Genomic DNA, 144,179 nt, shown 5'->3' with positions numbered 1-144,179 from the left:
ACCCAAGGAGCTAAAGGGATCTACATTTACTTTTTATTAACAGTTCTGGTTAGCATACAAAGAATTTGGTTTTGCCCAGGAATCTTCATCCAGTTGAGCTGTTATACTTTGTTCTTATCCATTCCCCTCCCCAACTGCCTTCCTTCCCTTCCAGCCCCCTCCCGGCAACCCTCCTCCACTCTTACTAGGTCCCTTTCCTTAGGTAGCCCTGCCCCCCCCCCTTTTTTTTATTACAAGTATCCCTGTCTCTGTTTCCCACCTCCTTTAAGATCTCTTCTTACCCTGTCATGATCTCCTTCCTTCCTGCCTGCCTTCCTTCCTTTCTTCCTTTCTTTCTCTCCTCCCCGCCCCCCGTCCCCCCCGTCCCCCGCTCCCCCAAGACAAGGTTTCTCCGTGTAGCCTTGACTGTCTATAGACCAGGCTGACCTCAAACTTATAGATCCACCTGCCTGGGGCTCCTGAGTGCTGAGATTAAGATAAGTACCACCCAACCCCCACACCCTGCCATCCTCTACTCCCCCATACTCCCCAAAACCCCTGATCCCCTTTCTAGTTTTACAACTTGAAAATACATATATATAAGCACACATACCTATCCACATACATAGATATATAATTTTAAGTTTAGGTCCTGGGTATGAGAGCCTGGCTTATTTCATTGAAGATGGTTTCTAGTTCCATTCATTTTTCCCGCAAAAGCCATTATTTCATTTTTTTTAATGGCCACGTAAAACTCATATATATATATACATATATATATCATATTTTATTTATTCATTAATCTGTTCATGGACATCTAGGCTGGTTCTATCTCCTGCCTATCGTGAACAGTGTAGCAATACACAGGGTTGTGCCAGTATCACTGTGGTGCTCTGCCTGGGGGTCCTTTGGTATCTGCCAGGAATGGTACAGACGGGTCATGTGGTGGTTCTGTTTTGGTGTTGAAGAACTTGCATGCTGACTCCATAGGAGAGTGAGTTCCAGCCCCACTGACAGTGAACAGGGCTCCTCCTTCCACAACCTCACCAGCGTTTGTTGTCCTTGTCTCCTTGATACTAGCCAGTTTGATTGTCTTGAGATGAAATATCAACATAGTTTTCATTTGCATTTCCCCATGGCTTAAGGACATATACACATTTTTCCAAGTCTTGGTTGGCCATTTGTGTTTCTTCTTTTGGCAGTGGCCTATTTTGTTAGCCCATGTACTGAATGGGAGATCGGAGGTTGGGACATTTAATTCTTGCGATTTTTTTTTTTTTAATGCTGGCTATTAATCCACTGTCGGATGTGTAATTCACAAAGTTTTTTTTTCTCATTCTCTAGACAGCCTCTTCACTCTGGTAACTATTTCCTCCGCTGTACAGAAGCCTTAAAATCTCATACAATCCTATTTGTTAGTTCTTGAGCTTATTTCCCTCGCCGAGTCCCTTTCAGAATATCTTGCCTCTGTCTGTACATTTAAGTGTTTCCCCTGTGTTTTCCTCTCGCAATTCCGAAGTTTCCGTTTTCCCTAGTCCTTCTCCATGTGAGCCAAGAACCACACTGCCTTAGCAGCTGTTTTTGTAAAGCAGGCCTCCAGGTGCGTGGTAGTCCTACTTTGGAAAATATTCCGGCCTACATAAATGAGTTTCAGCTGGCCACTTGAAGCGGGTTTGTTTTTGTTGTTTGTTTCGGACTGCTGACGCGTTTCACACAATAGGCAGACAATTGAGTGCAACATCTGGGCTGGAAGCTTCAAGAGGAGGAAGAACTTCTGCAAGCAGTCTACACGCAGGCCCGAAGCAGGGCACTGACTCAGAGGATTTAAAGAAGGGAGTTCCTAATGACCTCCTCTTTAAGGATACAAGACCTATCCCTCACCTCACGTATCCACTGCCTCAGCCCCTGACTTTGTTTCCTGGTGCCCCAGCCAGTCCTGTGAACGCTGGATTCTGGCTTTCCCGAAGTCATTCAGGGCGCTCCTCAAGAGCAAGCATGCAGCGTCTGGTTGCCTGGCAACGAGCAGATCCTCCGCTCACTTTGCAGCCTGCCTGGAAACACAACCGCACCCGCCAGTCTGCCCTGGGAACCCTGTCCTGATTTCTCCCCCTCCATTGTTGTCGTTCACACAAAAGGCTATTACAGAGCCACTGTAGTCACCGCGCCTGCGTTACAATACACGCATGGGCATTATTTGGAACCAAAGCTTTTGTGGATAGAGATGCGTTCTATACCAGGAAGGACCAGAACTCCTGGCTAGGCTCACCCCAATACCAAGGTGCTGTCTCAGAGTCCCTTCTTCTCTCCTGATTCATCCGCCAGCTGGTTGCCAAGCCCCTGGCTAGCCTTTTGGCTGGTATGAGATCATCCTTGTGGCTGATGTGGGCAGTCAGTCCTCCCCCGCCGGCGCCCTTCACTCTCAACCCAAGCACGAAGCATCAAATGGCAGCCTGGTTCAGTCATCTTATCTTCATCCCAGCGGGGTCTCTTTCCCTGCCCCCATGCCTCTCAAGTTTCCAAGGCTATAGTTGCCATGGAATTCATTGAGGACTGAAAGGTTTTCTTTGGTGTCAGCCAACTCGTCAAGAGCACAGTGTAGAAGACTGTTTCTGGATGCTTCTCTGTCCTCCAGCCTCAAGCATTTAACCCATCACCATCCGCTCTGTGACTCCGTGTTCAGGATCAGATTTGGATTCTGGGAAACGAAATTGCAAATTATAGTTAGAAACCATTGAGTATAAAAACAGGAAAGGGTCTCCTCCCTTTGAAGAAAGAACACCGAGAATCTGTGAGGTTTTTCTTCAGCGTGGATAAAAGTGTTGTTATATCACTCAATTAATACTCCTTATTTGCTGAGGGATAAGGGTGTGAAGATAACACTAAGCTCACTATTTCTTTCTATCGTATTATTAGTGGGGAATACGTGGATTCATCACACAGCATCATCTGCCTGCTGACCACTGGTGTCTCAGCACTTACAGGCAGTATAGAAATCCAGGTATACCGTAAATGGGAAACGGCCAGCCATCTCTGTTTCTCTCGTTATCCTCACCATCTTCCCACAAGATGTTGTTAAAACTTTAGTCACAGGGAAGCAATGTAGGTCACAAGAGGGAATCAAACCTGAATCAGAGGACTATCTTTTATCTGTTTTAATTGAGAGAGAGTGTGTGTGTGTGTGTGCGCGCGTGCGTGTATGTGTGCATATGCATGTGTGTGTGTATGCACGTGTGTACTGGTAAACGCTTATGTATGTATGTATGTATGTGAAGACCAGAGGACAGCCTCAGCTGTCCTTTCCCAGATGTTATCCATCCTGTTTTTCCGACAGGGTCTCTCACTGCTGTGGAGTGTACCACGTAAACTAGGCAGGCTGGCTATCAAGCCGTAGGGATCTGCCTGTTGCTGCCTCCCCAGTGCTGGGATTGCAAGCTCTAGATCCTACACCCAGCTTCTTCTTCTTCCTTTTTTTTTTTTTTTTTTTTTTTTTTTTTTTTTGATTGAACACATGTCCTCATGCTTGCTTCAAGGAAAACATGTTATCAAGAGAGTGATCTCACTAGCCATTTAACTTTTTAACCAGTTCTACTTCAAACAGCAGCTGCCATATCAGCCAGTTAGGTATGAAATCCAAATATTTGTCAATGCTGTGCCAGATGCACCACCGTTGGCAGTGGCTCTACCCAGTGCTGAGAGTGAGCCAGGATGACGGAGGGATCACAGCCCATCTGAGGCAGGTGGGTGGGGCTGAAGAGAAGCAAAGCATTGCCTTTTCCCTCCCACAGAGCTATTTTCTATTTGGCTAAAAATAATAATATAAAGCCAGAATGCATTAAATAATGATAACTACTAGGTGAAAATAAAATCACTTATAGCTGAGAATTTTTCTCACTAATTGCTAAACTTTCAAAACATCGCCCCCCCACCCCACCCCACCCCACCCCACCCCACCCCCGCCGCAACTAGTTTCGACATTTTGCCTATGTGGAGCTTTGAAAGATGATTTTAGAGACATATGTGTTCAACCTTTTGAAAAGATTTATCTTGCTCTCTGTGTATGTGTATATATGTATGTATGTATGTATGTATGTATGTATGTATGTATGTGTATGTATGTACGTATGTATGCATATGCCCAAGTAAGTATTGCTGTGTGTCAGACAATAGAGGTCAGAAGATGATCTGGGGCTGGATTCATGGGTACTCGTGAGCCTCCTAATGGGCTGACTAGAACACAACTCTGGTCCTCTGTAAAAGCGGCAAGTGCTCTTAACCATAGAGCCATCTCTCCAGCACCCTACCTTTTGGGTTTTTTTTTTATTTTTTCTTTGTTTATTTGCATTTCTATTTTTGTTTTTAGAGACAAGGTCTGTTAGTATAGCCCTGGCTATCCTGGAACTTTGTAGGCCATGCTGGCCTCGAACTCAAAGATTCACCTGCCTCTGACACCCAAGGTCTGGGACTAAAGGCGTACAACAATCTGCCTTGGTTTTTTGTTTTTTTTGCTTTGTTTTGTTTTTGTTTGTTTTATTTTCAGTGTCTCACTGCGTAGCTCAGACTAGCCTCAAGCTTGCGTCTTCCTTCCACAAGCTCCCAAATGCTGGGATTACAGGTGTGCCCGTCACACCTGACTTCATCCAGCTTTTACATGTGTAAGACAGGTGAAAGAGAGAAATGAAGTATTTATTAGTGGCCTGGAGGATTTGAGGTACAAATCCCAGGCAGGTAGTATATGCCTACAGACGACCACACCCTAGGAAGAGAGACTTAGCAACCGTATATAGAGCGAATAAAATGGAAAAAAAAAAACTGTGATCAAGAATATCAGGGGACTAGACATGTGGCTTAGTTGGTAGAGTGCTTGACTAGTAGCATGCACAAAAGCCTGGGCTCCATCTTTAGCACAGGCCTAAAGTGGACATAGTGGTATACACCTGTAATCCCAGTTGAGAGGAGGAGAAGGAGAAAGAGGAGGAGGAGGAGGAGGAGGAGGAGGAGGAGGAGGAGGAGGAGGAGGAGGAGGAGGAGGTGGAGGAGGAGGAGGAGGAGGAGGAGGAGGAGGAGAAGGAAGAGGAAGGAGGAGGATCAGGAGTTCAAGATCATCTTCCAGAGGCCTTCCTAGGCACAAGAGACCCCATCCAAAAGAAAAGAGAAAACAAAAGCAAAACATAAAACCACTGATCATGCAAGGTTTGAAAGAACCTAGACCAAGAGATTGTAGAAAAGCCAACGGGTGGCGATGGCAGTGGCCTAGCAAACTTAGAGGAGCAAAACAGAACAACTCTGCTTTTCAGAAAAGGCGAGATGATGTCAGTGTTATGGGGGATCCCTTGTGGGAGGACCCCAAGCCTCAACCACAGACCAGAGGTGGCAGTGGGGAAACAGGGCCCTCAAGACAAGCAGCTGGGGAAAGAGAAGAAATGATGTAAGAGGCTCTGAGGAAAGGCTCTTGGCCACTGCTCCATGTGGAGGATGTGAGACAAGAGAGGCAAGAGGAGCAGAGAGTTCCAATGGACAGAAGCTCGTTATAAGCAAAGGTTCTCGAGGCGCTAGGAAGACAGTTCACTGGGTGAAACTCCTGCACACAAACTTGAAGTCCTGAGTTCGGATCCCCAGAACCTACATAAAGCCATGCATGCCTAATCCCAGTGCTCCTGCAGTGAGATGGGAAGTGGAGACAGGAGAATTCCTGGAAGCTTGAGGTAGCCTGTTGTATAGCAGCCACAAATAAGAAGCAACCAGTCAAGCCGGGCAGTGGTGGCGCACTCCTTTAATCCCAGCACTTGGGAGGCAGAGGCAGGCGGATTTCTCAGTTCGAGGCCAGCCTAGTGTACAAAATGAGTTCCAGGACAGCCAGGGCTACACAGAGAAACGCTGTCTCAAAAAAACGGGGAGAGAGAGACTCCAACAAGGTGAAAAACAGAGAGCTAAAGCTATCTTGTGACTGCCTGTCACTGCCACACATGCACCATAGCACCAATGTGCTTTCTTCATCTTTCTGTCTTTCTCCCCAACCCATGAGACTTAAAAATAAAAGCACTGTCTAAGGCCACAGCACCCTGAACACTCCCAATCTCATCTAAAGAATGAAAGCCATCAAGTGAACCTGCAAGGGTTAACTCCACAGCACAAAGCCCCCACCCAGCTCACCACTCCCCTACCCCCACCCCAGGAGTTCACTGACAGAAAATCTGAACCAATAAGTAACTATTAAATTACTTTACATTATGTAAAACAGTGCCAGGTACACAGTAGAAGCTAATTGAGTATTCATTGATTGACTGACTACTGCAATAAACTGAGAAATAAATCTGGGCACAGACCTTAAATCGTCGTTCATCTGCCCCGATGTCTACCTAAAAGCATCCGAGGCGGGAGGTACATCTGGGAAAAGTGGGAAATTTGGGTTTGTATCCTGGCTCTGCCTCTAACTTGGATGTAATGCCTTACCAAGACCAGTAAAAGTTACTGGGGAAAGGAGAGAGAGATGTTTTCTTAGGTGGTTTAACCACTGAAAAGTCACCCAGAATCTCCTCCCCCACCTGTGTGCCCATTGAAGCTCATTGGAACACACACACACACACACACACACACACACACACACACACACAAGATGTGGTAGTAGGAGACCAGTTAAGAAGAAAAGAGGGATCCACAGGAGTAGGAGAGGAACAAGAAAAGATAAGATGCCTGTGACTATGACCACAATACATTCAGCACATGTATGAAAATGTCATGATGAAACCCACTGGTATTTATAATGCATGATAAAAATTTCATGTCATGAAAAGGGCTGGAGTATACACATTCAGTATTCAAAACTGTACTCTAATAGTTGGCTCTTGTTCAAAATTCTTAATTAATATAGTCTTGTTTTATGAAGTGACATATATAGTTCCCTGTAGTTGGACATGTCTGTTAATTACATTAGTCATCTAAAAAAATCTTAATTTTATGATATAGACCTGACCAAAGGACTGAAAAAAAAGGAAATGAAGCAGTTGTTGTTGTTGTTGTTGTAGCATGCTTCCCAGCATCCTATGGTCATAGAAATGCATCTTCTTGTTAAGTGATAAAGATCATCACACTTTTAGTCTCCTTCTTATAAGACTCTTGGCAATTGGAAGAGGTTTCCCATCAATTTTGATTCTCATGACTTCACACTAAGGAAATGTCTGTGGAGAAGTGCTGTCTCTGGCAGCTCCAAGCTCTTGATCATCTGAGAGTCAATACAAGTTTCACAGACGTGTCACAGGAGAATAGAAAAGAAGTTCCTTTGTTACTAAACATAAATCCGAAGACTAAGCGATTTCTTCTATGCTCATCATAGAAGTGGGATCCTCCAAAATAGAAAAGGTTTTCTGTGTTTTGATGATATTTTGCATTATAATGAGTGTGTGTGTGTGTGTGAGAGAGGGGGGGGGAGAGAAAGAGGGAGGGAGGGAGAGAGAGAGAGAGAGAGAGAGAGAGAGAGAGAGAGAGCTCAAGTGTGTGTATTTGAGACAGTCTTGTGTGGTTCAGGCTGATTTTGAATTCACCACGAATCCAGAATGACCTATAAAATTTCATGCACTTCCCAAGCTCTGGGTTTGTATGAGTGTGTCATCACACCAATTTGTGTGGTGCTGAGGATGAAATCCAGGACTTTGTGAATGCTAGGCAAGCATCCAACCAACTGAGCTACATCCCCAGTCTGCACCATATGGAACTAGATCCATCTCTTGGAGCAGTTCATATTAAAATTTTCTTTATACTCTCCATAACATTTAAGAGGGGGTAGGGGCTTTTGCTGACAGCTTAAAAATAATGAAGCTTCTTAAATAGTAAATAGCTCTAACACGTTGTGCCCTTGGACAACTAAGAGTTAGGTGTGTGTGTGTGTGTGTGTGTGCACTTCCTTGTACATGTGGACACCGAAGGCTAAGTGTATTCCTTGATGGCTCTCCACTTTGTTTTTTGAGACAGAGCCACACACTGACCCTGAGGCTCATCCATTTAGGCTATGCTGATTGGTTACCCTGTCTTCACCTCCCCAGATATGACCTGTATCTTCATGCCCCAGCCTTTAAAGTGATTTCTGAGGATTGAACTCGGGTTCTCTAGGTTGCAAGGCAAGTGCTTTTCCCTACTGACCCATCTGCCTGTCTACTGATTTCCATATTTTCAAATGGAAAAAAAATAATAATTATACAGAGTAATGGCTACATTGGCCAAAAATGGAAGCAGAGTTCCTCTCCTAAGACAGAACAAGAACACTCTGCATTCTATCATGAGATAGATGCCAGGGGAGGCCTGTGACCAGTAATGCTCATGTCTGAGGCAGGTTTGGAACTCCTCTATCCATATTCTCTTTCCGTGAGCACACACTCACATCTGTAAGATCACTGAGACTGAGACCTGTGAGCACACACTCACATCTGTAAGATCACTGAGACTGAGACCTGTGAGCACACACTCACATCTGTAAGATCACTGAGACTGAGACCTGTGAGCACACACTCACATCTGTAAGATCACTGAGACTGAGACCTGTGAGCACACACTCACATCTATAAGATCACTGAGACTGAGACCTGTGAGCACACACTCACATCTGTAAGATCACTGAGACTGAGACCTGTGAGCACACACTCACATCTGTAAGATCACTGAGACTGAGACCTGTGAGCACACACTCACATCTGTAAGATCATTGAGACTGAGACCTGTGAGCACACACTCACATCTGTAAGATCACTGAGACTGAGACCTGTGAGCACACACTCACATCTGTAAGATCATTGAGGTTGAGAGTGCAGTATAACCAGACAAAGGAAGAAAGCTCTCTGACCCACGCTGACCTCTGACATTGATCCCATTAACTAACCAAATGGGCTAGCCTCTCTCATAGTTGTAAGACATTATGTGTAAGGCTTAAGAAGAATCAGCAAAAGATCAGCTTTAAGGATACCTCTGACTTGATCCCTTTCATTTATTAACCATAACCTGGAGAGTACATCCACACATTATCTTTACCTTTAAATATTTTTTTCCATGTAATGAGATATGGGACTTCAGAGAAACCAAAGACTCTTTCCCTTCATATCTCTCAAATTTATTCTTCAATATACTTAAGACAAATTATAAATGATAACTTTTTTCTTTAGTTAATTACTTTATGACAATCTCTACCAGTCAATTCCCAAAGGTACAGGTCTTCTCCTTATGGTCTGCAATCCATACCCAGCATTTAGCAAGAACTGGGTACCTAGTAGATGTTTAAGATGAATATGCTGGGCTGATAACAAATCTCAGTTGCGTTGTATGCTTGCCTAGAATTCGTGAATCCCTAGGTTTGGTTCCTAGTACCACATCAACCTGGTGTGATGGCTACCCCTGTAACCCCAGAACTGGAGAACAGAGGGTCAGAGGGCCAATGTTATCAAGATGAATTCCAGGCCAGCCTAGGAGTTTTAAGACCCCATATAAACAAACGAACGAACAAACAGTGCACTCACTGAGCTAGCAGTGATGCCGCGTACGCTTTAATTCCAAAGCCCAGGAGCCTACTGGAGGAGAATGGCAAGTTCAGGGCCAGCCTGAGCAAAACAGTGAGACCTCATCTAAAACAAACATTGTTGAGTAATTGAATAAATAAGGAAATAAATAATCAGGGATCGTAAGACTAAACCCAAGCCCATAACTATCTCATAGGATTAGATAAACACCTACTATTTTATTATTAGATAGAAAACTTGCCCTACCTTCCAGAATTCTGTGTTCTAATGAAATAGATTTATAATAATATGATGGCTAACACTGCAGTTGTATTCCAGACACATTAACTCATGTACAACAACTCTAGGAGGGAGCTACTCAGTGTGTATGAATACTGAGGCACAGTGAAGTAAGTTGCCCCAAGTTCATACGTCTAGTACCTCTAGTTCCAGGCGGACTTATGTGTAAATATAGACTTTCTCCCTTTGTGTTGCTGAGGCTAGAACCTAGGGCCCCATATAAAGCCTTATCCACAACAGGCAGAGATATTCTACCACAACTACATCCTCAGCCCCCAGAACTGTGGTTTGGATTTGTTTGTTTGTTTGTTTGTTTGTTTTCTTTAAAATGGGGTCCGCTATTTAGCCCAAGTTGGCCTCAGATTCTCTATCTACCTATTCTTGTCGGCTGATCTCAGATTTTATATAGTTGAGGATGACCTTGAATTTCTGATCTTCCCATTTCCATCTTCTGAGTACTAGGATCACAGGCGTGCACTACAAAGCCCAGTTCTATGAAGTACTGGGGATCTAACCCAGGGCTTTCTGCTTTCCATGCAACACTCTACCAGCTGAGCTACAGCCCTGGGCTCAGAAGTCATACATACTGTTAACACAACACTTTGGTAGCTTGTTCTTTGATAAGCCAACAGACTAATGCCAAGAGAAGCCATGGGAGGGATCTATATAGGATTTGAGGAAGCAGGGGAGGAACAACTGGGTGCAAACCAAAGGCACAGCAAAAACCAAGAGTGAGCCCATGCATGCTGCCAGGGAAGATCTCTCTGGGAAGGGTTGTGCACTACATACAGAGCAATGCAGTGATTCCCTGTGGGTTGGAGTCAGTCTCCCCCTCCCTCTGCTTGCTCATTTCAGCCTTGGTAGCACTGTGAGTGCTTCAGTGTGAGCTCTGTACAGGAGTCAGGCTCGGGCTTCAACAGTTGAATGAGGATTTTGGAATGGGGCTATCAATGACCCAAAGTTCAGAGCTGAAGATGCAACAAGAGTCACCCACACAATACACGGAACTGTTCTTCATCTTGGCCCTCCCCCCCTCTCTCTTTCCCCTCCTTCTCCAAGAGGAAGGACCTGTCTCTTCCAGTCTCCATATATGTCAGGTCTTTCAACTGGGATCACTTCCTTTAATTAAATGATAGGCTACGAGTGCGGCTTCTGGTTCCACTTCTCCTGTTTCCAGGGGAGACACCATCCCACTCACACCTCTCTCACAAGGCTCCAAAATTACCCTAGTTTGTAGACTTGGTTCCTCAAAGTAGTTCAACGGAACTTTGAATTGCAAGGGGAAATTGCACGTTCCTCTGGTGGTGCAATTTTTAAACAGCTTGATGAGACCAATGCAGTTGGAAAGAAGATAGTATTTAATTCATGCCTTCTCGGAGGCAGTTATCTTTAATTAGCTCTTTGGTCACTGAATCAATAAAGCAAAGACCCTTTTCTATGAGATAAGTTATAGGAAGTTAAATAAAAGAAAGCTTCCACTCAATTAAAAGTTACTTTGGGGCTAGCACTATGGATTAGTGGGTAAAGGAGTTTGCTGCCAAGCCTGACCACCAGAGTTCCATCCCTGAGACCCTCGCATGGTGGAAGGAGAGAACCAATTCCCAGAAGTCCTCCTTCCACCACACAAACACACGTGCACATTAATAAATGAAAATGGGGGTGGGGCTGGAGAGATGGCTCAGCGGTTAAGAGCACTGACTGCTCTTCCATAGGTCCTAAATTCAAATCCCAGCAACCACATGTGGCTCACAACCATCTGTAATGGGATCCAATACCCTCATCTGGTGTGTCTGAAGAGAGCGACAGTGTACTAACCAGTACAGTATTTATTTTAATAAAATAAATAAATCTTTTAAAAAAATAAATGAAAGTGATTCTTTTTAGGTTACTTGATATGGCTTTACTAACTTTCTCTTTTCCAACTTTCCATAACTTTTAACTTGTTTTCTTTCCTCTTTCATATTTCTTTCATACTAGGAAGTACCTGAATTTCTCAGTTCAAAAGAAAAAACATTTCTCCTATGAGGGAAGTAGCTCAGTGGGTAGCACACTTGTCTGACATGTACATGAAGCTCTGGATTATACACACACACACACACACACACACACACACACACACACACACACACACCGCCAACTGGTGTGGTGGCATACACCTATAACCCCAGCACTCAAAGGCAGGAGGGTCAGTTCAGGATCACCTTCAGCTACCCAGCAAATTCAAGGCCAGCCCTAGGACCAGGGCAGGGGGAGGGAGAAACAGAACTAGAACTGGGTGGGAGGGGAATGGTAGGCTCTACTTCCTGTGTTCCACTTACCCCTTGGCATTTGGTAATGTCTTTCTCCTCGTCCTTTCTCATAGCTCCCAGTCTGCCCAGTTTCCTTTCTCTCTGGTCCCTCCCTGCTTGCCGTGCATCTCCACCATTGATCTAGTTTCTCCCCTTCCCTGTGTCCAGGGCACAGAACAATTAGTACTTACAAAAAATAATTTTCTTCTCTTATATGTGCATGATGCACACAAGCGTGCGCGCGTGTGTGTGCGTGCGTGTGTGTGTGTGTGTGTGTGTGTGTGTGTGTGTGTGTACTCTCTGCCTTAGATATTGAAGCAGCGTCTTTTGCTGAACCCAGAGTTTGCTGATTTGGCGAGTCTAGCTAGCCAGCTTGCTCCAGGAATCCCCTGTCTGCTTCTCAAGCATTGGGATTAGAGGCAGGCCAGCACTTCTGCCCAGAATGTGCATGGATGCTGGGGATCCAAGCTCCAGTCCTTGGTGCTTACTGACTGACCGTTCCCAGCCCTGTAATGGTACCCTTTTTGTGCCACTATGTGCACATGTGCATTTGCATTCCTGTCTTTCTGCCTGCGATATGCTATCATAGAATTTGCCATTCCTTGCAACTCAGCATTAATAATCTCCACAAATCCCATTGTTTTCAAAATATACTCATTTGTAACAGTAGCCAATGAAACTACTTACTGTTAATTCTTAACTTGTGAAGGCTGGAGGCTATTCTCTCCTTTCTGTCTAGCATCTTCCCATGAAATACCCTAGATGAAGTCAATTATATTAGGGCACACTGTGTGGGAGTGCCCTAGAGGTGCCAACCTTGTGTGTGTGTGTGTGTGTGTGTGTGTGTGTGTGTGTGTGTATGTGTCCGTGTCTGTGTCTGCCTGTGTCAATGTGCCTGCCTGTATATTATATATACATTTATGTGCGTGTTTGTAGAGGATAGAGGGAGCCTTGAATGCCAACTATTTTATTTTTTAGTTAAAGTTTTCTTTTATTATTTTTTATAAGGGAGTGTTTTGCCTTTACATATGTCTGTGTACTGTGTGTGTGCAGTGCCTTTAAAGTCTAGAAGAGGCCATTGGATACCCTGAAGCTCCAGTTTTGGTGGTTGTTAGTCACCCAATATGGGTGTTGGGAACTGAATTCAGGCCCTCTGCAAGAGCAATACATGCTCTGAACCAATGAGCCATCTCTCCAGCAACACACACACACTTCACACACCTTTTAAAAGATATTCTTGGGAATTTTGCTTTCATTGTAAAATACTAATTACATTCACATCCAGAGAAAGTATGAATGAAATACAGAGAGGCACGTGCATGGTTGGACTAAAGTAATCACCTGATACAATGAGTTTTCTCTGACAGTTTTATTTGGTTCTGTTTCGAAGCAGGGTCTCACTATTCAGTCCTAGCTGGCCTGGATCTCCTTTTGTAGACCAGGCTGACCTTGAACTCACAGAAATCCACCTGTCTCTGCCTTCCAAGTATGATATTAAAGGCATGTGCCACTCACAGCCAATAGTTTTGCTAAATCCATTGCCTAACTAATATAACTGATGGTTTGTAATGCATGCCGCAACAACAAAAATAAAAGCAGAAAGAAGAGCGTCTTCTGCACTGTCACTGTTCAAAACAAACCCTCTTTCGACAAAATGCCCACATCCTAGGAGAGATGTCGAAATGCACAGCAATGTGCAATTCCTAATAACTTATGTGCTGTTAACTCCCTTTCTGCCCGTTAGCACTCTTCAGCGCCTTAATGATCCTTATAATTAAATTACAGCTCAGAACAAGAACTTCCTGGGAATATATAATGCTAGAAATATAGATTTTGTATAAAATCAAAGCAGTATAATTTGAAGACAAATGGCTGGGTGTGATTGAAATTGGGGGAGCACAGACTCGAACAAGAAGTGCTTCTGAGAAGAGAGAGAGTGTGTGAGAGAATGGAGAGCCACACCCCAGGGGCTAAGGTCAAGATTAATTGACTTTCTAACTAAGACAGATGAGCATCATTGCGCAGGAGGCCAAGGAGATGAGGGTCATGCATCAAGCTCCGATGCCTGTGGATCGCAAATGCTACAAATGGCCCCTGAGCGCTCATCAATTCTGTTTCATGGGGCAGTCTTAATGAACAGGGGATCGAGCTCATGCAATCACATAGCATAGACGTGGGGCAGGTTTTTGACCAAGAAGTCAGCGATGTTAGATTCTTTTCAGAAACAGAACTACAAAGGAAAGGGGAAGGGGGTTGGAGCCAGGGCACATCACCAGTAGAAGGCAGGTAGTGCAGTCATGTAGTTGATGCCTTTGGATGAGGTGCTGCTGTCCCTAGAGGAAACACAATATTGGACTGGATGATATGGACTAGATGATAAATTTCTCTGTCTGTATTAGCTGCTTGCATATTGCATGTATGCCTGCTTACATGTGGACACCAGAGGACAACCATGGATTTGATTCCTCAGGCATGGCCACTGACCATGTTTTGGAGATGGTCTCTCATTGACCTGGAGTTTGACAAATAGGTTAGGCTGGATGGTCAGTGAGCCCCAGGCATCTGTCTATCCTCATCTCCTGGGTGTTACAAGCACACGTCAACACACCCAGCATCTTTATGTGGGTTCTCGGGAGCAAACCCTGGTCCTTTTGCTTGCAGGGCAAACACTATAATAACTAAGCAATGTTTCCATAGCTCCCAACCCATGCTTTCTTTTTTTTTTTTAAGGTGAAGAAAATGTTCAGCTCTGAAGTGGGTATACACTCTGTGTGTGTGTGTGTGTATGTGTGTGTGTGTGTGTGTGTGTGTGTGTGTGTGTGTGTGTGTGTGTGTTTTCCTGTGCACTCAACCATAGGTCCAATACATTGTGAGACTCCTTATTGTTCCCTATAGCAAATGAGCCAAGCTCTTCTAGGCAGCCAGAGAACAAAGGCAAGAGCCCATTCTTCGCTCACCACACCCTTCTCACAGTTGGGGGTAATGTCCTCTAGTGCAGGAGCATGGTGGAGTATGCCTACCCTTTTCAGACCCATGCTAACACAGCACTCCAGTACATCACATCTGTTAGAACTTTTAGACTAATCCACAATGTCTGCTTAATTTAACACACTTTCCAGACAGAGATAAGAATCTCTTGTTATGTATGACATGTTATCTGCAGATTAAAATAACTGGCCACTCAATAGCTCTGGCTCAGTCTAGTGGTTTCCATTGTCGTTCACTCCAATTCATCATACGTTGTGCTGAGACTGTATCATTTTGCAATTGTAAGTAACTAATTAATGTAGCTTAGTTGATAGAGTAATGGCTCAGCATGCACAAAGCCCTGGCTTCCATACCGAGCACCACATAGAAACCAGGGGTGGTGGCACATATCTGTAATTCCAGAGTTTAGGAGGGAGAAACAGGAGGATCAAGAACTCAAGGACAAATTCCAATGTGGTGGTGTACCTGTGCAATTCCTGTATTCCATAGTGAGAGGCAGGGGTAGATTAACCCAGAAGTTGAAGGACAAACTATCCTGGAGTACAAAGTGTGACAAAAACAGAGTCCCTGGGGCTGGAAGGATGGCTCAGAGGTTAAGACCAGTTGCAGATCTTGCAGAGCACCTGGGTTCAGTTTCTAGTACCCACATAGCAGCTCACAATGATCTGTAACTCCAGTTCCAGGGGATCCAATGCCCAGTTCTGGCCTCCTCACATGATATAAATACATAGATGCAGACAAAACCTTCATACACATGAAATAAAAATAAACAAGTCTTGAGAGAGAAAGAGGAGAGAGAGAGAGAGAGAGAGAGACTACCTTAATGAGGTAGAAAGATCGTCTCCCACATACATTAACAGTAAAATAAATAAGATACAATGTCATCCTTGGCTATACAGAGAAGTTGAGGCCAGCCTGGGATACATTCGACCCTGTCACAAAAATAAATAAGTAAGTAAGTAAATAAATAAATAAATAAATAAATAAATAAATAAATAGGTTTCAGGGAGCTGGGATTATAGCTTGATGGTAGAGCATTTCCTGGCATGTCTAAGGCCCTGGGTTCAGTCTCTAGCACAGCACATAGAACCAAATACACAATGAGGACCTAATGCCTTTGCTGAGCATAGAGACGATACGGAGTGACAAGTAGCAATTCACAGCATCCAGTTCAACGTCGCCTAGTACACATGCCTGATAGCCTGCATCCCAGAGGTACGAAGTCATCTCTCTTGGACTGAAAGCCCAGTCCAAATTCTGCACCTCTTCTTCTTACAGTAATGCAAGTGCAGTTTTCATTACAGTGTTCCAAGATGAGAGAGATACTGGATTCTCTAAGAATCCCTGAAAGCCACAGCACTGAAATCCCTGACCTACTGGATATCTGTTTGGCATCCAGACTTCTTAGAGTGTTGGTTCTCAACCTGTGGGTCTCAACCCCATTGAGGGTCACAGATCAAATATCCTGCATATCAGTATTTACATTACAATTCACCACAGTTATGAAGTAGCAATGAAAACAATAATTTTATGGTTTGGGGGTCTTTTGCATACCTAGCTAGTCTTTGCTTCCCCTCAACCAGGAGACGTTTAAAGGGAAAGGACAGCCTGCAGAGAGATAGGAGACAAAAGAGGAATGAACATGAGCAAAAGAAGGAGAGAGAAAGGTGGAGGTGGGGTGAGCTATAGCTCAGTTAGGAGAGCATGGTTATCTAACAAGCACTAGATCCTGGTCCCATTTCCAGCACCCAACAAGCTGCAAGTTGTATGGGTCTGTAATTCAACTTCCCGCTTGGGAAGTAGAGGCAGGGACATTCAAGGTCTTCTTCTGCTGCATATTGAATTTGAGGCCAGTCTTAGCTAGAGAGCCTGTCTGTCAAAAGAGAAAGAGGGAGGAGTGAAAATCAGAAAGGAATGGGGGACAGGGAGGAAGAAAAGAAGAAGAGACAGAGAGAACAAAAGGAAGGAAAGAAGGACCGTGAAGAGAGAAAGACCTCTGCAGAGGAACCCGGTGCTGAGCCCACCCGGTGTTTATCATCCCAACTGAACAGGTCCTAAGGATGGCTTTTCAAGACTCGCTTTCATATCAGCGCTGTGTGATACCTGGAGTAGAGACAAGCCGAGTGGGAAGACAGTATCCCACAGAGCCCAATAGAAGATTCCCACTGGAGTTTGTTTGTCCTATATTTTATACACAGGAATTTAAGACAATATAACTCCTTCCTTTCAAAACAAGCAGTTTTCCCTTCTGGCCACCGCAGCATTAACACAATTGTTAACCCTGGCATGCCTCGTGGTCCCGGGAGCCCGCCGCCTCCCCCTTCCTCGGGACTCTGGGAGCTTCCTCTGCTCGCTGTGTGTGTTCTAAGAGTTTGCCTGCACTCTGCCTGTTTATAGCACAGGAGCAGGAAGAAACAAAGCAATTGTGAGGCTTGTTGAGAAGCTGTTCGTATGATATTAAAGGTGACCTTGCCACTTATGTTTCTATTTATTCTACTTCCTTCCAAGCCGGGGCAAATCCTTCCCTTCCGAGTTGGAGCGGCGCTCTTTGGATAGCAGTCTGTGGGAACAGAGAGGCGTTCAGGCCCTCAGAGGTTATTCATTACAGTATCTGGAGTATAGCGTTTCCTATTCACTCCCGGTCCGGTCTGTTAAGTGACTGTTGCTTGGCAGAAGGAAAGGGAGGCTTTGGTGAGAAGCAGTTTTTGTTGTTGTTTACCTCCAAACGCTTTAATGAGGTTTAATCTTAGCGTAGTAAGGAACTTCCAAAAAATAAAATAAAATAAAATAAAATAAAATAAAATAAAAAGTAGGCATGCATAAAAGAATACCTGTGTATGGCATACATGTCTGTGTGTGTACACAGGTGCACCTGAGCAGGTGTGGCAAGCCAAGAGTGACGCTGGGTATCATCCACGGTTATTCTCGTCCTCAGAGTCAGCAGGACAGACAAGCCAGTGAGATTCCACCTGTCTCTGCCTCCCCAGTGCTGGGGTTCCAGGCAAGCACGACCACTACACTCGACTCTTTATGAGGGTCCTGGAGATCTGAACCCAGGACCTCAGGCTTGATTGTCGGGCACTTTACAGACCCATCTCAGAACACAAATAGACGCGTCATATACACAGCAGAAGCCAAATGGCACGTGCTCTCCATATTTGTGTGAGAACGTCATTTGTGAAGTTGACCGTGGTGTCTGTTAGAATAGGAGCCAAAGTTCAATCTGGAGTTAGCTGGCTATGCTGGGATTTTGCGTTGCAGTTTGTTGCATCTTTTTTTTTTTTTTTTTTTTTTTTTTTTTCCGGGAAGTAGAGGCATTTCCTGAAGGATGAAGGAGCTTAGCAGGTGCATTGCTAAGTATAGATGCAGAGGTACAGGTTGTGCTAGATAGGGGCAAAACAAGCCTTAGCAAGACGTGAGCTTGACGATTTTGGACAGTTGCTTCAGCTGTCTGGCTTTATAACTACGTCACTGAAGGTGTCAAGGTAGCTGTACTATCAACACAAGTGGAGTGTTTGCTGCATAGTGACTTAGGGAACATATAAATCAATGTGTGTTGTTAAATCGGCCCTAATCGCTTTTTCTCCACTGAAAACATCTTTCTCAAGCTGGAGGAAATGGCTTAGTAAGAACACTTGCTGTGCAAGCATGAAGAACGTGAAGAGTTTGATTCCCCGGGACTAATGTAAATGCCAGTCATAGCCAAGCATGCCTACAACCCCAGTGCAGAGGACTGGAGACAAGCGAAGTCCAGACAAGCTCACTGGCTAACCAGCCTAGCCTAAAGGGCAAGAGCAAGAGAGGAAGACACCAGACGTCCTGCTCTGGCCCCTGCATTCTCATACACTGGCCCATGCATCTGAAAACACAGGTGCACATACATACACACCACACACAAACACAAAAGAACAGGCTTGCTTTCATTAAAAACAAATTCTATTATATCTGTGCATCTGTCTGTCTCTAAGGACATGCACTATGGCACTTGGGTAAAAGTCAGACAACCTGCAAGAGTTGGTTCTCTCCTCTACCAGGTGGATCTCTAAGATTGAACTCAGACCATCAGGTTTCATGGCAAGCTCCTCTATCCACTGGACCATCTCGAAGGCCTTCTTGGTTTGATTTGGCTCCTTAAAATGTTTGGATAATTCTTATCTCCTCACAGTATAGGTAGATATTTTGTCTTTGAGGTCCACTGTGTGAAATACATGTTGTTGAGTCCTTTTAAAGCCTGAAGCTCCACTCAACTGCTTACTCTTTTCTCAGTGAGCTTCACCAAGTTTACCTCCTCCTGCCCACCTACCCCCACCCACCTTATTTTTATGTTTTCATGCTGTTTTTGAGTTAGAGTCATGTAACCAAGGCTGGCCTCAAACCCACTATGCAGCCAAGATTGACCCTGAACCTCTCATCCTCCGGCCTTCATTTCCCATGTTCTAGGATTACCGTCCCGCACCACCAGGCCTAGTTTACATGGTGCTAGGGATTGAACCCAAGGCCGCAGGTATGCTTGGCAAGCACAGTGCCAACTGAGTTGTGTCCTCAGCCCCCATCAAGCCCCTTTCTTGATTAGAATTCCAATTGATCTAGAAGAAATGAGCTCAAGTGTTCTATTGCTCTGTGGCTGCCATCACAATAATCTATTATATGTTCCATGGAGTAGAAGGGAGACATTCATAGGCAAATATAGACATCAACAAGATGGAAATCCTAATGCCCTGATGTTATGTGTGTGTGCCATAGAGCTGCCTTAAAACAGCACCTATTGTTTACATATAAGTTATAGATATGATTATATGTTAATAAGAAGTCAAGGGGCTGGGGATATAGCTGAGTTGATAGATCACTTATTTAATGTGCGTGAAGCTCTGAGTTCTATTCTCAGCACTTTGTAAACCAGGAATGGTGGCACATACTAATAATTCCAGCCCTCAGGAAATAGAGGCAGGATGATCAGAAGTTCAAGGTCACCCTCTGCTACAATGAGAACTTGAGACCAGCCTGAGCCATTGAAGTCTTTGTTTCAATTTTTTTTAAATCTAATCTTTCTCCTTCTGCCAACTGTTGGGGTCAAGAGGGCTGGAGGATTGGAAACCGTAGCCTGCTTTACTACCTATGCTGATCTCACACCACTCTTTCCTAGTCTTGGTCTTCCTGGTCTACCCACAATTCCATGCTCAATCATATGAGAACTCTCAGCCTGAGACCCTAGACCACACAAAAGTCAAAGAGCTGCCTTGGCATTTGTCACTGTCATTCCACATCTGCAGAGAATGTTGGCATCTGGCACCAAGTCTATCGGGTCCCATTCAGTCTATCCTTTCAGTCAATCACTCCACTTCGACATGTTTAGGAAACTATTAGGCTGTTCAAAATCTGATAGAGAAAATAAAACATATACTCAGGTCGTTCTAATACAGATGAGAGAACCAGAAAAGACAAATTATGACAGACCCAGAAGTGGGCTGAGGAAAGAAAGGAATACTGTAGAAATATTAAGTGGCTTTAAGGTGGACTGAAGGGGCTGGGAGATGGCCCAGCAGTAAACAGCACAAGTTGCTCTTTCAGAAGAGCAGGATTTGATGCCCAGCCTGCACATGGCAACTCACAACCATTTGGAACTCCGGTTCCAGGGATGATGCCCTCTTCTGGCCTCTGTGAACTCCAGGCACACGTGTGGTGCACAGACGTACATGCAGGAAAAACACCCAGACATTTAAAAAACAAACAAACAAACCAAGTATGGGCTGTGAAGAAAGAAGACATCACAGGTGGAGGAATGGTGACCCAATGAGGAAACGTGAGGAAAGGGAGGGGCGCAAGGACACACTTGGGGTTAGCTCAGGGCACAACCTGCAAGCGAGCCTGTCTGACAAGAGCACAGACTATCTGATGAGAAGGACATGGAGGAGAGGGAAGGCTGACCTTAAGTAGAAATGACAAACTGAGCTAAAAAAAAAAAAACTCAGGAAGATGTTTCTCTAGGCCATAGAACATCATTTCTTTCTCTTTTTCTCTCTCTTTTTTGTCAATGTTTTGAATTGTTTTATTAACATATATTGATTATGCTAAAATAGATTTCATTATGACATTTTCATATACATATATATGTATATATGCATATACATACATATATATGTATAGATAGATAGATAGATAGATAGATAGATAGATAGATAGATAGATATTGATATCTACCTTCATTACCCTCTCTTCTTGTCTGTCTCACACTGATTCCCTTCTTCTCAACTCAGCCTCCTGTCTTCCTTCCTTCTCTCCTCTCCTCTCCTCTCCTCTCCTCTCCTCTTCTCTTCTCTCTCTCTCTCTCTCTCTCTCTCTCTCTCTCTCTCTCTCTCTCTCTCTCTCTTCCTCTCTCTCTCTTCCTCTCTCCGTGCCCTGACCCCAATGGTGTTACATTAGGCACTTTAGGGATTGTTTACAGGAGTAGGAGCAACTAACCAGATGCTATACTGAGAAGAAATCATCTCTCCCCTTGCCCCTCGCAACCATTAACTGTCTGTACATCCTCGTGGAGGTATGGGATAGGAAAGCCCTCTCCCATGACAGGCTGTCAAGAGGCCCAATCTTGTGCAGGTAATCACAAATGCTGTGTGGTCAAGAGAGCAGTAGTCATGTTATACCTACAAGTCATCACACACACACTTTATCATTCTATTGTTGGGGTGTTTATTTCCTTACTCCCCAATCAGAAGCAAAGCTCTAAGGAGCACTTTGTGTGGGCATTTCTGTGCATATCTGGACTATGACTTTGGAATGCATTTCTAAAGGGGACCTTGCTAGGCTATGGAATATTCATGGTTCTCCAATCTCAATAAACCAAGGAACATGCTCCAACAGAATCCTGGTAGCTCCTAACCTTCCCTACTCCTCCCTGGTCGTTTTAAGTTAGTGGTTTAAAAGACCAACTATTCTAATTTTTATTTATTTGATAAGCAATAAGGCTAATTTTTTTAAAAATCAAATATGTGACCACCATGCCGATACAGAAAATCCCTCAAATTGAATTGTATTAGTAAGAAATGAACTAAAAAGCCATCAGAGTGGTTTCTGACTTTGCTCCCTAGATTAAGATTGGAAAACTATTGATCGGTCCTGAGATGAATCTCCAGGCAAATGGGGAAGGGTGGGCTGCTCTCCCTATTGATTGCTCCTCCCCTCATCCCAGACCTGCATCTGACTGGTAACAGCTGGCCTTGGAAAATTGGCCATGCAGTAATGCACTGTGCCAGAACCCCAGTCCTCTGCCTTGTCCTGGGCTCTCTGAACCTTGACCCTTTCCCCTTTTGGCTCTCTGGACTCTCATCTAAAATGTATTCCTCTCTAAAGGCACGTGCAATATTCTGCTACGAATAGGCACTTTATCTTTCCTTTCTGCCAAGTTGAATATCTTTGGCCTTCCAATTCTTTCCTTCCGTAGCTGACATGATGCCTCCAGTGTTTTTGAATGAAAATAAATGTCGTGATTTTTAAAGCATTTATTTGTCTTAAAAATGATTTTCGTTTGTTGTCACTGGGTCTTTCTAGTCTTGAGAAAGCTCCCTGGCATGAAAATAAAATCTCACAACAACAAAAGGAGTTATAACCCAGATAACCAACACAATGAATTTATTACCTTCAATATGTCGGTAACATCAAAGAGTCAATTTCTCCCTTTCTAGAAACTGTCTCCTTCTTGGGCAGAATGCTATTGAATCATTAGATTTTTCTATATTCTAATGCATGCAAATAACATACATTTAGAATGCTGTAGGCTCTAATGGAAACATTACAATGAAACCCATTGAAAGTAATATTATTAAACAATTGCCTATTTAAAAAGAATATAGTATAAAAGCAAATTAAATAGGTATGGTTTTTGCAAATAATTTTTGCCTTTTGATTCAGGAGTAAATTTGATCTTTTTTACATATTTATGGACTATTTACTAAAATCCTAAAATTAAAATCCTAATTTGTGTTGTATTTCTCTGGAAAAGGTTTAAGTTTATTGAGCACGGGACTCTGAAAACAGCCTTAATAGCATACTTAGCAAAGGACTAGTCGCCAGCTGACTAGCTATTGATTGAATGTTCCATCATTTCCACAGTTCAATCAGACCCACCATGGTGAATCAGTCAGAGCATCCTCAATGAACCAACAAATGAGCAATTTCCCACACCAAAGGGACACACCTCATGCATGGCAGAGGCATACATAACTTACCATAAACAATGCTGTGGGGTCCCAGCCCCATGCCCACTTACCTTGGATCATCAAGCCTTCTGTTTTCAATAATGGCTTAGTCCTCTAATTGGCACTCATCACACACGGGCTTTCTGCTTAAATATTCGTGTATGTGATCTGTCTTTGCCATGAGGTCCGAGACCATTTCTCATATGTACACTTTATCATTTTCCAGGACATATAGTAAGTGGTCAACATCTATTTGTCAAATGAATAACATATGTTAATGTCGAATAGAGCCAGAGCTTACTATCTGCCTGTGGTTCACTCATCCTGGCCAGTCATTAGCATTATCTGGGGATCTTTGTTAAAAAATACCCAGGTCCTATACCCACAGCTGTGGACCTAATTTGGTCTAAGGTAGGGCCTGACCACTCTACTGAGACCCTGTATTTAAAAGCTTCAGATGAAATTCTAATGGACAGCTAGGGCTGAGAACCACTGCTATCCAGTGGTAGGAGACAGGCAGGCGAACTGGCAAGTGATCTGATAAGTACTATCATTTGGCACTCTCTTCAAGCAGATATTCTCATCTGGTCAGCAGTAGCATCCTCTAGCCACTCATTTGCTCCTTGCCAACCAAGAAACTCAAAAACTCCATTAGTGAGAGCTAAGAATCTGGGCAGAATTTGTGGGGTTGTTTTGTTTTGTTTTGTTTTGTTTCAAAACATGGTCGCATACATCCCAGATGGCCTGGAACTCACTATGTAGCAGAGGATAACTACCTCTACATGTGGAATACTAGGATTACAGACAAGTACCGTCACGCCTAGCTCAGAAATCTGAGTCTTTTAGATGAAATCTGAAGGCTGCTAAAGCTTAGGGCCAACCATGATGGAAAGATCTTTGTTCAGTTATAAATGGCAAGACTGGAAATATGTCAGGAAAACCGATTTCAAGCCTATTACACTCCAAACATAAAGCAGGCCATGCTTTATGAAACAACTCTCTAGTCCTTATCCGTTCTTAGCACCATCAGTTCCTGAGTATATAAAAAAACATTCTGGGCTCAGGGAGATAGCTCAACCAGTCAAGTGCTTGACATGAGCAAGCATGAAGTTCTGCATTTGAACTCTAGAACCCTGGGAAGAGTGACCAGCTAACGGCAGCACAAGTCTATAATCCCAGCCCTGAAGAAGTGGAGACAGAAGCTTGCTGGCCAGCCAATCTCACCAAATCAACAGTGAGAGATCTGATCTCAAGCAGTAAGGTGGGCTGGAGAGGTGGCTCAGTGGTTAAGTATACCTGTTGACCTTGCAGAAGACCCAGGTTCCATTCCCAGCACCCACGTGACAGCCCACAACAATGTGTAACTCCAGTTCCACAGGATCCAATGCTTGCTTCTGACCTCTGAGGGCACAAAGCATGCATGCAGTGCACATACATACAAATAATAATAATAGTAATAATAAAGTGGAGAGGGACTAGGATATGGCTCAGTCAGTAAAGTGCTTGCAGCACAAATGGGAGGACCTGAGTTCAATCCCAAGCATATACACAGAAAAGGCCAGGCATAGCAACGTGCACCTGTAATTCTAGCACTGAGGTAGTGGAGATAGGGGACCCTCTGGAATTTGCTGACCAGCTAGGCTGGTTAAGAAAAGTGAGCTCCAGGTTTAATAAGAGACTCCAGATTGAGGTAGAATCATGGAGCCTCCTAATGCTCCTACCCTTTAACAACAGCTCCTCTAGTTGTAGTGACCCCCAGACAGAAAATCATTTTGTTGTTACTCCATAACTGTAATTCTGCTACTGTTGTGAATCATAATGTAAATATCTGATATGCAGGTTATTTGATATGTGACCCCTGTAAAAGGGTCATTCAACAGCAAGGCCCCCGCAAAGGGATCAACTAAAAGGTTGAAAACCACTGAGTTGGAGAGATGATTCAGCAGTTAAGGTATTAATGATGGAGTTCAGATGCCAACTACCATATCAGGCTGTAATTATTGCTCCTGCTCCTGCTCCTGCTCCTGCTCCTGCTCCTGCTCCTGCTCCTCCTCCTCCTGCTCCTGCTCCTCCTCCTGCTCCTGCTCCGGCTCCTGCTCCTCCTCCTCCTCCTCCTCCTCCTCCTCCTGCTCCTGCTCCTGCTCCTGCTCCTCCTCCTGCTGCTCCTCCTCCTCCTCCTGCTCCTCCTCCTCCTCCTGCTTCTGCTCCTGCTCCTCCTCCTCCTCCTGCTCCTGCTCCTCCTCCTCCTGCTCCTCCTCCTGCTCCTGCTCCTGCTCCTGCTGCTCCTCCTCCTGCTCCTCCTGCTCCTCCTGCTCCTGCTCCTGCTCCTCCTCCTGCTCCTGCTCCTGCTCCTGCCCCTTTCCCTGCCCTACCCCTGCTCCTCCTCCGCCCCTGCCCCTGCCCCTGCCCCTGCCCCTGCTCTTCCTCCTGCCCCTGCCCCTGCCCTGCTATTAGGAGTCCTACATGAAGACTGAACTGCACAACTGTTACATATTTACTGATGGGCAGGGTCTGTCCCATGCATGCTCTCTGTTTGGTGGTTCTGTCTCTATGAGCCCCTATGGGCTCAGGTTAGTTGATTCTATAGGTTTCCTCATGGTGTCTTTGACCTCTCTGGCTCCTTAAATTCTTTGTCCCCTTCTTCTTCCACAGAATTTTCCAAGCTCTACCTAATGTTTGGCTGTGGGTCTCTGCATCTGTTTCAATCAGTTGCTGGGTGAAGCCTCTCAAATGACAGTTATGCAGGCACTTTTCTGGAAATATAGCAGATTATTATTAATAGTGTCAGGGATGGGCTTTGTCTTGTGGCATGGATCTCAAGATGGGTAAGTCACTGGTTGGCTGTCCCCTCCATTTCTGCTCCATCTTTACTCCAGCACATCTTGTTGACAGAAGAAAGTGTGGGTCTAAGGTTTTGTGGCTGGGTTGGAGTCCCAATCCCTCCATTGGAAGTCTTTTCTAGTCACAGGAGATGGCCATTTCAGGCTCCATATCCCCTATTGCTAAGAGTCTTAACTAGGATCACCTTCACAGAGTCCTTCAAGTTTCCATTGACTTAGGTTTCTAGCTTGTCCTAGAAATGCCCTCCCCCCACAATTTCCAGTTCTCCCCTCTCTCCACAGCCTGTCCACTGAATCCCTCCTACTCCCCTCCCCAGCCCTTCTCCTACCCAGGTCCCTCCCTCCATTCACACCCTCCATGTCTATTCTATTTCCCCTTCTTAGTGAGATTCAATCTTCTCCCCTTGTTAGTTTCTTTGAATCTGTGGATTATAGCATGGTTATACTATGCTTTATGGCTACTATCTACTTATAAGCAAGTATATACCATATGTGTCTTTCTGAGTCTGGGTTGCCTCACTCCACATGATCTTTTCCAGTTCCATCTATTTGCCTGAAAATTTCATCATGTCATCATTTTTAATAGCTGAATAGTATTCCATTGTGTAAATGCACCTTCTTTATCCATTCTTCAGTTGAGGGACAAAGTCTGTTTTTTAAAAGTAAGCTGGGAGTAGAGGAAACTATTTGGTATTGCCCTCCATTTGCACTTACACATGCATGCACGTATGTACCTATTCATACCCACACAACACATTCTCCTAAGGTCAGATGGCATTGATAACAGCAGCCCACACTTCCTATATACAGACATTTGACCTTGAAGATGGACCAGCCACCAGCTGCCCTTGGGATGCTTTGTGGTGTCCCTTACTACTTGGGCAAGAGATCTGTTACTCAACTTCACTCTGCACTCATTGTAAAATCAAAGGCAGAAGGAACTTCAAACCACAGGCCCAACTTTCTAGCCAGCTCTGCAGACCTTCTCAAGAATTCCAAGTTAGAACATGCTCCTCTGCTCGCTCTGTGGCCCAGAACTATAAATGTAGAACAAGGGAGACAGAACTATCCATCTCCTTAAACCACTTCTTCCTCAAGAGCTTCACACTAGATCTGACTCGGCCTTGGAAAGGGAGGTGCACAGGCTGCTGCTGGCAGTTGGTGGCAGTACAGAGGAAGTGACAAAGAGAAACTTGGGGTTGGTGGCGACAGCAGAAGTGGTAGAAGGTAGCCCGTGATGCGAGAGGATGTCCTATGTGTCATACCCCGCTGCTAAAGGCACCTTGTTCACCACACCTTTTATCTGGAATCCCTTCAAGAGATAGACAGAGCAGGCTGTAAAGATGGTGCCACTGTTAAGAGCATATACTGTCTTCCAGATGACCCCAGCTGGGTTCCCAGAACTCATGGAGGGACTCCAGCTCCAGGCCTCCAATCTCCAATACCTTCTGACCTTCAGATACCTTCTCTCTCTCTCTCTCTCTCTCTCTCTCTCTCTCTTTCTCACACACACACACACACACACACACAGAGAGAGAGAGAGAGAGAGAGAGAGAGAGAGAGAGAGTTTAAAAAATAAAACAGAATCTTTTTTTAAAAAGAGAGCAAAGGGCTGAGGCTGCAGCTCAGTTGGTTAGTTGGGAGAGTACCTGCCTAGCACTCAGAAAGCTGTGGGTTCTCCCCCAGTGCTGCATAACACCAGGCATTGAGTACACAGCTGTAACTCCAGAGGTAGGGTCATCCTCAGCTATATCTAAGTCCCAGGTCAGCCTGGGCTAACATGAAACCCTGTCTCCAAGTAAGAAAGAGAAAAGGTAAAGAGGCAAGTCAGAGCTGTGGATTTACAAGAAACTGGAGACTTAACAAACTTAGGTTGGTAAAGATACACACAAAGGACTCTAGACCAGCACAGGAATACTTGCTTAGCCACGTGAATAATAGCTTCATTGCTTTCAATAGACAGGAAATGTAACCAGCCTAGATGTTCATCAACAGATGAATGGCTAAAGAAAATGCAGTATGTGTAGATAATAGAGTTTTATGCAGTTGTAAAGAAAAAAACTAAATCGTGGCATTTTTGGGAAGATGGTGTAGCTATTATTGTTAGATCTCGGAAACCGGTTTACTCTGCTGGCCAAGTCAAGCATGTTCTTCCCTCTTGTGGCTTTCTCCTTTATATCTACAGCAAAAATCTCCATACTTAAGGGGTCATGTCCTCTGCCTTCCACTTCATTTTTTCATTCAATTGTATTAAGTGAAATCATCCAGACAATTGTCAGAAAGGCAAATACTGTGTTTTAAAGTTATGTATGTGTTTGAGCATGTGTGTGTGAGTGTGTGTGTGTGTGTGTGTGTGTGTGTGCAGGTCACAAAGCTAGAAAGGGGATCATGGGAGGGAAGGGAGAGATCTTTAGCATGGTGGGAAATAGAGATGCATGTAATGTGTGGTGTGTAAGCAGAGAGCTTAAGAGGGGACTAGAGAGGAAGGGAGAGAGTTGGATCAGAGCAGCATGAATAGGTAGGCAAAGAGGGAACAAGTGTGAAGTATAATGGATGATATCCATTATTTTGTATGATACCCTAAAATTTTAATTAAGAAATTAAAACTAAAAAAAAAGAAAAAAGAAAAGAAAAGAAATCTGGAGTTAGGAAAGACACTGGGCATTTGGAAGGAGGTGGCATTTGAGAGGATTTGTAAGATTAAAGGATAACCTTTAATCTTACAGCACAGGACAATAGAAGAGGTGCTCCTTGTTGAGAGCTGAGAGCATCCTTGGAGGAAGGAAGGTCAATGGGTAGGGTGGGAAGGAAAAATAGGACAGGCTTCCAGGAAGAGGAAGCAAATATCAGAAGCAATAGCACCTGTTGGACAGGATTTCTGCCATCTCTGAAATTCTTTCTCCTTGAGTCTTCTATAGCCTTTGTGTGATATTGCACGCCTTTAATTCCAGTGCTCAGGAGACAGGAGCAGGTGGATCTCTGTGAGTTCAAGGCCAGCCTGGTCAACAAATCAAGTTCCAGAACAGCCAAGACTGGGGAGGGAGAGGCAGGTGGTTCTCTGCTAAGAGTTCCAGACCACCAAGGGCTATATAGTGGGACTCTAAGAAAAAGAGAAGGAGGGGGAGGAGGAAGAGGAGACAATTAAATGAGAAATTAAAAGCAACTACTTGGAGGGAAAGGAGCCAAAGGTCAACAATTCACTCTGAAAGTCATCTAGGAAGTACCATAAGGATCTGGAGAGATGGCTCAGCACTTAAGAGTGTGTCCTGCTCTTGCAGAAGGCTGGGGGAGTTCAGTTCCCAGCTTCCAGGTCAGACAGCTAACCACCACACGTAAACCTAGTTCCAGGAGATCTGATGCCCTCTTCCTGCCTCTATGGGAATGTACATTCATGTGTACATAGCCACACAGACACACTCAGACACGATTTAAAATGTTTTGAGTAAATAATTTTTAAATGATGGGATAAAGGAAGGAAGAACAGATATTTACATGTTCACAACAGAATCCATTAACTGGGTATAGGGAAATTCCCTGCCTAACTTTTCCTGTGTGATTGATTTTTTTTTTTTCCTCACGAAAAAGGGGTATGGGTGTTCTTTGGTAGGTCCTGAGATCTTGATCAAGTTTTTATTTAATTTTCTTGGACTTAGCCTTACTCAACTACAAAAGAAAAAAGAAAAAAAAAAGAGGTGTTGAAATAGTTAATTGTGCCAAGGTCCCTCCAGCCTCCAAATTCTCTTACTCTCTCTTCTGTGGCAGGGAAGATAATGGTGACCACCACAGAGTCATCTAAGCCACCATGGCTTAGATCTGCTCTGAGAGGTAGTTCATCTTCCTTACAGCGTGTCAGGGATGAGCTAAAGTGGACCAGGGCAGAGTGACAGCGCCGGCTGTGGCTCCAGAGCAGGTGCCGGGCAGCCAGACTGAACTGTGTTTTGAAAGCAGCCACCTGTTACTGTGATTGTGTGTCTGTTTTTCCTGGCTTATGGGATTTCACTCCAGCTGTTGTTCTCAGACAGGGGTTCATTTCCTCTAAGAACCACCCAGTTCACATATCCGAAACTTAGAGCTTGTGTATAGACTGAGTCAGCTCTGCAAGTCTCCAGAATCAACCAAGCTGCCAGGGACCCTAAAGTCACTCAGAGGTTTGAATGACAGGTTTCAAGGGAACATTGGCAGTCGTGTCTTTCAAGGTGTCTGTTACAGATAATCAGCTTTTGAATTTTGGCTTCAGAAACAAAGAGCCATGTGGCTCAGCTACACAGACTGGGGTCTATGGACATTCCTGTCCAAGTTCTTTCTAATTTTTCTGTGTACTTGATTTTTTTTTTTTTTAAATAAAATGGAGACGTGTTTCTCCATAGGTTCTGTGATTCTGAGCCTGTTTTTATTTAACTACCTCCATTAACAGAGCTAGATCATGATGGCTTGGTTCCTGCTTTTTCCCTGTTACAAGAACATCATGTAGAGGCGTGGATGGAAATTTTGATGAGTCATGCTTGGCGTTTTGCTAAGACTTGCTTTTTTTTTTGGGTTAGGTTGGCTTGATTTTTCTCATGGTTGGCTTTTTGCTGATCAACAGTTTGGTAGGGTTTGTTAATCCATCCATGATTTAGTGTTTGGCTGAGTCATGATTAGACTTTTTTCTGAGTTTTTGTTTGTTTGTTTGTTTGTTTGTTTGTTTTTTGAGACAGCATTTCTCTGTGTAGCCCTGGCTGTCCTAAGACTTTGTCTTTATAGTACAGAGTTTTACTTATTTATGTATGTTTTTTGAGACAGGTCTCTCTATGTGGCCCAGGCTGTCCTGGAATTTTCTCTATAAATCAAGCTGGCCTTGGACTCAAAGATCTACCTGCCTCTGGAATTAAAGGCATATACCACTGTGCCTGGAACTCACTTTGTAGACCAGGCTGGCCTCAAACTCAGAAATCCACCTGCCTCTGCCTCCCAAGTGCTGGGATTAAAGGCATGTGCCACCACTACCCAGCTAGCATATTCTTGCATAAAGAAAAATAATAATAAAAGAAGTTTTATAAACTGTATAAATATAAGGTCATTTCTTTAAAAGGAGAGGAGTTGAAGAGATAGCTCGGTTAGTATAGTGTCACCTAGTATGCTTGAGGCTCTGGTTGTGGCAGTGTACACCTAAAATCCCAACATTTGCAAGGTGGTGACAGGAAGATCAGAAGTTTAAGGTCATCCTCGGCTACATAGTGAGTTCCAGGCTGGGATGTGTGAGACTCTGAAATCCATCATGTACATAGGAGGAATAGCACCATAGGTTTAGAGGTGTGCTGTTTCAAGTTTTCTTCTTTTTTTTTTAAGACTTATTTATTACTGTCTTATGTGTATGGGTGGTTTGTCTGCATGGATATCTGTGCACCACATGTGTGCAGTAACCATAGAGGCCAGAAATCCACTGACCCTCTGGAACTAGAGTTACAGATGATTATGAACCAGGCTGGGGCTTGAACCCAGATCCTCTGTTGAGCCATCTCTCTAGCTCCAACATTTATTTTCTTTTCAATTTTGTATATTTGTGAGTAGGCATGTATTTATGGATGCTTGTGTGTATGCCTGTTTGTATGTGTATGTCTGTGTGTAAGAGTGTATGTGTTTGTGTGTGTGGTTTTGTGTATGTGTGTGTGTCTTTGTATTTGTATGTGTGTGTGTAGAGTGTGCCCCTATGCTCCAACTTGGGAAGTTGTTTCTTTCTACTATGAGAATCACAGGTATCAAACTCAGATCATCAAGTTACATAGTGAGTTTGAGAACAATCTAGGATACAGAGATCCTGTCTCAAAGTTTTAAGTAATAATTAAAACAGTAGTAATGCAGTAAAAAGGTTGGGTTGAGGATTGTATTTGTTATCTTTCTATTGCTGTGATAAAACCCTATGACCACCGGGCATGGTGATACATGCCTTTAATCCCAGCACTTGGGAGGAAGAGGCGGGCGAATTTCTGAGTTTGAGGCCAGCCTGGTCTACAGAGTGAGTTCCAGGACAGCTAGGGGATACAGAGAAACCCTGTCTCGAAAAAACAAACAAACAAACAAACAAACAAACAAACAAAAAACCCTATGACCAAAGCAACTATAGAAGAAAGGATTTGCTTTGGGTTTATAGTTTCAAAGAGACAAGAGTCCATCACCCATCACAACAGGGAAGCAAGGCAGCAAGCACCAAGCGGCAGCAAGAATAGCTGAGAGCTTACATCTGAAACTACAAACAGGACTATGGGGACATGTTTTTTTAAGCTACCACATGGCTCTTCCTTTAGAGTGATCAAGATGACACCAGAGTTGGGTAAAAAGGAATCTGTGATGCTGAGATGGAGCAAAAGCACTTGAGGCTAAGAGAGCACAGTACTACATAAACTGGATGTGGTGGCACACACTTGTGGTCTCAGCACTTAGGGAGGCAGAGGGAGGACCAGGCCTTGAGCATCATCTTTGGCTACATCTTTACATCTCAAGTTGTAAGCCTAGGATATATGAGGCCCTTTCTCAGAACAGCAACAAAACTAAAGGACCTGAGAGAAGACAGGGCCTGAGAAAACATGATTTCGAAAAATTGTGGACATAGAAGATTACTTTTCCAGAAGCCCTAAAACCTAAAGGCTGATCTTTTAGCATACAGATCAGAGATTAAAGGGTTGTCACCTTAAAGGATTTAGATGAGGAATCTAAATACAAAAATAAATAAAGAAACCCCAAAAACCTTCCATGGGAACATAGAAGTCTATCTCTTTTTTTTTTTTTAAAAAAATTATTTATTTTATGCATGTGAGTACACTGAAGCTATCTTCAGACACACCAGAAGAGGGCATCAGATCCCATTACAGATGGTTGTGAGCCACCATGTGGTTTCTGAGAATTGAACTCAGGACCTTTGAAAGAGCAGTCAGTGCTCTCAACCACTGAGCCACATCCCCAGCCCCAAGTCTATTTCTTTTTAAAGGTTTGTGTGCCTGTCTGCTTGTGTGCATGCAGAAGTTAAACAGTGGCCTAGCCCTTGGAGCTGGAGTTACAAGCTTTTGTGGGACACAGGAGTTGGGACCCAAACTCTGATCCTTGTGATGAGCAAACATTCTAGACTCCTGGGCCACCCTCCCCACCACACCCAGGAGTTTATTTGGAAGCAGCTGGGGTGGATCTGCAAAATGAGTTTTCTCACAGTTCAGACACAGTGCTCTGTCCTTATAGCCCATCAGCGTTGCTAGTCAGACAGGATCTGTTTCTACTATCTCTTAACATTCCATCGTTCCCTGTGACTCGTAACTGCCATCTGACACATCTTGCTGCAGCATCCTCTCTTGAGCGGCTGCCCCACTCATTCTGTCTATTACATAACGGGATGTTTGAATAGGGTGTGAGGGGGAAACAGACTCAGGGATAGCAGCAAGAGACAGTATTTCAAAGAAGTATCTGTTACCTCCATGGTCCTGCCTTGGAGCAAGAATTTGGCCAAGATCATCTCCTCCCCCCTCTCTTTGCAATGCTGGGGGTGGGGTGGGAATGAAGACCTTTGACATTACAAGCCATATGGCTTTTTCTTTTAAGGAACGGTCTTCCTAGAAGGCAGCATGGGGGAGGGTGGTGTTGAATAAAACTGGAAGCACCTCCGCACAGCCCTCCTCCATACCACAGGATAGATCCTTGTTTGTTATCATAAGCACGTGTTTCCCCAAAATTTCCTGTTTTTGAGATGATTTGTGAATTGAAAATTCTGTCCGTGGAAGGAAAGCCGTGTTATTGAAGCCTTACACAATGGAATGACTCCGGCTTTAATCCTTTGAATAAGGCTTTGTTTCCCATTGACTGAAAACTTCCTCCGGGAAGGAAAGCTGGAAATACTCAGGAAGGATTTGTATTTGATTTCACAACAGCTTTGTGAGGAGGGGGAAAGTCATGGAAGCTTTAGTCTCCCATTCCTGGTGGACCGGCATCAACAACACGCAGTTCACCGCTGTGGATGGCGGCGGCTCCCTGCACCCCAGCCACTTCCCTAGACCACTGCCAAGTTTGTTTTGTTGTTAGACTGAAACTCTCAGACGTTCATCCTGTGCCGGGGGTTCGTGTATTCCCAAGACATGACTAGGAACAGGTGCACCCAGTTTATCTCAGCTATTTCCGTGGGTCCAAAATGCTTCCCTGATTCCCAGAGTCCTTGAGGCCTGTGCTGTCTACTCCTAACTGCATGTGTTATCCGTTAACTAGAGACAACAGCAGAAACAGTCAGCATCTACTGAACTCTTAAGTTAATGGTAGAAGCTTTATTTACTTTACAGGCCAACAATAATTTAAAAAAAAAAAAAAATCCCAAAACTGTTGATGTGGCCTCCCCTGCTCAGGGCTGATTCTACGCAGCCAGTGGAAATTTGTAAATTTTAGAGCCCAGGGCACAAGTCATTAGGACACACCACGAAGTCAAAACTGCCTCTTGGATGCTTGCCCCTTCTGAGATTCTGAGTGATGTCATTTTTTTGTTTATTAATCCCCACTGACTTAAAAAAAAACAACAAAAAACCACATGTACCCTTCACAACCATTGGCCCCTTAGGGCTTTGCCTCAGGTGCCAGTCTGGGGGCATAATTTAGATATTTGTCATCCTGAGAATTATGTTTCAAGTAAGGATTGTAATTATAGGTAAGCCCCATCAGTGACTTCCCAAGAACAGAAGTGCAGCTGAGGCTGGCCTTGGGCTTTGTTAGCCACAATTAGAATGTATAGTGTTGTCACACCTGTGAGGCCTGCCTTTCCAAATTACCTGTGCCAGTAGGAATGGAGGGGGTATCGCTTTGTTAGAAGCACACTGGAAAGAAACCGGTCCTCTGCTAAGAAAGACGGGATTCATTACAGTACACTGCAAGTTAGGGGAGCCCTGCAAATTACTCCCACTGGAACATTTAAAAGAACATTCCGGTTTAGCTTTTAGTCTTCTGTCCTTCTAGTCTGTTGGTCATTTTGAACCATCTTCCAACTTTAAGAGAATCACGGTCTCTGAAAACTGTGACTATTACAACTGTTTCAATTAGACGTATGCAGTTTGTAAATTTATAGAAATCTACTTTATACCACATCTCTCCAATCATTTAAACAATGAAACTAATATATAAAAAAAAGTAGAAAGAACTTAAGCTTGAAATATAACTTTCTCTCCAGTGTTGAAGAGGTATGTAAATAGGTGGATCCCTGGAACTCACTGGACAAATAGCCTAACAGGGACACCCCATGTTGGATGAGAGGTAATATCTCAAAAGTGATCAAGGAAGACACCTAGCATGACCATACACCTCTGACCATACACAAACCACATACTATATATATATACATTCACCTGGACACATCTACATGAACATATACATATATAACAGCCACAGGCACATATGTGAGCACACACAGACACACAGACACATACACTTTTCTAAGTTAGACAGTAGTGGTTGCCTTTCCTTGAGGAAAGACAGCATCATGGAGCAGAAACACCAGGATGGCCCTCGGCAGCTTGCATTCTAAAGCTAAACTTAAAGCTATGGTCCCGAAGATGCACAATACACACCCTGAGAGAGAATAACAGTTGCTCTGATGGGTACCTGGCTCATATGAGGCCAGAGACGTTGGCTACAGACATCCTTATTCTCAACAAACATACAGTAAATACTGATAAGAACACTGATGCTCAGAGAAGAAAACCAACTCTCCTGAAGCCACACACCAGACGTGGAGACCACGCAGGGTAGTCAGCCTCTCAAGGCCTTGCTCAATGTACCACGAGGACATAGGCCCGCTGAGTACTATATCTCTATCTAAGATGTCCCTCAGAGCCTTTGAGATAGTTTCAGATAGACAGGAAGCAAGTAGACTGGAAACAAAAACTGCCCGTCATTGCAAAGGCAGCTACAGAGCAGCCTGCACCTGCTGTGGACCTTGAAGGAAACAGCAGGGTTGGTAAGTAACAGTGAGTAGCAGGCCTCTGGCTGCCCTGGACCCTGTTTCTATAAAAAAAAATAAAAAATAAATTTAAAAAAAAGAAGGAGAACCCTCATTTGGTGGAGTGAAAAGATTCATAAAAAGCTCTGCCAACCCCCATACACACAGGCATCTATCTCTCACTTGCCAGTCTTTGGGCCCCCATGCCTGCTCACAGTCTAGCGCACTCTGGGGTGAGCAGGAACATGAAAAAGCAGTATCACTTCCAGCCTACTCTGTACTGTGACTTTAGAAATAGCCAAACATTTAGACATCTTCTAAGCGCTGCTGGCACCGTGGTGCACAGCCTGGAATGGAAATAAATGAATGAGCTCATTGAAGCCTTAAGAACCTTCCTGTGGGGGCTGGAGAGATGGCTCAGTGGTTAGGAGCACAGACTGCTCTTCCAGAGGTCCCAAGTTCATTCCCTAGCACCCACATAGTGGCTCACAACCATCTGTAATAGAATCATATGCCTTCTTCTGTGCATCTGAAAAGAGTGACAGTATACTCACATACAGAACATGAATTAATTATTTTTTTAAAAGAACCTTCCTTTATAAATCAAACAACATACATTTTAAGAGTAATGCTTCATTCACCTAAGTCACCTTAGAATTAACCAAGTGTTAATTACAGCAGGGGGACCTTAGTGGCTAGACTTGGGTTTCTCATGCTGATTCCACTCCATGCTATTTGATTTACTTTGAACAAGTTATCTCTGACTCTCTGGGGCTTTTTTCCTCCATCTGTGAAATGGAGTCAATAAAAAGTTGTTCTAGCCTAGTGTTAGACTGCTCACATAAAAGGTCTAGGTCTAGGGTGACAAGGACCAGCCTTGGCTTGGAGAGGGTCCTTAAGGAAGGGATGTTTGGAAGCAGAAAAAAAAAAAAAAAGATTTGAAGTCAACCAGCCTTGTGTTCTGCTTGAGGCAGCTTTCTGAAGATCATCAGACAGTTCAGCTCTGCCAACCAAAGCCCAATCTTTTATTTACATATCAATTCAATCTGCCCCAGGTTCCCTTTTGATTATCCCACCAATCAGCTTTTTTTTTTTTACCTGAGCCTGTTAACTCCCAGGAAAAGACAGTAAGCACATTTTTCTTAACATTGCAAATGAGCACAGAGATCTGCCTTCCTTTGTAAACACAGACAATCCTCTAGGTGGTGGCACCCGGTCTGAGAGCACCACTCCCACCATGCTTGGGCCTAAATTCTCTCTGTCCAAAACTGACCTTGAATTTAGGAATCTGCCTGCCTTTGTATCTTTCTGACAAGCTGGTTCATTGTGTAGCTCCCTCTGTTCTTTTAGATCTATGAAGCCCCTCATATAATTCATATTGCATCCTTATATTTTGCATAGTTGAGAAATCCTGTTTATATATCTTTGAATTCATGCTTTTAGAGTTCTTTCCCACAGCCTAAGGGCTGTCCTGAGGGACACAGTGTTTACCATTTTGCTAAGAACATAGATACACCCTTGCCTCCCAGACTGGTGCTGTCTCTGATTATCATGAAGTTATTAACCTTGACTAAGAGGACATTCCCCGATGACCTTAGCAGGAAGAATATTTCCCAAAGGAGGAACATGAAATATATATTTATATTTATATATATATAAGTTATATATATATATATATATATATATATATATATATATCTTATGGAAGCCTCATGCCCTGCTGACCCTCTGTTCCAGGGGTGGGAACTATGTCACTCTATCCCTCCTACGACCTTGCAGGACTTAGCACTAGGGTTCAATTTCCAGACCTACAATCTCTAGTAATCCATCAATTCATCCATCAATTAATAATAAAAAAAAATGGCCTAAAAATTAAGCATATTAAAAAATATAGTGCCTGAATTGGTGTATGAATTAGTTACTTTTACTGAGATAAAATACCATGACCAAAAGCTACTTAGAGAGGAAAGGGTTTACATATCCCTGGGCATCGTCCATCAAGAGAAGCCAAGGCAGAAATCCCAGGTAGGAACCTGGAGGCAGGAAAGGAGAAGTCATGGGAGGAACACTTTCTATTGCTTTGCTCAGCCAGCTTTCTTATATAACACAGGACCACCTGCCTAGGGGGCCACTACCCACGATGACCTGGGCCCTCTCACATCAAGCATTAATCAAGAGAATACCCTCATACACTTGCTTAGAGGCCAATCTAATGGAGGAAACTCTTCAGTTGAAAGTCCCTCTTCCCAGAAACATTTAGGTCTGTGTGAAGTTGACTAAAACAAAAAACAAACAAATAAACAAGCAAACAAAAAAAACCAACCACTACAGTGTTCTAGAGGGCTGGATGTCCATAACGGCAGGGAAGACATAATGACCAGAGTAGGAAGCCAAGAGACCACATCTCAACCACAACAAGGAGGAGAGAGAGAACAGGAAGTAGGGTTAAGCTATAAAACCTCAAAGCCTGCTGTCCTGAGTTACTTCTACCAACAAAGCTGTACCTAAGGCTTCCATAACCTTCCCAAACAGTGACACTAACATGAGCCCAGATGGGACAGTTCTCACTCAAACTACCACAGTGTGAATGTTAAAAGCTGTTAACAGCATTGCGATTCTTCTTTCGCCATTTTCATCATCACTGAGCCGCTTTGTGAATAGAGCCAAAAAAGGCTGTTAAAGACCAGAAAAAGAAGTCATTCCCCCTCGCAGAGGTCAGAGGGTGATACAGTGAGTTGGGTGACCTGGGGGGCTTCCTGTCAGGCATGGAACATTATTCATCACCTCAACATGCAGTGGCTTAAAACTGCATTCTTTATTGCTCACGATTATGTGGATTGGTCAGCAGCTCCTGCACATGGAGAGCCGTCTGGTTCTCTGCCAAGTAGTCTGAGACACCACAATTGACCTCATCTCCAAGTCACCTGGGAGCTCAGCTAGAGTTGTTCTCCACTGTGCGGCCTCTCTTAAGCCTCCTCTCAGCCATAGCAGCTGATTCCAAGAAAGAACATGCCAAGACATAAAAGCTGAAGCTGATAAATTCTTAAGGCCTAGTCTTGCTGATGGCATCCTGTTCATCAAAATATGTCATGGGCCAGTCCAGTGTCAACAAGAGAGAAAGCATATAATCCAGTCAAACTGAAAAAGTCGTTCAGAAGATAGATGTTCTTGGGGCCATATGGGGAGCATCATCTACTATAGCTAAGGGATCAGTAAGGAACGAAATTCACCCCTCCCTCTCTCTTTCCCTATGTATAGCACATATGTGTGCACATGTGTTGAGGGGTGTACGCGTGTGTCCATGAGCACATGGAGGCTAGATATCGATACAAGCTCTCTTCCTCAATCTCTCTCCACTTTATCCTTTGAGATAGAGTGACCAAGCCAGCGCAGTCTGTCAGCAGGTTCTCCAGCGCAGGAGTGAGGATTAAAAAGAAAAATGACAATTAGACAACACTGTAGCCTGACCCCAGCCAGTTCTGAGGCCAGTTCTGAGGCTGAGGTAGGTTTATTCTTTTCCCAATCTGCTTTTATACCATTTTAATTACATGCGAGTAATAAGAGTGAGCAGCACAAGAAGGAACAAGCAAGGCAGTAAGCAAAGTCCCGTGATTACTCCTGGGATAGCTGTTTCTTAGGGCTTGTCAGAATGACCAAAATATCTGAACCCACTTCCTTGTTCAAGCCCAGAATCAGATTCTTGCCTAAAGCCTACTTCTTTTGTTCCACCCCAAAATTAAGATTCCTGCCTGAACTTACTTCCCTGTTATAGCCTAATGTCAGATTACTGAAGCCCATTTTCTTATCCTTGGGCAATGTTAGATCCCTGCCAAGTGACCACCAAAGCTCTCCACACCTCCCCCTTTATTATTTCACAGACTGAGCCTATCTTAGGGGTTCCGACAAGAATGCCTTCTGGAGTCTCTCCTGAACCTGGAGTTTGTCGTTTTAGCTAGAAAGCCTGGCCATTAAGCCCTGAGGATCCACCTATCTTTGCCTCTCTAGCACTGGGATTGTAAATACATGTTGCCAAGCTCAGCTTTGTGAGGAGGTCCTGGGGACCCACACGTAGGTCCGCATGTTTTTACTAGAAGCACTTTACCAGAAGAGCCACCATTCCAGCTCCTGGGCTCTAATGGGTTTTAGACTGAATGTGTCAATAGGACCAGCCAGGGTTTGTGCCATTGATACCAAGAAGTAGAACTAAATCTTAATGCAACATACTTATACATGCCTTATATAAGGCTACTGTCCAGAACATAGAAAGTAGTTCCTTCTGGTCTAATTCAAAACCATTAATAACTCACAGATAAATGGGGTTAGAGAAAAATATTTATCCCAAAGCAAGACAGAGACTAAAACCACACCCTACTTGAATAGTGACAATGGTGGACACAAAAGTGAAGAACAGACGGTTCTATATTGAAGCAAGTGAACATTCAACAATGGGAGGAAACCTAATAATGACCAGCAAGAGCCAGACAGCACACGAGTCTTCGTATTGTGTCATTCCCAGCCTGCCTCTTTAATGTGCAGTTCTTTTAAGAAATGTAAATGCTTTATATTTTACATTTAATTTATGGATGTGTATATGTGGGGGGGGGGGGAGGTTGTTGTAAGGCCTCTGAAGAATTTCCAGACATTGCTGCAGCTGGAAAATTACATAGAAAATTACAAAATGAGATCAATCCCAGTGCGGCCAGATGAATTATGGCTTACCTTAAATTCTCCAGCGCCTCACACTGTAGTGTCCATCTTGCTTTGGGATAATTATTTTCTCTAACCCAATTTTTCTGGGAATTATTATTAATGGTTTTGAATATGACTTAGACCAGAAAGAACTACTTTCTATGCTCTGGACAGTAGCCTTGTGTAGGGTATGTATAAGTATGTTATATTAAGGTGTGCCCTTGGAAATAAAGTAGAAACAGATAATGTTTAAAAGGAGAAAGCAGGAAAAGATCTGGCTAGATATTAGGATGCTGGGAAGAAACCATAAGAAATAGTACCCAGATTTGGGAGCTAGAAGATAAAGGAATGGTTATCCCAAGTGGCCAGGAAGGCAAGTGGAAGGGGAATGACCAGGAGACAATAACAAAAACAAGCTTGGGACTAGGAAATGATTTTATGGTGAAGTAGCAGCCGTCCAATATTCTCAGACATTCTGACATCCAGTTTACTTCTGTTTGGGAAAGTACCCCCCCCCATTCTTATTTTATGAGACTATAACTTTTTACAATTCATTTTACTATTCTTCATTTATTGAGTTGTTTCTACCCAGTGTGTTTACAACTTACATAAAATACTAAAGACAATCAAATACACAGAAACAAGGCTGAACGGCAAAACTTGTCTAGTGAAAATATTCCTGGGATCTAGCGACAGCTGCGTAGTAAAACAGTTGCCTCAGGAAGAGGGTGGGAGGAAGACAGAGGATGAAGTGCCTCGATGAGAAACTGCTTTAAAAGAAGGCAGAGTCCAACAGGCCAACAGAGAATGAGAATAAGCCATCTGAGTGAGAAGCTAGCAATCCCAACAAGAGAAGGCTAACAGAGAGCTGCAGGTGTGAAGGCTCAATGGCAGAGCTTGCCTGGCAAGCACCACAGCCAGGGCTTGACCTTAAGCATCACGAGATGCAGCAAAATGCAAAGAGAAAAGAGGTGATGTTCTCATGGGAACAGGATATAAAACTGATGACAATAGGCCTTCCGAGAGGATGGAGAGCCTTTTAACAATGTGAGCTATGCATTATTTGCATAAACTCTAAAGAACTTGGCACCATCTACATTTTCCGAATCACAATCACAACCAGGAAATAATAAGGAAAAAAGTAGGGGGTGGGGGGCTGGAGAGATGGCTCAGTGGTTAAGAGCATTGGCTGTTTTTGCAGAGGATCCAGGTTCAATTCCCAGCAACCACATGACAGCTTTCAACTATCTCTAACTCCAGTTTCAGGGAATCCAGACATATGTACAAGCAAGATAGGGGTTAGAGGTTAGTGCATGTTACCTACTATAACAATATTTCACAGTGTAGAGAATAACCATGCATAAATCTCTGCTCTAAATTCTACCTGGATGGATTTATCATAGCAACCTAAAATGTAGAGAGAAGCCAAGGACACACCTCAATAGTAGAGCCCTTGCCTAGAATTCACAAAAGAAGAGATAAGGGTTATACACTTTTTTACAAATGAAGAAATTTAAACCCAAGTTTAAATTTATTCAAGTTTATAAAGCTACCTTCAAATACACAGTAGTTCATGGTAGATAAGGTATGAATGTAGGACAGTCTAGTGTTTACAGAATTAACAACCATGCCAGCTCTCTGCAAACTTATGTGTGCCTAAGAATCATGTGCAGAATCTTTAAAAGAAATTGCTGGTTTTAACCCTTGAGCTTCTGACTGAAATGAGACTAAGGATTTACATTTATAACAAGTTCTCAAGTGTACTATTTATTAAAGCTTCTATAACTAAGTTTTGTAATCTAGATGATTTAGCAACAGAAAAATGTGTTGTTGTTGTTGTTTTTTAACCATTTTCAAAAGCAAAAGTCTAAGATCAAGTTGCTAACATGGTTAGTTTTTTCAGAGGCCTTTTTCATTGTCTGGAAGATGGCTACCTCCATGTGGTCCCTCTCCATATACTCCACTGAATATCTGTGACCACCATCGCTAGCAGAGCAATGACCTACCAGCGGCAAGAAGATAGATAGTCCAGTTCAACACAACTCAGTAGCCAATGTTCATTCAAACTTTGGGAGTCTGATCTCAAGTAGTTTATTTAGGCATATTTAAGCACAGGACAATTGGATGAATATTTTCCTGGTAATAAAAAGCTCAATGCCATGTGTACAATAAGGCTTAAGACATCACTACATCAAAACTCTTTGTAAAGTACGTGTGACATCTTCCATATAAAGATGGGTTCTATAGGTTGACTAAATATGATACTTTCCATAAACATAGGTTCTACAAATTGACAAGCTCGAGATAAGGGTCTAGGAGAGGATCCTGTGTGGTCTCAGCCACACAGATAGCACAAAGGTCCCAGGCTATAACAATGTCTGATCCCAGCCTTCTGGGAGGGAAACAGGTTGTATATACCTCCCTTTGAAGGAACAACCCTGTGTGTTTTACATTCCTCGTTCTATCTGTGAGCACAAGAACCTCTGTACCCCTCATATTTTCCCCCCTTTTTAATTTTTTTAAAGAGAAACTTGTGGCTATAATAGGATCCACGACTGAATGCATCACTGCATGGCTGGTCTAATACAGACAAGCAAAACAAGCCATAAGAATAGTTAATAGAGAAACAAGGAAAGGGGAAAGCTGTCTTAACCATGACGACATTCAAGGGTCACTTGAGATATTTTGTTTATTCTTATAATTTGACCATCGAGAATATGAGAAAAATCTGACACATGACAAGAAATAGCTCTATTTTATAAAATCATGGTTTTCAATTTATTCATCTCTTGATTAATTCCTGCTAATATATTCTGTAACTTACTAATTGTCTTAGTCAAGGTTTCTATTCCTGTGCAGACATCATGATCAAGAAGCAAGTTGGGGAGGAAAGGGTTTATTCAGCTTACACTTCCATACTGCTGATCATCACCAAAGAAAGTCAGGACTGGAACTCAAGTAGGTCAGGAAGCAGGAGCTGATGCAGAGGCCATGGAGGGATGTCACTTACTGGCTTGTTTCCCCTGCCTTGCTCAGCTTGCTTTGTTATAGAACCCAAGACTACCAGCCCAGAGATGGTACCACCAACAAGGGGCCCTCCCTCCTTGATCCACTAATTGAGAAAATGTCTTACAGCTGGATCTCATGGAGGCATTTCCTCAACTGAAGATTCTTTTCTGTGATAACTCCAGCTTGTGTCAAAAACCAGCCAGTACAATTGACCCCTTGTCAACTTGACACACAAACACATCACTATTAAGCCTCAACCCTTACTTTCTTATTCTTCCCCAAGATCTAAATAGCTTTAAAAGTCCCACAGTCTTCACAAATTCTTAAAATGTCAATCCCTTTAAAATATCGAATCTCTTTTAAAATCCAAAGTTCTTTTTTATAATTAAAAGTCTCTTAACTACAAAACTAAATACTTCCTTCAAGAGGGAAAAATATAAGAACACAATCAAAAGCAAAAGCAAACCCCAACTGTCCAATGTCTGGGATCCACTCACGATCTTCTTCTGGATTCTTCCAAGGGCTTGGGTCACTTCTCCAGCTCTGCCCTTTGTAGCACACACCTTGTCCTCTAGGCTCCAGATGCCTGTACTCCACTGCTGCTGCTGTTCTTGGTGGTCATTCATGGTACTGGCATCTCCAAAACACTGCTGTCTTCTGCTGTAACTAGGCTTCACCAATAGCCTCTCATGGGCTCTCTTCATGGTGCCACGCCTCAACTCCTTTGCATGACCCCTTCAAGTCCTGGGTCATCAACTACAACTGAGGCTGCACCTTCACCAGTGGGCTTCCATGGCCTCTCACAGTGCTGAGCCTCAGCTGCTCTTCATGACCCCCTCATGACTTCAAAACCAGTACCACCTGGGTGACTTTTACACATTACCCAGCCCAGCCACAGTACAAGGTACAACCTTGGCTATCTCTGGAACACAGTCTCTATGCTCCCACAAAACACTTCCCAGAAGATGTCACCTCAATGATGCTGGTCTCTTCTTAATCACCACTAATTTCTTAGCTCCAGCTAACCAGCATCAATAGTCCCAGTAATTCAAAGTTTTTGCTTTAGTAGTTCTGGTATCTTGTTAATCACAGCTGATTCTTCAGCCCCAGATAACCAAAACCACAGAATCTTCACAATCAAAATAGCAATGGCCCTGATAAGAGTCTTTAATCTTCCCTCTGAAATTTCACAAGCCAGGCCTCCATCTTCTGCACCGTTCTCAACATTATCTTCCAAGCTCCTACAGAACATCCCACAGAGCTCTTAACATCCCAATGGCTCTTCTAGCTCAAAGTTCCAAAGTCCTTCCCAAAACATGGTCAGATTGTCACAGGAATACCTCACTTCTGGTACCAATTTGTCTTAGGATTTCTATTCCTGAACAAACATCATGACCAAAAAGCAAGTTGGGGAGGAAAGGGTTTATTCAGCTTATACTTCCACATTGCTGTTTATCACCAAAGGAAGTCAGGACTGGAACTTAAGCAGGTCAGGAAGCAGGAGCTGATGCAGAGGCCATGGAGGGATGTTATTTACTGGCTTGCTTCCCCTGGCTTGCTCAGCTTGCTCTCTTATAGAACCCAAGACTACCAGCCCTGAGATGGTCCCACCCACAAGGGGCCTTTCCCCCTTGATCACTAATTGAGAAAATGCCTTACAGTTGGATCTCATGGAGGCATTTCCTCAACTGAAGCTCTTTTTTTCTGTGATAACTCCAGCTTGGGTCATGTTGACACAAAACCAGCCAGTACACTAATCAATACAGGCCATTTTTGAAACCTCTTTTTGTATTCCAGTAATCATTCTTGGGATTGTTAATAATAGTAATGATAATCACCACCATCATCATCATCTAAAAGCAATGCTTAGCGTGCTTTCCTATTAGAGCTATGTCCCTTAGCACACTGTCTCCTGTTAGGGGTGTGCCTTCTATTCTCCCTGATAAAAAGCATTTGGATTCTGCACTGACAAACTGAGAATTAATATAGTCTATATTAATATAGACTATAGTCAATAAAGATAACAGCATCATTTTGGGGGCAGTAGAATTGTCTCCTTGTAGTCTCCCCAAGGTCTTGGCTTGTCGAGTTAAAGCCTTGCTGTCTCCCCAGGTTATCAGCTTCCTTTCCATCTAGAGATGGGTCCTTTTGATGGGTTTGTCATATCCACTTTTGGACATTTTATCAGTGGTCTCTGGGATGTTGCCCTGGTCAGATGCATCATAGTGGGAACCGTATGAGATTTTGTTCATTTCCTGGAAAGACATAAGCATAACCTCACCCTGATGTTAGAAGAACATCGGGAATTTTCTACTGATTAGTTTCTAGATCTTTCCATTTAACATATACTTTAGACTGTGTCTCCATTAGGGCAAAAACCCTTGTGGCAGCAGAAGAATCATTACCCTTTAACGTGAAAAAATTTAAAGTTAGCACAGCTAAACGTCACATACTGTGTAAGAGACTTAGGTGGGTGTTTATAACCCCTTTTATTTATTTATTTCTTAAATATTTATTTATTCATTATATGTAAGTACATTCTAGCTGTCTTCAGACACCCTAGAAGAGGGCATCAGATCCCATTATAGATAGTTGTGAGCCACCATGTGGCTGCTGGGAATTGAACTCAGGACCTCTGGAAGAGGAGTCAGTGCTCTTAACCGCTGAGCCATCTCTCCAGCCCCTTATTTTTAAGATTTACCATTTAATTATTATTCCACAATAGCCTGATCCTGTAGGTTATAAGGGATTCCAGAATAGTCCCATAATTAGTATTCCATAAATTGAAGAATTCTTCAGAGCAATTTCTAGTATAAGCAGGACCATCATCAGTTTTTAGTTGAAGTAGGAGTCCTAGGGAGGAAATGGATAAAATCAATGATTAATGGCATCCAGGGTATCTCACCCCCGTGAGCAGAAGCAACAACCATATTCCAAAAGTATCGACCATTATATGAACTTTAGGTGCTCATACTCTGAGATATGAGTAATATCTGTTTACCAAAGGACATTAGATTTTAACACTTTAGGATTAATTCCACTGGCAGATGGCAGTGGGAGAAAGAGGCCAAGAAGGGCAGGCCTTAATGATCAGCCAAGCTTCCTCACAAGGTGAAGAGAATTGCACCTGTGAAGATTTTGCATTTTGATGAAAAAGTCTGTGAAAGTTTTGTGTGGCCTAAAAAATGAAGCATTAGGGCACAGCAGTGGCCAGCACATTGGCTTAAACATTGGTAGATGTTTACAGACCTGGAAAATTAAAATAAGCATGAATATGAGTTATAAAAATAAGCTAAGTTCATTGTCATATAGACGTCTGAAGGAGATAAGTAGTTGTGAAAAAGATTAGTAATGGGGTTGGTTTTAGGTCTTGCAGTTTCTAAAAGAGAAACAGTTTGAGCACAATGTGCAGAGTCAGATGAAACATTCAATGGCTGAAAACATGTAATTAAAGCTAATTAATTACAGTGAGTTCAGACTGCCGAGCTGTACAATAAGGGGTGGGTAGAATCTTTTTCACAGAGGATGTGGAATTTCTATATAAAATACAAGCACCCTTGAAGAGGGTGGTAGTTTGAATGAAAAATGGCCCCCATAGACTCGTAGGGAGTGGCATTATTGGAGGTGTGGCCTTGTTGGAGGAGGTCTGACCTTCTTGAAGGAAGTGTGTCACTGGGGGTGGGCTTTGAGGGTTCAGATGGTCAAGTCAGGCCCAGTGTCACTCTCTCTTCCTGCTGCCTGCCAATCCAGATGTAGAACTCTTGGCTCCTTCTCCAGCACCATGTGTGCCACCATGCTTCCTACCACCAGGATGACAATGGACCAAACCTCTGAACTGTAAGCCAGACACAACTATATGTTTTCCTTTATAAGAATTTCTTCACAGCAATAAAACCCTAAGATAAAGAGTTACCTCAAAGCATTAAACAGAATGTCTATAGGATTTTTTAGATATAATTTTAGGTAATGTCCATGGGGTATTTTAAAAAATTCTTAAAGGGAATCTTTGGGATAATATGATCTATATACCCCAAGTAACATGCTAATGCTATCAGCCAATTATTATCAGAGTGGAACAAATAATCAACCTGTATTTTATTTAGTGGCACAGTGATTTCTGTAGGCTCTTTACTAGTAAGCTGTTTTAAAAGATGTGTACTTCCCACCATTATCAAGTCTATAATGTCTTGTAAATAAGGAGTTACAGATCATTGCAGAGAATTGTGGCATGCATACATTTCTATAGTACCATTCCCTTGTTGATATATGGTTCCATAGATGATAAGGAGAAAAAAGAATAAGTAATTGATAAGGAAGTAAGGGATTAATCCTGTGAGCTACCACTTTAGCAGCAGCTCTATTTAATAGACCAGTAACTCAATCTGCTTCAGACGTTGAATTTCTTATAGAGTTTAACCAAGAGTCTCAGGAAAACAACTTTAAGAGGGAGCCAAATCCTTAGTAGCGAAAGGCAGAGGAGAACTTACCCACCTGATACAACCTCAAATGTTTTGTGAGGAATTCCCACAGTACTCCTAGTCTAATTCCCTCCTGCTATATGGACATTGGATTTAGGCTCACACCAATGACCTTATTCTAGTTAGTTATCTCGTTTAAGATCCTGTCTCCTGCCGGGCGTGGTGGTGCACGCCTTTAATCCCAGCACTCGGGAGGCAGAGGCAGGCGGATTTCTGAGTTCGAGGCCAGGCTGGTCTACAAAGTGAGCTCCAGGACAGCCAGGGCTATACAGAGAAACTCTGTCTCGAAAAACCAAAAAAAAAAAAAAAAAAAAAAAAAAAGATCCTGTCTCCTAGTGTAGTCACATTCTGGGTTAGGATTTCAAAATATGAATGCTTAGGGGTAAGGGGCACCATACAATTCAGCCCATAACTCCAGTTAATCCTGGCACTGATGTTGGAAAATTGAGAACAAGTCACATTCCAGAACCAGGTGCACTGCCTTGCAGCCTGCCTACAGTAACTCAGCACGGGCTGCCAAAGGCTATACACTTCCACTGTCACTACGGGTGGCGTGTTCTCCCTCTGCTCATGTGCTATGCCCCTTTATAAAGCCTGTGCCTTCACAGTTTGTTCTCTTTTTCCTCCATCCTTGCTCAGAGGCAGCCTTTGTATACCTTCCCCCCAATCAATCTCTCCCTTGAGGTCTGTTGCATGGTGTAACTTTGTGGCACTCTTTAGACCCGATCTGCCATGGTACTCTTCTAAGAAACCCTAACATTGGTGCAGAGACTTGGTATAATATCCTGGTACCTGAGCATTCCCCTTAAGGGGTTTAAGCTGTACTAGGACCCTATCTCCAGCCCCTTGCAACAGATCACCTTCTGGCTCACCAATCACTGGGAACCCCATCCAACATTGGCAGTTGATAAGTGTTCCTTCCAGTTGGCATAAACACTTCCCTGGATTGGAGAGAGTGACCTGTTAAGCATTGGTCATCTCTCTAGTATTCTTGAAGGCAGAGGAACTCCAGCCATGGTCTCTAAGGCTATGGTTGACCTGCATCAATGATCCCACTCTGATCCTTTCCCTGGGGTGAAGCTTTATTTTCCAGTTTGGTTTTGGCCTTTTGAAATGCCTTTTGGAGAACCTCTTACCTCTCCATCTAACGCCTTACAGGCCTCTAAACCTAACTGCCTTTGCACTTGAATCTGATCTCAGTACCCCTCAGATAATCAATCAAAATGGCCAGCCAGCAGCACCCTAGATCCCCACATTATTAGAGACCTCTACAACTATTGCTAGTGATTAGAGAAATGGAGATTCCCTATGTTCAAGCATTCTCTTATCTTCGCTCTAAGCCTTCCCTCTGTTCTTCCTGTTCCCTGACTCAGCTCCTTCTTGCTATGAAGTCTGAACAAGAGGAGTCTTCCACTACTCTTGATCCTGCTAATGAGCACTCCCCTTACAGGCCTCAACCTACAGTCGTTCTTCTCCTCCCATATCCTTCAGTCTCTTCCTCTCCCTCTCCAGCAAGAGGAGATTTTATCATTCCTAGGAAGAGCTGGTTTCTTATGTTCCTAGATTTCCTCCTTTGCCCTCCCTGTCCTCTCCCTATATGGGGGATCCCTTGGCCCCTCACATAAACCCCTTCTAATACCCATTATCAAGCCCTTTCCGAAGCTCTAACAGCTCTTCCTTCAGGTTCCAGCCCTACATCTCCCAGACTTAACCTGTCTTTTCTCCCATGATGTTAATAGAGAGAAAAGGACGTGCTCTTGGGGGTCCAGGCCACCAACTAGGATCTTCTTTGTACCTGCAGCATACTTGTCAAAGAAATTAGACCTGACCACCAAGGATGGGCACCTGCAGCTGAGCTCCTCATACATGAATAAGAAAAACCTCTAATTTTTGGGTTACCCACCACTATCTTCTTCTCCCACAACCTGTCCCACATCTTAACATATAAAGGCTTATAAATTCTATCTCCCTCCTGGGCTCGCTCATGCCCTCTCTTTCCTTCTCCCCCTCGCCCATCCCCCTCTCTCTGTGACACTAGTTAAAAAGTGACACTTACTTTCCAATCATGCCCACCCCTCAACATCTCAAATCTTCTTACCCTAACACAGATCACTCCCAATCTCTTTCTTTCACTGAAACCTTAAAGGAACAACAGCGACAACCCTCACACTGAGGGCACACTGCCTCAGGCCATCTATAGCTGGTACACAGATGTCAACTCCTTTTTACACAAGGGGTCCAAAAAGCAGGCCATGCCATGGAGTCAGATACTGAGGTGGTTGAAGCACGCCCCTGCCTGCCCACACCACTAATCAACAGGCTGAACTAATAGCTCTCACCCATGCCTTCCAAGTGGCACAAGGACAGTCCCTTAACATCTCCACTGACTCCAAATATTCCTTTCAAATCCTCCTGTCTCATGTTGCCATCTGGAAAGATAGCATACTACTTACAACAAAAGGAGGATCAATAACCAAGCCAGACCAAATAATGGCCATCGTAAAAGCCTCCCATCCCCCCAAGGCTATAGGAATTGTCCAGCACTAATTCCACCAGACTGACAATTTTGTCATCTCTACAGGAAAATAATAGCCAATGCAGTGGCTACAGCTGCAGCCCTTGGAGGCCCAGGCCTATCCCACCCACCACAAGATATCCTTAAATGACAACCCATATCCCCACTCTCACCCCTGACACTCAACAAATTCTATCAGCAGCTCTTTCATCCAAAGAGCCACACCTTGTCTCAGTTTGTTAAGACCCATCCGCAGTGGACGCCTTGGGACTTACATTTTTTTTCTTTTTTCTTCTTTTTGAGTTAATTTTTTAAATTATTTATTCTAATATTTTTCAGTTATTGAATATTTTCCTTATTTACATTTCAAATGTTATCCCCTCTCCAGGTCTCCTCTCCAGAAACCCCCTATACCAGATCCCCTTCCCCCTGCCTCTATGAGGGTGCTCCTCCACCCACCCACCTTCTCTCGCCCTCTTGTCCTGGCATCCCCCTACACTGGGGCATTGAACCCCCTCAGGCCCAAGGGCCACTCCTCCCTTGATATCCAACAAGGCCATCCTCTGCCACATATGTGGTCAGAGCCCTGGGTCCCTCCATGTGTACTCTTTGGTTGGTGGTCCAGTCCCTGGGGGCTCCAGGGGAATCTGGCCAGATTGATTTCTATTTTTTTAAAGATTTATTTATCTATTTTATGTATGTGAGTTCACTGTAGCTGTATAGATATGGTTGTTGGGAATTGGATTTTTAGGACCTCTGCTTGCTTCTGTCTGTCCCACTCACTCGAGTCAACTCTGCTCACTCAGTCACTGCTTGCTCCAGCCCAAAGATGTATTTATTATTACACATAAGTACATGGTAGCTGACTTCAGCTGCACCAGAAGAGGGCGTTCTCATTACGGTGGTTGTGAGCCACCATGTGGTTGCTGGGATTTGAACTCAGGATCTTGGTAAGAGCAGTCAGTGCTCTTACCCTCTAGCCAGCCCCAGATTTACATTTCTTAAGAGCTAATACTACTTCTTGTAAAATCTGTTAGATGTCAGACCCCAACTCCAGCTATCTCTCTCTCTCTCTCACACACACACACACACACACACACACACACACACACACACACACACTTTTCCTATTCATCAGGCCAGAGACTCTCTCCCTGGAACTGATGGCAACTTGACTAAACTCCAAATATGCCACACTCAAATGTGTTACAAACTTCCTGGTCTTGGTGAACACCTTCTCAGGGTAGGTGGAGGCATTCCCCACCACCAACAAAAGGGCTCAGTCAGTCTCTGACCTCCTCCTACCCCAGGAGACCATTCCCAGCTTTGGAATCCCCATCTGCCTCTAGTTAGACAATGGTCCTGAATTCACCTCCCAGGTCTCCCAAACCCTATGCAAAGCCCTCAAACATCCATTGGCACTTCCATATTCCATACCACCCCCAGTCCTCAGGAAAGAGAGAATGAACTAGCTCCTTTAAAACCACCCTTGTCAGCTGGGTGTGGTGATGCACACAGCCTTTAATCCCAGCACTCGGGAGGCAGAGGCAGGAGGATTTCTGAGTTCAAGGCCAGCTTGGTCTACAAAGTGAGTTCCAGGACAGCCAGGGCTATACAGAGAAACCCTGTCTCAAAAAAACAAAACAAAACAAAACAAAGCCACCCTTGTCAAACTCTCACAAGAACTTTACCTTAATTGGGTAAAGCCCTTCTCAGGCTACAGGCTCCCCCCAAGTGACCTCTTTCCATCTCTCCTTATGAGCTCATGTATGAACAACCAGTTCTGACCCCCTGTCGTTCACCCAAACAACTCACTTTTCCCTGATCACCAACTCACCTCCTTACTCTGTCATCTCCTCTCTCTCCTATGGAACGTTACTGACCACTACCTACCCTGACCATATGCCAACTCCTGTTTGTCCCCAGTCACCATTGCAGATCAGGTCCTTATCTCCCCTCCAAACCAAGGTCTCTCCCCCTCTCCCCCTAAATTGCAGAGCCCTTTAAGGTAATTCTTGTAACCCCCACAGCTGCTAAGCTTGAGGGTCTCCCTCTTTGAGTCCCCTATCCCACCTCCAGCCCTTTACTCCTCTGCCTCAAGATAATTTCAACCCCAACAGGACCCTGCTCCCTTAAGTGTCAGGAGACCCCGAGATCAGCCACCTTATTCCTGCTTCCAGGAGAATGAGGCTTCACCCTGGCAGCCAAGCTCTACTCTACTAAACTGGATATAGAGTTTTCTTCCTCTCCCTCCTGTCCACTTCTGTCAGGGTAACTCTTACATATACAGATAAGAGACCCTCACTTCTACAAATCAGTCCTTCCAAATAGGCTTGGGAACTATTCCACAGCCGGCTGTCAGAAGCCAGGTAAAATTCCCATCAACCCTATGTTCACTCCTCCTCCTTCATTTCATGACCAGACGGAATGTTATTGTAAAGAGTAGCCAGATGTACATGGAGGCTGCCCTTACTAGTCTTGCCAATACTATGTGCTACATGTGCACCTAGCCCCAATTCCTACCTCTGTCTACAAAATGGGGCTGTTCATCTCTATCTTAGGGATCTGTGTGAGAAACAGGTTTGTTACCAGTAAGTTCTACTGTTTCTTCAGCCCCCACCCCCACCCCACCCCACCCCCAGCACCCAGGGAGCACAGTTAAAATTCAGAGAAAATACCAGTCACTCAGCCCTTGGAGCTAGGAGAAATAATGGAGGTGAGTCAACATCCCTCCACGGTTGTAACCTCTTTAACATCCCTTCTCCTAAATAATACAAACCTGTCATTTTGACTCCTCCTCAGATTCTGACCTCCACAGACCTACCAACTCCTCATTGTCACCCAACCTGGCCACTTTGGGGATTGCTGGCTATGAGTTCCTCCTAGGACTAGCTCACAACTGCTTACTTACAGCCTCTCCCGTAACGTCATCAAACAATCTTACGTCACCATTCACCAACTGCCCTGAGTCCAGTGTCGTCACAACTCCTTACCTTTTTCATATCACTCTCTTTGGCATGGCAAACAACTATGAGGCATCCAGGACACATTTTGTAGGGGCATTAAATTTCTTAGACTGCAATAAAACTCTAACCCTTGCCACCCCATCTCAGTCCCAGTATCCCAGTGCTTTGATTCTTCATAGTACTCAAGTCTCCCGTCACCTACCTGCCAGTTGGTTAGGAGTTTGCATGCTAGTATTTCTCTTCCCCAAGTTGCGGATGACACAAGAAGAAAAGCCTGTACTGATTCTGGTTGTGGACTCAATAGCTGCCCTACATAATAAAAGGCCAGTTCAAATCCTGCCCCTTCTGGCCATCACAGGAATTATGTGGACCAGCAGGACTGACCACCTCCCTGGCAAGGTTCTTCAGTCATGTTCCCAGTGCATTCAGATCCTCCAACATATGGAGGATCTGAAACCCTACTCACCCTTCAAGGACAAATTGACTCTTGGCAGCAGTGGTCCTCCAACATGGACAAGAACTAGATCTTTTGACAACTGAAAAGGTGGCCTTTGCCTCTTCTCCAAGAGGGACGATGCTTCTATGTCAGCCAATCCAGTACAATACAAAACAAAAATCCACCAGCTCCAAACAGACCTCCAAAAAGGTAAGGAAAAACTCAATGCCTCCAGTCCCTGGGCCTCTGAGGGCCCCGTATGGAAGTGAATACTTCCCTTCATGACCCTCTCCCTTCTCCATTTCCTGTTTTTACTAACTTTATCAGTCTCTTCTCTACCTTTCTCCGACGACAAATTAAAAAACTCTCCAATCAAACATTTAATCAGTTCTTACAGGACCACCAACCCCTAGCCACGGGGCCAGAGACTTATGACTGCTGAATATGTCCTGCTGGTGAGGATCAACAGTGCTCCAAAGATGTCGCCATCCCCAGACAGCAGGAAGCAATCTAAGGAACACGGCGCCCCCATTTCTACCTCACCTGTCACCCCTTCCTATTCCTCACCTTTTATAATAAATAAGAGAGAGGAATATAAGAAAACTAAGAACCATCCTCATTCCAGAACCAGGTCTTCCCTACCCAGCCTGCCTTCAGTAACTCAAGAGACAGCAGCCACGTCATCTCACCAGTCACCAAATGCAGCCCATTTCCAATCATCGTAGGTGGCGTATTCTCCCTGTGCACATTTACTGTATCCCTTTATAAAGCCTGTGTCTTCACAACTTGTTCTCTTTCTCCTCCATCCTTGCTCAAAGGCTGTCTTTGTATACCCTCCCCCAAGCCCCACTAAATCTCTTGAGTGAGGTCTGTTGCATGTGTGACTTTATGGCATTCCTTGGCCCCAATCTGCCAAGATGCTCTTCTGCTGAGAAACCCCAACTACTGACACTTGGGAGACCTCAGGAGTATAGCGTGTGTCCATTGATGTAGCTAGCAAATGCTTTTCTTCTGTTAGGTGAGAAAGCAAGAGCACATATTGTTAGAAATAAGTTCAGGAACACAGAGAAAGACATGACCAGTCCAACCGAAGTATCTGGACAAGGCAAACTTGACTCTTGATCAAAGGGTATCCTCTGAAGAGCAAACATCCCAACACAGGAAGTACATTTGGTTTTTATTTTACCTCAGCTGTGTCTTTTCCCCATTGGCTGGGGTCCGACCTCACAGTCTTATTCAGTTGGCTAGTCTGCAAAGAACTGGTGCACAGGAAATGGAAGAAGCAGGAAGGGGTCACTGCTCCAAGGAGAAAAGGGTCACTGTTCCAGGCCATTGAATTCCTAGTCTAGAGCATGGAGCCTTTGTGTAAACAAAGGTTTTACTGGGTAGGGAACTAAAGCATTTTCATAAGTCTTGTAAGGAAAGGGAGATAAACAGATTTGAATTCCTGGTTTTAAACACAAGTTTTACAGTATTCGATAGAAAAAGTCATAGTTGATATTTCTTACACATATTTACATCGTTACTCCAAAGTTATGACCTAAATAAGAATATTCTATCAAAGCAAAGGAGCACAGTAAGACATATGCAGGAAAACAACAAGAAACAAACAAACAAAAGGAGTCTTGTGGACACACTGAAATATGACAATTCCACCCTACCAAATGACAATAGAATTTATATGTTGCCTTCTGTCGATCAGGGCATACATTAGTACTAAGGCTAAGAGAATAAATACTTCTTTTAGAAATGGAGCCAATTCAGATGCTTTCTGCATTGGAATCCCTTGACTATAATGGAATGTGCTATTGACCATAAGTATTCACTATCATTCCCTAAGGAATGAATACATTCTTCTGTTTTGAGCAAACAGTAGCAGATTAAGATGTGTCTCTTCTCGGCAGTCAGCCTGCGTCAAGTAGAAAGATCAGCTCAGGATCCTGGCCAGAACCATCAGTAATCATTTTATTGCCAATGGTTTATATAACGCTTAGCACAAAGCACATATTTATAACCACTGATGAGTTAATTGAACCATATTTTCCCCCACCTATAACTACATAGTAAACTACACTTCTGGAGCCACCATATCTATCTTACCTGGATTCCAGATCTAAGTAAAATCTTACCTGGATTCCAGATCTAAGTAAAGTTATTCCCAGAGAGCTTTCATTTGAGGGGATAAGGTAGGGTTGGGGAGGAGGGTCCAATTGTATCCTGTTAACAAGTATTGACCATGACATTTTATGTCAAGATAAGACACTACAGACAGCTAAAATGTGACAAAGACGGCTAAAGCTTGTGTCCAGCACCGGAAGTAGTATGTAATCAAGTCTTCAAATTTCATCCCAACAAACTTTTCCTTCTTGGTTGTTGTTTTAAGATAGAGTCTCACTACGCAAACAAGGCTGGCCTCTGCTTCCTGAGTGCTGTTAACTGCAGGCCCGAATTACCAAAGCCCACATTCAATAAAAACGACAGCATTTTTCAAAAGTCTAATTTAGGGAAGATTCACCCATTAGACAACCAACACTATACTATGCATTGCCTTTCACAACACAACAAGTCAAGGAAAACCTGTAGGCTATTGCTTTTAAAACAGTACTCCATCCTGCCTTAGGAGCCTACCTGCCTACCTCTAACACAGCATCCTGCCTTCCCACACAGAGCAGGTTGCCCAGAGACCTCCTCTGACCCAAGAGACAGGCTTCCACAGGGCAGTGAAGGCATCAATTCCAAAAGCGGAGATCCCAGCTGGCAGGACGCGAGACAAGCTGTCTGCCAGGGAGGGTGAAACAATGATACTCACCCCACCCCCAACTCCCTGTCTCTAAATATACAAGTAAGCAAGCTCGTGGTGTTTCACACTCTTAATCCCAGCACTCAGGGAGCAGAGGCAGGAGGATCCTCGTGAGTTCCAGGCCAGACAGCATTACACAGACCCTGTCTTTAAAATAATTAGAATTAAATTTAAAAAGAGGGACTCTGGGAGCAAGGGGAAGACAATTAACTGGAATGAAGTTAGACCAAGAGGGTAGGTATGTCAAGAGGCTCTGCAGGGAAGATTCCTCGGAGCCTATCCTGCGAGACCACACCCACTTCTGGGCCACGCCCCATGACTCCCGTGGGCGGGGCAGAGGGAGGAGCTGGCGGCGGCGCGCGAGAGCTCGCTGTGGCTCTCGCGATATTTCCGAAGCCAAGGTTCCACGCGGAGACTGGGGGCTTAGAACCCGGGCTGGGAGGGCGAGACTGTGCGGGAGGGAGCCGCTTCTTAGCCTGTCCTACGGAAGCCTGCGAGGGAGGGTGGTATCCACTCCCCAAATCCAGTGTCCTGATGCCCAGCACCAACGCCAGCCGTAAGGGTCAGGAGAAGCCGCGGGAGATCGTGGACGCGGCGGAAGTGGGTTTCCTCCTTTCCCCCCGGGTCGGGGAGTGCGCTGAGGGAGGGAGTGGGGCGATCCGGGCGCCGCTTCCGTAGCTCCCGTCAGCGCTTTACTCGCAGGCCGCGGCGTGGGGTGTCGCGTCGCAGGCCAGTGCTCCCGAGGACCCCAGGGGCCGTGCCTGGGCTCGCGGCCTCAACTACTCGGGACTGTTAACTCTTGGGACCGTGGCCTGGAAGAACCGTGTTCCTGGGGGTGGGGGGACAGGCAAACGTGGGCGCTCGCGGAACCGGAAGTAGCTGCGGCGAGGTTCACTCGAGCCTTCCTAGGTTAGCACGTCCTGCACGGAACACACCAGCCCAGTCCCCGGACATTTCTGATAAAGCACCACTAATCGATACCCTCAGCCCTCATAATGTTCTGGCCAGTAAAGACAGCCCTTTGCAGCACGAGCTGCCAGTGTATTTAATGACTTTTCCTTGTGACAGCTGCCAACACGTGTTATCTTGGTTTCCTTTCTCAGTGACTCTGTGAGGTAGGGTAGTGCAATTCCCAGAGATAACCCTCAGTGATCCATAGCACTTTGCAGAAGTCAAGGTTTGAAATCCTCTAAGTTAGGTGTTTGTAGTAATACTTAAGTCTTAATCTTTTCCTGGCTCCTAATTTTTTGGTGGAGGAATTCAGCATTTGCTAACTACATCATAACTCAGAATAATAAGTTACTATTTAGTTCTGCTGAAATGTGAGTACTAAATAGAAACAATAACACTTTTTTTTCTTATTTTCACCCCCCTTTGGTTCAAATGCACCACCTATTTATGGCACATACCATTATGTGACAGTTCTCTCATATTGAAGAAACAATTTCAACAAGAGAATGTAGAAGAACAGAAACTGTTTCAGACATCTTTCAAAACTACCTTGTTAAAAAAAAATTTAAGGAAATTATTTTTGTGTGTTAGTGTGTCTAATTGTATAAATTATCAACACACCATTGTAAGTAGTATAGGTATAAGATACAGTATATGGTAGACATTATAATAGAGTTCTATAAATAAATGGAAGGAACTTAAGAACATTGTAGAGGTAAGGTAAGATAAAATGAAAGACTACGTAACTGTTTAATAAGTGTAGTTTATAGCCTGAACTTCAGCTCCTCTTCCTAACTTACTCCATGAAATTTGATAATATTGCCATTCTCAAACTATGTAACCTGTTATTAGTTGTAGAAATAGGAGGCAGGTGAATTTTCTGGTCGTGTTTTACAAAAGGAAAGTTGTAGTTAGCGTGTATCAAACAGCTCCGATTTCTAACAAGTGAACATCTGGTGCTCAGAAACCTTACCCAAAGCGTTGGTTCTCTTTGAACACCTCTTCCTGTGATAGGAAGTTAATAAAACTGTAGGACTTCATCTTACTCCCTTCACAGGGCAAATTTATATCTCTTCTTTGAAGTAGATTAATCTCCCTTGGAATAAGGTAGTTAAGAAGCATTCTATGCATGTGTAAGTTATACCTGGGAGTACTATTATGCATGATATATCTATGCACATATGTAAATATAATAAATATATAACCAGAAACTGGGTGCTTTTTTTCTTTGTAGTAAGCACATACATAAGTGAACAAATTTCCATATTTAAAATGGCTGAGTTTAAAAGTGTACTTTTGGAAATTAATACAAATTTATTTGTAGTTCTAGGTACTTGTATTTATGTATTTAAATTAAAAGTCATTTTACCAAAAAATTTTTTTCCCTAGGATTATGCTAAAGAGAGATATGGGATATCTTCTATGATACAATCACAAGAAAAGCCAGGTTAGTATTTTCCTTGTAATTCTAGAATACTTCATGAAGTTTAAAATAGGGTTGACTAAAGGTTTATGGATGTTAACACACTCTGTAAATATTATCAGCCTGTAGGTCTTAATCTGGAAAAGAATATGTTTGTTTGTTTGTTTGTTTGTTTGTTTGAGGCAGAGTCTTGTGAATTAGAATTACCCAGGCTGGTCTTGAACTCTGTGTGGCAGAGAGTGACTTTTAACTGCTGACTTCCCCTCTACCCCTCTGAGTGCTGATTTATAACTAGCATGTACCACCAATCCAATCAGTTCTAATTTTTAAATTTTTGGTTTGTTTGTTGAAACTGGATTTCTTTGTAGTCCTGGCTGTCCTGGAATTCACTTTGTAGACCAAGCTGGTCTCAAACTCAAAGATAGCTACCTGCCTCTCCTCCTGAGTGCTGGGATTAAAGGCAAGTGCCATCATTGCTCTACCAGATCTCTTTAAACCCTCAGGCTGCTCTGTCTTTTTTTATTTGGTTGGTTATCTTTTTTGTTTTTTCGAGACAGGGTTTCTCTGTGTAGCTCTGGCTGTCCTGGAACTCACTTTGTAGACCAGGCTGGCCTCGAATTCAGAAATCAACCTGCCTCTGCCTCCGGAGTTCTGGGATTAAAGTCGTGCGCCACCACGCCTGGCTGCTCTGTCTTTTCTCTCTCACAATATGTGTGTCCTGGATTTGCACGGTAGATGCAGCAGATGTCCTCTTGGTCTATAGTCTACTGGCAGCATTCTTCTTTGGTTTCCTTTGCTTTGGGCCTTGAGAACCATAGTGTTCTCCTGTAAACTGTATTTCGTTACAGTTGCATCTTCACCTTATGAGACTAACTTATGAGTATTTAGACAAAGTAGACCCCTGTGAAAGGGTCATCCACCCCAGAGAGGACTTGGCCTACAGGTTGAGAACCCGCTGTATTAGAGACTAGCTAATCTTTAGCACTTTCTTTATCACTTGGCTTTGCCTCCTTTAGGACATTTTCTCATTCTCTCCCATGAACTCCTGCTAGTGGGAAAGATGCTAACTACAGCCCTGGGCCTACACCATCTCAACCTGAGACAAGGAATTTCAAGAGCCTTCCTGGCATTTATATATTAGTATTAATCAATGCTTCCCTTGGTTATTCAGAGTTCCAAGGAATGAGATACTATGATTATTCAGGCCTGTCAGAGACCCTCGTAACTAGCCTATTTACATCAGGTGGCTGTTTTCACAGCATGTACACAAATCATCCTATTAGCTTTGGCCCGGGCAGTCGAGGTACACTGTATTTGGCTACTTAAAAGCATTGACATGTTGGACAAATTTGCAGTGTGAAATGTTTATGACTACAGGATAGACTAACTTAGAAGAAGGATAGTTAGGAGCATTTTGCTCTAGTCTAAGGCAAGTAGCTTGGTTTAAGGTGGTAGCAAATAGAAGATAGTAGAGTGTAGTTAGGACCTGCAGTTCATAAAGGAGGCATTGCATAGAGAGAAAACATCAAAGAGAACTATTAAAGTGATAGCAAGGCTTTAAGCTGGATATCAGACAATTATCACTGTAAATCTGAATTTTAAAATTGCTTTATTGTGTATTACAGATAGAGTTTTGGTTCGAGTTAAGGACCTGACAGTTCAAAAAGCTGATGATGTTGTTTGGGTCCGTGCAAGAGTTCATACAAGCAGAGCAAAAGGTAAGATTGGCTTAATGGTTATAGCTCTTTGGATGTGTATACATTTTTTTTTAATCTTAATGTGTATAAGTGTTTTGCCTGTTGTATGTCTTTGTGTGGGTATGTATATGTATAGGCTCAGGTGCTTGCAGAGTCCAAAAGAGGGCTTTGGATCTCCTGGGGTTGAAGGTAAAGTCATTTGTGAGCTGCCTAACAGAATTTGGGTTTTAAAGGGAATGGAACATGGGTCCTGAGTCAAAGCAGTATATACTCCTAACTTCTAGTCAGTCTGTGTATCCCCACACTGTATATTTATAGATGTAATTATTTAGGTAAGAGAATATTAAAAGAAACATTAAGGTTGTTTAAATCTCAATTTTTATGGAAGAATGGCATTGGCCTACTCTTCAGCATTTTCTAAGAATTTAATGACATTTATATTTATTATAACTTCATTTGTATCTTCCTGCTTTTCAAATTTAATCATACCTATACATATGTGAAGAAGGCAGAACAGACATTCCTAATTCACTTTTTAAAACTTATTTATTTATTTATTTAATGTATATGAGTACACTGTAGCTGTGCTGATGGTTGTGAGCCACCATGTGGTTGCTGGGAATTGAACTCAGGACCTTCAGAAGAGCAGTCGGTGTTCTTAACTGCTGAGCCATCTCTCCAGCCCCCCTAATTCACTTTCTAAAGAAAGATAAAGTTGCTTGCCCAGTCTCATCATAATTGGTAGACTATGAACAGAACTCAAAAAGCTAAGACATCCCTAAAAAAACAAACTTTTTAAAAAGATTTATTTATTTATGTGTATGATTGCTCTATTTCCTTCTATGTATGCCTGTATTACAGAATAGGGTATCAGATCCTAGTATAGATGGTTGTGGGAATTGAACTCAGGACTTCTGGAAGAGCAGTCAGTGCTCTTAACCACTGAGCCATCTCTTCAGCCCCAAGCTAAGTTATCTTAGTCTCTTCAGAAGAATTTTTTTAAATGTGTTTCATATTACAACATTTCTTAAACTTTATTTTAAAGCATTTTATTACAGATTAATATATGTATATAATTTTTAAAATCCTGCCATTCTATATTCATGCTTCCCAATACCATTAATTATTATTTAGAGTTGTCTATTCTAATATCAAAATCTTAAGTAAATGAATACTGTTGTTGGGCTTTGAAAAGTGTACTGATAGTTTTAAATTGATGACAGTTTGAACCAACCATTTGTTCTCTCTCTCTCTCTCTCTCTCTCTCTCTCTCTTTCTCACTCTAGACTGGGAACCTACCGACCGTTTGTTCTTTCTCTTTTTTAACTATTAAAGATTTACTTTATTGCATGTATTTGTGTGGGTATATGCACATGAGCACTGGATCAAAGGTGTGAGTCATTGTGTTGAGCTCAAGCACTTTTTTGTTGTTTTATTTGTTTGTTTTTGGAGGCAGGGTCTTTCTGTGCAGTTATGGTAGCCTGAAACCCTATGTAGATCAGGATGGCCTTGAACTCACAGAAATCAACCTGCTGTTGCTAGGATTAAAGATGTGTACCACTATGCTTGGCTCTTTTTCTTCATTTTCTTTTAAGATTGATGTATTGAGCCGTGGTGCATGCCTTTAATCCCAGCACTCAAGAGGCAGAGGCAGGCGGATTTCTGAGTTCAAGGCCAGCCTGGTCTACAAAGTGAGTTCCAGGCCAGGACAGCCAGGGATATACAGAAAAACCCTGTCTCGAAAAACCAAAAAAAAAAAAAAAAAAAAAAAAAAAAAAAAAAAAAGATTGCTTTATTGAGCTGCCTGACGTGGGTGCTAGAAACTGAACTCTATTCTTCTGAAAGAACAAGTGCTCTTAGCCTGCTGAGCCATCTGTCCAGCTCCATACTTTATTCAGATAATGGGATGATAGAAAGCTGGACCATGACTTCCTTCAGACCTACTCCCCTCCCCTCTTTAAAAAAAAAATCTTGTCATGTGTCTTAGGTTTTGTTTTCTTTTGTTTGCTTGTTTGCCTATTTGTTTGTTTTGGGTTTTTTGGTGGAGGAAGTTTTTTTGTTTGGGGTTTTTTTTTTTTTTGGTTTTTCGAGACAGGGTTTCTCTGTGTAGCCCTGGCTCTCCTCGAACTCACTTTGTAGACCAGGCTAGCCTCGAACTCAGAAATCCGCCTGCCTCTGCCTCCCGAGTGCTGGGATTAAAGGTGTGCACCACCACGCCCAGCTTGCTTTTAACTTTTTAAACTTTATACAGGATAATGTATGCTACTTCTGGTTCTCTGTGTGTAAGGCAGTGCCTTATAGGACATTGAACTAAGCGAATCATGGCCTTCAATGTCACTGCCAGAGCCAAAGAAAGAACAGTTGTGTTTGTTAGCACATGGCCAGAACTTGGTACTGATCATCATAAGTACCTGTGGGAGTAGTTGGAGTGGACAGTTCTGTGCCAAGACACTAGTACTGGCTTTTCTGTCCTGGGTTTTCAGAATCCTTTTGAGCAGATGATTTTAAAGCCATGGTATTTAAAATACTTTCACAGAGATAGCTTGGAACTGTGGCATTGTTGAATGTAGGTCTGTTGTGTTAATGAAGCCTACAAAATGAAGTGAGGGATAACAGTTTCCATTCTTTTCTGTGAATAGTAATGTAATGAATGTCTTTGTCATTATGACTTTTGTCCATACTTAATTTCCTTTACATACATCCTAAGAAATGTATTTTTTGAGCTGGGTGGTGGTGACACAGGACTTTCGCCCTAGCACTGGAGAGGCAGAGACAAATGGACCTCTGTTAGTTCAAGGCCAGCCTGGTCTACAGCCAGGACACCCAAGACTACACAAAGAAACTCTATCTCAAAAACCAAAAAAGAAAGAGAAAATTTACTAAAATATAATTACATCATGGCCATTGCCAGATTGCCCTTCAATCAGCATTGGCTACGATTACTTTTAGCCAGTTACAGTGGAATGCTTTTTACTTAATTCTTTGAGCATTGATTATTCTTTTTTGTTTTGTTTTGTTTTTTTGTTTTTTGGTTTTTTTTTTTTTTTTTTTTCGGTTTTTCGAGACAGGGTTTCTCTGTATAGCCCTGGCTGTCCTGGAACTCACTCTAGACCAGGCTGGCCTCTAACTCAGAAATTCGCCTGCCTCTGCCTCCCAAGTGCTGGGATTAAAGGCGTGCGCTCATTTGAGAGGTAAATAACATATTGCCATCATTTGCTTCAACTTTTGTTGCTCTCAAAGCACTAACATCTTGTTCCTTACAATTAACTTTTGTTGTTGCTTTGCTGGGGGGGGGGGGGGGCGGTTGTTGCTGTTGCTGTTTTGAGGCAGGGTTTCTCTGTGTAACCCTGGCTGTCCTGGGTCTCACTCTGTAGACCAGGATGACGTCACAGAGATCTTCCTGCCTCTGCAGCCTTCCAAGTGCAGGGAAAGGTGTGACTCACTGTGCCAGGATGATTTGTTTTCTTTTTCTTTCATGTTACCTGTTTTGAATTATTGTCTGGTTTTTGTTTGTTTGTTTTTGTGAGGGGTGATTCAGTGTTCTTATAAACCTTTAAGAACTTTATATGCTAGTCCTATTAATTTTTGTTCAGGTCCCTTAGAACTGGGTTATGTAGGGTTTTGAGCTGCCTTGTGGGTAGTGGGGCTCAAACTTGGATTCTCTGGAAAAGGAGCTAGTGGTCTTAACTGCTGTCCAGTCTCTCCATTAATAATATATTACTATTGTATAATTTAGTCCTCGGTTTCATTGTTTACTGGTTTTCTTTTTGGAACAGTGTTCTACAGGTTCTCTCCAGATGAGGTGCTTTGCCTTTGTTTAGGTTTGTTTTAGTTGTTTGGGGCTCTTTGTTTGATTGTTTCTTTTGTTTTTGGATATAGTGTCCCATGTAGCCCAGGGAGGCCTCAACCTCAACTATCTGACTATTGATTATCTTGTTCACCTCCAGAGTTCCAGGATTATAGCTGTCTACCACCACACCCAACTTTATTTTCCCCCTTTGGTAGATTTTGTTTAGAGTCTCTCTGCAGCCTGGTGCTTGGGTCTTGGCCTTCACAGATGTGGCAATTTGGTGACCTGGTCTTCCAATTTAGGATTAGGGCAGAGTGAGCTCAAGGGGACTCTCACTGCTCAGCCCCTCCTTCCTGCTCTGTGGCCTTTTTTGTTGCATTTTGGTTTTTGTTTTTAGTAGAAGAGATTTAGGATTTTACCTAATTAAGGAATATTAAACTTTTTTTTAAGTACTTTGCCCCTTAATAGTGTCTTTCCAGTAGCAGATGTGTCAGATCTTGGGATGTTTGTTTCCTTCTGTGTTTAACTCCTAGACGCTCCCACATTACTCTGTGTGTTGAATCCCACTCTCAAGGGTGAATCTTGAGTGTGTTTTCTTTTTAGCCCTGACCTTTCCTTTTGTTGCCTTATCTATGATTATATAATTTAAATTTTTTTTACTTTTTATTTTTATTTTTTGCCTAGAAAGACCACTCAGTGGGTAAAGTGCTTGTTGCTTTAGCATAAGGCCCTGAGTTCAGATGTCTAGAACCTACCCTTAAAAGCCAGACACTGGCATACACCTAGAACCCCAGCACTGAGATGGTAGAGGTGAAGACAGGTGGGTTCCTCTAAGCTTCCTGGACAGCCAGTATAGTCAGAGTGACAAGCTTCAGGTTCAGAAACTGTCTGAGTTACATCCTGAGAGTTCATATGGCAGAAGGAGAGAAACAACTCCTGCAGGTTGTCCTGTGACTTTCCGGGGGGGGGGGGGGGGGGCTACTATTAAGGAAAGACATCCTGCCCTCCACATGTGCTTACATAGGGAAGCACACCAGCCCACACATATGTGCATACTTTACATACATTTTTGTTTTGTTTTGTTTTTTGAGACAGGGTTTCTCTGTATAGCCTTGACTGTCCTGGAACTCACTCTGTAGACCAGTCTGGCTTCGAACTCAGAAATCCACCTGCCTCTGCCCCTCTGCCCCTCTGCCCCTCTGCCTCTGCCTCTGCCTCCCACATGCTGGGATTAAAGGTGTGCGCCACCACTGCCTGGCTACGTACATATTTTTTAAAATCTTTTTAATTAAGAAAGATTTTTATTATAGAAAGGGTGTGTGTGTGTGTTTGTGTATATGTGGTGGTTTGTTGTTTGTTTTGTTTCTCAAAGTTTCATTATGTACTACTGGCTGGCCTAAAATGTCACAGTAAAGAAAAAGTAGACCTTGACCTCATAAGTGTTGACCTGACTCTGCCTCTAGGGTGCTGAGAGTAAAGATGTATACTAGCATGCCCAGACTATAGAAAGTTTTAAAACTATAGAAAAATAGAAGAACAAAGTTCCCTGTTATTTTATCAGCAGTTACCAGCCACATTTTGATGTTTTTGCTTATCAATTTTAACATACTTGTTTTTTATATAATTCAAAAAAATATTTTGTGTATATGAGTGTTTGCATGTATATATATGTAACACATATAAATAGTGTTTAGGCCATCAGAAAAGTTGTTGGGTCTCCTGGACCTGGAGTTAGAGAGAATTATGAGTTGACATGTGGGTTCTGGGAACTGAACCTGGGTCCTTAACAAGAGCAGCAATTATAACTGCTGAGCCATCTCTCTACCCACTTAAAATACTTCTTTACAAAAACAAAATTGGAACTATGTATACAGTTTGATCAGTTTTATCATGAAAATGTTTACTGAATATTTATCATCATATACTCAGCGTTCCACATAAATTGTATATAGTTATCCACCTACAAAACAGGAATGATAAGCAACCCTCAAATAAGCTGCCAATATTAGAAATACTATTAACAAAAAATTAATAGCATTAAGGGGCTCTGCCTTTAAATATATCATCCTCAAGATACACACACACACTTTTTTTTGTTTTGTTTTGTTTTTGTTTTTTTGAGGCAGGGTTTCTCTGTGTAGCCCTGGCTGTCCTGGAACTCACTCTGTAGACCAGGCTGGCCTTGAACTCAGAAATCCGCCTGCCTCTGCCTGCACAGAGGTGTGCACCACCACACCTGCCTTGTAAACTTTTTTAAGGTTTATTTATTTTATGTATATGAGTATACTGTCGCTGTCTTCAAACACACCAGAAGAGGGCATCGGATCCCATTGCAGATGGTTGTGAGCTACCATGTGGTTTCTGGGAATTGAACTCAGGACCTCTGGAAGAGGAGTCAGTGCTCTTAACTACTGAGCCATCTCTCCAGACCATAGATTATAAATCTTTATATTAAGGAAAGTAAACCTTTGAGAAGTATGCTAGTCTCCATTTTGCAAAAGAAGAACAGAGACCCACAGTGGCTTATTAGTTTTCCCGTGAGAACTCTTTGTAGAAGTGATAGGATGTTGTCCCTGATCTTTAGAGTTCAAAGTCTTCCTGAGATGGTGGTGACCCATATCTTTAATAATCCCAGACCTGTTCCTAGTCTACAAAGCAAGTTCCTGGACAGCCAGGGATACACAGAGAAATCCTGACTTGAAAAAAATCCATCCAGTAAATCATACAAACAAAAAACAGGTCTCAATGATTTTTACTCTTATCAAACGGTTTGGTGGAGTGTTAATCCTTAGTGTTGACCCTTTTGTAAACTCCTTGGACCTCTCCATTCAGAGTCCTTTGTGCTGGTTTAGAGCTGTATTGTATTGCTGGGCAGCTTTATAATGCAGGGAAGGCTGGGCTGCTTTTGTATGAACTACAACAGCTAAAATGCTGGTTCCTCCTAGCCTGCACTGGGTTTATAATAAGCACACCACCTTCCATTTCTCCATACATTGTGTCCTAAGTGGGACAAGATCCAGCTGTGGGTTCTATAGTGTATATAGTATAATAATATTCTTAGATAATGTCTTTTTTTATTTTTGATCATGTGCACGTTTCTGGGGTCATTTTTATCATCCAGTATCTTCAATGCCTTTGAATTTGTTTAATTTTAACTTGTATGTGAATCAAATTGTAAAATACGAGGGAAAAGTTAGTGTCCTTTTTCATGATAAAAATATGCCAATTATGTGACTGCAAGGTCAATAAATTATATCTCTGTTGACATTCTTCTTGCAATCTATCTCTTTAAATCTTAAATTTTTTTTATTTGTTTTTGTTTTGTAGTTCTAGATCAAGCTTGTCTCAAACTCAGAGATCTTTCTTCCTCTGCCTCCAAAGTGCTGGGATCAAAGGTGTGGGCCAAAATGCCTAACTAACCTGTCTTTTAAATTCATGTTTGCACTGTGGTACACATTTTAAAATACTGTATGTTGAAAGTAGTGACTATTTACTTCCAGTTTTTGCTTCTTTTTTTTCTCCCAAGGTTAATTCTTAATATAAAATAATAATAAAAAAAAAATCATACCCTTGTGGTGTTATATAAAACATATAGTCTGATAAGACAAGTGCTCTTGGAAAGATTAATTCATCTTTATGAGGAAATAGTTTTCTAGAATTTGATCAGAGATTTAAAATGACCTGCTCTGGAAGAAGAGGGATGGATGACACAGGATGCATAAGTAATATTTCTCAGGTTAAGAATAAGAAATGACAGCTCTATGTGAAAGGAGGGGAAGCAAACGGTCAGCATACCTGAAAATATAATTGGTTACAGGACTTACTAAAAGGTGGCATTTTACTGGCAAAAGTAAAATTGCTTGAAGATTTAAAACGTAGGACTATTGCAGAGGACAAGTGAGTGGGGAAGTGGAATGCAACAGGAGCTATCCTGCTAATCTGTGTGCTCTTTAAAATGTCCTTTGGCAGAAAGAACTCTGTAGATGGGCCACCCCAAAGAGTACTGTACTCTGACTAGTAAACACTTGATTAGCACTTTTGTGATTGCATGATTGAAGTTTCCATGGTAGTTAGCTCAGTTTCCTTGCCTGTAGAATATAGAAGCATTTAGTTGAATAGTGAAAGTCATCTGAAATAACTTGTAATTTGTTCAATGTTACAGAATAATCATGTAGATTTATGTATCTCTATGTTCTCAGAAGAAACCTATCAAATGCACTTTTTGTTATTCATAAAAACTAGTGTTTCTGTGATTGTCAGTTGAGTGTGGGTATTTTGGCTTTGAAAGCTAATAGATGAACATACACATATACCTGATGAGTGTATAAATTTTGACCTAGTCTTAAAGTAGAAAAGCATTTTCCTTTGTAAAACCTGAGTTAATATGTTTCTGATGTACCGTGTTCTCTCTGTCTCATGCAGGGAAGCAGTGCTTCTTAGTCCTGAGGCAGCAGCAGTTTAATGTCCAGGCTCTTGTGGCGGTGGGAGACCATGCAAGCAAGCAGATGGTTAAATTTGCTGCCAAGTAAGTAAGCAATTATATCCTGTTGTCAGAATAAACAATGGTGGGAACCAAGACTCCCAGGGGTTTGGACCATTTTCATACATTAACATCAATGCTTCGTTTGTTTAAAAATGTAGTTATTTAAATTGTCAGTTCAGTGTTGCTTGAATACATTAAACTCACAAAGGAGAAAATATGGAGCACAGGCTTGTGATTCATTTGGAATTGCTGAAGCTGCACTCTTCACAGACAAGTCACATTACTTTCAAGTAGAGCAACAAAAAGCCTGGCATCCTGAACAGGGCACAGCAACTTGAGTTTGCTGTATTTGCTGAGCTTTGTTTCCTCCCTTCCCCCACCCCTTTGAGATGCATAATGAGCAACAAGTTTTCTAACTAATACAAGTATGTAAAGTAAGACAATGTGCTTTTGCAGATGATTTCCTCCTGAAGGAAGTCAAACATGTATTAATAATGTTACAGCTTTTAACTTCAACACCAAAGAGTCTAGGGGAAAAAAAGAGATAAAACTTGCTTTTTTCCCAGCTGTAAAGGAATTGCTGCCTGGCTCAGAGCTCTATAGAAAAACATTGTTTTGTTTTAGTTGCAAGAAGCAGGACATTGAGATAGGAAAGTAGGGTGGTTAGGTACTCTGACTCTTCGTGGTTTATGATGTAGCCATTTTGTTAGCATGTTTTTCTGAATTTAGTATTCTCATGATAATGATTAAAGAGACATGGGGAAATGAATGGATAGTCTTTTCTTTTTTGTTTTTCTCTTTCTTTCTTTTTTTTTTTTTTTTTTTTTTTTTGAGACAGTGATTCTCTGTGTAACCTTAGCTGTCCTGGATCTTGATCTATAGACCAGGCGGGCCTCGAACTCATAGAGACCCGTCTACCTCTGTCAAGTGCACTGTATATATACATACACCCGGGATTAAAGGCGTGTGGCACCACTGCCCTTACATTTTAAGTGATAAGTTAAATCTAAAGTAAATCCTGTAAAACATTTACTTAAAGTAAATGGTCATGGAAATCACAGATGGCCATGCTGAATTGTATTTAAAATACTTGGCAAAAATCAACCACAGACAAAAAGATCTATTGATTTTTGTCTTTTATATATTATTTAGTTCTGGGAAACTAATAAATGATACTGATGGTTTTGTATAGCACACACTTCCTCTATCGGGTTGTTATAACTTTAGGGCTAGATTCCTACATCTATAATATATTATAGTTGAAAAGCTTTATGAAAATCCATTAACCCTAGCTGGCTGGCTGTTGGTAGTACACGCCTTTAATCTCAGCACTCTGAGTTGGAGGCCAGCCTGGTCTACAGAGTGAGATCCAGGATATCCAGGGCTACACAGAGAAACCCTGTTTCGAAAAACAAAAAATGAAGAAAAAAATCAACCCTTAATATTCACTGAGGGGTCCCCTACTGATTGTGGGCACTGGGTATCTGTGATATCTAGTGTGGTCCACAAAAAGTATTCCTTTTATTCAGATCATTCAGGAATCCTGAGAATTAAACAAGTAACAGTAATTGATATATTAGCCCAAACTTACTACCTGATAAAAATACTTACAAATAGTCTCCCAAATGGAATGTAGTTCACCAGTGTCCTGTGTTTACAAATTAAAGAAAGGTCATGCTTTCATTGCAGAAGTGATAGTCAAGAGTGATATCAGCTGGTCTAGCAGTTGATAAAGTACTTGGAGTATACCTGTGTTTAGTACCCAGAACCTACTGAAAAAATCCAGGCATGGTGGTGTGTTCTTATTATACCAACACTGGGAAGGCAGAAACAGGAGGATCCCTGGAGCTCACTGATTAACCAACCTGTTGTGCAAGGCAAGACCCAGAGCAATTCGAGACCCTTCCTCAAAATACTGGTAGTTTGAGGAATGATACCTACATTGTTGTCCTCCGACCTCCATGGGCATTCACCTACTCACAAATATGAGAAATCAATTTTCTTTTAAACAGAGAAATATAGATAATTCTACATTCATGGTTTATAAAGTAGAACTCAATGAAGATCTAGATGGCATTCATACTTAACAGTTAGGCTGTAAGATTTTGTTGTTGATCCTTTGGTTTTGTTTTGGTTGGTTGGTTTTTTGAGACACAACTTGCTTCTGCTTCCCAGGTGCTAGAATTAAAGGTACATCCTAAAACAATTTCAAAGCATGTATCTATTTATTTAGTGCATTAAAAATTAGGCTTTATACAGTTAGCAATGTGTGGGAGAAAGTAAGCTATCGCAAATTATAAAATCTTTAGTTATGTACAAGTGATAGTGTCAATTTTATACAATAGCTTTAGTACATCATACTTACATTATAATTGTATACTTTTGGCACTGACATAACAAAGGATTAAGCCAGAGTAATTAATTGTAGGTGTATTGATGGCTTTTGTTACCTTGTAAAAAAAAAATGACAATTCTTGTAACTAAGACTCATGGTGGTATTTGGTAGTTGTTTGGGTTGCTTGATAAGACAATTTTCTTAAAAATATTGGTGCAACCACCAGATGAGTTAAAGCGCTGGTTTGGAATCTTTGTGGGTCTGTCTCTTTAACAAAGGAAATACAGGATTGAAATACTGGGTTGTTTACACGGGAATAGATATGATAAGGGAGTTGTGGGTGAGGAGCAGGATGATGGGAGCAGTGAGGAAGGGGTCTAAGAGAAGACCATCAGCAGGATGGGGGAACAGTGGGGTTTATACAGTAAAGGGAAGTATTTTGAATTCATTGATACAAAAAAAAATTTTCCAAAGGAGGAATTAAGTTTTCTAACATTAACATTAATGTTTATTTTATTTTATTTTATTTTTTATAAAACACAAGGACCTTCCCAAGGAATCACCCCATATTTAAAAGCGTGCTGTTGAAACAATAGGAGAAAAGGAGTTATAACTGAGTTTCTTGTTTGTACTGATAGTTACTTTTTCTGAATAATCTCAGTAATAAAAAAATTTAATAGTTCTAAACGTGGAACCTTTATGCTGCCAGATAGATCTAATAGTCTCACATACTTTTGATAATGAGGCTTTGGCCTTTTTCTTACCAGCATGGCCTTTAGCAGTGCATTGTATAATTCACCTCACTCCCTTTGTGAGGAATGAAGTGCAGAATCCCCCAGCGAAGCAGCTGTGTAATACAACTGCTGGGGAAATGCAGCCATAGACTTAGAAGTCAAAGTAACTGTCTTCTGCTAAGCATCTGTAAAGCGCAAGCGCCGGCCGGCTGGCTGGTCCTGTTGCTCCATGTACTGCCTTGCAGTTATTTGTCACACAGCTGTACAAGCTAAACCTCCCTAAATTGCTCTCTGTTCCTCCAAGAGAAAGTGTTCCCAGGACATTCAGACATGAGCATCCTATAAAATTACATTTTTCAAAAATGGGACTTAAGACATTGTCAGTTCTGTTGTGTGACATATACATTCCTAAAAATCACTGTGCAGCATGAAATTGGGCAATAAGATCACGGTTTATGGGTGAGGCTAACGGCATAATGCTGAGAAACTTAATGACTCTGTTTATTTGTTTGTTTGTTTTTCGAGACAGGGTTTCTCTGTGTAGCCCTGGCTGTCCTGGAACTCACTCTGTAGACCAGGCTGGCCTCGAACTCAGAAATCCACCTGCCTCTGCCTCCCAAGTGCAGGGAATCAAAGGCGTGCGCCACCACTGCCCGGCCTTTAATGGCTCATTTGTAAAGGGCAAGAATACGACTTTTTAAAGGTAGGTTGAACAGTTTTACAAATGTTGGGTGGTTAGTAAATACATAGTTAAGTATGGCACTTTACTTTGAGAAAAATATCTGTAATTTGCTTGTGAAAGAAATGTAGCTTCTGTTGTTGTGAAGTCCTGTGGAAGCTGCCTGGAATTGGAGGGAAGGTGGGACATCAAGTGCACATGGGCATAGCTAATAACATTGGCCTCGTGTTTCTCATTGGTGTTGCCTAACTCAGATACTGTTGGCATTGTTCTTAAACAAGTGTTACATCTTCTTGAAAAACATCTTCCCTGTTTGCTAACTACTCCTGTGTGGGAATAAGGAAAATAACAGGAGTGGAAGATGGCTTCAGAGTTTAGGGAACTCAGTAGAAATAACTCTACTGTTCTCTTAGACCCTTCCCTCAAGGCTCCCCATCATCCTGCTCCTCACCCAGAACTCCCTCATCTCTGTTCCTTTCTCTTCCCCTTGACGGGCAATGTCTGTAAGTTCCTTGTTCTACAGACTCCTGGTGCTTTTCTCACACCCAGACTGAGGCCATTGTGTGGGATCGTGACCTGATCTGCCACTCAGTTGCTATATATTCTGCCTGACAGTGGGGGTTAAGATTGAAGACTTACAGCCTTTAGATACTTTCATTAGTTAGCAGAATTCTTGAGGATATTTGCTTTTTATCCTCTCATTTATAAGTATAATTACCCAAGAAATATTTGGAAAACAGTGAGTTCCATAAAATATGCAGTGGCCTCCTATTAAGATCAAAACAACACATGACCAGCTTCTAAACCAGTTCTGGGTGTTGTGCTTAAATACAGTGAAAAGCTTACTTATGTTTTTAGCTGACGTTAAAAATTTGAGGACCAATGAAGCATGAAGTGATTGAAAAGAATATTTTGTAGCACATTGTTTGGGGGAAGCCAGCTGCTTAGGGAGTGGGCCAGCTAACAGTGCTGCCAGAATCTGGTTTAGAAAATAATACCCGCAGAAATGAAGAAAAGGCTGCTTTTAACCCTCATTTAGTGTTTACTTCTTTCCTGGGTCAGTTTTACATATGAAATACTTGTGGCTGATTTTACTGCAGAGGGAGGACCTGAACTCTGTTGGCTCTCTAGGTGTTTCCATTTTGAAGATTGCAACCCAAGGACACTGGACAATAAAACAGTGAACTTACTCTACAAAGTGGGGGGGAGAATGGTATTTATATGTTAATTCCATACAGCCCTATGTTTAACCCTATTCCCATTGGTCTTTTACCAGGTGGAGAAAAGCTAGGACTCCACTATTAAAAATACCAAATCAGATAGTTCCAGCTGGGGTTTCCTAATCACTTAAAAGGCAAAAATCAAGGTCACTTTTAATATCTTAAGTAGATAATGATCTTAGCATTTACTTTAGATATTAAATCTGAGTCCTTATTGACTAAACTGTATTGCTAATTTTGAGCTTTTGAAATTTTTTTCCTTGAAAAGAAACATTGGAATTTAATGTGGAGGGAAATGTGTCCTGGGATCGTCCAGTTTATCAATATTCTCACCCAAAAGTTGGCTCACTAATTAGATTCAGTGCCATAGGACGCTTGAGCAGATCATTTTAATCAATCTGTTAGATCAATTTTCTTGTGACTGAATGAGCAGAAAAATGAAGCAGCTGAATGAATTACACAGGGAGGTTGGCACATCCGCCTCCATAGGGATTTTAAGGCCAGAATCTTAATTGTGTGTCTGAAATGGTTGACGGTCTTTCTGAAAATGGAATTTCTCGGGAAGCAGAGGGCTGAGCTTTTGACCTCACTTTACATTGTCACCTGATTCTTTAAAGAGCTGAGCAAGAAGTCGGACTTTTTTTCTTTTGAAAAAAGTTTTTAATTCATTATCATTTGTGTGAGTTACAATTAAGTCTTATAAAGGCAGTTTTTTGGATTTGTTTGTTTTTATTTTGGTAAGGTGCTCTGGAAGCCTTTCAGTATCGAGTATTAATAGCGGACAACAGTTAATATAAATGCAAGTTTTTGAGGCTTAAGGCTGATTTTGTAGCAGCAGCTTTAAAGAGCTGTAACTAATATGGATAGTAATTTCAATGTTTGTTTTGTTAGAGACAGTCTCTCACCTTGTACCCTGGCTGGCCTGGAACTTGCTGTATAGACAAGTTTGACTTGGAACTCACAGAGTTCTCCTGGCCTCTGCTTCAGTAGTTTTTAAAATTAAGAATTACGTATTATTCTTCATCCTCACTCTACCTCAACATCAGGCTGTTTTGACTCTGAAAACAAAGTTTATTCTGTACATAAATATATGTGCTTGGCTTTATTTTTCTTTGTATTAGTCATTGTGGTTAAATGATTTACTGATAGCAGCTGAGTCACAAGTACATTCCTCATTCTCTAGTGAGTCACCTAGCTACATACTAGTTTTGTTTACTTTCCTTCCTTTGAGATATTTCTCCTAAAATAGATATTTCACTGGTTGGTAGGTATAAACATTCTGATTTACTACATTGTAACTATTAGAGCTGTGAAATAGAAAGACTATTACTCAGAAGTCTCACTGACTTAGAAAACTTATTTATTAACATCTGTACTGGTCCGGGCACTTGGCCAAACTTGGGTCAACAAGGGGAAAAAGATTAAAAACTATGGAAACATATTAGTTTGCTGGTAAGAGTAAATACTTACCTAGAGTTGAGACCCAAAGAAGCCAATTATCCACTTGGATAAGTTGGTAGCTTAGGCTAAGCCTTTGCATTGTTATTCATTACTGCTCCTTGAACCTACGTGCTTTGACTCTTTGTTGGAACAAGTTGCTATCTGTTAGGGAAGAAATGACTATGTAGCTCTGTCCTGAAATTTTGGATAAAGGTATGCTTTAAAAATTAGTCTAGGGAGCTGGGCAGTGATGGCGCACGCCTTTAATCCCAGCACTTGGGAAGCTGAGGCAGGCGGATTTCTGAGTTCGAGGCTAGCCTGGTCTACAGAGTGAGTTCCAGGACAGCCAGGGATCCACAGAGAAACCCTGTCTCGAAAAACAAAAAAACAAAACAACAACAACAAAAAATTAATCTAGGAAGCCTGGAGAGATAATTCAACAATTAAGGGAGCGAATTATTCTTACAGAGAACTGGATCTGATTATCAGCTGCATAGCAGCTCATAACTGTTTATAGCCCCAGTTGCAGGGGATTTGACATCCTCTTCTGGCACCTGTAAGCACTGTGCACATATGGTGTGAAGGCAAAACAGCCATGTACAAATGTATAAGTAATTTTTAAAAAAACTTAAGTCTAAGACTGGGAAGATTTCTCAGTGGGTAAAGCATTTGCCATATCATTTAAGCTTATGGACCTGATTTTGAATCACCCATGTAAATAATGAACACAGGATCCTACAGGTCTGTAATCCCAGTACTTGTACAGGGATATAGAAGAGTAAAGACAGGAGACTTCCTGGAAGCTCTGGCTGGCTAGCCTGGCATACAAAGCAGGAAAATGATAAGAAGACCCTGTCTCAAACAAACTAGAAGGCAAGGATTGGCACTGTAAGTTATTCTCTGACCTTAGGAGCTCCATACACACATAAGATTAAGTCTGAAATCTGATGTCAGAAATTCCCAGCTAGTTTATGGCATTAAATCACCTAGCTTAAATATAATTAATGACTTATTATTTCATACAAAGATTCTGCTGAGCTCTGCTGAAGTTGACAACATTAGGGCATCAAACTATATCAGTGCTATTGAAGAAGGTAATAAGATTCCTGAACATTGGAAAACTCTTAGCAGGTGGCCCATTACTTGGCGTGTCACAAAGCTTTAGAGAAACATTGTAGCCCATAGGGTCTTAAGAATGAAAGTGTAGCCAGACGTGGTGGCACACATGCCTTTAATCCCAGCACTTGGGAGGCAGAGGCAGGAGGATTTCTGAGTTTGAGGACAGCCTGGTCTACAAAGTGAGTTCCAGGACAGCCAGGGATACACAGAGAAACCCTGTCTGGGGGCGGGGGGTGGGGTGGGGGGGGTCTCCAAAAAAGAATGAAAGTGTATTGTTTGCAAGTGTGAAGATATATTTAAATTTAGTGCTACTTTTTGGTTTAGTAACAAATAACCTTTGACTTATTTGTGGTCAGCTGATTATTTAACTCCTTAGGATCTGGGTGTTTTGTTTTGTTTTTTCATCTTTAAATGATAATCCCTACCTTATGGGCACTTGTATAGTGTAAATGGAATGGTGTTTGTGTGCCTCAAGCACTAAACATAACTGGAACTTAGAAGGAAATGGCTGGGTGATAATTCGGGCAGTGCTGTAGAGATGTGCATATTGCAGTGACTTATGAGCTACAAAATAAAAGTGTGTTAAGCTTCTTCAGCATTTAAAAAAATACAAATAAATTCAACAAACTATCGTGAAATGATGACATAAAGTTTATGAAGCATTCCATATTCTCTGCAAATGAGAGAAAAAAATGTGCAGTAATGTACCAAATAGAAACCAGTGACCCGGCTGGAGAGCTGGCTCAGTGGTTCAGAGCACCCACTGCTCTTCCAGAGGTCCTGAGTTCAATTCCCAGCAACCACATGGTGGCTCACAACCATCTGTAACGGAATCTGATGCCCTCTTCTGGTATGTCTGAAGACAGCAACAGTATACTCATACAATAAATAAATAAATCTTTTAAAAAGCAAACAAAAACAAACAAAAAAACCAAAGAAAAAAGAAACCAGTGACCACAGAGGATGAAGTTGTATTAGCATTTGAATCTGGATAATAACTAAATATTCTTTTGTAATTAAAAATAGGGTGGTTTTTAAAACTTATTTTTATTTTATGTGTATGATTCTTTGCATGTTTGTAAGTATACAATGTGTGTGCATGGTACTCAGGAGGCCAGAGAGTATGGTGGGTCCCTTGAACTATGAGCCACCAGAGGTGGGTGCTGGGAACTGAACCTGGTCCTCTTCGAAAGCAACAAGGTCTCTTAACTATTAGACCCAAAAAATAAGTTTTAAAACTATATTTTCTTAACTTTTTTTTTTAGATTTATTTATTTATTATAAGTACACTGTAGCTGTCTTCAGATACTCCAGAAGAGGGCGTCATACCTGGTTACGGATGGTTGTGAGCCACCGTGTGGTTGCTGGGATTTGAACTCAGTGCTCTTAACCACTGAGCCATCTCTCAAAGGCTAGGACTGTGGGTCAGTGAGAAGTAGAATACTTCACTAACAGGAGCAATAAAGCCCCAGATTCTAGCCTCAGCACAGCCAATAAAGAAAGAGCTTAAAATCTAAGACCATTCTGTCATTCCCAGGTCAGTGACAGTCTAAGCTGGAGGTTAGGTTTGGTTTGATGTTTTTAGATAGATTACAGGGTTGCATGTTCTACCCCAGCTAGCTTCTAATTACTTTGTAATTTAGGACTTTCCACTCATACCAGTCCTCCTACCTCGGCCTTCTAAGTGCCAGCATTGCAAACATTTGCTAACACCCATCCCAGGTGATTCCTTGTACTCAGAAAGACAAAACAAAACTGCATGAATGGAAGGAAGGGGGAAAAAGGGAAGGTGGAAGAGTTGCCACTTGGCCCAAGACCCAACACCAAGATAAGAAAGAAGAGATGGGTTTTCCCTCCCCAGGATTATATTTTCCCCATGTGCATGCAGTAGTGCCATGCTTTTGACTAGAGTGGTGTGCTAATTAACATTTTTTTCATCTAATGCCTATGTAGAAATGAAAATCTGAGCAATGAATGACCTTCAGATTATCTCCTCAAATAGGACCCTTTTCAGGGCATTTGTGAGTTTTGTTTTTTAGATCTCCAGAGTACAATGACCTACTGAGGGAAAGAAAATTCACTAATCCACCTTTATGTCCCTTCCTCCTTTTCTTTCCTCCCTCCCTCTCTCCCTTCCTATCTCCCTTTCTTCATACATTTGTAGTTTCCTACTTTTCTTTATTTATCTGAAAGGATTAGAAAGAATTTGATCTTCCTAATGTTTACTTTGGGGATAGCACGAGACCTGTTAGTCTCCTGTTACAGTCTCATCACCTATGGCATTTGATGTCGCTGAAGATCTCAGTCATGAGAAGGGGCTGACGCTGACAGCCTTGTGTTCTGATTCACTGGCAGTTGTATTAGGACTAATTTCAATTTACTATACCTAATTAAGTGGATTTTTAAATTTATGTGTGTGAATGATCTGTCCGCATGTATCTTTGTGCACCACTTGTGTTTCTGGTGCCTGCAGAAGCTAGAGGAAGGTGTCAGGTCCCCTTAGACTGGAGCTACAGGCATTTGTGAGTTAACACATGGGTACTTCAAATCTAATTCAGTGTCTGCTGGAAGAACAGCCAGGTGCTCTTTTTTTTTTTTTTTTAATATTTATTTATTATATGTAAGTACACTGTAGCTGTTTTCAGACACACCAGAAGAGGGCACCAGATCTCATTGCAGGTGGTTGTGAGCCACCATGTGGTTGCTGGGATTTGAACTCAGGATCTTCAAAAGAGCAGTCAGTGCTCTTAACCTCTGAGCCATCTCTCCAGCCCCATAAGTAGAATATTTTAAAGACTGGAACAGTTAAAGTTATTTATGTTTTATATTATGATATTAATATTAACATGAGATCTGGGGACAAAGAAAGGTTATGGTTTAGTGATAATGTTTGTGTATCAAGTTGACAAAAGGTCAGTTGTACTGCTTTTGTTTTTGTTTTTTGTATGTCAGCACAAGCTAGCATCTGGGGGGAGGGGTTGGGAAGGGCGGGTATCGAGTGAGGTCTTTGTGCTTACTGCTGAGCACTAGAGGAGCCAGAGATGTTCCTTCAAAGGGAAGGATGTACAACCTGTTTTCAGCCCAGAAGGCTGGGAGTGGACATGGTGAATAGCCTGGTTCCCTTTGTGCTATCAGTATGGCTGAGACCACACCAGGTACTCCCCCAGACCCACGTCTTGAACTTGTCAATCTGTAGAACCCATCTTTATGGAAGATACAGCATGTATTTTACAAAGAGTTTCAATGTAGTCACAACTTAACCTTTATTGTTGTGCATATAAGATTAAGTTAATCATCCCAGGAAAACTCAACAAAATATGTCTAAACTAAACTACTTGATGTCAGATTCCTGAGGTTTGCAGTTTGAATCAACATGGCTACTGAACTAACTACCTTCTTGCCTCCCACACATTGTTATTCTGCTGGCCATGGTGCTCACAGAGACCTCTGCAGGGATCATTTGAGAAGATAGAACCTCAGCTGAGAAAATGCCCTCACCAGAATGACTTGTGGGACTTTTATTTGATTAATGATTGATGCCGGGTTGGGGGGTGGAATCCTGTTAGGATCTGTGCTGCCCAGGGCAGGTGGTCCTGAGTTCTGTAAGAAAGCAGGCTGAGCAAGCCAGTAAGCAGCACTCCTCCATGGTCTCTGCTTCAGTTCCTGCCTCCAGACTCCTGCCTTGAGTTTCTACCCTGAATCCCTTCTACGTGGACTACAACTGAAACATAAAATAAACCCTTTCTGCCTGAGTTGTTTTTTGTCATCAGCAATAGAAACCTTCTCTAGGTCAGGATATTGTTTTAATAAATTAACCCTCTGAAAATGGACTGAATAGTATGGTGGTATACACCTATAATCCTAGCACTTGGGAAACTGAGGACAATGAGTTCAGGGCAAACATGGATTATAGAACAACCTTCAAAACAAAGCCAAACTCATTATATAGAAGACTTTTATAAAATATAAAAATGATTCTTTTTGCAATTTTATCCTACGGAAACTGTTGGTTATAACTAATAAGTTGGTGGTTGGCATTTCCTAATGGCATGAAATCTGTTTTGCCTTTTCCTTAAGAACATCTTGATATCAAGATTGCACTAATTTATCTTATTTACTGAGTGATTAATTATATGGAGAGTCAAAAGAATGGTTGAAAATGAGAGGCATGGAATACAATGCAGTGACCGTGTGTTTCAGGCATTAATAATAAAAACAGCTGACCTAGCTCTTGAAGAGATGTGTTTAATTTACTTCATCCATTTCTCCTGTACTAAATCAGCTCCTGGGAGTTCCTTTGCTTTCCACCAGGGGTTATTTTGCACTACACATCATCAGTGAAACTCACGCTTTCTAGTTACCTGGTAGATACAATTCTTTTTCAAAATGCAGACATCGAGGCATGTTTGTTTTCAAACATGGAATTCTATGCTACCTAGTCCAGTGTCTTTCTGGTGGCAGACTGTATCATATACATGTCTTTATACATGCAAGTCAGTGAAAAGTCATATGGTTACCCTGGGGTTGGGTATAGTGGTACATACACATCTTTAGTCTCAGATGGAGGTAAGGACTTCAAGGAACGCCTAGGCTTCATAATGAATGAAAAGCCAGCCTGGGCTTTGTGAAACTGTCTCAAAAAAAAACCACCCCACCTCAGAAAAAACAAAACAGTTTTAGATTAGATTGGCAGGTAGTTTTGTCACTGTGTTGACTCTTAAGTGTGCATGATTGTGCATCTGCACACACAAATACTCAGAAAACTTTCAGCTGCTTCCAGGTTCTACTAGAAAGTTTTAGAATTAGTCCTTTGTTATTTCTTATTTATGATTTTTTTCTTGTGATTTCACTCATTTCTGCAAATAGGGGTAGGCAAAGGCATAAATTTAGATATATAAAAATAGTAAATAGATTATCCAAAATTTAAAGAACATCTATGAATGAAAAAAAAAATAGGAAAACAGAACATGACTGACTGTTCCTAGGTGTGGTAGAAGTTTATTACAGATACTTGGGAGAGCATATCCAGAGGCAGGGACATCTGGGATAGTCCAGAATGGACAGAACCAGACTGCGTTGTGCTGGGAGGTAGGGCCAGGGGAGCTGTTGCAGCAGCCAAGAGGTGAAAAGGTACCAAGAGGGCAAGTAACCAAAATGTTGGATTGTTTAGGGAAGGAGGTGGGGTATGCCAGACAGGATGACCTTGTAGAGACTGAAGAAGATAGACAGGGAGAACCTGGCCTCCAGATCCTCTTTGATATGTTAAATAGGCACCTCTTCCAGTTGTCCCAGTTTTGAAACCTAAGGAAATCTCCAGCCAGTCCTAAGCAGGGGGTCTTTGTTCCCTGTCTTAGTTAGGGGTTTGCTGCTGTGAACAGTCACCACAACCAAAGCAACTCTTATAAAGGACAGCATTTAATTAGGGCTGGCTTACAGGTTCAGAGGTTCAGTCCATTATCATCACGGCAGGAACATGGCAGCATACAGGGACGCATGGTGCAGGAGGAACTGAGAGTTCTGCATCTCCATCTGAAGGTAGACCAGCACTACAGTACCAGGGTTGGGAAATGCTCTTCATGGTAAATGGATCAGTAGACCTGATCCTTCTGGGTTACAGGTACCACCTACTTTTAATTACAAATTATGATTTGTCTTTAGCTATGTATTCAATGATGGCTGTGGTACAGACACTCAAGAGAGAAAAGCTGGTATTAAAGGCATACACCACACTGCCTGACCTGTTCTTTTTTAATAGTTGGTGACAGAATCCTAGGCAGTACAGCTTAGGCTTTCCTTTCCAACCCTTCGTAGATTACCTTGTAGCTTCCTATGGTGTTCTGGTGTAAAGAGAGCAGTGTGTGGTTTCTAGGGTGTCTAGAAACATCACAGCTACTGAAGATGCAATTCTGTATCAGAATGAAGGCAACTTTTCCATGAACACTAAATCTTACATTTTTCACCAAATACACAAGTATCACATGAGCATTCCTTAAGTGTGAGTGCATATCCAGGTTATCAGTCACAGTCCAGGGGAAAGGTGAGGAAAAAAAAAAAACCTTAAGCAATGAAACTGTAATTGCAAAGTACACTTTTTGGTTGACCTTCTTCTATTATTTAATTCCATTACATAACAGTAATTACATTTATTGAAGCCAGTGTTTCTTATTATAGGAAATGCTGATCTTAGTGAATCTCAAGTATAAGAAGGAAAGGGTTTTTTAATAATTCAGAGACTTTACTACATTTCACAGTTCACTCTGTCCTATTGCCTTTTATGTTCTCAAGTATCTTATAAATAGTTACTAAACTGTGGCATCTTTTTAAAAAGTCATCTCTTTAAACAAGTCTCACAAAGGCTTGTTTTAAGTAGATCGAAGAGGCTGGCTTTGTTGAAACAGTCTCCCGTGTTAAAGAATGGCTTGACATATTCTGCTGCTTAAATACCAAATGAATTCTGGCACCTCTAATGAGATTATTAACGTTGAGGATTTTTTTTTCTCTTGACAGCATCAACAAAGAAAGTATTATTGACGTAGAAGGTGTTGTGAGGAAAGTCAATCAGAAAATTGGAAGCTGTACCCAGCAGGATGTTGAGTTGCATGTCCAGAAGGTAACTCATTTTGTAGTATAGCTTAGCATGCATGTAACCTGCATTTGACCCGTAAGGAAAAAAAGAATAAAAGACACACAGATAAAACTATATGTAGATTTGAGGGATTCTTGGGTCATTTTAAGTCAGACCTTTATGGTCTTAATAGTTCTAGCTGGGCATATTGGTATACACCTTTAATTGAAGCAACTGGGAGGTAAGAGGTAGGCAGATATTTGTGAGTTTGATGCTATCCTGATCTAAAGTGAAAAACCAAACCAAACAACAACAAAAAAAGGTCCTCTGATCTCCACCCTAGTCCTAAGATGTGAGCATAAATTTTCATATATATGCACACATTCATATAAATAAATGAATGAATGTTTAAGAAGTTTTCAAGACAAGGGATAGTTTCTTCCCTCCCTCAGAAAGAATGTATCCACAGAGACCCCTTCCCACAGAAGGGAGGAGTACTTAGGAGCTTGCATAGGAATGACTGGTTGGCTCACTTGGAGAGTTCAGGACACCTAGACCCACCGATTTGGGAATAAAGTTAAATTTAATAGGAGTTAATTGTCATGGAACTCTGAGATAAAGAAAATCTTGTATTTTTGCTTAGCTGACCTGACCCGACACATTACTATGTTCTTGGTTGAGTCTACTAAAGAAATCCATTTATATTGACAAAAAGGATACATTACCACTGTCCTCCAACTGACAGGTTTTCAGCACTCTACTAAGGAAAACTTAGTGACTTTTAAAAAAATGTATTTTTAATATTTTTATTAGGAAGGATCTACCTCAATGGCAGAGCACATATCTTACATTAGAAGTATCAATAATAAATTTTTAAGTCTTAGAAACTTAAAAGTTTCATCATCATAGTAATATATTTTATATATTAATAATAAAGTATTTTACAACAAATTTAAATTGTGCTGTCTCTCACTCTTATGTATTCAACAGTTACTGCTTGTATTTATTTTGTGCCAAGTACTATGTGAACTCAGACCCAGTGAAGGAGAGGGTGGATTTCCACTGGTTATGAAAGTCATAGCACTTGGGTTCCTCAGCTTGAGATTTGAAGGTCAAGATTGTGTTAACCAAAGGAAGCCTAAAACATGGGTATAGGGAACCATGATGGATAATTCTACTTTAGAGTAAAGCCTTCTGACACTTTCTCTGAATGCCACGTGTAACCTACAAATTGAGAGAATATAGCTTCCTTTCTTGAGTTAACTAAATAAAGGCAATTCCCTTTTGTGATTCACCGGGTGTAAGTGATAAAGTAATATGTTTTTAAGGGTGCTCAGAAAATCCTTCTTGACTCATAAACTCACTTATTTTTATCACTAAAATGTGAAATTAGTGTGTGAGTATTAAGGGACTTGGACAGCGTAAAAGAACATCCTCTCTGAGGCAGTTCTTGACCAGAAGAGCAGGAAGTGAGATGTGATATTTGATGAGAGGAGACAGTTAAAGGAGACTAAGAGTAAAGAAAGGAAGGTGAGTGTAACCTAGCTGCTCATAGTAGTGGGGAAAGGCTGAGTACTGCTAACAGTAATAGCAACCCCTATGTTAATGCTTTGATTCTTGTGGCAGATTCCATTTTAATTGGAGCTTTGGAATTGATTTCCTTAATCACAGCTTTCGTTTATTATATTGGTGTATACCTAGGGTTTGTAAAATATTTGTTGACTTCAAACAATCCATAAAGCCAACAATATTATCCCTGTTACATAGATTAAAAATGGATATTATCCAGGCTGGAGAAATGACTTAGAGACAATTGATTAATGACTGATGTGGGAGGTTCCTAATTCAATCCCAAGCACCCACATGGCACCTCACAACTGTTTGTAACTCACGTTCCGGGGAACCGGACTCCCTCATTCAGACATGCATGCAGGTGAAACACCAATGCACATAAAAGAAAAGTAAATAATTTACTTTTAAATGGATATTACCTTATTTTATTTCACCAAGTAGTTTCAATTAAAGATGTATGAAAATATTCATGTAGATTGTCTTTAAACAGAAGATAGCAGGTTTTGTTGACTGCTTAGTATTTGTGGCAATTTCTCACTTTCAGATTTATGTGATCAGCTTGGCTGAACCTCGCCTGCCCTTGCAGCTGGATGATGCCATTCGGCCTGAAGTGGAAGGAGAAGAGGTAAAGTTTGTGTCACATTATCCGCTTGCTCTGGGAACTCTGTAACATTCATTGTAGCAAGTGGACCTGGAAAGTGATTTGAGTTTGTTCTTAAACTTTACTGGGGCTAGGGTGTGTAGCTCAGTGGGAGAGGATTAATCTAGTATTCAAGAGGCCCAGATTCAATTACATTGCTATTACACCAGCATATCTCTAGAATTTTTTTGGTGTCCTGATCTGTTTTGCAGCTAGGGATACAGCTCAGTGGTAGAGGTTTATCTATCAGGCAGGAGTCCCAGAATCCAAGGAGAAATGTCCTTTTTTTATTCTTAAAAATATAAAAGATAACCCCAAAAGTTTTTGTTTTATTGATGTGTTTGTCAGTAAAGTGTTGCATGCTTGGATATATTTTAGATAAAAAGTAAAAGTGACCAAAACATACTTTATATTTTCCAAAACAAAACAAAACTTTCTCATTACAAGTGTGACATCATGCTAAATATAGACAAAGTGTATAAATATCTGACTATATACATCTAGGTTCTCATATAGTCCTTGAATTCATAGTGTTGAAAAGTTACCAAGCTTTTACAAAGTTCTTAATACAACTCATGAGTGAGAACAAAAAGTATTGTAAGAACGAAAGAGATTTAGCCACATGTGTGCAGACCATGCCTTAATTCCAGGCAGAGGCCGGTGTATCTCTGAGTGTGAGACTAACCTAGTCTACAGAGCAAGTTCTAGAACAACTGGGGCTACACAGAGAAACACTGCCTCACCCCCAAAAAGTGGGTATCTTAGTTAGGGTTTCTATTCCTGCACAAACATCATGACCAAGAAGCAGTTGGGGAGGAAAGGGTTTATTCAGCTTACATTTCCACATTGCTGTTCATCACCAAAGGAAGTCAGGACTAGAACTCAAGCAGGTCAGAAAGCAGGAGCTGATGTAGAGGCCATGGAGGGATGTTCTTTACTGGCTTGCTTCCCCTGGCTTGCTCAGCCTGCTCTCTTATAGAACCCAAGACTACCAGCCCAGAGATGGTCTCACCCACAAGGGGCCCTTCCCCCTTGATCACTAATTGAGAAAATGCCTTACAGTTGGATCTCATGGAGGCATTTCCTCAACTGAAGCTCCTTTCTCTGTGATAACTCCAGCTGTGTCAAGTTGACACAAAAAGTCTGAGAGGGCCTTTGGTTGTGGTTCTGGTGCCCCACTAGGGAGCAGCTTTGGAGAAGGGAAAGAACGCAGTAGTGCTTATCTGTTCCTTCTCATTTTACCATCTCTCTCTGGTTTTGTGTGGGTAGCTGCAAGTGTGTGTATATGCATGTTCCCATATATGTGGGTACCTGTGTGCATATTGGATGCCAGAGATTGATAGTGGCTGTCTGTCTTCCTTAACCACTCTTCACCTTCAATATTGAGACAGGGTAGCTCACTTTGAACCTAGGCTCACTGATTAAGCTAGTTTAGCTAGCTCATGTATTACCACCAGGGATAATTGGGATTCAGAGTCAAGTATTCATCCTTTATATATGCTTTACCCACTGAGACATATTAGTCTAGGTCTCCCTCCCCTTCACTCCCTTTTCTCTTTTGTGGGTGTGTGGAGTGTGGCAGGGTGTATTCAGACAGAGTCTCACTAAGTTCTGGCTAGCCTCAGACTCACAGAGATCCACCTGCCTCTGCTTCCCAAGTGCTAGCATTAGAGGCATCCCATACCATCCCCAGCATCATTTCTGCCTTCACCAACTTCTCCCTGGCTTCCTTTTTATTCTGTTCATTATCTTGGCTTCTTGATTTCCTTGTACAATATTAGCATACACATCTCTCACTAAAAGGAAACATTGCTTCTTAGAATGGGGTGTATGTGTGTTTGTGTACTTCAAAATACTGGTAAAATCTGTTTTTTTTAATCCCCTCCCATCCTCTCTCTCTCTCTCTCTTTTTTTTTTTTTTTTTAAGGACGGAAGAGCTACGGTTAACCAGGATACAAGATTAGACAACAGAGTCATTGACCTTAGGGTATGCCTCCTTTGTTTGTTGATAACAATTAAGCTAACATTGAAGTGGGTGGAGATACCATAAAGCTAATTGCCACTTGCCTATGTGTAAGTATCATGATACTGTGTACCTCTGACTGACCCTTCCCACAGAAAGAGCTGCCAGCAACAGGAGCAGGTGAGTACTAGTTCCCAGGATGCTGACTTGCTTTGAAAACAGCGGATGATTATAAAAACCAATGTTTGGATGGCTTCCGGGTGATGTCTGTTTTATACTGTTTCGTCAGCAAGTGGAAATGCAACCGTTAAATCCATACAAGATGTGGAAGAAATGCTTACAATTTAGTGCAGTCAGGTAGGGACAGGTGTTATGAAGAAGCGAGTCACTGTCCCTAGCGGTTTACATTGCCGTTTCATGGGGCTTCTATTTCCTTTTGGTTTGGTTGCAAGTGAAAGAGTTCAGTGGTTTCATCATTGGTTTGTCATCTTTCTTTCCTAATGTCTGACCACATCTTCCTCCTTAAGTATCTATCTCATGCTCAGGTTCTTTGCTCCCCCAAGCTCTTTCTTACTTTGATTCTTCTGAAGTTGCGAGTGTCCCCTTGTAGTACACTTAGTATTTCTTCTGTTTGCTTTTTGTCTTTTTTTTTTTAATCTCCATTTTAATTAATGTTGAAAAGTAACCTCCTGATACTGCCTAGAAAGAAAGCTTAGGTTTTTTTCAGGCATTTTGGCTGTAAGAGTTAGATAGACTAGGTTTGCTCATACTGTTTGGTGAACATTGTTGAACTGGCTTATGCTACAGGTTAGCCCAGAAGAATTATGTTAGTGGTGTGGGTGTTTTAATTTAAATGCATTGTCACCATTGAATAATGGGAGTTTTGCTGAGTGCAGTGGCACAGGCCTGTGATCCCCGTTATTTGGGAGGCTGAGACAGAAAGGTCACTTGAACCCAGGGTTTGATCAGGCTTGGTTGTGTGTACCAGTAATCCCAACATTCAAGAGGCTGAGGCAGTAAAAATCAAAGTGTACTTAGATTACATAGGCAATTAGAGATTAGTCTTTACTACAGTAATGAGACCCTAGCTCAAAAAACAGAAGAAAAATGAGTTGGAGGCTATCTTGGGCAAAGTATTGTGGTCTGTGAGAGGAAAAGAAGTGTGGGAACGTTTTCATATTCACATCCAAATGGCTTATCTTGAAAAGTTGGAGATCCTAGCAGTCCTGGGCCCATGTTGGCTAAAATACTGAGTATTGCCTTTTTTGTTGTCCTATACCACCAGGAAGTATTGTGCCTTTATTTCAGTCATAGTGTTTGTCTGATCCTTATAAACACCTTTTTTTTTTTTCATGTGTTTGTGGGTTTTCATGTACATATGTGTATATTCCCCTATATGGAAGTACATATGTAAAGATGTATGTGTGTGAGTGCCTGTGCCCTTTTGTGCATATGTGTGTTGGGGCCTGAGGTGGTTACCAGAGTTCTTCTGGACCACTCTTCACTTTACATATTGAGGCAGGGTCTCTTACTGAATGCAGAGTTTGCTGTTGGAGGCTGGTCTCCCTAATCAGCTTTCTCCCATCTCTAGCTCCATAGAGCTGTGGTCATAAGCAGATCTCCACATCCATTTGCCTTTTTATGTACTAGTGAGCTAAACCCTTGTCCTCAACACTTATATGGGCCATCTTACATATTTTGTGGAAGGGAGATATGCCATGGAACACAGTGTGAAAGTCAGAGGACAGCTTGTAGGAGTTGGTTCTCTCCTTACAGGGTGTAGTTTCCAGGGATCAAATTCAGGTCATCAGGATTAGCAGCAAGCATCTCTTCTGGCTGAGCCATCTCACCAGACCCTTGTATGTATGTATGTATGTATGTATGTATGTATGTATGTATGTATGTATTTATTTATTTATTTATTTTTTGAGACAGGGCTTCATGCATTCCAAACTGATCTTGAACTTTCTGTATATTTCTGATCCTCTTGCTTTTACTTCTCAAGTTTTACATCCGGTTGTGCTGGGGATTGAATCTAAGCCCTCATAACATTCTGTGTAGGTACTCAGCTGACTTAGCTATATCCCAAGCCTAAATGTGATAAGATTTTTTAAAAATAGTTCCAACTTGTATGATAACCTGACAACCCCAGGGAGGTAGGACTGCACAAAGACCTCATACAACAGTCTAATCTCCTAAGAGTTCTTTGAAGTAGGTAACTGCTATATATTCCAGTGTTTATATGAAACTGGTAACATGAGCATAAACGTTTTATTGGGGGGGGGTGTCAATTAATTTAAAAAAACAAAAACAAATTGTAGACTGGAGAGATGATACAGTGGCTAAGAGCTCTGGCTGCTCTTCCAGAGAGGGCTGTTCAGTTCCCAGCATCCACATTGCAGGTCACAACTGTAATAGTCCTGTAACTTCAGTTTCAGGGGATCTGGTGTTCTCTTTGGGCTCCCAAGAGTATTAACGTGAATGGGCTGTTAGATCAACATGTGGGCAAAGCACTTTACACATAACAGTAAAGGGTTTTTGAAATAAATAGATTTTAGTGTTACACTAACATATATTTCTGTTTAGGGAACATTGTTATTTACAGAATGAATCCCCAAGAGGAAGTATAAGTATTTACTATTTTGGTGTCTTTTATCTGTACCTAAGAATAAGGAGAAATCAAAGAGAGATTCTGATTTAAGAGCAACCCTTCCACAGAGGCTCCCAAATAGCCTGCCATCCTTGGAGGGTGAAATGAACTGCCACAGTGATCCATAATAGGAGCTGGGTGAGTGCTCTTACAGAAAAAGTCAATTAACTCAGACTTTTCTGAGAATAAAAATGGCTTTAACACTTTGACATTCTTGGGGCTATCAAGATGGTTCATCGGTGTAGGTACCTGCCACCAAGCACTATGACCTGAGATGACCCAGAAACCCATGTGATAAAGGGAGACAATCAATTCTTGAATGTCATCCTCTGACTGCCACATGCATCATGGCAGGTACTGCCTTCCCCCACACATAAGTGCTATGTTGTTTTGTTTTGTTTTAGACAAGAGCTGGAGAGATGGCTTAGTGGTTAAAGGTGCTTATTGTTCTTGCACATGACGTTTCCCAGCTTGTAGCTGACTATAACTCCAATTCTATGGGATCCAACATGGCCCTGTAGACCTCCCTGGGCACTGAAACCACATAGCATACATGCAGGCCAAACACCTATACACATACATTTTTAGTTAAAACAAATATTAATAAATACACTTTTAAGAGGGCGGGTGGGGGTGCTGGAGAAGGCTCAGCAGTTAAGAGCACTTGCTCCTCTTGCCAAGAGCAAGGCTTGTTTCCAAGCACTGTCATGGAAGCTTGCTTACAAGTGTCTGCAACTCCAGTTTCAGAGGATCTGATAATGGCCTCTTCTGACCTCTGAGGACAAGGATAATACACATAGTGCACTCACATACATTCAGACAAAACACTTATATACATAAAATAAATCTAAAAACATTTTAAAATGTATTCCGCCCCCCTTTTTAAAGAATTATTTATTTGTTTTATGTACATTAGTACACTGTAGCTGTCTTCAGACACACCAGAAGAGGGCATCAGATCCCATTACAGATGATTGTAAGCTACTGTGTGGTTGCTGGGAATTGAACCCAGGACCCCTGGAAGAATAGTCAGTGCTCTTAACTGCTGACCCATCTCTCCAGCCCAATGCATCCCTTTCTCAGAGTGTCATTAAGTAGAGAATAAAAAATTTATATTTTGAATTTTTACACCCTTTTAATACAAAAGGTTTTCTTGACAATATAGTTTGCACACCAGCAAACTGGAAATATACAGTAGTTTCTGGGTGCTAAACAGATGCATAACTTTATATTTTAATAGCTAATGTGATTTAACTTGCAAATTAAATTCATGTGTTCATAGATGATATTGCTAAGGATGCACCGTTTAAGGTGTGACTTAAAGGGAAATAATGCTAATATAAGTGAAACCTACCATAATAGAAATGAGTAGAGGCAGAAACAAGTTGAAGTAATTAATGCTGATTTATATGAGCAGCAGAGGGAACATTGGAGTGCTATAAGAACCATAGGTGGGTGGTTGCCATAGTCTATAGCATTTTAAACGTAGCTTCGGTTGATCTGAGGTAGTCCAGGGAGTGTCCTGGCTGTGTGGTAACTGTTGGTCTGAATCAGTGTGGTAGGGATGCCTGACACTGTTGTGTTGCAAACCCGCCCATTCTCAGTCTGCAGTACCTTTATCATATGCTACAGTGCCTGCGTGCTAGAGTCTTGGCTGGATTTAACCTGAGCTCTGCTGAAGTCCCCTTATTATGCTAATATAATCACAGTTTTGCAGTGATTCCAGGTTTTGGTTTTTGTTTTTATCACAAAGATTACTTGTACTTGATTATAAATTCTACATCAACCTGATTTTTTAAAAAAATAGTTCATTTGGAATGGAAAAAGGTATAATTTTAGAAATAGCTTTCTATCCAGTTTTCTATGACAGAATGAGTGTCTTTTGTATATAGGCTTGGAACTGGAAATATTTTGAAGTCTTTTCAGATTTAGGAATATGTGCATGTACATATTGAGATACTCCAGAGACGGGACTGAAGTCTAGATGAGAAACTCACTTGTAATCTGTATGTATATATACATAGTCAAAGGTGATTTTATATGCATTATTTTAAATTAATTTTCTGCATAAAACATAGCCTAGAAGTGTAGTTTTTCTGCTTGTAGTGTCATATCAATGTTCAGAAAGTTTCAAATTGTAGAGCATTTCAGATTTGCAACTGAGGAATATTCATCAGATCTTTCTTGCTCCTCAGTCCAGCTTCAGAAGGATCTATAAACTAGCTTCATAAACCATTAACTGGAAACAAACAAAAGCTATAGTGGTTCAATTGAGGTAGTAATTGAGTTTTTTTGTTTCATTTTGTTTTGTTTTTTTTAAGCCACAAGCTAAAAAATAGTTTATTGTGAGAATATTAACAGTTTCATTGAAAACTTGGGCCTGTTTGAAATATTTTGTTTATTTCTCCCTCTCAACACTTCAGATTCTTCCCACTAACCTACCCCTCTTGTCCTCTAAAAGATGAAAAGATGATTCTTTCTTCTCTTCCTTCTCCCAGTCCTCCCCCTCTAACCACCCCTCCTCTTGTTTTTTTAAGACACTAGCTGTCCTGGAACTCACTCTGTAAACCAGGCTGTCCTGAAACTCACATAGATCTGCCTACCTCTCTGTGCCTTCCAAGAGCTGAGATTAAAAATGTGTACCACACCACCACCACTGCCTGGTGCAATGTTGTTTTCTAATAACATGGCCTCAGGGAAACTAATTCTCTAAGTAGAGTTTTAGTTTTGGGGTCCTCCCCCCTTTATTTTTACCTTGTCTGATAACTACTGGGTTATCTCCAGTCCCTAAAATTAGTCTCTATTTTAAAAGAGTTGACAGAAGTAGGTTTTGACTCTCTTTAAATATTATTCTAACTAGAATGACTGTTTGGCCAAATCCCAGAAAACTCGATTGACTATTGCTTAGATTTACGAACTCCATGTTGTCCTCTAATGTCCTAAGGATGCTTTGTGATTGAAGAAGGAGCAGATGCACGCTGAACATGATTCAGCATAGACTCAAAGTTTCTCAGGCTTTTGGTCTGATGAGCACAATTCCTCTGAGAACAGTTTTTTTCCTCTAGGCAAGTTTCCATACATAGATACTCAAGCTTCTTAGTGGTGACTTTTTATGTCTTGAGTACAAAGATAGTTGGTGTGCAGTCAGAAGTAGCAAGTATGGTTCCTTTGTAAGAATTCTTGTCATCATTACAAATAATCAAATAATTAGAGATTACCTTTGAAACTTTTTCTTTCTTACTGCTTTTTTAAAAGACTGTATTTTCAAAAATGGAAATTTCGATGAACTCTTCTTACCAACCTTATTGTTCATTGTGGCAGTCCTTGTACCTCAGCCTAAGAGCTGGTATTACAGATGTACACTGCTATCTATAATCATCACAAACCCTTTAAAGGGTAGAATCTGCAGGAAAATACCCTCTAGCATATAGGTGCTAAATAGAAAGTGGAACATAACTGGAATTATCATCTAAACAACTGTGTTCAGTTTCTTGGTGGTTTTTTTTTTGTTTTGGTTTGTTTTGGTTTTTGGTTTGGTTTGGTTTGGTTTGGTTTCCTTGCGTTAGAGATTAAACTCGGGGTCTTGGGCAAGAAGTGTACTGCTGAACTACATTGCTTCCTTCTTTTTCTAATTTCTTTTTCCGTAATACAAATTGAGCACAGAATTTTGAATATGTTAGCTTGCTAGACAAATGATGCAGTCTTGAGCTATATTCCCAGTTCCTTCTTTTTAATAAAATAGGTACCTTCTTTTCTAGGAAGAACCTAATGGACAGGGAGGTGTTTATTCTTACATAACACAGTCCATTTTCCATGTACATTGATACAGTTGGGAGACCAAAAATAGGGGTTTAGTCTGTGATAGGGTATATTTATTTTTTGTTGTTGTTTTTTTTTTTTGGTTTTGTTTTAAAATTTGCTTTCTAAAAATACTAAGTTTAGTTATCCTTGCTAAAAGAAAGAAATAGCTATGAAGTGTACTAGTGGCCCTTACAGAGTATATTACACTAAAGTGAATTGTGTCTCCATACGTGTAGCAATATAATGACATACCTCTTTGATCTGTAGATTACTAGGTTTTGAAAACAGAAGTTTACACAGTTTGTGGTGATTGGGTGAACTGATGTTTAAGTCACTTAATGCAATAAATGAATGAATGAATGAATGAATGAATGAATGAATGAATGAGTAAATAGAGTCACACATCCTCTCTACTTTAAATATAAATGTCTTCAAAGTGAATAATAAACAGATTTTAGAGGCTTTTAGAATATTTATTGTTTTGTGATAAGTCATTGATTTGTATCTTAATTTAAGTTATAAAGTAATGTTCCTTAAGTGTGCCCTGTTGAGATGGCAAGATGGCTCAAGGTATAAAGATACTTGCAACTAAGCCTGATAATTTATCCAAGTTTCCATGTGGTAGGAAAAAAAAAAAGCCAGCTTCCGTAAGTTATCCTTTGACTTCAAAGATACACACAGAATAAAATGTAAAAAAATAGGCCCCCCACCTGGGTGATGGTGGCACAAGCCTTTAATCCCAGCACTCAAGAGGCAAAGGATCTCTTTGAGTTCAAGGCCAGCTAGTCTGCAGAGCAAGTTCCAGGATGGCCAGGACTTACATAGTGGAATCCTGTCTTGAAAAAAAAGCCAGGATCTTCTCCTTTCCTATAAAAGAGACGTAAAGAGGCGACCTGGTCCTTAGTGTCTGCATCAGAGTGTTGTGTGCCTACGCAGGAGTGAGCTGTGGCCATAGAACATTTGATTGAAATGCCTCAATACCAACTCAGTGACTACTCTGGTGTGGTTTGAGGTCAAGTATCTTACCAAACACCTACCTGGTTATAACTTTTTTTCTTTAATGTATTAGGCAATACTTAATGCTGAGAAGCTAATTCTTTTGACTGGATCACAGATAATTAATAGAGAGCTCTGGCCACTATCAATCCTGATTAGGACTGAAAGTAAACAAAGGAAGCCCGAGTAATTGAGGAGGTAAAGAGGAAAAATGAAAGAAAATAGAACAGGTGACAGCAGCAAGCTCTTAGAGGGCTCCTGTTCACTGCTTTATGTGCCATTGCAGGCCAGAGTTGTAAGCTGCTTATGCCTTCTATATATTCATTTTCTTAGTTTAATAGAATAAATGCATGGCTGTCTACAGTTAGTATATAATTTGTTATGATTAAGATGAACATTCATGTTGTCTTTGGTAATTTGTTATTCCATGCTAAACTCTTGCTTAGGAGAGTATTTTTATACTATGTAAATATTGATATATCTCATTTAATGGATTGCCTCTAAAGAGAGTCCCCAAGAGGATCTACAAGCAAGGTGTTTCATTAATAGTTGAATATTTTTCTCAAATGGAATTCTTACAAATGAGACCATCTGCTCAGGCAGCATCTCTAGTCAGAATGGCTCAGTGTGGTCATATGTATTCATTAGATTGCAACGTGTCTCATCACCTTCTGGCTTGGGTTGTTGTGTGTTCCATCTTCTGCAGTACTGCTGGACTTAAAAATTGTTGAGAACAGGAATAGTTTGACTTACTCTTGGTGAGTGAGTGCTTGGTGTGCCAGGTTGATTTAAGTAGATTTTGATGCTCTCTTACAGACATCAACTAGTCAGGCCATCTTCCGTCTCCAGTCCGGCATCTGCCATCTCTTCCGAGAAACTTTAATTAACAAAGGTTTTGTGGAAATCCAAACTCCTAAAATAATTTCAGGTATGCTTCTTAATGTTTCCTATAATTTAAAAAAATTGCTCTTCCTAGGTGTTGCTTATGTTAATTTTTAACGGAATAATCCCAAGAGTCCCTTAAGGTTTAGTTCCACTTTAAGGTCAGTAATACCACGGCCTACAGTGTTGCATATTCTTCCTTCAAGAGTCATTTTGTGGAAATTATAAGGCAATAATGAAGTAGCAAACAACACAATTCCTACTAGACCATAGATGGGGGGGGGGGTTTGTTTTGTTTTTTTTCTGAGACAGGGTTTCTCTGTATAGCCCTGGCTATGCCTCGAACTCAGAAATCTGTCTGCCTTTGCCTCCCGAGTGCTGGGCCACCATGCCTGGCCATAGATATTTTTATTAAGTAAATTTTTTTTACTGCAAAATTGGTACTGCAATTTGGTTTTATATAAAATGCATTGTAAAAATGACTAAATACCTGCTGATGTCATTCTTGCATGAGAATCTTGTCTTGATCATTTACCCTTTTAGAAGTGTTGACGTAACACTTAAAAGATGTATTACACATAGCATTCTAGCTGGTTTGGTGGAAAACACCTTTCATCTCAACCAACATTCTGGAGCCAGAGGCAGCAAATAGATCTTTGTGAGTTCCAGGTTAGCCAGAGCTATAAAATGAGAGCCTTTCTCCAAAGGGGGAAATCATTTCAGGCTAGTGTGTGATAGATAGTTCAATGAGTAAAGAGGCTTGCCACTGCCACCAAGCCTAACAACATGACACATAGTGCAAGGAGAGGAGGAAAGAACCAACTTTCATAAGCTGTCCTCTGGCCTTCAAATACATTCCCCACAGGTGAGCGAGCATATACACCTAGTCAATACATATTTTTAAAGACTATCATTCATGGGACTGGAGAGATGGTTCATGGTTAAGAGCACTTGTTGCTCTTCAGAGGACCCAGGTTCAGTTCCCAGCATCGACACAACTCAGAACCATCTGTATGTAGCTCCAGTTTCAGAAAATCCAATGCCTTCTTCTGACCGTCTATGCTACAAGGTATGCATATGATGTACATATATTATATAAAAGCAGAAAGCAAGAATAGCAGTTAATTATAGATTTAAAAGTTAAACATTGTATTTTGTTACAGTTAGAAAAATAATTAAAATGCCAGACAGATGAGGTGGCATACACCTTTAATTACCCCTACTCAGGAGGCAGAGGCAGGCAGACCTGAATTCACGGCCAGCTTGATCTACAGAGTGAGTTCCAAGACAGCCAAGGAAATGCAGAGAACCCTTTTCTCAAGAGAGAAATTGTTCAGTAGCTGTTAGAAAAATAATTAAGACAATGGCCTTACTTGATATGATCTTGTCTCAGAAAAACGGAAGAGATTATCTTTTTTCCTTCTATTTTCTCATTTAGGTTTTTAGAGTCTTAAAGTAATAGATATAAAAACAGTTCAGAAAAGGGAACACTTATCTGTAATTCTCAAGATTTTCTTTTTTTCTCTAAGTGAACTACTTTTTCTTTTCTTTTTTATTAGATATTTTCTTTATTTATATTTCAAATGTTATCCCATTTCCTAGTTTCCCCTCCGAAAATCTCCAATCCCCTTCTTCCTCCCCCTGTTCCCCAACCACCCACTCCCATTTGTGGTCCTGGCGCCTTCACAGGACCTAGGGCCTCTCCTCCCATTGATGACCGACTGTTACATATGCAGCTAGAGTCACAAGTTCCACCCTGTGCTTTCTTTGATTGATGGCATAGTTCCAAGAGCTCTGTGGGCACTGCTTAGTTCATATTGTGTTCCTCCTATGGGGTTGCAGGCCCCTTCAGCTCCCTGGGAACTTTCTCTAGCGCCTTCACTGGGGACCTTGTGCTACTTTTTTTTTTTTCAAGACAGGGTTTCTCTGTATAGCCCTGGCTGTCCTGGAGCTCACTTTGTAGGCTGGCCTCGAACTCAGAAATCTGCCTGCCTCTGCCTCCCGAGTGCTGGGATTAAAGGCGTGCACCACCACGCCCGGCTCTACTTTTTCTTTTAATTAAGAATTTACGGGGGCTGGAGAGATGGCTCAGTGGTTAAGAGCACTGACTGCTCTTCCAGAGGTTCTGAGTTCAATTCCCAGCAACCACATGGTGGCTCACAACCATCTGTAATGGGATCTGACGCCCTCTTCTGGAGTGTCTGAAGACAGCTACAGTGTACTTATATATAATAAATAAATAAATAATTCTAAAAAAAAAAAGAATTTACGAGCTGGAAAGATGGCTCTTTGGTTAAGAGCACCTGAGGTCCTGAGTTCTATTCCCAGCAACTACTTGGATGGCTCACAGCCATATGTAATGGGATCTGATGCCCTCTTTCTGGTGTGTCTGAGAACAGTGACAGTGTACTTATATACATAAAATAAATCTTTTTTTTTTTAAAGAATTTACATGACTTAATACAATTGATTATGATATTGCAAATATTTGTATTTCAGCTGCCAGTGAAGGAGGAGCCAATGTTTTTACTGTGTCCTATTTTAAAAATAATGCCTACCTTGCTCAGTCTCCACAATTGTATAAGCAGATGTGCATTTGTGCTGATTTTGAGAAGGTTTTCTGCATTGGACCAGGTAAGATATTGTCATTTATATGTTTATTAATTGTATGATTATGTTGAGTTAATTATACTAAGTCCATTAATTTTAAAGTAGTTATGAGTTTAGATATTTTGAAAGCTTAAATCCTTTTATATAGTGACTATACAAACACTAGAATTTAAGAGCAGGGGATGTGGCTGGCTCAGTGGTAGAACATTTGTTAGTCTGTGTAGGGCTCTCCATTCAGTTCCACAAAATACAAAAGGAAAAAAAATTGAACTGAACTTCAAGATAGAAATGAAAACAGGCGCATGTGTGTCAATGACAATACCTCAAAGTTGATGCATTAAGAACCAGCCGTGCATGCTTGGTGATATATACCTTTAATTCTAGGACTCAGAGGCAGATGAATCTTAATGAATCTTAATTCTTCTGCAAATGCTGGGAATCAAGCCTAGGCCCTCTGAAAGAGAAACCAGCGTTCTGAACTGCTAAGCCATAGCCAACAACCAACTACGATTCCACTTACAGGGGATTTGATGCCTGCTTCTAGCCTTTGTGGGCTAGAACACAATGCACAGCCACACACTATAAGGTTTTTGATAGTTGAACAAAGCTTACACTTTTGCTAATAGAGAAATTGGAACGAAAATTAATTGTTTAATTTTCTGAAATTATTAAGCTGTTATTTGCCAGACATGTATTGCATATATATTCTTTTTTTTAAGATTTATTTATTTATTATATGTAAGTACACTGTAGCTGTCTTCAGACACCCCAGATGGGGGCATCAGATATCATTACGGATGATTGTGAGCCATCATGTGGTTGCTGGGATTTGAACTCAGGACCTTTAGAAGAGCAGTCAGTGTTCATAACTGCTGAGCCATCATCTCTCCAGCTCTGCGTATATATTCTTATGCTGGGTGCCATGTTCATAGAAGAATCAATAGCACTCATGAAATGCTGATGGGGATCTTGGTAAAATACAGGTTCTGATGCATCCTTAGGTAAAAACTGCAACTGGCTCTGACAAACACCCAGATAACTGCTGCTACTCCCAGTTTTCAGACCATGCCTCAAGTGAAAAAGTAACATGTTATCCCCACGAATATGCCATTCATGCACAGACAAGTTACAGGGAATACGCAAATGAATTGCAAAATAATCCAATGATTATCCAAATGACATCATCACCTTTAAGTCTGTGTCAGTAAGTCATGTGAAGGCTCATGCTTGTAACCCAGCACTCAGGAGACTGAGGCAGGAGAATCATCATGAGTTCCAGACAACTAGTGCTACCCAGTGAGACACTATCTCAAAGAAAAAAAAAAGAAGAATCAGAATGTGCTGTAAAATTAACAGTGAGTGTAGAAATATTGTCTGCTGGAGTCTCCATGAAAGAAAATTCAAACTACAGTGGGCTTTAAGGATGTAGTAGGATATATAAAAACTGAGATGATATTCTAGTCAGAAGGACCAGGATGGCTAAAAAGTGCGGAGTACCAGAGAAAACAAGAATAAGAGTAGTTAGAAAGTAGAAGGATGGGCTAAGATTAAATTGCAGAGTATAAAGGTTTCAGACTTTTGTCATTTTATGTCTTGTTACAGTAATCTTTTGGGAGTCTTTGTGAGTGTCTAAGCAGGGCCGTGTTACAGGAATCTTAATGTGGTAGTAGAGTGAAAGATGAACCAGAAGGGCAGCAGGGAGATTCAGAGAGCATAGGAGCTGGACTCAGAGTTTCTGGAAAATGGATAATGTTACTTCATTTATTCAGGTTCATTTTGCTTGAGCCATATCTTAATAAATTGGAGACAAACTCACTATATTGGTCATAATTGAGTCTGGTTTTAATTATTGAGGTGGTGCCTCAGGATCTTGCATTCCCTGGGGGTTCTCAAGAGCCTCCTATTCATTTGCATTTGGTTCTGCTTTTCTCTAGGACTTGGGAGTTTGTAATGAACTTGCCATCTAGGAGAATGCTAAGACTTATCAGTGCTCCATCTCACTCTGTGGGGTGGGAAAACAGTATCACTTAGGCACTACCAAATAGAAATCTGTATTGAAGCCCTCACTTACCCAAGACTTAAAATATTGTGCTGTTTTTCTTTGGTTAACTTAACAGTTTTCAGAGCTGAAGACTCCAATACCCATAGACATCTGACTGAATTTGTTGGTTTGGATATTGAAATGGCCTTTAATTATCATTACCATGAAGTTGTAGAAGAGATTGCTGACACTTTGGTGCAAATATTCAAAGGACTTCAAGAAAGGTTACAATTATTTAATATCCTGAAATGACCTTAATTTCAAAACAGTTGTAGTTTTTTGGGTTTTGTGTTGTTGTTTTTGTTTGTTTGTTGGGGAGGCAGGCAGCAGTTTGAAAAACAGTCTTCTATTATAGTTTAGAAACTGTTTGTTAAGCCGGGTGGTGGTGGCACACCCCTTTAATCCCAGCACTTGGGAGGCAGAGACAGATGGATTTCTGAGTTCGAGGCCAGCCTGGTCTACAGAATGAGTTCCAGGACAGCCAGGGCTACACAGAGAAACCCTGTCTCGGATATAAAAAAAGAAATTGTTTGTTATTCTGTCCCTTGTAATTTGGACTGTCAGGCTTGTGCTGTATCCCACTCATGTTTATGATGCAGGACAATATGCAGATGGAACCTGTCAACTGTTGGGAGAGAGTAGACACAAACAGTCAAAGCAGCAGTCATTTCCAAATCAGTGACTGCCAGGTGTGACACACACCTGTAATCCCATATGGGAGTAAAGACTATTTTTGCTTTTTATAATGCATATGTGGGGGTGGTTTGTGTATATGTTGTGAGTACAAGTGTCCTCAGAGTCTAGAAGGTGTCAATTTCTCTGACACTACAGTTACAGGTGGCTACAAGCCACCTGATGTGGATACTAGGAACTGCACTCAGGTCTTCTTCAAGAGAAGAGTGCTTTTAACCACGGAAGCATCTCTCCAGCCCTTACTTTAAAACATGTTTAAATTAGGGACATTAAACCTCGCAAATCCCATGAACTTGGTATTGCCAGTCTACAGCTAATTTATTTATTTATTTATTTATTATTTTTTTGGTTTTTTTGAAACAGGGTTTATCTCTGTATTGCCCCGGCTGTCCTGGAACTCACTTTGTAGACCAGGCTGGCCTCGAACTTAGAAATCCGCCTGCCTCTGCCTCTCTTGAGTGTTGGGATTAAAGGCGTGCGCCACCATGCCTGGCACTAATACATGCTATGCCCGTTTCCTTCTCTGTCTGAAGCAAGTTTCCTGTCATTTCATCGATAAATATTTTAGCCAAAAAGATGCTTTTCTAAATCTTATTAAAATATCTCTGAGCCAGGTATAATGGCTTATACCTTAAAATTGCAGCATTTTGAGACAGTGACATTGCGCATCACAAGCGTGAGGCTAATCAGGGACTCAAAAAACAAGACAGCATCCTTCACAACAGAAATACAACTCTGCAGTTACCATTTTTCTTGTCCTACTATGTGTAGGGTAGGCATTGGACCTTAGGGATATCACAGTAGGAAAGAAGTAGTGTTCTTGAAATAATTTAGACAGCATGGTGGGAATGGGCGAACAAGGCAGACCTGCATTAGTGTCCTCATGTATAAGAAGTGTTTCAGGATTAAAAAGTTGGGTTTTTTAATGCTTCTCCAAATGGCTATTTTGTGTTTCCAACAGTGTTAGCTGATAATTATTGCAAATAAAAATTTTAATCCTCTAATGCTACTGTAACTTCTTTTTAAAGCATGAAACTGAAATGTTTTAAGTATGTTAATGCTAAACAAATTGATAATGCTTTTCTTGGTTCAGTCGCTGATAATTGTGTATTGCTTATAGTGACCTCTTGTGGAAGAAGCATTTAATGAACATTTTATTAACTAAAGCATTGAACATACAGGTTTCAGACTGAAATTCAAACTGTGAGTAAACAGTTCCCATGTGAGCCGTTCAAATTTTTGGAGCCAACTTTAAGACTGGAGTATTGCGAGGCTTTGGCAATGCTTAGAGAAGCTGGAGTTGAAATGGACGATGAGGAAGATCTAAGGTTGGTCTCTGATATTTTCTCTTTCAACTTTAATGCTTAGGTTTAATGTATTTCACCCAGCTGATAACTCTTAATACATTGGCATTTTGCATAATAATATTTTACATAATAAAAATTAAAATGTTATATTTAATCTGTTTGCCTATGCTTTAATAATTTTGTCTATAACTTTGCAGTTTTTCCCCTAGTTGTAACCCGTTGACAAATGTAGGAAGACAAACCTGATGGCACAGGACAGTAATCCCATGTACTCAGGAAGCAAGAGGTTTCCTAATTCAAAGCTTGCCTGGACTTCAGAGTAAGATCTGAGCCAGCCTGAGCAGCTTAGACCTTGCCTCAAAATGAATGAAAAGGAGATCTGGAAAGATGGCTCAGTGGATAAGAATACTTGCCGTTCTTGCAGAACACATGTAGATAAACAGTCACACACAACAAGCAAGTACATTATATAGAGAGATAGGTAGATAGTATATATTATAATAACATATATAATATATGAATTATATACATACATATATTGGGGGGCAGGGACTGGAGCTCAGCACTTAAGAGCTCTTGCTGCTCTTTTAGAGGATCCAGATTTGGCTTCCAGTACAGATGGCTTATAGCTATTGGTAGTTCCTCTTCCAGGGGATCCATGGCAGGACACCATGTATTCATGTACTACACATACATATACATACATACATGCAGGCAAAACAGTCATGTGTATAAAATAAAAGTAAATGAGTCTTTAAAAATATTTTATGACTAGGCATTGTGGTGCACACCTTTAATCCCAGCACTCAGGGGGCAGGGGCCTGGTCTATATAATGAAATCCGGGACAGCCAAGGTTATAAAAAGAAACCCTGTCTCAAATAACTATATATAGAGAGAGGGAGGGAGGGAACGAACAGCCTTAGAGGCATAGAACCTAATTTATCTTATGAAAATAGTAATATAGAACAAGAAAGAGAATGTGGAGAGTTTTCCCTGGTTTTTTGTTTGTTTTGCTTTTTTATTTTCAAGGTAGGGTCTCTCCCCTTCCTGTCCTGGAATTCATTCCTAGAACTCAGAAACTCAGAAATCCACTTGCCTCTGCCTTCCAAGTGCTGAGATTAAAGGTGTGCACCACTGTCTTAGTCAGGGTTTCTATTCCTGCACAAACATCATGACCAAGAAGCAAGTTGGGGAGGAAAGGGTTTATTCAGCTTACACTTTCCACATTGCTGTTAATCACCAAAGGAAGTCAGGACTGGAACTCAGGCAGGTCAGGAAGCAGGAGCTGATGCAGAGGCCATGGAGGGATATTACTTACTGGCTTGCTTCCCCTGGCTTGCTCAGCCTGCTCTCTCATAGAACCCAAGACTACCAGCCCAGAGATGGCACCACCCACAAGAGGACCTTCCCCCTTGCTCACTAATTGAGAAAATGCCTTATGGATCTTATGGCGGCATCTCCCCAACTGAAGCTCTTTTTTCTGTGATTACTCCAGCTGTGTCAAGTTGACACATAACCAGCCAGTACAACCACCATACCTGACTTTTGCTTGTGATTTTTGTTCATAATGTTACTTCACTTTAAAAATCACAATCACTTCTCAGCCTTTTGGCTAAGATCAAGTGCACTTTAAAAATCACCATGATAACAAGGGTAAGGAACATTCTAAATCACCCCATACAGTACTGGGCATAAAATACTAATGTCTATATGTTATCAATATTCCATATTTTGTTACCTAAACTGCTGTCAATATACATTTTATTCACAAGTTCCTGGTCAAAATAGTTAAATTATCATGACAGTACATAACGAGATATGTGGAAGCAGAAGGTGATTGATTTTTTTTTTAACCCAGAAAATGTACTTGATTCTAAGCCCATTATTTATTTGTTTAATTAAAGACTTGGGTGTATTGGTTGTCATATTACAAACCTTTGTGGAGTAATAGGAAAGACGACTATTTAATGGCAAGACCTTCTAATGTTAACCCACTAGATTTTATTTTATTTTATATAATTAGTAAAGTGTTTGCCTCCTGTTTCTGAATCAGCAGAATCCTAAACTCTGCCTGATTTTTTTTTTGTTTTGTTTTGGTTTTTCCGAGGCAGGGTTTCTCTGTGTAGCCCTGGCTGTCCTGTAACTCACTTTGTAGACCAGGCTGGCCTCGAACTCAGAAATCTGCCTGCCTCTGCCTCCCAAGTGCTGGGATTAAAGGCATGAGCCACCACGCCCAGCGTAACTCTGCCTGATTTTAAGTGTTGGGGCAGTGTTTATGTGCACCAAGTAGCACTTGTAGGTGGCTTCCTGAAATGCCTGTGCACGGTGCACAGATGACAAAAGTGCTGATTATCCTTTGAGAACCTTAAATAGCAAGGTGCCTTTCTCATTTGAACTAATATTTTAAGTTGTGACTTGGTGGGGACTGGAGAGATAGCTCAGTTGCTTAAGAGCTCTGACTGCCCATCCAGAAACAGTGAGTTTAGTTCTCTGCATTCACACCAGACTGCTTCACAGCTGCCTGTATAGCTCAGCTCTAGGGGATCCAACACACTTAGACAAATCTTAAAATTAAGACAGTTTCTGTTTCACCTTCAAATACTACTTTCATGTTTCTTTTTCAGTACACCAAATGAAAAACTGTTGGGTCGTTTGGTGAAGGAAAAGGTAGGATTAATACATGTGTTGGAATTTTTTTTTGTTTTTTAAATCTGAAATGTTCCTTAGGAAAAGGAATGTATTTTATCATCTCCCTACAGTGGTATGTCTCCAGAGCTAGTAAAGAAAACTATACTTTTTTGGCATTTTTGGGGGGGAGGGGGTGGAGGGGTTCAAGACAGGGTTTCTCTGTGTAGCCCTGGCTGTCCTGGAACTCACTCTGTAGACCTGTCTGGCCTCGAACTCAGAAATCCGCCTTCCTTTGCCTCCCGAGTGCTGGGATTGAAGGCGTGCACCACCACTGCCCAGCTTACTTTTGTTCTTAGAAAAATTTAAAAAATGTTTAGACAGATTCTAACCAACTATTTGAATTCATTGTGTGACATTTGTACAGCCACAATGAAGTCTCTCTAAAGGACACCAGATTATCAGATTAGTGGTGAAGGGTCTCTGAGCTATAAAGGTCTAACCTGTGCACTCTTGCCCTTATTTTCTAAATCTAAAACCAAAGGAGAGAAAAGCTTATCTCCATTGTGTTTTTTTAATGACAATAATTTAATGAAGTGTAGAAAGTCCTTGAGCTCCTCCTGCTGGTTGCACTTGAGATAGTGAAGCTTCCTGGAAGTGGGCTTTCTGTGAAGGCCTGTGTGTGTGTAGTGTTAGACAGGCCCTGAGCATGCTGTCTCAGCACTCCAGCACTCTGTCACGGTCTCTCCCTCTGCAGCTTTAACTAAAGGGTGTGGCATCAGGGAAGAGCTGAGATGCAATTGCTTTTTAACTAAGCCTATGAGGTAGTAAAAAATATCAAACACTTTAACAGTACTTACTTCAGTCGTTTCCATTTGAAGAATAATACCCAATTTTCTTTACATATCTAAACAGAAAACTAAATTATTAAGAAAGTAATCGGGGGTTTTATGTTAAATAATGATTAATATTAGAAATTTTCCACAAAGATAGATAGATAGATAGATAGATAGATAGATAGATGTATAGATGTATAGATGTATAGATGTATAGATGTATAGATCTAACACAGTTTCTTTCTTTTAATAGTATGATACAGACTTTTATGTTCTTGATAAATATCCATTGGCTGTAAGACCTTTCTATACCATGCCTGACCCAAGAAATCCGGTAAGTAATTTGACCTTAAGTATCTATTTGTGGGGAAGAAAGAGAACTCTCTAATAGCCCATTTGAATGTTGTAACAAATCAGTTTGATAACCTAAGTTTAATATCCTAGGTCATTTTTTCTAAGGACTTACTGGGATGGGGGCTATATATGCTAGCTAGTACTAGATCCTCAAGAGCTAAATGAGAGTCTCATTCTTTACTTTGAGTTGAGAATTCAATTCTCTAAATTTAACACTAAGGTGGTAAATTGTGGGGGGTTTCTTTTATTTTTTGTAATTTATTTAATTTTATATGCATTCGTATGAGGGAGTCAGGTCCTCTTACAGACTTACAGACAGTTGTGAGCTGATATGTGGGTGCTGGGAATAGAACCCGGGTCCTTTGGAAGAACAGCCAGTGCTCTTAACCATTGAGCCATTTCTCCAGACTATAAATTGTTTTCACTTGATAGATTTGAAGAAAATTAAAGCTTATATTTAGGAGTTAACACTCCAAATGTTTTAGAGCTTTTTGCTTTACAGTGGTTTTCTCAGCCCTTAATATTCATGAACCATCTGCAGGGCTTGGGGTTTGGTTTTGTTTTTTCACTTTTTTTTAATACAAGGTCTTACCATCTAGCATTAGTTGTCCTGGAATTTGCTATACAGACTAGGCTGGCCCGGAGCTTGGAGATCTGACAGCCTCTGCCTCCCAAGTATATACCATTGGCACAAAACTAGAGGGCTTTTTGAAATACAGATAGCTCAGTGCTAACCTTAGCATTTCTAATCATTGGTCTGGGGCAGCGATTAGGGGTTAGCATTTATAACAAGTTCCAGGTAATAATGAAGTGATCAGAATCTTTGTTTATTGGAAAGTTAAAACTGATAGTATCAAATGCCTGATAGGCAGCAAGTTAAACATAGGATTAATTCCGTTTCTTTTCCATTTATTTATTTATTTATTTATTTATTATCAGATATGTTAATTCAGTTTCAATTTAACTTTACTTAAACAAGTTTTATTAAATAGACTAAATATCTGTTGGTAACTTGCAACCAAAACAGACCAAAATTCGTATCTTTCTAAAAATAGTTTTCAGGCAATACTGTAAAGTAAACCAGCACCACTGCTTTAGATAAGGTGCTCTGATTATTGAGAGGTAACCTAAAGAGGACAGAAGTCTGAACAGAGAAAACAAACTAGCCTGCCCTTAGCAGTTCTGCCATCAGGAGGAAATTATGTAGAAGGTTATCATTAACTCAATCATCATTTCTTCCCACATGTTTATCCTGGGAAAAGGGTGATAACACAGTAGAATGGTAGTGGCTCATTCATTTTTTTTTCTCTAGAAACAGTCCAACTCTTACGATATGTTCATGAGAGGAGAAGAAATATTGTCTGGAGCACAAAGAATCCATGATCCTCAGTTGCTTACAGAGAGAGCTTTACACCATGGAATTGGTAAGTAATTTAAAATATTTAAACAGTGTATATTATAAAAATAACACATTGTGAACATTTTAAAGATGTCTCATAATAAGTCTCCTCCCTTCTTCATTTTAATAGTAGCTTTTTTTAATTCTAAGATGATAAGTTATGTTTTCTTTTTTAGATTTGGAGAAAATCAAAGCTTACATTGATTCCTTCCGCTTTGGAGCTCCTCCTCATGCTGGTGGTGGCATTGGTAATACTGCTATTGCTTATAAATAATTATGTAAACTCAAGTGAAAAACAAATTTAAAGACTATAAAAGGAACCTGGAAAGATTGCTTAGTGGTTAAGAGCACTTGCTGCTCTTGCAGAGGATGTGGGTTCAGTTTCCAACACCCACATAACAATACAACCATTTATAATTCTAGTTTTAGGGGACCTAATGCCACCTCTGGCCTCAGCAGGCTTCTTACATATGTAGCAGTGCAAATAATCTCACATATATTCACACACATATGTAAGTTAAAAATAAATAAAATTTAAAGGCCAAGAACAATGGTTTTTTCCCCACTGATTAGAACAGAATTGATAGATACATGTTAAAGAATAAAGTTAAATCCTTACCTCACCTCATATAGAAATAATAACCTCAAATGGATCCAAGACCTAAATGAGAAACCTAACGCTATAGAGCTCTTAGAAGAAATCAGAGCAAAAGCATCGGAACATTGGATTTGGCCGTGGTTTCTTAGATACAGCACCTATGGCACACACAAAAATGCACACATGGCCAAATTGAACTAGGGAGAATTTTAAAATTTGTGTATCAAAAAATAGTTACCTGCCTAGCATGTAGAAGGCTAGGTTTGACTCCCAGTACTTGAAATGGGGGGAAAGGCATTTAGACTATATAGCTTGTCTGTGTAGTCCCTAGATTTGATTCTCAGCACAATTTTGAGGGCAGGGGGCAAGCAGGGAAAGAAAGTAAAAGGATGCTTGAGAGCTGGCTGAAGTTGAGAGTATTTGCTGATCTCCCAGACTACTGGAGTTGAGTTCCTAGCACCTACATCAGGGTGCTCACAATCACCTAAAACCTCAGATCCAAGAGACCTAATGCCTCCTGAACACATCTGCATGCACAGACATGTAATTATATAAATAAATAGTTTTCTCCAGTTAAAATATGAGTAAAAGGCAGCTTACATAATGGGAACAAATATTTATAGTTCATATATTTGATGAGAGGTAAATATCCACAATAAATAAAAAGTTCAAAATGGGCAAAGGACCTGAACAGCCATCTCTCCATGCTGGTTGGTGAGTGCATGAGCAGATGCTCAGCAGCGCCAGTCCTCAGTGAGGTCCGCTGCACATGGCTGGGGTGACTGCTAGCTTAAGCTGTATTAACAGTCACCAGGACAAATGCCCAGGGCAGAAAACAGCATTGTAGTTCCTCAACAAGATAAAGATTCATTCACCATAGGATCCAACAGTCTGCCTCTATGTATATACCCTAAAGAAAGAATTGCCATATGACCTAGCTAGCAGTCTAAATCTGTGTATGTGCCCAAAAGAATTAGAAATGGGGCTGGTGAGATGGCTCAGTGGGTAAGAGCACCCGACTGCTCTTCCGAAGGTCAGGAGTTCAAATCCCAGCAACCACATGGTGGCTCACAACCATCCGTAACGAGATCTGACTCCCTCTTCTGGAGTGTCTGAAGACAGCTACAGTGTACTTACATATAATAAATGAATAAATCTTAAAAAAAAAAAAAAAAAAAAAAAAGAATTAGAAATGGCACATCAAAGAAATCTTATGTATACATCTTCATAGTGGTATTTTTGAAGGTGGCTGAGACGTGAATACAGCCAAGTATCCATCATGAGTAGATGGGCTAACAGAATGTGGTACTGGTTAAGGATCCCTGTCTGACATGTTCAGGACCAGAGTATTTCAAATTTTGTATTTTCTTGAGGTTTGGAATAAATTCATAGACTTTACCATTGAATCCTTGAGTGTCGCATCCCAGAATTCCAGATTTTAGAACAGTTTCGGTTTCTGGAATAAGTTGGGGTGTGTGTGTGTGTGTGTGTGTGTGTGTGTGTGTGTGTGTGTGTGTGTGGCCAGTCTTTTTTTTTCTTTTTTTTTTTTTTTTTTGATTTTTTTCGAGACAAGGTTTCTCTGTGTAGCCCTGGCTGTCCTGGAACTCACTCTGTAGACCAAGCTGGCCTCGAACTCAGAAATCCACCTGCCTCTGCCTCCTAAATGCTGGGATTAAAGGCGTGCGCCACCACGCCCGGCTCAATCAGTCTTAAAAAAGAAAGAAATTTTGACGTGTGCTTCAGCATAAATGAACTATGCAGACAACATATGAATAAATAAGCCAGTTGCAAAAGGGCAAGTTGTGTACGATGCTGCTGGTATTTTCTGGTATTTTAGAGGGTTAGGTTCAGAACCAGAGAGTAGTTTGGTGAATGTCTATGTCTGAGGGATGAGGAAAAAGAATATTTAATAGGTATAGTTTCAGTTTTATAAAGTAAAACAGTATGCTCCACCAAAAAGCTATTGGACTGGTAAATGAGAGGTTTTCAAAGGGGGATTAACTGTTATTTTCTTGTCCACAGGGCTGGAAAGGGTGACGATGCTGTTTTTAGGATTGCATAACGTACGCCAGACCTCAATGTTCCCTCGTGACCCCAAACGACTCACGCCTTAAAGCCACACTTTTTATTCTCTCCAGGAACCTGCTATTGATTAGGTTATACCTGAGGTACTTAAAATATGCAGTAGAATTAATGTCTTACTAAAGTGCCACAATTATTTTTTAAGTAGCTCAGTACAAATTAATTTAAGTAAAAAACGTTTTAGAATTTCAAATATCCTAAAATAGGAAATACTTGAACGTTTTAATGAGAAATTTCTATGGTTGAAATTCATAGCCTTTCACTATAGGAAATGTTAAGAAAAATTTAAACAGTTTAAGATTATATAATTTTTTTTTCTTTTCTATATTGAGGTGGCCACCATACTAATATTCTAAATTTTCAATATTTGAACTTTTAACTCTTGACATTGAAAAAAAAGGATTTGGAGAAATTACCAAGATTTTAACATCTATAAAATTGGTATGTCTTAAAAGTTATTTCAAAAATCCTGTGAAGCATCTGAAACTGGCTAGAACCAGTAACACTGAGACATTGTTACCAGTCCTGAGGCTGAGATTCAATAAAAACTTACAGCTGATGATAGTGTTGTGTGACTTTATAGAAATCTGATTTTATAACTGGTTATTGATGAATGTATATTGGGAAAATAGAAAGTAAACTAACCTTATATTAATATTAGATGTGAAAAGTGCCGAGGGTACATGACAGCATGTGCCTGTGACCCCAGCACTAGGGTGTGAGCACAGGAGAGCTAACAGTTCAGGACTTCTGCTACGTGAGATCCTGCCTCAGAGGAAAAGTAAGCACATGGGAAAGTCTACAGGAACATGCACGACGTGTAAATATCTTAGTGTATGTTTGGCGCCCTTGAGAGAGATCCCTCCCAAGAAGCTCCACACGTTGGTTTATCATGGCCACTGCACACTGGGCACAGCTGACTCACAATAGCTAGGTGGTGGGGCTGTGCTGCTGTTTGGGGTGATGTGCTTCAGTAGTGCAGATCAAGGCAGGATGGCCAGGAGTGGAAGAGACCTCAGGCAGCTGTGAGTCTTAAGAGAACAGACTCTTGGAAGATAGCTTCAGTGAGACAAGTCGTTTAATGGGGATCGGAGGGGGTTGCAGACAACAGCTACTTAAACATTTGTGGGGTGGGTAGGGGCTTTCCAGGTGATTGTGCATCATTGGCCAAGGCCAGGATGCTGGGGATGCCTCATTTGTATAAGGAGTTCCAGGAGCTGCCAGAAAGTTTAACCTGGCTACTGGGCTACATGACCCCCTGGGGTGGGGATGAAAGAGTGAGGGCACAGAGTTATGTGGGCAAGACGCACAGACCTGGGGCAGGTGGGAAGTGATCCTACTCCTGCCAGTCTCGGGAAGATTTCCAGGGGTTGACATACCTCCATCCCACTCTTGCTCCAGGGGTGCTTCCTGGTCCACACTGTAGATCAACATGAGCTGAACTCACCATATCTGTGCTAGTCTCTAACTTGAGTGACTGTCTGCCAACAACAGGAGTTGATGGCTGTGGTCTACTGTAGCACCATCCCTAGAGACAAAACATCCATTTTGTAGAAGCTTAGTGATGCCAGGCACTAAGCACCAGGAGAGGAGTAGCACTGTACCTGAGCTCAGGTAGCCTTTAGACTAGATAGGCCATGGGCCTAGAGGAAATCAAATACTATTCTGTTAAAGGAACATAACAAATGACTCATAAGGACATCTGTCTATACCCATAGATCAGTGCCTTATTCAGCCAGCATCAGAGAAGCTTCCTCTTGCAGTGGGTGAAAACTAACGCAGACCCACAACTGGACAATGTGCAGAGAGTGAGATTGCCTTGATCAAGCCTCTCCCTTCAGGCTTCAGGAGGCTATGTGGAAGAGGCCAAAGGACTGTAAGGGCCAGAGAGGATGGATGACACCAAGGAAGCATTGTCTCTCAGATACAACAGGATCGATCGATGCACACTGGGATGCAGAATGTGACAGCATGCATAGGGCCTACATAGGTTCAAGCCAACAGAGACCCAGTGCTTGCAAGGGAAATTGACACAAGCTCCTATCCCCAACCTGGAAACTGTCTCCAATTGACATCCATTTACAAAGAAAAATTAGATTTTTGCATCTTTTGGCTTCTGAGGGAATCTTCAGGGGAGAGACTCTCAGGTTTGTTTTTGATTTCTTCAAGTTCTAGATCCGAAGTGTGTGGTGTCTATGGCAATAGGGTTTTACCTTCAAGGTCTAAGATAACTGTATTTTGGGGGGGCAGTCTTTCGGACTTCCTTGGCCAACAACTTGAAGAGAAGATTTTGCTGCCTAGGACTGGAGTTTGTATTAATCTGTATCTTTTGAAAGGGAGTGTTATCGCTGCAATTGGAATAACTTCAGGAAATGTATCTTCATATGTGTATATGCTATAACTTTTCAGTCACCCTTAATGCTCTAATCCTCCCTCTCTCCCGCTTTCTCTGTCTTGCCTTCCCTCTCCCAGAGTAAAAGCTCAACACCACAGGGGCTGTCTCCAGTTGTCTTCCCTTGCGTAGCATTTGTGATCTGTTATTCTCCTTTCTAGAGCGTGTTCTACAACTTTGCTGATTTCTGCTGTTATTTCTAACAATATACACACATCTAAGGATTCAGAACTAGTATCCACAAACCATCCAGTCTCTCTGGAGTTGGGTTATCTGACTCAGAAAAACAGTTTTCATTTATTTATTTATTTATTTATTTATTTATTTATTTATTTATTTATCTATTTAAGGCAGGGTCTCACTTTGTAGCACTAGCTAGCTGGTCTGGAGCTTTTAAGGAAAAAAAATGTAACAAAACACACACCACACACTCACACTATCAACTAAACCTGGGCATCTGGGCACACTTGTGAAGGGTTTTCTTGGTTGGATTCTGTGACGTGAGAAGATTTACCTTAAATCTGCATCTTTTGTAATCAGAAGACCCACACCCTAAAAGCCCCGGAGTGGTTTTTGGAAGGCAAGGGCAGCTGGATCTCTTGACTTCAAGGCCAGCCTGGTCTACAAATCAGGTTCCAGGAAGCCAGGATTACTACACATAGAAATACTGGCGCACGCCTTTAATCCCAGCACTCGGGAGGCAGAGGCAGGCAGATTTCTGAGTTCGAGGACAGCCAGGGCTACACAGAGAAACCCTGTCTCGAAAAAAACAAAAAAACAAAAAAAAAAAGAAAAAAAGAAAAAGAAAAGAAATACTCTCTCTAAAAATAAAAAGGCCCATCCAATATCTGGGCCACACCTGGTGACAGCATACCTAAAATGACACAGAAGGAAGCCTTTTGTGCGTTTGCCTGCCTGTCCTCACTCTCACTGGCAAGTCCATCTATCATCCTGCTGCTGAGGCAGCAATTAATGTATTAGAACCTGTTTCTTCAGGACTCCCAACATTTAATGAAAACCTGCTAAGACATCCAGCCTTGTGGGCTGAACCACCATCTGCTTGGCGTTTTTATTGGAAGACAGCCACTGTTGAGCTAGCCAGACAACAGCCTGTATGCTAAACTTAGTAAATCCTGTGTGTGTGTCTTTATCAGTTTTGTTTCTCTAGAAAGCCCCAGGATTCTCACTCAGTGAAGGCTACATTTGGAGTTGGCAAAGGAGGGAGGGATTTGAGGCTTCAAGTCTTCAACACCTTCAATTGCAGATCTCTATAGTATATTTCCTAATAGATTATAAAAGTATTAATTTTATATACTCTGCCTGGCATTAAATTTTTAACATCCAGTAAGCCTCGAAAAAGTGACTTATTTATTCTGGTCCAGGTTTACTGTGTCCTGGAAGCCCAGGATAAAAGTGCTGGTGGTGAAACAAGTTATCAGCACTAAGCTATCAAAGTCGAGGAGGGACTGGCAATGTGGATCATTTACTAGCAAGGTAGTCCTTGTTCTACACTCAGAAGGCTTTAGGTTCAGTCCCAGCACCACGTGAACCCAGAATTCAAGGCCAGCCTGGGCTATGTGAGACCCTCTCAGTTTAAAAAAGAAAAGAAAGTCAAATGGTATGCAGATTGTCAGAATATATCTATCTCTGTCTTTTTAAGTGTATGTGTATGCACATGTGTTCTTAGAAGTCAGAAGAGGGTATCAAAGTCGCTAAGCTGGAGTTAAAGGTGGTGACTGTCTCATGTAGCTGCTAAGAAACAAGCTTGGGTCCGCTGCGGAATGAGTTACTCTCTAAGCCTTTGCTCCTGTCCTCCACCTGACTTTTAAGGGGCTCTCTCCTGTAGTTTGGTTTGCTCATACCTTACTTCCTCCAGATGCACAATTCACAGTAGGTTTAACCCTGAGTGACCAAAAACAAAACAAAAAAACCCAAAAAAGTCTATACATAAACTCTGGGGGTAAAGGGAGAGAGGGAGGGGTTAGCTCCTCAAGCCAAAACAACCAGAGGGTGGGTGCGACTACATTGCGCATGGGCAAAAGCTTCATGGCGTATGCTTTTGGCGCGAAAAGTGCGTGCGGTGGGCGGGGCTCTGTACGGAACCGCCATTGATTGGACGGGTTTGGCGCGAAGTAGCTCAGCTCCTACCCTGTTATTGGCTGAGGTGAGAGGGCGGGGCTAGCCGGAGGCGCGCGCGAAGTGGCAGCGCGGAAGGAGCTACGCGTGGAACCTGCGGCCGGGCTATCTGCAGCTGCGGACTCTCCTCCGCGGTGGTCTTCCCTCAGCAGCGCGTACTCTCGGCGCCGCCATGGACCTCGCAGCGGCCGCGGAGCCCGGCGCCGGAAGCCAGCACCCGGAGGTGCGCGACGAGGTGGCCGAGAAATGCCAGAAGCTGTTCCTAGACTTCCTGGAAGAGTGAGTGGCCTCCGGGGGCTCGCGGGCCGGGCGGAGACCGGGGCCATGTGTGCTCCGGAAGGGATGGGCCCCGGCCCGGCGGGAATCCGAAGCCTCCTCGACTCCTTTCTTCACCGCAGCGCTCCCTTGTGTCATACTGTGCTGCTTTTTCATTACGTTTCTAAAACAGGGTTTCGAACTCGCTGTGTAGCCAAAGATGATTTTGAACTTGTAATCCTCCAGCCTCCGCTTAGCTTGTGCTGGAATGACAGATGTGCACCGCCATGACTAGTTGGGGCGATGCTGGGAATGAATCCCAGCAGGACTCACGTCGCAACCCAGTGAGGCCAGAGTTTGGTTTTTTGGGAGGTGGGGGGGGGGGGGGGGGGCGTTACCTCTTGAGTAGGGTTGGGCACACAGCCCAGAACCAGGAGCTTGCAATGCAAGCAAACCTGGGCCAGCTCGTTCTAACAGGAATCTATGGCTTGATGACTGTTCAGTGAAATGAGTTCTGCCCTATATAATGAAAGAATTGTTCTAGACATCTAGCTGCCTCCTTCCCATCCCTCCCTCCGCTTCTAGCACCTAGCAGCAACCACATACCAGTGTGCTCCTTACTCTTCCGCCTCCAATAGTAAACAATTCTTTTCTTTTTCTTTTTAAAGATTATGTCAGTATATAACAAAAACTTAAGAGTTTTGACCTTTTGGGAGTGTACAACAAGCATCTTGAGGTGCATTCAACTTGTACAATGATCCCTGTTTGAAACTCTTCCAACTCTACCTACTAAATAGTTAGAGCCTCTCTAACTCTCCTAGCCTCCTGACACCTGCCACACTTCTAACATTGAACTGGATCACTATAGGTGCCTCCGATAAGTGTGTGTGGCTAATTTTGCTAGACATGCAGCTTATTGTAATCAAGGGTTTGCCTTTTAAGGCAGAATAAAATGACATGGCACGCGTATACTGGTTACCACATATTGCTGATCTAGTCGTCCTTTTGGCTCTACAGCTATCTTTTGAAGTTCTGCTATACTTAAAACTGTAAGCAGGCCAGTGTTGGGCACAAGCCAGCGGTAGACGGATCCTATGAGTTCAAGGCCAGCCTGGTCTACAAAGTGAGTTCCAGGACAGAGCTCAGGGCTACATAGAAAGTCTGGTGCTGAAAAACAAAACAAACAAAAATAACCCTCTGGAATTTAAATTCTATGTTCCAACCTTTGTAATGTTTTTGGCAGTCGGTACAGCTGCTTGTCCTTCAAAACCCAAGTCTCCTTTTGATTAAAGTCTGTGTAAACCAGCAGTTCTCAACATGTAGATCAGGATCCCTTGGGGCACATACCAGATCCATATGCACAGTATGGTCCATAACAGCAAAATTAGTTATGAAGTAGCAATGAGATGGTTTTATGGTTGGGGTCATCACACATGAGGAACTGTATTAAAGGGTCTCAGCGTTAAGGTCGAGAACCACTACTTTAGACCATTCAGGCAACAAGCAGTAGCTACTTCTTTGCCTGTGATCCCAGCAGGCCTGCTATTTTCCAGATGCCAAGGGCCTTTTCTTGGTAGCTAAGAGCTGGAGCTAAGCATAAACAGGACTTAGTTTTTAAAATAATCAACTTCCATTCACAGAGCAGCTTTGCTTTTGCTTGCAGAAGAGTCTAAATATTTCTTTTTTGTTTGTTTTTATTTTGAGACAGGGTTTCTTTGTGTAGCCCCTTCAACTCAGACATGTGCTTAACTCTGCCTCCCAAGCACTGGGGCTAAAGGTGTGCACTGTCGCCACCCAGCTATGTCTAAATTTTCTGTTAGTTTCATTTTCCATGAGTCACCACGGGTGGCTCAGCTATCTATTTTTTGCTGCTTGCTTGTTTTCTTAATAATGTTAGGGAAGGAACCCAGACAGAGCCTTACACATGGTAGACAAGCATTCCGCCCCTGAGTCTGTGTCTCCAGCATCTATCCCCTTTGTTTCTTTATTTGATAGAACTTACTGTGTTGCCATAGCTGTCTGGATTCACAGAATCATTCTCTGCTGGGATAAAGGCGTGCACCACTGCACCCAGCTCCCTGGGCCTTTTTTGACTTTTTTAGTTTTGAGAGAAGGTCCCTTTTAAGTTGCCCAGTCAGTCCTTGAACTTCCAACTTTCCATCTTTAGCCTCGGTAACAAGGATTAACAGGCCCACATCACCAAGCTCTGCCACTTCTTTCTCATAAATTTACCTTTTAATGACACCAATGCCACCTTTTACACCTGTGAATCTTTATTATAGCTATTCCAGTAGGCATAATTGGCTTTGATTTCTGGCACTTCTGTCAATAGAGACATTATTTGTTGTTTATGGGTCTTGTCTCCTAAGAATGCCAGCCCCAGGACAGAAACAACACTACCTTTTCTGTACTTTTAGATATTAGTTGGAAGAGAAATTAATTTTGGGTCTGCCCCCCCTCCCCAATTAATGTGCTTTCATTTTCTTGAGGTCTTTAGCAGTGATACCTCATTTCTGTGTGGGGTGGTGTTTGTTTTGCTTGCTCTGTGTGTGTGTGTGTGTGTTATTAGAGATTAGACCTAAGACTTTGTGGGTGCTAGGCAAGCACTGAACTATGTTTCCAGCCTTTTTATTCCGCTTCTTAAATTATGACTAATGGAAATTTAATATTTGGATTTTAACTCTCTGTTCTTAATTACACATAACATTTTTTTTTTGTTTTTGTTTTTCGAGACAGGGTCTCTCTGTGTAGCCCTGGCTGTCCTGGAACTCAGAAATCCACCTGCCTCTGCCTCCCAAGTGCTGGGATTAAAGGCGTGCACCACCACTGCCCAGCTAACAATAATTTTTAAAACCTGTTCATTAGAAAATGTTAAATCGTCTGGGTGTGTGGTACTGGCACACACCTTCAATCCCAGTACCAGAAATCAGAGGCAGGTGAATCTCTGGAGTTTGGAATAGTAAAAGCCTTGGGGTAGTCAGGGCTACACAAAGAAACCCTGAGGGGAAACGGAGGGAAAAAGAAGAAAGAAAAGAAACTGTTAGATCAGGGCGGGGGAGATGGCCCACTGGTTAAAAGCACTGGCTACTCATGTAGAGGACCCAGGTTCTATTCCCAGCACCCTGCAGTTCCAGGACTCTCATTACTGCCTTCTGGCCTCATTAAGCACCACTACACACATGGTGAACATGCATAGATGAAGGTAAAATACTTATACACATAAAATCAAAAATTTTTAAGAAAAAGAAAATGTTAAATTAGTTGAGGTGAGGGCTGGGGCTAATGGCTCAGCGGGTACTGCAAACCTGACAATTTGAGTTCAGTCCCTAGGACTCATGGTAGAAGGAGAGAGCCGACTTCCATATGTTTAGTTTTGGTTTTCTTTTATTTATTTTTTAACTCTGAGGCCTGGAAAGGTTGTCAGATCCCCTAGAGCTGGAATTACAATGACTGCGAGCCTCCTGATGGGAGTGTTTGGAACAGAATCAACAAGCACTCATAACAGCTGAGCCATCTTTCTAGTCCCTGTAAGTTGTCCTTTCACATGTGGGACAGAGTATAAACACAGACATCAATAGAATAAATACATAAATGAGTAAGCATTATACAACTCATTTTAAAAGTATTCTCTCATCTACTCATCATCAATTTTATGAGATTAAACTTAGAAAAGTAAATAGTTTGCCCCAAGTCATGTACATACTGAATGTGGACTCTGAGCCTAAACTGCATGCTGATTAATCAATATACTAAGTTACCTAGTGTCCAGGTTAATTTTTACTGCCTAGTTACACTGTTTAATGTGACTTGTATGTATCTGCAGGTTCCAGGGTAGTGATGGAGAAATTAAATACTTGCAGTTTGCAGAGGAGCTAATTCGTCCTGAGAGAAACACGCTGGTTGTGAGTTTTGCAGACCTGGAACAATTTAACCAACAACTTTCTACCACCATTCAGGAAGAGTTCTATAGGTAAGAGTGTATTCCTTTTCCCTTGAATAGACATGAAGCCTGGGAAGCCAGCTACTTGCCCTGGATGGTCCCTGTAAGGAAGAAGGGCAGCTGTCACAGTTACTATTGATGCAGGTCTAACTTTAACTTTTGTGGAATATCAAAAAACAGTTGCTATTATATTGCTTTCTTATTTTATCTGATTTTCACCTAGCCCATCTCTCCCCTGGGGTAGGTACTTAGAGTAATTACTCTAGTTAAGTCCTAGGTGTAAAGTTCTTTCTTTGCACCAAAGATAGGGATTTTTCCGATGGAGTCTCACCAAGGTGCTGCCCAAGTTGACCTTGAGCTCATGTTTAGTCATGCCTCAGCTTCCTGAACAGCTAGAATTGCAAGCACACACCACTCATGCCAACTTAGGAGTCTTTATAGCAATAATGTTGTGTTCGTTCTGTTAAAAGTTTTTATTATTTTTCTGATTATGGAAGTGATGTATGCCTCTTTTAAATTTTTATTTAAAAGAGTGTGCCATGGTGTATGTGTAGAATTCATAAAAGCTTACATGAGTCAGTTCAGTCCTTCTTCCTGGGGATTGAACACAAATTCTCAGCTTTAGTGATGGCACCGTCTTGCAAACCCATGTGTATCTATTCTTTAAGGGGGGGGGGGTCAAATTATCTGTATGTTTTTAACTTTACTACTCCTTGGTAGCCACTCTTTGCAGGTTGAAACAAGCTTTCAACAGCCTCTCAAGTCTAGCGTTTATAAGGGTCTTATTTATGACTTCCTATGAATATATAGTTTTGGAGAGATTATAGATAAAGCATCCTGCCCTTTTTAATCTAATGTATAATTTTCAATATAAAATTCCTTAGAAACATTTTAATAGTTTAGTGTAGCATTTTGTTTTATCTGTTTTTTGAATCAGTGTCTCAGTATATACCCTGGTTGTCCTTGATCTTGTTTTGTAAACTAAGCTGACCTCAGACTTAGAGATCTCTCTGTCTCTTTCTCCCAAGTACTAGGATTATAGGTGTGCACCACCATATCCAGCATAGCTTGAGTGTTTTAGGGGTAGAAATAGTTTCAGTTTGTTTTGTTTTTAACTATGAATGACAAAAAACTTTGTTCACAATTATTGGTCTGTATTTCTTCTAAGTAAATATTTGTATAAATATGAATGTTAATAGTAATAAAAGAGAAGTAAAGACACACAAATTAGAAGCATGGTCATGTTTTCATGGTGGATTGGAAGCTAGAGGACTCTACAATTTTGTATTCATAGCTGATCAAGAACAGTAGAAGGGGAACTGGGTGAGGTAGCCACACAGGGGAAAGTGCTCGCTGTATACGCATTAGGATCAGGGTTCAATCCCAGCAGCTACACAGACAGATGTGGTGGCTCATACCTACAACCCAGGGCTGTGCAATGGAAAGAGGGAGGAGATCCCAGGAGCTTATGGGCTAGCCAGTCATGCTATTCCGTAGTGGGGGCCAGGTTCAAGGAGAGGCCATGTGTGTTTAAAAAGAGAGATACAGAAAGACGCCTAATGATGATCTCTGGTTTCACACATGTTCATGGGTGCACATACACATAAAGAAAAAAATCAGTTGGACGGATAAGCAGCAGACTTTATAAAGCAAGCAGAGGAAAATATAAACTAGGTCATACCAAATAGGCTCTGCTTTACTAGTTTGTAAACTATCCAGAGAAAACTAGCAATATTGAACTTAGTGCTGACAAGGTTTTTGGGCAGAAAAGTACCCTGTAGTGTGGGTACTAAATGACTCCCAGCAACAGATACTCTGTGGTGGGGCAGGGGGTGATTGATAAAAGTGTCCTGAAATTAAATTTTACAGCTTGATTGTGACCAGATGAAATGCTGCGCTCTCAAAGTTGACAAACATGAAAAAGAAGACAGACTTAGTAAGACTGATGTCACTGGTGCTGCTTGTTTTTCAGAGTCTACCCTTACCTGTGTCGAGCCTTGAAGACCTTTGTCAAAGACCGAAAGGAGATCCCTTTTGCTAAGGATTTTTATGTTGCATTCCAAGACCTACCTACTAGACACAAGTAAGGAAGGAACCTTTCAGAAGGTGAAAGGACCCATCATATCACATACCACTTCCTGGGCACTTAGAAAACTTGAGGTGCACAGCCATGCAATAGCTGCCCATGTAGTATATAAATCAGCCTTCCTTTGCTGGCTCTCAGGGTCCTCACCTATCACGGAACACTGATACTGTGGAAGTTCCTCTTGTTTGCTTGTGTCTTTTAAAGATAAGGCCTTCTGAGTCGCTCATGCTGGCTTCAAATCCCAGTCCTCAGGTTTCCTTGTGGCAGGTGCTGCCACACCGAGTACATACTAACATTTTTGAAGTATTTAGACCTAATACCCAGAAAGTTTAGTTTGGAGAAACTTGTTTTTTCATGGAGCTAGGATAGGCAATATGAAGTGAAGCAGATACTTAGTGTTGCTATTTTAAAGGCACCTTTTAGGGAAATTGGGAGACAAAATTTGCCAAGGGGGGGGAAAAATTGAGAACCAAGAACAGTTGCAGAAATTCATGAGTAAGGCCAATGATTGGCACATACCTAATCTCAGCACTCAGTAAGCAGAGACATGTGGATCTCTTGAATATTCAAGGCCAGCTGGTCTAAAGAGTGAGTTCAGGTCAGCCAGAAATATGTAGTGAAATCCTGTCTCAAAAATAAAAGAAAGAAAGAATGAATGAATGAATTTAAAAAGTAAAAAAAATTCATGAATTTTAAACTTTAATATTAGATTATGAACTCACAGTATATAGACCTGGCTGGCCTTGAACTCACAGCATTCACTTTTTTACAGAGGTTACCTGCTGCTTGCCTCCCGAGGTATTGAGATTAAGATATGCAGTAGGATTGGGAGAGATGTTCAGTGGTTAAGAGCACTGGCTTCTCTTCTAGAGGACCAGGTTCAATTCCCAGCACCCATGGCAGCTATCAACTCTTTATAACTCCAGTTCCAGAGCATCTAATACCCTCACACAAGCTTACATGCAGGCAGAACACCAATGCACACAATAAAAATAGATTTGAAAAAGGCATGCACCACCATCCATCCCCCAACCCCAACCTTTTCCTGAGTCTGAGGTAGTCCTCTAGCTAGGCTGACTGGCCAGTGAGTACCCAAGATCTGCCCCTTCAGCAACACACTGGTTTTAGATGCATGTCATGCCACCCACCCAACTTTATTTCTTCAGTCTTTTCATATTTCATAGTTGTTTTTATTTATTTACTTATTCTGGGTTTTTGAGACTTTTTCTGTTTAGTCCTGGCTGTCCTAGAACTTGCTCTGTAGGCCAGCCTGGTCTCAAACTGTGATATCCACCTGCCTCTGCCTTCCAAGAGCTGGAACTAAAGGTATACACCACCACTCCCTAGCTCATTTTTACCTTTATTGTGAATTTGTAATTCAAAAGAATTCAAATAATTATTCTTTTGAATTACTCATAATTCAAAAGAAATTATGGCCTGGAGAGATAGCTCAGCTGGTAAGAGTGAACTGCTGTTGGCAGAGGACCTGAGTTTAGTTTCCAGCACTAGTGTCAGAGACTCAAAATAGTTTGTAACTCCTCCAGCTCCAGGAAGATTCCATGTCGTCTGGCCTTGGAAAGCACTTGCCTTCACATGCACAAAACCACACAGAGACTTACCCATACATTAAGACAAAAAGGCCAAGAATCATTTCTTAGGTTTCTTATGCTGAGTAGATGGTAGCTCAGTGTATGAGATGTTAGGGTCAATCCCTGGAACTGAAGTGGGGAAAGGAGGGAAAGGATATCTATTAATGTGGCTTGTCTTCAAATAGGATTCGTGAGCTCACTTCATCCAGGATTGGGCTGCTCACCCGAATCAGTGGCCAGGTGGTGCGCACTCACCCAGTTCACCCTGAGCTTGTGAGTGGAACTTTCCTGTGCCTTGACTGTCAAACAGTGATTAAGGACGTAGAGCAGCAGTTCAAATACACACAGCCGAATATCTGCCGAAATCCAGTGTGTGCCAACAGGAAGAGGTTCCTTCTAGACACTAATAAATCAAGATTTGTTGATTTTCAAAAGGTATTTATTTACTTCTGTTTAAACTAGATTCTTATATATAAATGCATTTATTAGACAAATAGATCAGATATACTGCTAATAATTCATTTTTGGCCCTTGTAATAACTTATTTAGATGTCAGTTTTTAAGGAATGTAGTGCCCACAGAGGCCAGAAGGTATCAGGTTCTCTGTTACAGATTGTCCTAGTTAGGTTCTATTGCTGTGATAAACATGACCAAATGGAACGGGGATGGGGATTGTTTATTTTATCATCTTATAGTTACAGTCCATCACAGAAGGATGTCAAGACAGGACCTGGGAGGTAGGAACTGAAGTAGAGGCCATAGAATAGTGGTACTCAACTCAACTTGTGGGTCTCTACCTAAAACAGAAACACAGATAATTCCATGGCAGTTCAAAACAATAGCAGACTTACAGTTATAATTTTTTTTTTTTTTTTTTTTTTTTTTTTGGTTTTTCGAGACAGGGTTTCTCTGTGTAGTCCTGGCTGTCCTGGAACTTGCTCTGTAGACCAGGCTGGCCTCGAACTCAGAAATCCACCTGCCTCTGCCTCCCAAGTGCTGGGATTAAAGGCGTGCGCCACCACGCCCGGCTCTTACAGTTATAATTTTATGGTTAGGGGTTACTGCATGATGAGCTGTATTAAAGGGTGGCCGCTTTAGGAAGATTGGGAACCACTGCCTTGGAGGAATGCTGCTTACTGTTATCCAAGGCCAATCCAGTACCACTTACTTGGGAGTGGCACAAACCACTGTGGTCTGGGCTTTCCCACACCAACCATTAATCGAGAAAATGCCCCCACATGCTTGCCCACAGGCCAGCATAATAGAGGCATTTTTCCAACTGAGGGTCTCTCTTCCCAGATAACTATAGTTTGTGTTAAGATGACAAGAACTAACCAGGACACAGATGGTTGTAAGCCTCCACGTGGATGCTAGCAATCAAATTCTGGTCCTGCAAGAACAGTGTTCTTAACCACTGAACCACCTCTTCAATCCCAATAGATTAATCTCCTAACCAATTGTGCTATTTGACTGAAAGGGCACAAAATTTTTATGTACCTTGCCTACATATATGCAACATTTGCAAAGCAGATCATGATTTTAACTATGGAGCCATCTCTCCAGAGCCAAGAGATGTAATTGCTTAACCAGTTGAACTATTTGATGAAAAGTCTTAGGACACAAAATCTTTATGTATTTTTATGTATATGGGTATTTTGCTTGTATGTATGTCTTAAGAACCGTAAGCATGCAGTGCCTACAGAGGCAAGAAGAAAACATTGGAGCCTCTGGGACTGCAGTTATTGGTGGTTGTAACCTTCCATGCAGTGCTCCTGAAAGCTGAGACATCTTTCAGCCCCTAGTACAAACTTTTTTTTTTTTTAAGATTTATTCATACATAAGTATACTGCAGCTGTCTTCAGACGCACCAGAAGAGGGCATCAGATGTCATTATGGGTGGTTGTGAGCCACCATGTGGTTGTGGGATTTGAACTCAGGACCTTTGGAAGAGCAGTCAGTACTCCTACCTGCTGAGCCATCCTGCCAGCCCTAGTACAAACTTTTTAGATGAATAATAGTATGTGTCAAAGGTCTATAGGGCAGGGCCTATGAAGATAGTTTAGTTAGTAACATGTTTGTTAACAACCATGAAGACCTGTATTTGATCCCTACTACCACATAAAGAGCCAAATGTGGTGGCGTATACTTTGAACTCTGCAGGGAAAGAGGCAGCCAGATCCCTAAAAACTAGTTGGTGAGTTCTAGGCCAGTGAGAGACCCTGTCGTAAGAAAGAAGGTGGATGTTCCTGAGGAGTGACACCTGAAATAGGTGTGACCACCTAAACACAAAGAGAAAGGTGCACAAAGAGGCTGGGTTATGTGGGTATTTATAGCAGTTGGTTTCAGTTGTATAGCATGTGAAAGCATCTCTTTGTTTTGCTGTTGGTCTTGGTTATAGGTTCGCATTCAAGAGACTCAAGCGGAACTTCCCCGGGGAAGTATTCCCCGGAGTTTAGAGGTTATCCTGAGAGCTGAAGCTGTGGAGTCAGCCCAAGCTGGTGACAGATGTGATTTCACAGGGGCACTGATTGTTGTGCCTGATGTCTCCAAGCTTAGCACACCAGGTCAGTAATTTGTTGCTCAGGTGTAACCAGTCCTGGATTTGGCTACTGGAATCTTCTTTGTATGTAACCTTTCTGGCTACCAATCAGGATGAGCACAGAAGTATGAAGAGAGTGAAAAAAAAATGATTTTTCTATGAAAGGTGCTATTTTAACTTTGGCTTATTCGAGTACATTAGTTCGTATGAGCACTATTAGTGTTTGAACTGTGAAACACCTATCTTTCACTCTTATAGGAGCACGTGCAGAGACTAACTCCCGAGTCAGTGGAGCTGATGGGTATGAGACAGAAGGCATTCGAGGGCTCCGGGCCCTTGGTGTCAGAGATCTGTCATACAGGCTGGTCTTCCTTGCCTGCCATGTTGCACCAACCAACCCAAGGGTAGGTCTTATTATTACTTATTTGTTTGTTTATTGTGCTGGGGATTGAGCATAGGATCTGTGCCTGGTAGGTAGGAATTGGGCTCCATCCTCAACCTTAGTGTGAGATTTACTAAGATGGTAGAGCTGGATAAAGAAAGCGCTTTGCTAAGGCTCATTTTCATCTTCATATCAGTGATGAACTTACTACAATTCAGAGTAATAAAACAGCGGTAGCTTTTGTTTTCCTCTGGACAAAAGATAGGCTTTTATATATCTTTATGAATGAAGCCTAGTTTAGGGACTATAGTAAATAAATCACAACGTTGACCTCCCAAGTGATCTTACTGTAGCGGAATTTCTTTCCCTTTATGTTATCTTGGTTCTCTATAATGTCTTTCATTTTGTTTTTCTTCTTCCACTTCAGTTTGGAGGGAAAGAACTCAGAGATGAGGAACAGACCGCTGAGAGCATTAAGAACCAAATGACGGTGAAGGAATGGGAAAAGGTGTTTGAAATGAGTCAGGACAAAAACCTGTACCACAATCTCTGCACGAGCCTCTTCCCTACTATACATGGTAAGAGCTCTGTCTGTTGATAAAAACTTGAAATCAGGAGTAAGCATTTCATGGATTCAGTACTGGTTCAGGGATTTTCATGAAGAGATTGCTTTTAGAGCTGAAGAAATGACTCAGAAGATAAAATTACTGGCTACTTTTTCAGAGAACCTGAGTTTGATTCAACAGTATTCACAACCATCTATGACCCCAGTTTTAGAGGATCCAGTGTGTTCTGGCTTCTGAGGGTACTAGACCTGCATGTGGAACATAGGCACACATGCAGACAAAATACCATGCACTTAATAAAGATGATGCATCGCTGAGCAGTGGTGGCGCATGCCTTTAATCGCAGCACTTGGGAGGCAGAGGCAGGCGGATTTCTGAGTTCCAGGACAGCCAGGGCTACACAGAGAAAACCTGTCTCAAAAAACCATAAATAAGAAAGGAAGAAAGGATGGATGCGTGCACCAGCAAAAGCTGTAGACAACCAAAAGGTAGATGTGGCTAGAGCTCACGCAGGGGCTCGCTTGGCTTGACTTAGTGCTGGTGGGTAGTTGGATTCCTTATGAGTGAGACATCTAGTGGGCAGATCTTCACCACAAGCAGCTCATTTAGCACAGAGCATGAAACAAAGCAAGGAGGAGACAATGCTTTCCTAGTCTTGGAGTTCGCATAGTTACTTGTTAAAATTCAAGTCACACTAGGCATAATAATACTTATATTCTCTGCCATCAAGGAGGAGGCTGACCCAGGGGTTGCATGTGAGTTTGAGTATAGCCTGGACCCTATCTACAAGAGTCACTAAATTCATGCCTACTTCAAAGGTAGAAAATTAGGTTCCATCTCCTTTGTTTGAGACAAGATCTTACTTTGTAGTCTCAGCTGCACCATAACTGTAGACCAAGCTAGTCTCCAACTCACGGGACTGAAATTAAAGGAATAATCTACCACGGCCAGCAGGTTCCATCTCAGTTTGTGTTGATTTTAGGCTGTCCTTGAATGTAAGGGATCCACCTGTTTCTCTCCCGGGTGCTGGATCAAAGACATCTGCCAGCATACTCGGTTAGGTTCTCTCAAATTAACAAGTATGAACGTTTTTATGGACTATTTAAAACTCATCCTACCCTCGACACATTTGTCTCATAGGTCGTGTCGGTTTTGCTATAGAACAGATTTTTAGTTTTCTGTTTCTATATGTGTTTACATATGTGTGCTTGGGATGGTGGGCAAAGTCAACCTGAAATGACGTCCTCAGGAGCCATTCACCGAGTGATTTGTCTTGGCTTTGGTTTTGAGGCGGCCTTTCATTAACTTCAGCTCTTCGAGTAAGCAGCACTGGGTGGTCAGCAAAGCCTACGTAGTGATCTTCCTGTGTGCTTCCCCAGCACTGGGATTACAGGTGTAAGCCACTGTACCTGGATTTTCATATGGTTTCTAGGAACTAAACACAGGGCCTGAGGCTTGCCTGGCAAGGACTTTAACAAATGTCTCTTGAGCCATTACTTTTTTTCTTGGTTTGTTTGTTTGGGGTTTTTTGTTTTGTTTTAATAAGTGGTACACATTTGCCAAGCGTTATTTTGGTAGTGGAGTTCATTCACCAATTCCATGCGGGGCTGGGGGTGGGGGTGAACAGCTAATAGAGGCACTATAAATTGCATGCAGCATGTTACCCAATCAGCTTAGTTAGTGTGCATTTATTTAGTGTTGTTCAACAAAAGAAGCATGATCCCAGAGTCCTGAGGAACTGGAGCTGCCCCTGGCAAGAACGAGCAATGGACTGGAAGGGTAGCACACTCATGCCACTCCAGCAAAAAGAAAAAACTTAGAAATGTGGCGGTTGCCGGGCGTGGTGGCACACACCTTTAATCCCAGCACTTGGGAGGCAGAGGCAGGCGGATTTCTGAGTTCGAGGCCAGCCAGGGCTACACAGAGAAACCCCGTCTCGAAAAACCAAAAAGGAAAAAAAAAAAAGAAATGTGGCAGTGTAGGGTGGACAAATATATATTTGTGGGAGAAGTCTTCGAGGAAAAGGCCTCACATAGGAAGTGGACAAGAAAAGCTCTTGGAATGGTGAGCATGGGCAGCTGATAACTGTGGTGTAGGAGAAGACACTCATGGTGGCTTCTTTTCTCTTGGTTAAGTTATATTGTACCTGAGCTGTTTAGTTCCCATGTATATGTGTCATACCAAGAGGGAAGACACAACTGAAGGTCAGAGGACAGCTTTGTAGAGTTGTTATTTCCTTCTACCTTTACATTTTTTTCTGGGATCAAATTCTAGTTTTCTGGCTTAGGAGGCAAGGACCTTTACCTGCTGAGCCATCTTACCATCCCCCTGAAAAATTCAGTTTTCACTTGGAGCTTTTCCTTTCAGGCAATGATGAAGTAAAACGCGGTGTCTTACTGATGTTGTTCGGTGGTGTTCCTAAGACAACAGGGGAAGGAACCTCTCTTCGTGGGGATATAAATGTTTGCATTGTTGGTGATCCAAGTACAGCTAAGAGCCAATTTCTCAAGTAAGTATCTGTCTGAGGTAAAGAGGCTCAGCGGGGAACCTGTGCTGTGCTTGCAGGCCACCTCTGCTACCAAGGGTGCAGTCAGTGTTGCCTGCTCATTCTGTTTTAGAGACAAGGTCTCTGTGTAGCATGTGTCACTGTGTCCAACTAAGAAGTGTTAGATAATTGCTTTACGTAGTTTCCCACTTTCTGTTTAATATATTTCTGTCATTCATAGAACATATGAGTGACCAGAAGGTAGACAGCATTGTACTTTTATGTAAAAACATGTTTTGTTTTAGCCATTTTTAGGATTAGCTTTAATCACTACCACCCTCTGTCTCCAGAACATCTTTTTGTTCTACTGAACTGAACCACTATACCTGTAAAGCCACAGTTCTCCACTCCCCTCTCATAGTTCCTAGCAAGCATCATTTTACTTTGCCTAATTAATAAGTGTAACCCTACTATTTCGGTCTCTGTGTCTAGCTTGCTTCACTCAGTGCAGTACACTGACTATTCATCGTGCTGTGGTGATGAGGATCTATTTTATGCATGTGCTTTGTACATAATCAATAGATGGATGTTTCAGTTGTTTGTATTCTCCCATTATATAGTAATAATACTGTGAAAATCACTAGACTGAGTATCAGGCTCTGCTTTCCTATTTTGTTTTCAGACAGGGTTTTTTCTTTATAGACCAGAACGGCCTCAAATTCATGGTCTTCTTGTCTTAGTCTCCTAAATACTGAGATTAGAAGCTTGTAGCATACCAAGCTCTACTTCTTACTATTTATTTATTTATGAGACAGTGTTTCTCTGTATATCCCTGGCTGTCCTGGAACTCACTCTGTAGACCAGGCTGGCCTCAAACTCAGAAATCCACCTGCCTCTGCCTCCCAAGTCCTGGGATTAAAGGCGTGTGCCACCACTGCCCAGCATCCTTAATTTTTAAAAATATATTTTTCTTGGTTTTTCGAGACAGAGTCTCTATGTAGCCTTGGTTGTCTTGGAACTTGCTCTGTAGACCAATGTGGTCTTGAAGTTGTAGAGATCGCCTGTCTCTGCCTCCCAAGTGCTGGGATTTAAGGCTGCATCACCACCACCTGGCTTTCTTAATTTTTATTTTTTTAGTGTTTATTTTTGGGAGCTGGAAAAATAGCTTAGTGAGTAAAGGCACACACAGACCTGGTAGCTAAAGTTTAGTCCCTGGAACTTGTGTAGGGTAGCAGAAAGAAATCACAAAGTTGACCTTTGACCTTCGTTTACCACCCCTTCTCACACACACAAAGTTAAAATAAATGTGTTTGTTAAGTTCGAAGTTGATGTTTTTGTCTCCTATTCATTCTATCTGACAGGATGACGTTGAATCCGTTTTAGAACTCCTGTTCATTCCTGGGACTGGTGTAGTGTATTGATGTGCTAATGAATCTTTGTGTGACCTTCTTAAATAGGCACGTGGACGAGTTCAGTCCCAGAGCTGTCTATACCAGTGGCAAAGCCTCCAGCGCTGCCGGCTTAACAGCAGCTGTGGTGAGAGATGAAGAATCTCACGAATTTGTCATTGAGGCTGGAGCGTTGATGCTGGCTGATAATGTAAGGACATTGTATGCTGTTGGATATAGGGAAATCAGAGTATCCTTGACCTTTTAATAACAAGCTATAGTTTTTAATGAATTCATTAGTAAGTTATTCAGTTTTATTAATCTACATTGAATTAAGACTCATCATTAGTTGGTGCTTTCGGAGCATCCCTAGAATGTTGATTACTGTGACTAGACCATCCCAGTTTGTCGCTTTGCTAACATCTCTAAACAGATCTATCCATGAATACATAGTATATCACCTATATATTTGGCAAAGATTCATTCCTTGTGGGTATTCAAGCTTATATTCATTGTGGTACTCCTTCGCTCTTTACTTTTCCAGTCAGTCCGTATTTACGGTTGGCCGGGAACTGTCTCTGCCACCCACAGTCTTTGATCACAGATGTGCACCATTGCACACAGCCCAGTCTTCTCATGCTGAGGGTAAATTTCGCAGTCCCGTTACCTGAATATTATTTGTTTTGCTTGTCGGTGTTATTTGTTTGTTTTGCTCTTAGTTTTAGTGAGTTAGGCATGAGATTCCCTTCTAGCTCTGTTCTGTTGAATAGTCTTGCATAAACAGGAATTAAAAATGTTTATGTCCCATCTCCATTTGCCTAGGGAATAGAAAGGTCTCTGGTAGGAAACTTTGTAAGTTTACCATCTTACATCTGCAAAGCAGTTTCTCTGATTTTCTTACACATGCTAGGCAAGTAAGTACTCTACCACTGAGCTCCATCCTTGGCCCTGCCAGGAACTTGGTTAATGGTAGGTCTGTTTGGTTGCAGGGTGTCTGTTGTATTGATGAATTTGATAAGATGGACATGCGGGACCAAGTTGCTATTCACGAAGCTATGGAGCAGCAGACCATCTCTATCACGAAAGCAGGAGTGAAGGTGGGTATTCCTCAACCATGCCGATTGGCACGTTAGAGACATCCACCTGATGGAATACATTGTTCCGATGTGTAATGTTAATCTAAAACGTAAAATACAGGTGTTATTGAGGGTCTAGAACAACTATGTTGCTGTGATAGAAAGTAATGATACTGATGTAATTTTTAGCATTTCATTTTTCAGAAATTTAAAGCTTTTTAAATATTCATTTATTTGGGGGACTGCTTTGCCATCTATGTGACAAGACAGCTTTGTGAATTTGGTTCTTTCCTTCCATCTTTACATAATTTCTGGGGCTTGCATAGAAGGAACACACAACCTGCTGAGCCATCTTGCCAGCTGTGTTTTATAAACGTTTCATGAACAAAATATGCATTTGTTGATTAAACAGCCTTCTTGTTATAACCAAAAAAGTTATTGGTCCCAGTACCACCAATTACTCAAAAATCAACAGGTAATTTAAATGAAATTATCTGACTACCATATGATAGCCAACATTAAAGAGGATCATAACTTATTAAAAGTAATAGGTTTGGAGGACAGACAGATGGCATAGCAGTTAAGAGCACATATTGTTCTTAAGAGGACCAAGTTCAGTTGCCAGAACTCAGAGTGGTTAGCTTACAACTCCAGAGATTTCAACTTCCTCTTCTGGCTCCTATAGGCACTGCAGGCACATTCACTTACATAGAGAGGCAGACATGCATACACATAATTTTAAAATTAAATCTTTTAAAAATTGAAAAATAAATATTTTTTAAAGTACTACACTGATGTATATATTTAAGAGAAATCTTGTACAACTCATAGTACAATGGGTACTAGGTATGTGCTAAGTATATATGCACAACTGAGCAAGTACATGCAGTCCCTCCTTTAGCGTTTTCATTTTATTAGCAGTCTTCCTGTCGTAGCGCCTGCTAGGTCCACTATGATTTGTTAGCCTCACGGCACTCAGCTGCATGAACCATACGTGGGGTGGTTTTCAGTCTGGTATGTCACAAGCAATGTTAACTGTCATGTCAGCTGAGGGCCTCAGCTAGTTACAAAGTAAATTCCTAACAGAGTGCGAGCTAAGGGACTTGTGCCCTTCATCACCATGCAGAAAAGCCTGCTGCGCTGTTACCATGCTTGAGTTTGGATCATTCAGTAACTGGAAATGCTTTTACTTCCATTTACTTCCATTGCATGAGATAGAACTTTTTCTTGTTATCTATATTGACCAATTTGGGTTTGTGGGGGTTTTTGTTTGTTTGTTTGTTTTAATTTTATTTTTTATTAGGTATTTATTTCAGTTATATTTCCAATGCTATCCCAAAAGTCCCCCACACGCTCCCTCACCCACTTCCCCACCCTCCCACTCTCACTTCTTGGCCCTGGTGTTCCCCTGTACTGAGGCATATAAAGTTTGCACGACCAATGGGCCTTTCTTTCCACTGATGGCCAACTAGGCCATCTTCTGCTACATATGCAGCTAGAGTCAAGAGCTCCGGGGAGTACTGGTTAGTTCATAATGTTGTTCCACCTATAGGGTTGCAGATCCCCCCAGCTCCCTGGGTACTTCCTCCAGCTCCTCCATTGGGGACCCTGTGATCCATCCAATAGCTGACTGTGAGCATCCACATCTGTGTTTGCTAGGCCCCGGCATAGTCTCACAAGAGACAGCTATATCTGGGTCCTTTCAGCAAAATCTTGCTAGTGTATGCAATGGTGTCAGTGTTTGGAAGCTGATTATGGGATGGATCCCTGGATATGGCAGTCTCTAGATGGTCCATCCTTTCATCTCAGCTCCAAACTTTGTCTCTGTAACTCCTTCCATGGGTGTTTTGTTCCCAATTCTAAGAAGGGGCAATGTGTCCACACTTTGGTCTTCGTTCTTCTTGAGTTTCATGTGTTTTGCAAATTGTATCTTATATCTTGGGTATTATAAGGGTTTGTGTTTTAGTGTCATGGTTTTCTCTTCTGGTCAGGCAACTCTGAATGCCAGGACATCCATTTTAGCTGCAGCAAACCCTGTCAGCGGACACTATGACAGATCAAAATCTTTGAAACAGAACATCAATCTGTCAGCGCCCATCATGTCCCGCTTTGATCTCTTCTTCATTCTGGTGGATGAATGCAATGAGGTAACCACTGATGCTGCTGCTGGTGTTTCCATTTGTGTTCAGTTTCGTGACCTTTTGTGCCTCTTGGGTGTAATGCGCCTGACCTGAGTTAGTTGTTCTTAGATTTGAGTATTCGACCTTACCATCTCAGATGTGTGTGAACACACAAACAGCCCACTCCCCCACAAGGTCTAGTGTGACTCATGCTGGCCTTGAACTCTCTGTGTAACCCACCATGCCCACGTTTATGGGATACACTCCTAATGATAAGCAGGAAGCTCTATTTCAGTAAGTAATGTAAAACCCTTGCTTCCAACCTGACTTGAGACATTATCTAAATAAAACTGCCTTGCTTTTGTGAATGTTTGGGGGCCTTGGGCTTAGGCTTCTCCTCTTTTCCTTTCACAAGTACACAAACGTAGTTAACTCATGGATAATAGTGTAGTGGCTAAGAGGACACACTGAAGCTAGGCTCTTCAGTCCTGTCCTTACTACTTAGACCTCGGTCAGATAACAAAACTTTTCTGGGACTCAGTTTACTTCTACATAAAATAAAGCTATCATCTACTGCATGAAGATTGCTTCTAGACATACATGGAAAAACAGTTTCATATAAGAAGCTCCTATAAATGCTCTGCTGGGGCTATTTTGAAAATTTTTAAAAATTTTTTTCTTGTTTTGGTTTTTTTATTTTGTTTTGTTTTGAGACAGGTTCTCTATGTGGCCTTGGCTATCCTGAGCTTCACTATGCAGACAATGCTGGTCTCAAAATGACAAAGATCTACCTGCCTCTGTCTCCCAAGTGCTGGGATTAAAAGCATGCACCACCACCATTACTCTAGCTGGTTACTTGCCCCTGTTTTGTTTTGGCCGCTGCCAGTGGCAGTAGCATGTTCGTGTCCCATCCATTGCCCCCCCCCCCAACCCCCTTTTCTTCTGTTACAGCAAATGGGCTGCCTTAGTAAAGGTAGTCAGGTCTGTCCAGGTATTTCAGGGTACTGGAGAGATGGATGTTGTAGTGGTTGGGAGCACTTACTGCTTTTACAGAGGACCAGGCTTGATTCTAAGCCCACCCCTATGTGTATCTTGCAACATCCAGGGGGTCTGAAGCACTCTTTTGGCCTATGGCCACCAGGCATGTACATGATGCAAAACATACACATAGGCAAATACATTTTCTTGTTGCTTTTTTGAGATAGGGTCTCAACATAATTCTGGCTGGTCTGGAGCTTGCTATGTAGGCCAGGCTGGCCTCAAACTCACAGAATTTCTGCCTCCCCCAGTGCTAGGATTAAAGACATATGCCATCATACCCACCATAAAATGTATTTATTTTTTAATTTAAAAATATCTGTAGGGCTGGTGAGATGGCTCAGTGGGTAAGAGCACCCGACTGCTCTTCCAAAGGTCCGGAGTTCAAATCCTAGCAACCACATGGTGGCTCAAAACCATCCATAACGAGATCTGACTCCCTCTTCTGGAGTGTCTGAGGACAGCTACGGTGTACTTAAATATAATAAATGAATAAATTAAAAAAAAAATCTGTAAAACCTTTGATCGTGGGGCTAGAGAGATGGCTCAGCAGAAGTTAATTTTGTCTTGTTTGAAGATAGGGTCTCCTGGAGCATATACTGGCCTTGAACTCTTATATAGTTAAGGCTTAACTCCACTGAGGTTCCTGCCTCTACCTCCTAAGTGCTGGAATTGATCGCAGGCCTTTACTCCTAGTCTGTCACTTGTAGCTAGACATCATCCCTTACTGCGGATAGATAGTACTTGGGAGTCAATACTACTATGACTGACAGAAGTTCTCTTGTTCTGGATCAGGTGACAGATTATGCTATTGCCAGGCGCATAGTAGACTTGCATTCAAGAATTGAAGAATCGATCGATCGAGTTTATTCCCTTGATGATATAAGAAGGTACCTTCTCTTTGCCCGACAGTTTAAACCCAAGGTAATCTGCCCTGCCAGACCTGGATAAGTCGTGGTGTGTGTGGGTGTTAGAACTAGGTGTGAATAAATGGGTTCTGTGGAAATTAACCGAACTGAGTTTTAGCTTTGGTTTTGGTCTTTTGAGGCAGTCAGGGTATCCATTGCATAGTCTAGGCTAGCCTCAAACTCAATCCTGCTTTAGATGCCCACTTCTCTATCTATAGGAATGTGCCAATATGCCTATCTGTATTCATTTTTTAAATATCCTCAAATCTTTAGCTTATTGTTTGAGAATTTTATTCTTGAATAAGATATGTTTTTATAAATCCACCTCTCGCTTCTAGGCTTTTTATTCCTTCCATATCCACACCACTTTTCCTTCCTAACTTTGTACACTCCTTTTAAAACCCTCTAAGTCCACTATAATCTCCTTAAATTTTAAGTTTTTATGTTGTTCTGAGTACTGGTTTCTTCAAAGATGGTTAATTTGTTAAGTACTGAAAAAATATTTTAGCCAGGCATGGTAGTCTATATAGTGAAACCCTGTCTAACAATAAGGATTGTGAGCAACTTTCATGTAAAGAGTGTGAATTTGCCAATAATACTACTGTTTACTGAGTTTCTTGCTCTGTAAAACTGAGGGCCTTTTAAGTCAGTATATGCTGTCTTTTTCCCTCAAGCCAGTATAAGTTCATGAGCTTATACTGACTCAGGATAGACTTAGTGCTAATGAGCTTTGACATCTTGAGGTACATTTCATTTTATTCTATTTATTGCTTCATGTGTTAAACATCATTTAGAAATGGTCAATTGCTTATACTGGTCCATTGTCTTCATATTCATAGAATTAGGACATGAATTTATAGGCTTCTGAGTGTCAGTTTTTTTAATTAATTTACTGTCTTTGTGATAAAGTTTCAACCTCTGCCCTCTGTTTCCTGGAGTGCTTCCATCCAGGACCCTCTTTACCTGACATTTAATGTAGTCGATCAAGTGTGTGTGTGTGTGTGTCTGTCTGTCTGTCTGTCTGTCTGTCTGTCTGTGTTGTATGTATATAAATAAATATCTCCTTGACTTGACTGGTTTTTAAACAGATTTCCAAAGAGTCAGAAGACTTCATTGTGGAGCAGTACAAACGTCTCCGCCAGAGGGATGGCTCTGGGGTCACCAAGTCCTCGTGGAGAATCACCGTGCGACAGCTTGAGAGCATGATCCGACTCTCAGAATCAATGGCCCGCATGCACTGCTGTGACGAGGTACCAGCCCCTCTGATAACACGGGAACAGGAATGCATGAGTTGACTTTTAGGCGGGTTTTTATCTTTGTTATGGAATATCTCACAGCCAGTTGATAACTATTCTCCCAGTAAAAAGGTTGCTATCATAGGTTTATGAGGTATGCTGTCTAGACTAATAGTGATGGATAAAAGTGTTTATTATAATCAGTAAATTATGGAGTGCAGATACAGGTGAGTACTTACGCAAGAGAAACCTATTTAATCTCTACAGTGGCCTTGGCCTCTGGCTGGGAATACAAACGTGACTGTGACTCCTGCCTCAGAGGACTCTTCCTCCTTAGGGTTGTATAATCAGTGTGTGGCGGGTGTGGGCATTATTTTGGGTTTGCATATGCTGGGGCAAAATTCAGGGCTTTGTGTATGCTAAGCACACTCATGACTCTTACCTTAGCTCCATAGATTTTTAATTGCTCTTGGTGCCCTAGACTCAAAGCAAATGTCGGATTATGGGAAGGGGTGATATTGGAAGCCACATATCTGCTTCAAACTAAGAGGCTTTTGTGTACTTTTATATACAGAGTTCATTTAGGATTCAAATTTTGTCTGTGAAAGGACTAGGTTCATTTGTTTGTTGTGTTTCTGAAACAGGTGCTCTTTTGGTAACCTGGCTTAAATTCCCAGCCCTCTGCCACAGACTACCATGGATGGAATTATAAATGCAGTTAGGTTTTGAGATAGCATTTAAAGCCCAAACTGGCCTTGAACCCAGCATTGTATCACATGCCTATAATCCCGAGGCTTAGGAGGTAGAGGCAGGAGAATCATGAGTTCAGACTCATCCTCATCTGCAGTTCAAGTTTGAGGCCAACTTGAGCTCAATGGGTCTTTGTCTCAAAAAATGAATCAATAAACAAGATTTGGGAATGTTGTAGATACGGGGGGGGGGGGGAGCCTAGATTCAGTTCTCAGTACTGTAAGGGAAGGGAGAAAGGAAGAAGCCACGTGGTGGTGGTGGTACACGCCTTTAATTCCAGCACTCAGGAAGCAGAGGCAGGTGGATCACTGTGAGTTCAAGACCAGCCTGATATACATAGGTAGTTCTAGGATAGCCAGGGCTACACAAAGAAACCCTGTCACAAAACAAGGAAAAAAATAAAGAAAATTGAACTGGGGAGATTGTGTGGTTTATGGTTAAGAATATAGAGGGCCCAGATTATATTCCCAGCAACCATGTGATGGTTTCCAACTGACATGACGCCAGTCCTAAGGGATCCAATACCTTCTGGCCTCTGCAGGCTTTGAGTGCATATGGTGCACAGACATAATTACAGACAAATGCACATTAAATAAAAACAAGCCGGGCGTGGTGGTGCACGCCTTTAATCCCAGCACTTGGGAGGCAGAGGCAGGCGGATCTTGCAAACCAGAGTTTGGTTCTGTCTTAGTCCTGCACAAAACATCAAATTGGGGAGGAAGGGGTTTATTCAGTTTACACTTCCACATCGCTGTTCATCAACAAAGGAAGTCAGGACTGGAACTCAAGCAGGTCAGGAAGCAGGAGCTGATGCAGAGGCCACGGAGGGATGTTACTTACTGGCTTGCTTCCCTGGCTTGATCAGCCTGCTCTCTTATAGAACCAAGACTACCAGCCCAGGGATGGCACCACCCACAATGGGCCCTCCCCACCCTTGATCACTAATTGAGAAAATGCCTTACAGCTGGATCTCATGGAGGCATTTCCTCAACTGAAGCTCCTTTCTTTGTGATAACTCCAGCTTGTATGAAGTTGACACACAAAACCAGCCAGTACAGGTTCCCAAAACCCACATTGGGCTGCTTACAACTGCCGGTAATTCCAGCTCCAAGGGATCCAGCACTCTGGTTTTTTGAGACAGGGTTTCTCTGTGTATCCCTGGCTATCCTAGAACTCAGAAATCCACCTGCCTCTGCCTGCCGAGTGCTGGGACTAAAGGCGTGCACCACCACCGCCCAGCTGAATCCAGCACTCTTCACCCCTCCACAGGCATCTGCACTCGTGAGCACATACCCACACACAGATCCATAGAATACATACATAGATGCAGCTGTGTCAGTTCATATACGCCTGTGGAAAGTGACAGTTAGTCTGTGATCTTGATAGTGTATGATATTGTCGGTCATTTCAACCATCTTAGTGAGTTAATAGTGCCATATAGGGGAGAGCACCGTGTTCTTAGCTGTTTGGTATAAAATATCTTAACATAACTAACTGGTCTGATTATTGCCTTAGGTTCAGCCTAAACATGTGAAGGAAGCTTTTCGATTACTGAATAAATCAATCATCCGTGTAGAGACGCCTGATGTCAATCTAGATCAAGAGGAAGAGATCCAGATGGAGACGGATGAGGGACAAGGAGGCGTCAATGGTGAGGAGCTTGCTCATCTCATTGCCTGTCTATAGACAGGCTCCAGTCTTGCAGGGTGTCGTGGTACCAGCACACTTGTCAGTGGCTGTGAATGGATGTATTCAAAGGGGATTTTAAATTAACTATAAGCTGAAGGACAGTAGGACAGCTAAGTGGTTGTACAAAGTATATATGCTTGGAGACCAAAAGAAAGCATGTCACAATGAACAGATCCTTTGTCCTCTACTCTTGCATACAATATTCTGTTTAGCTCTTGAACTTGAAATATGTTCTTGGGCAAGTAGAAGGTTCAGTGGGTAAATAACCTTATCTGAAAACCTGGTGCATGTAAAGGTAAGAGGACTGAATCCTGTGATTTCTGTATACGCACAATGGCAAGTTCACATGCGTCCATATACATAATAGCAATTTAAAAGATTCTTAAACTTCTCGATCACATTGAACAGGTGAATAATATTATTTTTTTCCTTATAACACTACAAATTGACTTTGTCAGATGCCGGGGAAAGGTCTCACTAGGTAGCCTAAGTTGTCTTAAATCTCTAGCCTCTGGTTCAGCCTTTTAAGTGCACAAATTATAGGTGTGTGCCACTGTGCCCTGCTGCAAATGGTATCAATAAGATCTCTGTCCCCATCTCTGACACTCTTCTCAAGCCAGTTGTCTTCACTAGTAGGATTTTAATTTGTTTCAGATTTATCTATAAAATGGCTGTTTTCTGAAGTTTGTACTAAGCATAGAGAGTGTGCATGGGCACTAGATGGGCATGTTGAAGTCACCAGGAAGGACTTAGGTGGTTATTTCCTTCCTTAGGTCATGCCGACAGCCCTGCCCCTGTGAATAGGTTCAACGGCTCCAGTGAAGATGCCAGCCAGGAGACTGTTTCCAAGCCCTCCCTGAGGCTGGGCTTTGCTGAATACTGCCGAATCTCGAACCTCATCGTGCTCCACCTCAGGAAAATGGAAGAAGGTGAGTATGTTTCCCACGCTGCTTATCTGCTGTGGGTCTTACACGCGCTCTCTGCCACTTGTGATGTTAAGCCTTGTGTTAAGCTTCAGAACTCAGAAGAGATGATGGTTTGTGTTGGCTCACTTTAGGAGGGAGCCTGGGTAGTATCAGCACAGCCTCCCTACAAGCTCATTGTCAGTAGAGTACAGATCATTCTACAATACAGGACATAAATAAATACCGATGTTCCTGTATTTAGCTTATGATTTTGAAGCAGAATCTTTAGATCTGATGATATAAACAACATTTTTGCAGGTGGAAATGACTATAGTTGCTTTCTTACCAACAGATGTCTTGCAGGATATTTGTGTTTATCTACAAAATACCACAGATGTAATACAATCCTCCTTTGTACCTGGTCGGTGGGGCACTTGCCCGCTTTTTACCCTTGACTGCTTTGCCATGGTTTCATATCGGTTTCACAGTTAGCCATGGGTAAGAGGAGAAGCCATCATCTGTTAGAGCTGAAGTTCATTCTTTTTGTGGGTGTAGCCACTTGTGTATGGGTGTCCATGGAGACCAAAAGGCACTTGGCTCCCCCAGAGCTGGAGTTACAGTAGGACGGCTCTGTGATGGCTTCTAGGCGTAATTCACCATGCACAATTCCAATCCGTGCTGCAGACTTTCACAGCCATGTTCAGCTAGTACTTGAAAGAAACTGAAGTAGACTCAGAAGTAGATTCTGGCTGAATGCAGTGCCTACACTTAGTCTTAGCAGTTTGGCAGAGGCAGGTTTGTCTCTGAGTTCAAAACCAGCCTGGTCTACATAGTGAGCTCCAAGCCAGCCAAGGCTACAAAGTGGTTATCTGGTCTCAAAAAAACAAACAAACAAACAAACAAACCCTGAAGAGGAGCTTACAAATCCATGTGATTGTGTGTGTGTGTGTGTGTGTAGTGGTGAGGACTGGACATCCTAAGCACATGCTCTAAAATTACTGATCTTTACTTTTGCACCTTATTTTGCAGTTTCTAAAATCAAGCTTACGGTTTTTCCTGTGTGTGCCATGAATTGTGTGGCAGTTTGCTAGAGGTCAGTCCTTTTCAATAATGTGTTTGTTTGGTTGCAGAGGAGGACGAGTCGGCACTAAAGAGAAGCGAGCTTGTCAACTGGTACCTGAAGGAAATCGAATCAGAGATAGACTCTGAAGAAGAGCTCATAAATAAAAAGACGATCATTGAGAAGGTTGTTCATCGTCTCACACACTACGTAAGTGTCCACTGCCTGGGCTCCAGGGCACTGTGAGGGAGTGCCTCTATCTGCAGGCTTTCTGATGAATCATTGGGGAGCGGTCATAATTGTAGTTGAGGAAAATTAACCGAAAGGGAAGGACTTTTCCTAAAATAAGCAGAATTTAGGTAAAAGTTGAGCAGGCAGCATTTGGGTCTTACTTCTGGGTGGGCTTTTTGTGGTGTCTTTATTTAGCTATACTGGTATTGAGCCCTGAGTTTGTATGTGCTGGGCAGACATGCCTCTGTGCTGAATTCTAGGCTCCTGTTTGGGTGCTTTCTAACTTTCTGTTTTCACCCTGTCGGCTTCATTCATACCTGGCTATGTAATTCTCAACCGGACCACTAGCAGTACCTGATCCTCGGCCCCACTCCCACCCCCAGTCCAATGATCAGGTTTTTTTTAAAAATTCTTTTCTATTTTGTTTGGTAAGAGTTGCTTAGGGGCTGGAAGAGAAGAGGACAGATGGTGTGTTCTACATTTATTTTTACTTGTTCAGAGAAAAAATTCCCAGATGAATTGTGTTTAGATATTTTGTGTTTGTTTATTTAGACATTGTGTCTCACTGTGAAGCCCACACTGGCCTAGAGTTCAAGGTCTTTGTGCCTCAGCCGCCTGGGTGCTGGTATTCTAGGATGTATACCACCATTGTGGGCTTGGACCTGTTCCCAGTTCTGAGAGACTGGGTATGAGCCTTCGTAATAAATGAGTGAAAGCTGCAGAGAGTTCAGTGGTTATGAGCACTCAAGGTAAATTCTCAGCACCCACGTCAGTGGCTAAAACCTACCTACAACTCTTCAGAGTAATTAAAAAGAAGTAGAAGTAGGACCTAGCTGACATGGTGACACGCACTTAAATCCTAGTGCTCAAGTGAGGGCAGGAGAGCTACAAGTTTCAGGCTGGTCTAGGTCTAGCAGCATAGACTGCCTCAAAAGGTGGGAGGAGGGACTCGTAAAAAGGGCCAATAGGCAGTGATTAAAAATGAACAGATTTTAGATATTAGAAAATTTTTTACACAATCTTAAAGTTCAAGCACAGCTGTTTTGAAGTTATACTGACAAGCATTTGATAAAATGTGTAGGATACCTGGGGCTGATCTTCCAGAGGTCCTGAGTTCAGCAGCCACATGATGGCTCACAACCATCCTGAATGGGATCCAATGCCCTCTTTTGGATGTCTCTTCTTCAGACAGTGTGCTCATGTACATGAAATAAAATAAGTCTTTTTTAAAAAAAAAAATCACAATACCTGCTAGGTTTCTTCGTTTTTCAAGGCAGTTATACCTGAAGGGTAGCATCCTAGTAAGAGGGGTTGAGCAGAGCACTGATAATGGTTGAAGGTAAGGTTCTGTCCAGGGCCTTATCGAGAGGAAACAGGAAAGTGTAAGTATCGGACATTTGGAAGCGTCCGTGGTTCTGGACTGAGGACAAACTGTGCTCCACAGGATCACGTTCTGATTGAGCTCACCCAGGCTGGGCTGAAAGGCTCCAGTGAAGGAAGCGAGAGCTATGAGGAAGACCCCTACCTGGTAGTCAACCCTAACTACTTGCTTGAAGATTGAGGTATTGAAGGTAACTTGATGGCCAGGGACCTGTGCTGTCCTACCCTTAGCCCGGACCCTGCACGGCACTGAGAGACAGTGTCTGGAGCAATGCTTGAGGAGGATTTCAGAAGTGATGGCTGAGTTCATGGCTCTGTGAATTTCATACTGGGACAGGCTTGGGCACTCTGTCAATAGGCTTCTTGTACTATTGAAGTTGGAACCAAATCATGTTGTTTCTATAAGACATTTCTTCATGTATAGGAAAAGCCTGCTGCATTTGTCATACATGTGTCTGTGGAAATTGCTTTCTTCTGTTCCCAGCCACTGCTTTTACCCATGAAAATAAAACAACTTGTTCTGTGATTGTCTGTTGGATTCATTTCTACTCTTGATTATTGCCTCCATTTCCATGAGTGACTTTTTTTCTGGCTTATTCGCTAGTAGAAAGACCATGTCAAGCGAGAGTTCTTGGTGACTTTCTGAAGTAAAATCCCAGTGGTTTTGCTGGGGTTTGTTTGGGTTTGGGGGTCAGGGTGTCTGGGGTTTTTTGGGGGGAGTGGAGCAGCTGGGTTTGGGGGGAACTTTTTTTGGTTTTTCGAGACAGGGTTTCTCTGTGTAGCCCTGGCTGTCCTGGAACTCACTTTGTAAACCAGGCTGGCCTCGAACTCAGAAATCCGCCTGCCTCTGCCTCCCAAGTGCTGGGATTAAAGGCATGTGCCACCACGCCCGGCTGGGGGGAACTTATGTAGCCTAGACTTGGATTTTTGATCCTCCTGTCTTAATTCCCACACCTGGCTTCTAGAATAAGGACTGTTTACCATCTGCTCAGTATTTTATTTCTTTCCTAAAGATAGTTCCTTGGGATTGTTCTCAATTGTTTTTATGGGCATGGATGCTGTAGCATCTGTACAGGCCCAGGACAAGTTGCTATGTGGGTCCCTAGGTTGGAGCCTGCCATCAGGCTTGACTTCGCGTCTCGTTGCCAACATTTTTGGTTTTTTTCTAAAGAAAAATACTGAAAGTTTATCATTCCAACAGTACATGAGCCTTTCCTTGTAACTTGTTGTTTCTGATATGTCTTCCTGTCACAACCTTGAACAACAGGTGGCATTCTGGAGCCAGATGGCCAATTAGAGCAAGCATTTCTATTATGTGAGCCAGGTGTGTTAGCATGACTGTAGTCCCAGCTATTAGATGTCTAAGGTAGACAAATGAGACTAGAATTTCAGTTAACCTGGCCAAGGACACCTATCTCAGAAGGAATAGTTGGCATCGTGGTGCCAGCACTTGGAGAGACAGGGACATGTGGCTGGATCTCTGGGTTCAAGGCAAGCTTGCTCTACATACTGAGTTCCAGAGCTACAGAGGAGACTCTCAAAAAGGGCTAAGGAGAAAGCCCAATCATAAAGTGATTATGGGCTTGTCTTGTGGTTACTGTTGCTGTGATGAAACACTATTACCAAAGAGCAAGTAGGGCCAGAAAGAGT

General features: G+C 41.9%; 2 protein-coding genes across 4 annotated transcripts; both read left to right on the top strand.

Moving 5' to 3' along the window:
- Positions 1–57,228: 57,228 nt before the first annotated feature.
- Positions 57,229–110,938, top strand: Dars (aspartyl-tRNA synthetase). Of its 2 annotated transcripts, NM_177445.5 has the most exons (16): positions 57,229–57,493; positions 59,234–59,291; positions 60,893–60,985; positions 69,177–69,279; positions 83,272–83,374; positions 85,446–85,526; positions 87,469–87,528; positions 95,768–95,879; positions 98,333–98,467; positions 100,561–100,708; positions 102,359–102,505; positions 105,110–105,152; positions 106,200–106,280; positions 107,613–107,724; positions 107,876–107,947; positions 110,320–110,938. In NM_177445.5, exons 1-16 carry the CDS (start codon positions 57,428–57,430, stop codon positions 110,409–110,411), a joined length of 1,506 nt encoding a protein of 501 aa, NP_803228.2. In that variant the 5' UTR covers positions 57,229–57,427; the 3' UTR covers positions 110,412–110,938. The 2 variants fall into 2 exon arrangements, with proteins under 2 accessions (NP_803228.2, NP_663482.2); NM_145507.2 differs by lacking the exons at positions 69,177–69,279; positions 83,272–83,374; positions 85,446–85,526; ... (8 more) ...; positions 107,876–107,947; positions 110,320–110,938 and adding an exon at positions 62,251–62,527.
- A 4,001-nt stretch (positions 110,939–114,939) lies between these two features.
- Mcm6 (minichromosome maintenance complex component 6) lies at positions 114,940–143,070 on the top strand. 2 transcript variants are annotated; one of them, NM_008567.2, is made up of 17 exons: positions 114,940–115,186; positions 118,986–119,132; positions 121,075–121,185; positions 122,963–123,212; positions 125,176–125,341; positions 125,575–125,720; positions 126,126–126,276; positions 128,632–128,773; positions 130,207–130,348; positions 131,127–131,234; positions 133,205–133,360; positions 135,167–135,295; positions 136,368–136,529; positions 138,780–138,915; positions 139,727–139,882; positions 140,989–141,128; positions 142,594–143,070. In NM_008567.2, exons 1-17 carry the CDS (start codon positions 115,080–115,082, stop codon positions 142,708–142,710), a joined length of 2,466 nt encoding a protein of 821 aa, NP_032593.1. In that variant the 5' UTR covers positions 114,940–115,079; the 3' UTR covers positions 142,711–143,070. The 2 variants fall into 2 exon arrangements, with proteins under 2 accessions (NP_032593.1, NP_001300624.1); NM_001313695.1 differs by having other exon boundaries at positions 140,989–143,070.
- The last annotated feature ends 1,109 nt before the right edge of the window (positions 143,071–144,179 follow it).

The sequence above is a fragment of the Mus musculus genome, chromosome 1 (assembly GCF_000001635.26).
Source record: "Mus musculus strain C57BL/6J chromosome 1, GRCm38.p6 C57BL/6J".
NCBI classification, from domain to species: domain Eukaryota; kingdom Metazoa; phylum Chordata; class Mammalia; order Rodentia; family Muridae; genus Mus; species Mus musculus.
This window is presented reverse-complemented; position numbering and strand designations above follow the sequence as displayed.

Bases quoted from the DNA above. Each gene is read 5' to 3' on its own strand.
- Dars (NM_177445.5), top strand. From the start codon at position 57,428: ATGCCCAGCACCAACGCCAGCCGTAAGGGTCAGGAGAAGCCGCGGGAG. The intron at 85,527-87,468 runs GTAAAGTTTGTG...TTTTTTTTTAAG, and splicing joins CTGAAGTGGAAGGAGAAGAG to GACGGAAGAGCTACGGTTAA. The intron at 107,948-110,319 runs GTAATACTGCTA...TCTTGTCCACAG, and splicing joins TCATGCTGGTGGTGGCATTG to GGCTGGAAAGGGTGACGATG.
- Mcm6 (NM_008567.2), top strand. From the start codon at position 115,080: ATGGACCTCGCAGCGGCCGCGGAGCCCGGCGCCGGAAGCCAGCACCCG. The intron at 126,277-128,631 runs GTAAGAGCTCTG...TTTTCCTTTCAG, and splicing joins CCTCTTCCCTACTATACATG to GCAATGATGAAGTAAAACGC. The intron at 133,361-135,166 runs GTAACCACTGAT...GTTCTGGATCAG, and splicing joins TGGTGGATGAATGCAATGAG to GTGACAGATTATGCTATTGC.